General features: G+C 33.2%; 15 protein-coding genes and 7 non-coding genes across 27 annotated transcripts; 9 read left to right on the forward strand and 13 right to left on the reverse strand.

Annotated features, from left to right (window-relative positions):
* Positions 1–1439: 1439 nt before the first annotated feature.
* LOC108905550 (probable endochitinase) lies at positions 1440–4025 on the forward strand. Its single transcript, XM_018708487.2, has 7 exons — positions 1440–1553; positions 2259–2306; positions 2508–2528; positions 2719–2922; positions 3069–3161; positions 3604–3672; positions 3778–4025. Exons 1-7 carry the CDS (start codon positions 1547–1549, stop codon positions 3960–3962), a joined length of 627 nt encoding a protein of 208 aa, XP_018564003.1. The 5' UTR covers positions 1440–1546; the 3' UTR covers positions 3963–4025.
* A 2981-nt stretch (positions 4026–7006) lies between these two features.
* On the reverse strand, positions 7007–43497 carry LOC108905615 (valine--tRNA ligase-like). Its single transcript, XM_018708571.1, has 15 exons — positions 43301–43497; positions 42713–42893; positions 41581–41762; positions 41269–41395; positions 41045–41211; positions 40373–40552; positions 32512–32899; positions 28599–28845; positions 28263–28493; positions 24821–24980; positions 18118–18410; positions 8952–9137; positions 8767–8884; positions 7240–7559; positions 7007–7121 (listed from the first exon to the last, which is right to left on the reverse strand). The coding sequence occupies exons 1-15, from the start codon at positions 43404–43406 to the stop codon at positions 7059–7061; spliced, it is 2949 nt and encodes a 982-aa protein (XP_018564087.1). The 5' UTR covers positions 43407–43497; the 3' UTR covers positions 7007–7058.
* On the reverse strand, positions 10602–10673 carry Trnap-ugg. The gene has a single exon. It is a non-coding gene; the product is annotated as a tRNA-Pro (tRNA).
* Trnap-ugg lies at positions 12944–13015 on the forward strand. Its single transcript has one exon. It is a non-coding gene; the product is annotated as a tRNA-Pro (tRNA).
* On the reverse strand, positions 15156–15227 carry Trnap-ugg. Its single transcript has one exon. It is a non-coding gene; the product is annotated as a tRNA-Pro (tRNA).
* On the reverse strand, positions 16593–16664 carry Trnap-cgg. Its single transcript has one exon. It is a non-coding gene; the product is annotated as a tRNA-Pro (tRNA).
* Positions 16829–16900, reverse strand: Trnap-ugg. The gene has a single exon. It is a non-coding gene; the product is annotated as a tRNA-Pro (tRNA).
* Trnap-ugg lies at positions 17721–17792 on the reverse strand. Its single transcript has one exon. It is a non-coding gene; the product is annotated as a tRNA-Pro (tRNA).
* Positions 36560–38605, reverse strand: LOC108905614. Its single transcript, XM_018708570.1, has 2 exons — positions 38532–38605; positions 36560–38093 (listed from the first exon to the last, which is right to left on the reverse strand). Exon 2 carries the CDS (start codon positions 38082–38084, stop codon positions 37263–37265), a length of 822 nt encoding a protein of 273 aa, XP_018564086.1. The 5' UTR covers positions 38085–38093; positions 38532–38605; the 3' UTR covers positions 36560–37262.
* Positions 43498–43676: 179 nt separating the features above from the next.
* On the forward strand, positions 43677–46096 carry LOC108905545 (prostaglandin E synthase 2). The gene is made up of 4 exons (XM_018708483.1): positions 43677–44208; positions 44263–44472; positions 44532–44731; positions 44792–46096. Exons 1-4 carry the CDS (start codon positions 43909–43911, stop codon positions 45258–45260), a joined length of 1179 nt encoding a protein of 392 aa, XP_018563999.1. The 5' UTR covers positions 43677–43908; the 3' UTR covers positions 45261–46096.
* A 2205-nt stretch (positions 46097–48301) lies between these two features.
* LOC108905573 lies at positions 48302–50021 on the forward strand. Its single transcript, XM_018708516.1, has 3 exons — positions 48302–48436; positions 49253–49467; positions 49643–50021. Exons 1-3 carry the CDS (start codon positions 48364–48366, stop codon positions 49922–49924), a joined length of 570 nt encoding a protein of 189 aa, XP_018564032.1. The 5' UTR covers positions 48302–48363; the 3' UTR covers positions 49925–50021.
* An 861-nt stretch (positions 50022–50882) lies between these two features.
* On the reverse strand, positions 50883–52631 carry LOC108905521. Its single transcript, XM_023454333.1, has 4 exons — positions 52587–52631; positions 52082–52337; positions 51493–51882; positions 50883–51016 (listed from the first exon to the last, which is right to left on the reverse strand). Exons 1-4 carry the CDS (start codon positions 52629–52631, stop codon positions 50883–50885), a joined length of 825 nt encoding a protein of 274 aa, XP_023310101.1.
* Positions 52632–54519: 1888 nt separating this feature from the next.
* LOC108905522 lies at positions 54520–57282 on the reverse strand. Its single transcript, XM_023454334.1, has 4 exons — positions 57259–57282; positions 55411–55666; positions 54830–55219; positions 54520–54653 (listed from the first exon to the last, which is right to left on the reverse strand). Exons 1-4 carry the CDS (start codon positions 57280–57282, stop codon positions 54520–54522), a joined length of 804 nt encoding a protein of 267 aa, XP_023310102.1.
* Positions 57283–58116: 834 nt separating this feature from the next.
* On the forward strand, positions 58117–60765 carry LOC108905523. The gene is made up of 7 exons (XM_018708408.1): positions 58117–58222; positions 58282–58440; positions 58566–58696; positions 59531–59786; positions 59869–60006; positions 60200–60424; positions 60641–60765. Exons 1-7 carry the CDS (start codon positions 58117–58119, stop codon positions 60763–60765), a joined length of 1140 nt encoding a protein of 379 aa, XP_018563924.1.
* A 605-nt stretch (positions 60766–61370) lies between these two features.
* On the forward strand, positions 61371–61443 carry Trnar-ccu. The gene has a single exon. It is a non-coding gene; the product is annotated as a tRNA-Arg (tRNA).
* A 389-nt stretch (positions 61444–61832) lies between these two features.
* LOC108905606 (ribonuclease H1) lies at positions 61833–63696 on the forward strand. Its single transcript, XM_018708560.1, has 6 exons — positions 61833–62006; positions 62065–62250; positions 62395–62622; positions 62774–62865; positions 63240–63415; positions 63493–63696. Exons 1-6 carry the CDS (start codon positions 61873–61875, stop codon positions 63580–63582), a joined length of 906 nt encoding a protein of 301 aa, XP_018564076.1. The 5' UTR covers positions 61833–61872; the 3' UTR covers positions 63583–63696.
* Positions 63625–66612, reverse strand: LOC108905604 (casein kinase II subunit alpha). 3 transcript variants are annotated; one of them, XM_018708558.2, is made up of 4 exons: positions 66414–66612; positions 66100–66190; positions 65264–66021; positions 63747–64073 (listed from the first exon to the last, which is right to left on the reverse strand). In XM_018708558.2, the coding sequence occupies exons 2-4, from the start codon at positions 66120–66122 to the stop codon at positions 63769–63771; spliced, it is 1086 nt and encodes a 361-aa protein (XP_018564074.1). In that variant the 5' UTR covers positions 66123–66190; positions 66414–66612; the 3' UTR covers positions 63747–63768. The 3 variants fall into 3 exon arrangements, with proteins under 3 accessions (XP_018564072.1, XP_018564074.1, XP_018564073.1); XM_018708556.1 differs by lacking the exon at positions 66414–66612 and having other exon boundaries at positions 63625–64073; positions 66100–66339; XM_018708557.2 differs by lacking the exon at positions 66100–66190.
* Positions 66613–69231: 2619 nt separating this feature from the next.
* Positions 69232–74749, forward strand: LOC108905603 (tyramine beta-hydroxylase). Its single transcript, XM_018708555.1, has 10 exons — positions 69232–69319; positions 70109–70320; positions 70479–70625; positions 71067–71333; positions 72053–72250; positions 72714–72798; positions 73306–73472; positions 73769–73954; positions 74113–74300; positions 74505–74749. The coding sequence occupies exons 1-10, from the start codon at positions 69256–69258 to the stop codon at positions 74737–74739; spliced, it is 1749 nt and encodes a 582-aa protein (XP_018564071.1). The 5' UTR covers positions 69232–69255; the 3' UTR covers positions 74740–74749.
* Positions 74750–75192: 443 nt separating this feature from the next.
* On the reverse strand, positions 75193–77237 carry LOC108905553 (U4/U6.U5 tri-snRNP-associated protein 2). The gene is made up of 8 exons (XM_018708491.1): positions 77070–77237; positions 76954–77010; positions 76642–76896; positions 76411–76586; positions 76135–76360; positions 75797–76083; positions 75548–75738; positions 75193–75479 (listed from the first exon to the last, which is right to left on the reverse strand). Exons 1-8 carry the CDS (start codon positions 77107–77109, stop codon positions 75236–75238), a joined length of 1476 nt encoding a protein of 491 aa, XP_018564007.1. The 5' UTR covers positions 77110–77237; the 3' UTR covers positions 75193–75235.
* Positions 77238–77416: 179 nt separating this feature from the next.
* On the forward strand, positions 77417–80840 carry LOC108905543 (probable leucine--tRNA ligase, mitochondrial). Its single transcript, XM_018708480.1, has 10 exons — positions 77417–77528; positions 77588–77803; positions 77864–78087; positions 78137–78639; positions 78697–79224; positions 79472–79645; positions 79713–79904; positions 79963–80195; positions 80253–80483; positions 80540–80840. The coding sequence occupies exons 1-10, from the start codon at positions 77433–77435 to the stop codon at positions 80768–80770; spliced, it is 2628 nt and encodes an 875-aa protein (XP_018563996.1). The 5' UTR covers positions 77417–77432; the 3' UTR covers positions 80771–80840.
* Positions 80841–85318: 4478 nt separating this feature from the next.
* Positions 85319–102680, reverse strand: LOC108905602 (facilitated trehalose transporter Tret1-like). Of its 4 annotated transcripts, none has more exons than XM_018708553.1 (5): positions 102581–102680; positions 92957–93099; positions 87041–87323; positions 86239–86675; positions 85319–86047 (listed from the first exon to the last, which is right to left on the reverse strand). In XM_018708553.1, the coding sequence occupies exons 2-5, from the start codon at positions 93006–93008 to the stop codon at positions 85410–85412; spliced, it is 1410 nt and encodes a 469-aa protein (XP_018564069.1). In that variant the 5' UTR covers positions 93009–93099; positions 102581–102680; the 3' UTR covers positions 85319–85409. The 4 variants fall into 4 exon arrangements, with proteins under 4 accessions (XP_018564069.1, XP_018564068.1, XP_018564070.1 ...); XM_018708552.1 differs by lacking the exon at positions 102581–102680 and adding an exon at positions 99263–99333; XM_018708554.2 differs by lacking the exon at positions 102581–102680 and adding an exon at positions 95193–95277.
* A 4549-nt stretch (positions 102681–107229) lies between these two features.
* On the reverse strand, positions 107230–111830 carry LOC111691461 (facilitated trehalose transporter Tret1-like). The gene is made up of 2 exons (XM_023454321.1): positions 111537–111830; positions 107230–108895 (listed from the first exon to the last, which is right to left on the reverse strand). The coding sequence occupies exons 1-2, from the start codon at positions 111610–111612 to the stop codon at positions 107526–107528; spliced, it is 1446 nt and encodes a 481-aa protein (XP_023310089.1). The 5' UTR covers positions 111613–111830; the 3' UTR covers positions 107230–107525.
* Positions 111831–114604: the final 2774 nt, after the last annotated feature.

The following is a 114604-nucleotide window of genomic DNA, read 5'->3' on the forward strand; positions in this document are numbered from 1 at the left end:
ATAAAAATGTTATGTCACTCTCAATCACTCTTAGATTCACTTTAAAAGAGGAAGAAGGCCTCTTACCTCTGTGAATTTGTCTATTTAGCAAATGGTAAAAATAGAAGGAAGCGATATACAGATTTCTATTACAAAGTGCTAGAAGTAGAAAGAAAAAAATTTCCAGATAACTTAATGGAGAAGTATCAATGCTCAGACCATAAGCTCATAGGAGTTAAATTTTTCGAGTTTTAAGACGATGGTGCTACTCAGAATTATATGTCATGGATTTCCGATGTATGAAATCCATGTTAACTCAGAGATTTGTGATTCTTCGCTGTCACATCCCGCGTTGTGGGGTTGTGGTGCAATGAAATCACGACTTCAGATATTTTCCCAATTATGATGAATGAATTCGAATGATTAGTCATTCGAAAGATTGACTTTAGAGTCAATCTCCTAACGAAGTTTATTGATGTTAGGGTAAAAACACGAACCAATCAAGAAATTCTGACAATATTCAACAGGTCAAAACATAACAGGATACACTAGTCTGGTCCACAGCCTAGCCCACTATGTTCTGTGCTGCTGTGCTATTATCATCGGAGTAATGTTGGTTGCTAGATCTTTAACAATATTACTTAGTAATAATGTTTCAATTTTTAACTATAACAATTTGATATTGATTATAAAGTATTATTGACAAAAAATATATTGCTTGGTTACATGCAGTAGGACACATGCAATGTAATGAAAGTGAATGCAAATTGCAGAGTTGTATTTTGTATTTGCAGAAAACCAGAGTCGACTTTCAATCACATCTCTTGATAGTTTCGTTTATTCTGGACGTGGATCCTCGATCTCGTTCCTTTCTTGAGTCGCTCTGGACTTCAGCCGTCCTTAGCGTTGTTTTGGGTTCGTCATCGAATGTAGTAGAATTTCTGGTTCATTCTACCGTTTGTTGGTGTGGCTTAATTTTTGAAGATTTCGTATTATTTTACTAGACAATTCGAAAGATCGGTGATTTTTTAGATAGACGGTAATTTTGGCACAAGTAAAAGTAATTGAAATCATAACTTATGAGTATTAGAAATAACTCGTTTAAATTTAATCTTGACATTTTTTAAAAGCTGCACCCATTGTCTTATCTAAGTTTTAGACAAACAATGTTCTTTTCTATTCAAACATAATTTATCAGATAAAATCGTATTTTGGAAGTAATTATCTGAACGGAAATGGCGAAAAAAATATAAAACAAAGGAAAAATTATTAGTGAAAACATCAATGATTTAGAGTACCAGATGAGCAAAAAATTTGTTCTTATCTGGAAGTCTCATTGACTCCTAATTAGTCTATCACATGAGTCTGAAGTGATGTCGCAACACTGCAAACAATTCAACCAACCGCTGTGCATTCAAAATCTTAAAAAATATGTCTTATCGGCAAAGAGATCAGGAATTCTGAGTAAAACTGACTGACAGTTCAACTATATAAGTGGCACATTTGCGACAATCCATAATGTTCAATTAGCTGAAGTGCTGAGAAAACTGGTATTTATTCATACAACATGGAAAGTAAGTCGGTTTTTAACACTCTTTCTATTAGATATTGCATTAAATAAGAATAAAATTATTATCACATTACATTACAAACATTTGATGTGCTTTCAAAATAATCAATTGGGCGTCCATTTATAATTTGAAAACATTTTTCCGTGGAGTATTTTTTACTTTTTAAAATATAGAAAAATAATAATTAGCTACTCGTTTTTAGTGAATAATTAAAAATATTTTTTTATTCAATACATCTGGGAGAGACATTTAATTTTAATTTTTTTTATTCTATTCTATTCTATTCACTCCCCCTAGTGTATTCAAATGAGAAAGTGTTATACTATAATAAAATTAATATACATAAATATTTTTCTTTTCCAAAATATTAAAATAAAAACTGTCAATTCGTTATTTATTAAAAAAACAGGTAACGATTGCAAGCAAGATTATATTGAATATAACCTCTAACAATCGGTTAATTGATTCTAGATGACAGAAGAACAAATAAATCAGTATAAGACACTTAAGATACGGTGATAAACCAAATTTATATCAAAATCATTCAAATCGCAATTAAATTCGATAATATTCCATCGCTAGAATTACTATTTCAGGAGTTTCCTGCATCAAAATGTGACAACGCAAAATGGCTTGTCATTTTAAATCAGATGTGTTGTCTAATATATTTAATTCTAATAGACACTACTAACAATATTATCTTTCCAGGTTTTGTTTATGTCATTTTTGCTCTCTGCTTGACTACATGTTTAGCAAGTAAGTATATTTCCAAACACTTTTTTAAAACTCATTTAAAGCAAAACTGACCACAAAAAAACAATTATTCGTTCACGATTTTCAGTTTATTTTAGAATACTTGACAATCCAACTTTTTTTAGACGCAAATGCACAATCTTTAATACAACGCAGATAAAACGCAATTACATTACAATACTTACCAATATATTTATTTTTCAGATCCTACAGCTACTACGTCAGGTAATTATTTTCTTAAATTTACCTTATCAGAAAAAAATAGGAGCCATGGATAAGATCTTTTATCGATATTATTAATATTTCCTCTGACGCAAAAGTACATACAAATAAAACAAACAAGCACTACTTCATAAAAGAAGTAATAATGATGTTACGCATTTCCTTTTTTTTTTCATTAAAAATCTTTTGGCAGACTCTCCATTTACAACCTGGGCTCCAGACCCGTTCTGCCCTTACCCATCGGATGAAATCTTTTTCTACTCCGATCCCGATGACTGCTCGAAATATATAGAATGCTACGAAGGGGTGAAGTACGTAAGAAATTGCGCAAGGGGTCTACTGTGGGACGAGGAAAATCTGGCTTGCGATTACCCACGAAACGTCGACTGCAAATCAAGTAAGCAACCACTGAAGGCTTATGAGATTGTTTACTTAACGTTAGCAGTTTTAGCAGATTAATAACTGTTACATGGTTACTTCAACCAAATTGTGAAAACTGTATATTTTTATGTTGATTAATCCCTACATAAATCCATTTTTCAGGACCAAATCCAACACCAGATGGTCCCGTTAGTACTGAACCAGTGACAACCGAGGCACCAGCTTCGGAAACGTCTGCCACTACTGAAGCTCCAGGTATAACCAGTCAATGCGCTTCAGCTATGCAATTACTTTTTGCGGTTGCTACACTAGTATTTAATTTTCCTTATAGTTTAACTATTCATGATATAGCTTCTTCTGAAGAAGACAGTACGTAGCAGTCCTTCCTTCTAAAAGAACTTACAGCAGAATCATCAAAGATAACAGAACAGATACCAAATTTATGTAATTTTATTTATTTGAAACATTTATATTGAAATTAGAACAGCCTGGAAGAGATATCCATCTATCAAAGTGGTTGAATTATTTAAAAAATCGCTTCCAGCACTTGATGTATTTGCAATTTTTTGCTAACAACTGATTTACGAGTTATGGACTCCCCAATGTAGCCTTCAGCCTTCAATGTAGGCTTGGCTGCGCTTCGTCTGCCACGGTCTAGTTAAACAAATGACTATAAACCTACCTCTATTTTTTTTAGAAGTGTCTACTACTCCAGCACCTCTTCCCACATCAACTGAAGAGCCTGTCGTTACTACTTTTTCTCCAGGTAAACTTAACCTTAAAAATTAATAAATTGCAAGTCTCTTTTGTATCCGTATTTTATCGAATTGTTTAAAATCACCAACTACACTAAATGTACCTCAAATTTCAGCCCATATATGCGACAATCAAGCTGACGGTTCCTACCTTGCCGACCCCACAGATTGTAAGAGGTTCTATGAATGCGTATCCGGTGAAGCTGTTCCTGGAACGTGCCCAACGGGCACTGAATGGAACGAAAAAATACTGAATTGTGATCGTCCTCAAAATGTTGATTGTCCCTCGACAAGGTTTTAATTTATTGTAATTATAATAATCTTCACTCCACGAATTCTAAATAAATATACTTTTAAGACTTTATAACTTTGCATTGCATTTAAAAGAACAAAAAAAAACTTTAAAAAAAATAATATACTTTCTTTCTCATGCGACGTATAGAATGTTGAAGAAATTCCTTTTTCCAAAAAGCTATTATAAAAGGTGGATTCGCAATGTGTCCTGAACGGGGTCCTGAAGCTCGAATGAATGCAGATATCAAAGAAAAAAAGAAATATCGTTTTCGCAGAGTTTATCTATCCAGACAAAACCTCGACGTAGACGTTCATTTCGAAATATTTGGATGTCGATCCGACGGCGAACGCGCTAAACTGAAAATCGATTTGCTGTGGAAATTGAAAGGTTTAAATTTTATTACTAGTCTTTTATCAGGGCAAGTGCCGCTATGAGAACTTGCTTTATAGCTTCGAGGGATTCGAATGGATTTCGAGCAAAGAATTGATTGTTTAAAAGACACAATTTATTAGCTATTTCGGAAAGAGGATATAAGGAAAATATAGCGACGTGTACCTTAGTTAGCTTAACGTCGAAACTTTTTAGAAATAAGGTCACCAGAGTTTTGGAGAAACTAAAAAATTTTGCTCTTGCTATAAATTTACATCCAGAAAAAATGAATTTTTATTCCTGTATATTTTCTATAGTATAATAGACAACGCCTTAGTAAAGAAGAACAATATGTTCCCCTTAATTACAATGCTTTTAAATCTATAGAAACTATTAATTCAGAAATAATTGTAATCAGTATAGGTGTTCCGTAAGGATCTATATTAGGCCCTGCAATATTTTCGCTGTATATGAACGACATAATACTGCCAGTCAAAATTTCATGGTGTGATCTAATTGAGGAGCTAACCTCTTATGCAATTCCTCTGACAGATTATCGGCGATTTGCACACACCAGATCTCTGACTTTCTGAACGTAGGAGTCATCAGATGAAGTCGAAGGCCTTCCTGGTCGAGGATCATCTTCAATTCACTGACGACTACTTTCCGTAAACTTGTTTCAAAAGTTGAAACGTTTCCGTAAAAGTTTTGGTTATGTTTCCAACAAACTCCGTATTTTAAAATAGAAAAAATTTCATTTTAAATAAGGATCTGCGCACCTTGTTACACAAGGGAGGATGAAAATATGTACCTTTTAATACATTGATGATAAAAACCAACTGTATCCGTCTTAAAAAAAAACTTAAGCGAAAAATGTTTTCATTATTTACAATTGTTTGCTTGTATTTACTGCCTGTGTGATATTTACTACATTTGGGCCAATTTTTTAAGACAGGCGAGAGTGAACCGAGTTTGCGTCGCTAAAATGTTGATTGTGAGAGGTTTAATCAAAATTTTATGAGAGGAAAATTTTAGGGAACAAAGTTTTCCGTGTTTAACAAGTTGTTTATAATAGAAAATAAATTAAATTCACTCAATGTAGTCTAAACTAAAGAAGGAAGTTTTCGTAGAGAATTCACGCCTTGTTAATTAATTTTCCTGCCTTCCCCGGTTAGTCTCACATTTTCCCTGAACCCCTTCAAACGACGTGACTCAATAAAAGAACAATGCAGTTACATGTTAGTGAATAGAAAAATTGTATTAGTGGAAAACTTGGTTTTCGAGTTTCTTGCATTCAATTGTATTGCACAAGTGCAGCAACTCGGCATTGAAATATTTGAAAAACTTGATCCAATGTTTATTTAGTCATACAGGTCTGGTCGAGCTAATCGTAGCCGTGGTAGAAATGTATACGCCCAGTTGAAGAATACGTACACAGACAGCCGAACTGGGCGACTGGGCAATAAATCTCAGCTGTTGTCATGTGGCTGATAAATTGCCTAGCAGTGCAGTGCAGCAATGAGGAATTTATAATAATAAGAGGGATAGTTTGTTTACTAATATTATTAGAACATGGCATTCTGAAAACCTTTTGAAACGGAACAAAACGAAATTACCCATCAATATAATAAAATTGTTTGAGGACAATAATTAAAATATGTTGTTGGTCAAATGAACATATAATATAAATTGTCTACACATTATATACAAATTATTATAATTTTTTACCTTTGGCAGGAAACTTTTTTAGGGACTCCTATGAAACTCATTAAATTTTATTGCTAGGAGTTTTTATACATGTTCAACTGACATCGGAAAGACTATACTTTAATCTATATCTACACTGGCATACCACAACCGCTCGAGGAGCTTTAGACGTAATAAATTTTCAATAGAAGCAGACCCTTATCGGAACAGTACAACACAGAAGAGAATTATCTCCATAAAATAAGTCGTCGAAGTGAATTTTCGTAACAAGTATAATCAATGATCTGGCACGTGGAAATCCAATTTTTTTTTAATTTAGAACTGAGACAATCTATATCCTTTTAGTGAATTTACTCGCTTCTACGCATTTAAATTCAATCTTTTTATACGTAGATACGCACACAGGGTTCCCAACAAAAATAATCAGAATAAAAAAATCAGATTGAAGTTTCGTTATGGGTTCAAGTGTTTTTACAGCGAAAATAGAGGTAATCATAGCGGGTAGACCCCCACAGAACCCAGCTCTAGAACAACAGGGACAGATCAAAGATTCCTAGGCTAAGGAGATGCATTGTAAGTCCGTTATTGGCGGCGACCAGAGACGACTTCGAGAGAAAAAAAACTAGATCAATAGAATATTTGATAAATATCTCCCTGCATACGAAACCATAAACAACTGAAGCAAATTCTGTAATAAATTTTACAGAGATTTCACTTACTAGACCCTTTATACCCGGAAATTCCTAAAATATTACAAATTATCCCCATCAGTCACAACAAAATGCACTGCTTTGAAAAATCTGTTCAATTTGTTCCTCTCACCAAGAAATAAAATTTCGGTTGTACGCGATATAGCCTAATAATTCAAATTAATTCCCTTCCTAAGGAAAAAACGCCCTCTTAATTAAAATTACCGCATTAAACTGTCGAGCAAATAATTTTGATGCCGAAATAATCAAAACTCACTTTGTGTATTGGATTAAATACATATATTTAGTCAAATGACAATGGTAAACAGAAGTTTTATCATTGGCTGGATAAGGTCTGGATATACTTAATCCTAGACAACTTTTCTTCAAGGGACGTGATCTGAAATTAAAAATAAATCAAATCGTTTTCCAATTTCACGTCACAAAGCTCATCACATCAATCAATCTACCAATCATAACATACAAGCAAAACTATAGAGACAATAAAAGACTCACACCTTATTCGAGTGAATCTGCTGAGCCTCAGGAGTCGCATTGACCTTGTAAGTGTCTCCGGAAATCATCTTGTTCATCTTCTCCAGCTCCTTCAACAACTTTTCCTTCTTCCTCTCCATTTTGGGTAGGTCAAGCTCGATAGCTCTCCTCAACTCATCTGGTACCACCAGATATATTTCAGTATCCCTCACGCTGTCTCTCACAGTGTTCTTTAGTGGAACCTCTTCTATTTGGTGAGAAACATTCACAGCTTGACATGCTGAAAGATCTTGGATGATTTCCCCAAAATTGGCGAGATGGAGAGAGCTGTTTACCAAATGGACTGAAATTCGACGTATATTATAAGAGATAGTTCCATTAAAAGAAACAGACATTTAATTGAGTGTGGAAGAAAAGCACACATGCTGTGGAAAAAACCCAGATAAGAATTTCGCGTTAAGTCTAAACCCAACGAAATGCTAATAATGGAAGATCGTCTAGAAACAAGATAAAATAGGTGGAGATAAGAATTATTTGAGCAAACAGCATAGTCACTCAACACATTAGTTAAATGCAAGAAAATGTACTGACTGTACTGAACTGCACACAAATGTGTCTATTGACTAAATTGGCCCCCCTAGTCATCACATCACATCTAGCATATTGAATGTGAACCTACAGCTTGCCTATATACGAGATGTATGAACTCGGGAACTAAACTATTTGATGTGGCGGCAAGTGACGTCAAGGAATCCAATACCGAAGACTTTGCAGGTAACTGCAGTTGCCGAAACTTTGATACTTTGATCGAGAAGATTAATACTGCGTTAATAAAGTCGCACCTAATGAGAAGCGCATATATAGGAATTCCGCGAACGCTATATAGAGACAATTAGCTGCTGCTTGTTTCTATTAGAAACCGCTCTGGCAAGTTTGCGAGGAACTCGAGAGGGATTACGCCTCCTAGCATCGACTCGCGCGTGGGTGCGGTGTCGAAGAAAAATCTAATTTATGACTGGGGCCTTGGTCCTTGGAAAGTTGTATGAGTTACACTAAGGACGTCATAGAACTACCGGTGAGCAAATTGGAAATCTTATTTAAAGTCGATTTCAGTCAGAAATGTGTAGGCTTGTTTCTTTGTTGTTGGTCCAAGGCAAAGAAGTATTTTTAGATTTTAATATAGCTTATTGGCAGGTACCTATGTAACTAAATGATTATATTGAAAGAGTACAAAGGACAGAAAATTTAATTACGTCCTTTTAGCTCAAATGATATTTCATTGGAAAGTCGCTTCTATATCCAAAACGATATTTTCTTTTTACAGAGGCATTAGTTATAGCTCTACTTTTGTGAAGGTGAAATAAATAAAAAAAACTATTAAATAAAATATATCTAAAAGATACAAAAAATGTCAAATTGACGTATGGCCAACTTTCATTCAGTAAAAGAGTATATTTTTTAACATTGTTCAAACGTGCATTAGCAATAATTGAACCAGTTTCAAATACTAAACAGATAAAAGGATTTTTTAAAAATTTGTCTGCACTTACCTTGCGGTCTGTGTTTGGCAGTTACATTAAATATCTTTTTCAGTCTTCGAATTGCTACCACAACGTCCATCACTTCATTCACGTCTCTTTCAACTCCTTCGTCTCTCCAATTCAAATCCTGAAGTAGATAGTAAAAAGGTTATGTGCCCTGCAAGTCATTTCTGATATTAAAAATCTCATTTTACCTTCGGAAAATCCACGCTTTTCTCCTTCCCGGGGAACAATGGCAGATGACAATGCAAATGCTGGCACAAGGTAGGCATAAAAGGTGCCAAGGCCCTCAGTCCAATGTCGAGGCAGGCCAGGAGTGTCCAACAATGCCCTGCGGCCGCCGGGCTGTTTGGGATTCTCAATCCTCGTTTCGTTGTTTCCTTAATGAGAAAAGAATCGAGGGTCAATAACTGACGGAAAAGGGCTGGAGAAAGAACACGGAACATCCATTAGGTCAAGGGTGTAATAGGAAGCGCGGGCGAGGAGGCACAATTGAAAAGAGCGATCAAATGCTGTTTATACCCGTGTTTCGTCACGTGATGTCTGCTGTAGATGTATAGTATGTGGTCTGTGAAGGTAACCTTCCTATATATATTTTGAAAATTTAAGAAAAAATAGTATCAATAGTAAACGTAATGAATGTCGTACTTTGTACTGGCCAGGAATGTGGCCCTGGTTAATAAACTGCAGAAAACCAGAGTCAACTCCGCCAATTCTCGAGGTGAATCTTCGCTGTTGTTTCTTGTCTTTAACTTCTCTATGTAATACAATTAGATGATCAGAAAGTTCATGCTTTTATTAGTTTAGTGATTTAATTGAGATAAACATATTTTTTTATTTTTTTACAAAATCAAGAATATTAAATACACAGGATAACCATATTTACTGAAAGATTGCAACACATTTATTTGATTTTTCGTTGTATATCTTCAACCAGGGAGACAAGAAGACCCGGTAAAAAATCTGTGACAATTTACATTTAATTTAAACCTGAGAATAGAGAGGAGAGTATTTATTTGCACATCTTACAGCACCTCCAATGTTACTTTTTCCACGAATTCAATCATTTTCTCTCCAAACACAATTAGGAAACCGGAGCGCGAACTCTTCATTAAAAATTGCAAAAATAATCCCCTTACAAAACATTCCCGGTCCCACTGGATCCGATATTATTCCAATTTCCACTGTCGCGGTTTTAATGCCGACCCGGATATCTGAATCAACCCACCGGTAAATTGTCTCTAATATCGAATTCTATGGAAATGCAATATTCGAGATAAATGAGATGCGCCATCTAGATTTGATTGGAAGTAACGGAGCCTCCGTGTTCTACAAATGGATCCTTGCAACTATTAATTACAGCACGTCTTACATTTTTTACTGTAATTAATAAAAATATATAGAATTTGTCCAATAAATATCCTTGTAAGGTCTTAATATAAACAAATAAGGAATATTAAAGTAAGGAGACAACTTTAAACAAAATTCTACTTTTTTGTACAGTAAGCTTAGGTAACCAACATCACACGGTTGATACTGTCAACTAAAAATCCTTAAAGCTCAAAAATATTGAATGACTAGATGAGGATTGATTTAAAAGAAAAATTTGATGCAAAAAATGGTTAATACAAAATTTTAAAAAGGCAAAAATAAGATTTTTTTATTTTTTTTTACTTTTTTGACTCTAATTATTTGTTTTTTAGTAGAAGCAGGCAAAGAAAATTGCTGTACAAAAAAATCAGATGAGACTCCCTTCAAAATGATGCGTTTTGAAAAGTTTTTGGACTAATATTGAGTACAAGGTACAATTCTAAATAAACGTTAATATAATTTTTGAAAAAAATGGGCTCAACCGGGATTTGAACCCGGGACCTCTCGCACCCAAAGCGAGAATCATACCCCTAGACCATTGAGCCGCCATATAAAAAGATTGGATAAACACGCATTTTATTATTTTATTAATGAAACTACTCTTTAAAGTGCTATTAAACTGATAACGAAATTCTTTCGTGATATATAAATTTATTATGTTGAACACAGGTAGATATACAAATACAAGCAAAATATTTTCAACATTAGACACCTACATATGCTAAGAATTAATAGTCCAGTCATTGAAGGCGAAAATAAAGTAAAAGCTCACTAAAATTTTTTCGGATAGCATGGATTTTCTTGAAAATTTGCATACAAGCTCATCTGACTCCCCAGTTCAAAAGTTATATTGTCTAGATGTGTGCTTTTTTCTATTTGGGGGTGAAAACTACCCTTGTACGAAAAAAATGCGAAAATCGCAGATTTACGTATTTTAAAGATTCATTTCATGTTAAAATATTTTGGATAAAGTTCCTTTCATGTTTTTTAATATAATTTATGAAATTTAATTACTTTTCAACCCTTAAAAATCCTTAAAAACTACCCTTCCATGGCCAAAAAAATAGAAAAAACAAGTTTTTTACAGTTTAAAATATTCTTTTGGTGCATTCACAATGTATTGCATTTCTTTTGTTATTCATTAGAAAGCTTACGACTCATTACAAAGTTGCAACCCTTAAAAACCATCCCTTATAATAAAATAAACAAAAAAATATTATTGAAAGCTTGAGATGTTTTAATGGTATGCATATGTTGAATTATAAACTTTTTATTGGTTTTCAAATGATCTATGATATATTGCAACTTTTCAGCCACCCAAAAAACCCTTATGGAAGACCTACCCCTCATAAAAAACCCTACCCCTTATAGAAAAATTTCCTAAAAATTATATGTGAGTATGATGATATAATAATTTTTTTTTAATTTTATTGAATTTATTCTTAATATTTTTTATTAAGATATGAAAAATTTTTTTATATACATTATAAATGGATACGTGTGTGTATGTATATTATTAATATACTCAAATCAGTTCACAAGTGCTTCAAAATAGACAAATGATGGTAATTTACCTGCACCGAAAATTTTACCGAAAAAATGGGATTAATTATTTTACCATCACTTTTGTAATTTTAAAGTTATAAATTTACTCAAAACACCATTTTGTAGGCAATTTAAAGCACTTTAAGTTCTGTGATATGCAGTTTTTTTGAGCCCTTCGTTTTTTAAATTTGTAAGCAAAAAGGGATCAGGAAAGTTAGTCTTGGAGCTTAGTTTTGAGGTTCTAATGAACGATCATAACTCAGTCAAATTTTGTCAAACAAAAATTTAAAAAAAAGCAAATTGTTCAGTAAGAAAAAACCTACAATTACTTATCTATCATTTTTTATAACTTTGTTAGTTTTTGAAATGAAGTAAAGTAAATGAAATATTTTTTTAAATTTAGTCTTCTAAAATCGTTCAAATTCCCATAATCTACTGTTAATACATAAATAAAATAAATTGCTGAAGGAATACGTTTAATTTTTTTTTTTTTTTTTCGTCAAGTCAATAATTTTAATACCGATTTTTTTTCTCAAAAATCAAGACAGTCATTTTATTTTGATTGTAATTTCATTAGTTTTCGTGCTAACGACTTCTACCATCACTCAATTTAAAGGTCTTTTCAAGAACTTTAATAGGTGTTATGTAAGTTTTCCTCGAAAAACCTTTAATTTTTCCGCTACAGGACGTTGAACGTTTTGATTATAGCTATCTTCGAAATTGACTTCAACTTCTGGGAGTCATAACTCGTGTTCTATACCATCTACAAAAATAAAAAAAGCAATCTCTTTGCTATTTAATTACCTTCATTTTTGCTTATGATCGTTTTTTTGATAAAACTTGTAGTTTTTGAGATATTCACGAAAAATGGCTCAAAAACATGCATTTTTGGGCTAAAAACGAATATGTTTAAGTACAAATAACTCAAAAAGTATTGACTATACAAAAAAATCTTAAGGAACATTTCTTGCTTAGATACGTCCCTCTATCGAATCGTTTTTAATTAAAAAAATTCCCACCCTCCAGAAGGGGTGGCATCCACCCCTAGGGTAAAAGCACACATCGGCACTATATAACTTTTGTTTCTTGGGCTATTCCCTAGCTACAGTTCAAATTTCACGTCAATCCATTCCATCCGAAAAAATTGGTAGCCAAAATGCTTCAATGACTGGACTATAAGTATGTTCCACGTAAGTGGCACACAAGAGAAAGTTGCTGATGCGAGTTTAATTAATCAACACTCTGAATTGACTAAATTTCAAAGCATAGCGGCTCAATGGTCTAGGGGTATGATTCTCGCTTTGGGTGCGAGAGGTCCCGGGTTCAAATCCCGGTTGAGCCCTGTTTTGAATTTAATTTTCCCTCTAGCACTAATAAAACACTGGAAATGAAGGTTTACAATTTTTTTTTAAATTGTTACCAATATATTGAACGCAACAGCTGAAAACGTTTATAGAAATTTTTATAGAAACAGCAAATTATTTTAAACTAAATATGTTGTAACAAAAACCAATAAGAATGACGGGTACTTCTTTCCACAGCTGTCATTTGAGGAAGATAACTAAATCCAAAGAGAAAAAATGGACCGGTTGTTAGTACCAACTATCTTATTAAAATTATTATACCTATTGGTTTCATGAACAAGTATTGAGTATTTTAATTGTACGAAGATACTGATAATTGAATCTCCTCTATTTTTATGTTTAAAAAATGCAGCTACACAGGGTGATCTTTAAATACGTAAAAAAAAGTCAATTTGAATAATATCCTGAATATCCTTATGACGTATTTACATTATTATGTCATCAACCAATGGTATAAATACTGAGGGACAACTTGTCTAAAACACTAGAATGGGTTAAATGTCCAAAAATAATCTATAACATTATATAATCATGTAGGTGAAAGTATTAGAAATATCTTAGAGATTGTTAATTAATAATTAATTACTAAAATTTGGCGTTCAAAATATAGTTTTAAACGGGTGTCTGTGCACTAATTTGTGACGTCATTTAGTGCGATTGAAAAGATGGATAACAGGTACAAGATGTCCTGGTAACATAAGTATAGTGAGTAACCAGAATCTAGACACAGCCAAATTCAGTTTTAAGATACATTTTGGGAAATGCAGATTATACAACTGGCGACCGAGAAGCACATTGCTTTCTAGGTCGCACCAAATGACGTCACAATGCATTCTTGATCACGTGACAAAATTTAATTACTTGCGTCATTCTAAACATTTATGATCAATATGTAGCATTGAAGGAATTAATATTTTTACCACTGCTAGTTTCTACAAACTAATTTTCCAGAATATTTACGGATTACATTATATTAACTTAGCTTGCACATGTTACTAAATGCATGACCTACTTGAACGTATGTTTTATAAATTCGCTAAAATAACAATAAACGGAGTAAGCAAAGCACGATGAACTTTGTATAAACCCACGATATTAAGAACAACGACAATATCGAAGACCTTCGAACACAATCCGGAAGGCGTATCGTTTGAACGATAATCATTCATTTTTATTAGCAAATAAAACATTCGTGGTGATTTAGTACCGAACAGATTATTAATTTCTACAAAATCCCTTTAATGATAGAGTTTTGCGGGAGCTATAATTCATAATGTGACTGGAAAAGTAAAAATAATACGAGTGTAATTTATCAAAGAAGCTTTTAAAAAGTGCATTAAGGACGATATGTCAATCAATCTAAACGCCGGCGTACATGAAATATGCTTAAAAAGCGTCGAGGAATTTAAATAACGAACATGAAAAGGATTTCGTCCTGTTCCTTACAACTTTTCAGAAACTGATAAAGAAAGTGACTGATTATTATGAAATACATAACGAAGAACATCCGTTAAGGGTATATTTTCACGACGCAATCGAATATTTATATCCCTTACAAATTAACAAGGAAGAATTATACAAATGTAAATAATACTTTATTGAAGTTGGCTGTGTACAGTAATCAAAATAAAGTGTATACAGCTTAAAAAAGATCATAAATATTGCCAATAAACTACCCTGTATAACAAGACAAATTTATCTCTGCAACTCAGAGCTTGTAAGGCTTCCAACTTGCCAAAGCTGTCACTGTACCGCCTAAGATTAATGCTCCGTGGTTCGTGGTAAACCTTTTTTTGTATTTGTGACCTAAGAAAAATTTCGCTGAGTACACTTCGACTTTATATGAAACTACATAACAGCCTAAGATCGGCAGTGTTTAGTTGATTAATAAAGGAAATTATAAATTATTCTAATCAAAACCACCTTAACTATTTTAAATTACTCTAATTACTGTACTTAACTCTTTATAATAGCAGCAAAAATTTATTTATTCAATAGCGAACGTCTTTGTCCAATGATTTGCACATATTATGTTTAGTTGTCGTCACATAAGTGCATATAATTATTTATAATTTTGTTGTATTTTCAAGAATTAGCGAAATCAAATTTTGTAAAAATGGGCTCAACCGGGATTTGAACCCGGGACCTCTCGCACCCAAAGCGAGAATCATACCCCTAGACCATTGAGCCGCCATATCTAGTCACATATGCAATATAAAGGTAATTTACCGCAGCAAAAATACTTAAATAAGGTATAAAAGCCTATCTTTATACGTTTATTATCATTAATAATCAAGTGTAACGATATCATAATAATAATTACAGCTATCTTCTCCACATAACAACATTACTATGTATGTAATCAATATAACACTCGAGTACAAGCACCCAAATTCCTTATAATATTTATATTTAGTAATTTCTTTGATATTTCAGACACAGCGTATTGAAATTAAAAAATATTTCACATTCATTTAAAGTGTGTGGCATACATTTATGAAACTTAAGTAATTTTTGAATAATTATTTTTCTAATTTAAAATAAATCTCAACATAGTTGATTAAATCAAAAATAACTTCAAAACCCTAACGAAAAAAATTTTTTTTTGTGAGAAATATCATTTTAAATGCAATGTAGTTATCAGTTGCTAAAAAAATCATTCATCACTAATTTCGAATTGAAGATAATTATAATTCTAATATTTGTGAAATTAATAGTTTTGGAATTATTTATTCAATTATATTGAAATAAAAAAATTGGCTCGCTTTCTCGAATAAAAACAAAAACCTTTAGAAATTAAAATATCAATTTGAAATTTTCAGAATCGAGATTTTTTCAACCTAGAAAATGATAAAATAACGAGAAAAAAAATTTTGGAAATTTTCAAAAATATTTAACGACCTCTAAAAAAATTTTTTTGAGCTGACTTTTTGAGGGGGCTCTTAAAACATGATGAACTAACATATTTTCACAAGAGACACGAAAAAAAATATTCGTTTTTTTTTGGCCACCCTACTAAGCATAATTAAATTCATTACGGATTAACAACATTTTTTTAATTGTCAATATTCTTCCAAAACTACTACGTAAGATTATATTAAAATACGTAATATCTCGAAAACTCTTAAAGGTAAGTATCACGTAAAATACATTGTTGAAGAGCTTTTTTGTATAGTATAAAAATCTATAAGTAATTCCATAAAAAAATACATAAGTTTTCGTTGTATACCAAAAAAATGTAAAAAACCTTAGGATTTTTATTCTTAACTTTTTCGTCGTTACCTCGAAAGGTAACGTTTCCGCGTAACCACCCTGTACATCTAAAACCAAGGACTTAATAGTTATACTTTTCATAAATTGGAAAATACCTTTTGTAGGCTTAAGCTCTGGTGAATGTGCTGCTTATGAAACTCTTTCAATTTCTTCAATTTATAATGCAATTTTTGTGTAAGCCGGTAAAATTAATTAAAAAATCATTTGTTCAAAGTGCGACGCAACAGCTGTAGAAAAAAACAACTGAAATTCGATAAAAATAAGCATTGCTTGGCAAAAACTGGGCTCAGCCGGGAATTGAACCCGGGACCTCTCGCACCCGAAGCGAGAATCATACCCCTAGACCACTGGGCCTCTAGGGTATATACAGGGTTTACATAAAGTATCGGAATTTTGTGAGAGAAAAGACCGGCTTAATAAAATGAATATTTGTTTTCTTTAATCCTAAATTCAAATATAAAAAAGATGTAAGCAAATTCGATATAGGCACATGTAGATTTTTACAGAAATAAAAGATTGGGCTCAACCGGGATTTGAACCCGGGACCTCTCGCACCCAAAGCGAGAATCATACCCCTAGACCATTGAGCCGCCATGTACAACAAATTGGCCATGGCCAATGCGATTAAATCCAACGTATTTAATTAAATTAGGACCTTTATTTGCGACAAAACAGTTTTTTGTGCTGAATTCATTTAAAATTTTTGAGAAAAATCCATAAAACGGCATTCTTTGGAAATAGGTTTCCATATTGAGGTAAACGACTATATCATCGACTATCGACTATCACGCATTCACCACGAGATAAAGCACGAAAAGACCTTTACAACGAGGTATAACGCAATTTTGGCAAATAAATTACGCAGGGTGGGAGCAAAATAAATATTTACTTGAGTTTTTTCCTAGTATACACTTCCTCATCGTTTTGTTTTAACGTGTATACAAGGCGATACATTTTTTATGTTCAAAAGTTTAGTAGTAGTACACGATAACAACAAAAGAAGTGTTTCCTTTTTCTAGTAATAATTTTGTCGCCCTTGGTCACTTTGAAAATATTTTAAATATTTCATTCAAAAATAAAAATATGGAGACAAATTTCTGTACCATCAGTTAAAGATTATAGGTGATACCCAGAACACTTATGAAATTAATAAAGGTGCCTACCTAAAAAAAAGTTAATTTATATTTTTATATGAAAAGTTGAGTAATAATATTTTCAAATGCGAAAAGAGAACCAGAGTAGTCAGTTTAATAACGAAATATGATCTCTTTTTTTGTATATTTTCTATTTTATATATTTTTAAATCGCAAATAATTAAAAATCTTAGGAATAGTACAAACAACAAATGTAACATTTAAAACTTGAAATTGTATAAGGTCGCCGAATCAAAAACCAAATTCAGCAAAAAGTGGGCTCAACCGGGATTTGAACCCGGGACCTCTCGCACCCAAAGCGAGAATCATACCCCTAGACCATTGAGCCGCCATACAAAGCAAAAATATTATCAGTGAATCAAAATTATTGTACGTTCACTTCATATCGGGAGAACTTTCTCCTAAAAAATCAAGGTCACCCATTCAGTTTTAGTCTGTATGTTAAATATACGACTATGAAACACAAATTGTTATTATTGAAAATAGACTTAACTGGTTTCAATTTATAAAAAAAACTGTTTATTAAAAAAGGAGCGTGATTTAAAAAAATTGTGCCATTGCTCATTAAGCTGAAATTTTAATATTAAAAGGTTAAAACAATCAAAGTACTATCAAATGTGACAATAATTAAACATTTAGAATCGAGCACTTACCAAGTAAACATCGCAGAAGTCGTAATACAGGAAATTCTTGAGGGCAGCAGTGGCAACGTGGAAATTGTATCCCCTTAATCCATCATTAACTGTATCTACCATGAAAGACAACCTACTCAAGGCCCATTTGTCCATCAACGTCAAGCACCGTACATCTATTTCGGCTTCCCTCAGATCCTGTCCCTTGGATACGTTCGAAAACCACAATTTTACGAATTTCGTGGCTTGCCAAATTTTGTTGCAGAAGGTCTTGTTTGTGTAACACTCGTTAACGTCGAAGTTTATGAAATGGTCTGGAGCAAAAGTAAAGAAAAAACTTCGGCGTGTTTAACTTTTAAAATATATGTTCTTGAAGTGTACGAAGGGTGTTTCATAAAATCAATAACACATTTCAATAGCGTTTTTAGCGTTTTTAAAATTGTAGATAGTTTCTAAACCAGTGCATATACTGGTGTCAAATGTACAGCAGAAGCTCTTGTTTGAAATAGAAAAAAATCTTGGACATCAACGTTTGAATTTGTAGTAGAAATACTGACTTAATTAAAAAGATAATGCTTATTTTATTTTCCGATTGCAGTGTAGCATTTGCTTTTCCCAAATATAAATTTGTTATGGTAATTAATTGTGAATCAATCACTTCGACAGTAAGTCTAGAAACTTTAACTATTTGGTAATTCTAGCGACATCTGCTGGAGAGTAGACAACTTTAATATCTGTTTGTTTTATGTTCTACCATAATTACGACCGACGGATCCTATCTTCAATACATATTTCCCTTTATTTCAACGAGCTCGTATAAACTTACAGATTTACAAATTTCTACTAGTTAATGAAAATCAATAAAGATGCATTATCCATATTCTTCGATGTCAGAAAAATGGATAACCAGCATGGTTTTTGACAGTAAAGAAAATCTTCGTAGTTTTGGGATATTTGTAGGTTATCTCACTCCCTCATACAACCAGAGGAATTTCATTGCAAGATATTTTTCCCGTGTTACCTACCTTCGTTTGGGTATAATTTCCTCAACCATAGACTTGACATAGTATGGCATGGACTTGGTTTTTATATGGCGCATAGCGTCTCACATTCTAGTTGATTACTAATCCTTAAATCGTTATCAAATAGTCTTATTTCCTCTATTGGTTCCAGTATTGTAGTCTATGAGTTTCATTGACTATACCAGATCTTTTATTAACATCTACTGATCTACACAACTTCGGAACAAACGGGTGACTTAGAGAAAAAAGAACCAAATGCTGTCTAGTAAAAAATCTTCCTCTACGGATGTCAAGAGCTAAGTAATAGATTTAGCAATATTTAAATTTAACTGAGCCACACCCTTTTCTTACAGACTAATAATACGATTTTTAGTAAGTGGCATTTTTTTTACTTTTGACACTAACTATGTAAAGTTTCGGAATTGTTTACTATTATACAGGGTGTTAAAAGTTTGACTGCCTTAATTTTAACAGACGATAGAATACATTAAAATGAACAAAAAAACATTATATGACATGGGTCCTAAACTCAACTATTTCCGAGAAAAAAATTATCAAATTCTTCAACTCGATGTACAAAAGTTCAATTGTGCACAAAAGAAAAGAACAGTGGTTGCAATATCAGGGATGGTGAGGAAATCATGGCCAAGAAAGGGAAATAAAGGAATTTGACTAAAACATTACTGTTTTTTTCTCGATCAGAGATAAACCCATCAGAACATGTACCAACTGTTCTATCAATACATATACGCAAATATACAAAGGTTTTTCTTTAAATAATTCATAGACTATGAGAGAACCGAAACTGAGGTACGGACAGATGGCTTGTCCGACGATATCGTTGGCAGCTGACACTTTATTTACCCTCCTTTCTTTTCCTCTAACCCTTCTCGCAAAGTACAGACGATCCCGGAAGACAAAGGAACCAGGCATTGACTTATCGACGCGTAGGGTGGGATTTTATAACGGTAAATAAAATTCCAGGTTTTCCGCCAAATCGTAAGAACGCGACATTCGCATTTGCGGCGACATAAATGGGCCGGAATAACGTAATGCCGCGCATATTTAAAACGTCCCTGCGATTCGGATATATATCTGAACGTGTGGTTTGTAGAGACGTTGCGGAGCAAGTGGTAATATAGGAACTGGTATAAAAACAATTTTACCGCCTCGGCCACCGCGTTCTGCTTTAAATAACAGCCGCGATATTTATTTGATGTAGGAGTTCTTCCGCAGAACTCGGCTAGAAATCTCCGTTGACTTATAAAATACGTCCTGGAAGGTGACTTATAGTTATTTATTGAATACACTGAAAGAAATCTACCAAGTGAGGGGCTTCGCAGAGATAGATACAAACTCTTACTTCTCGAATGGGATTTCAAAATTATTTAAGTATGCTTATTTGAATATGTGTACAACATTTTTAGTTNGTTTGTCAACAATCACTCCTGGATTTTTTACCATTTTATCGATTACTGAAGCCAAATGACCTGAAGATGATTTTGTTCGAAAAATCAGCAACCACTTATAGTGGTAATATAGGAACTGGTATAAAAACAATTTTACCGCCTCGGCTACCGCGTTCTGCTTTAAATAACAGCCGCGATATTTATTTGATGTAGGAGTTCTTCCGCAGAACTCGGCGAGAAATCTCCGTTGACTTATAAAATACGTCCTGGAAGGTGACTTATAGTTATTTATTGAATACACTGAGCTGTAGTAGGTAAAATTTTTGCTGTCGTAGAAAAAAATTCATGCTGCCACAAGTAAGGACGTTTTGCTGAAACGTGTTTGCTACCACAACAAAAAAAGTCACAGTTTTCAGTTGTCTAACAATTGCCAGAAAGTTTTCTATTTGGGTATTTGCGAAGGTATCCAATATGTGTGCATGCGTGATTACATACACACAATACAGTCTGAATACAAACTCTTACTTCTCGAATGGGATTTCAAAATTATTTATGCTTGCTTGAATATGTGTACAACATTTTTTAGTTGCATTGCATGGTGCACGAAGAGTGAGGAGAGCCAACAACACCGAAAAATAGTAAATACGGAGATGATTCACTTGGAGTTAATGAGTTGACTCTTTTAGGGTTAATGAGTTTACTCGCTTGGGCTTAATGAGTTGACTCGCTTGGGGTTAATGAGTTGACTCGCTTGGGATTAATGAAGACTCGTTTGGGGTTAATGAGTTGACTTGCTTGAGGTAGCAAAGACATTATAGCACAACTGTCTACTTACTGCAAGTGAGTTCCTTCCAGCAAAGCATTTTTCTTGTGGTGAGAAGGCAACTCACTTGGCGGTTATTTAATGCAGATATTTTACAGTTAATGGATTTTTACTAACTAGCAAAGAAATTCTCTCTGTGTAGGTGTTTTCAGTAATTCAGTCATTTAATATTCTTAAGTGGATAAAAGGCAATTAAATCACGAATGCAATACAACGTTTTATCCATAATCACATCACAATCATATTTGTGGAGTCAGGATTATTGGAATCAAAAAAAAATGTTAATACGACTTGACATTTCTTACTAGTACTCAATGAAACTTGGTAGGTTTTCTTATACCTACTGGTATTATCAATTATTTAGTAAACAGTTATATCTGAAGTTGGTAAAAATGCAAGAAAATAATTGTGATCTTGTGGCGGCTTTTGAAGAAGCTCAAGAAACAATTTTCCATTTATTGCCAGCGAAATCCATAGAACATTACGAAAAAGTGTTCGCCGAATTTAACGAATGGAGGAAAAAAACAGGGACTAATGACAATAAATGAAGAAGTCATAGTGTCGTATTTTTTAAATTTGAAGAAAAAATATGCAATTTCATCTATGTGGTCGAAGTATTCGATGTCGAAGGAAACTATAAAGGTCTACAAAAATATAGATATTGGAAAATATAACAAACTTACTCTTTATTTGAAGAGTGAATCGAGATACAAAGCAAAAAAGCTGCAGTATTGGAAACAGCACATATTGAAGAATTTTTTACTGGAGCTTCCGACAAAGAATATTTAATGATTAAATTAATATACCTACTTACCTTTTACATGTTAAGTATATAGTGAACTTTGAATTATTTTATGTTGCACTAATAATGGGGGTTTCTGGTGCCTGTCGATGCTGCGAATTGACAAATTTGAAAATTAGTGACGTACAGGACGTTGGCAGTCACCTAATTGTNCCAAGGAAGAGCCTTCAGTAATAGCAGCCGAACCCCTAATAATATTCTTATTCCGTTTCATAGGGACGTCACTGGCGACCGACCCATCCGTTTTGCCGCTATCAAATGGCTGGCACTTTTTAGTCGAATTCCTAGTATTTCTTTGTTCCCCCGCAGCTACTACTTCTTGTGATAATGCGGAGGACCTAACCTTATTATTAGAATCATTAACAATTAACGAATCAATATGTTTATTCTTCGTTAACAACCCAATCAGTTCTTTATTTGTTGAAACCAAGTCACTTACTTGCTGTTCCAAAGATAATAATTTTTGTTGTAGAGCTCTTGTTGACTCGTTGACTAAATTAGCTATGTAATCTTTTAAGCTCTCATCATATTTTGTCTCCTGACTAATACTTTTAGAAGCAGACCTCGTCATCTTGAAGCTATCTACCACCTCAGATAACAAGCCAGAAAATAATGCCAGACACACAATATAAAAATCAGTAATTTCAGAGAACTATATAAACACGTGTCTACTATCGACTACTCAACTCGACTCTTTCATCTATGTGGTCGAAATATTCGATATTGAAGGCTACAACAAGCTTACTGCTTATTTGAAGAGTGAAACTAGAGGAAACAAAACAAAAAAGCTGCAGTATTGGAAAGAGCACATATCGAAGAATTGAGTTTCTCGTGCGAATTGACAAATTTGAAAATTAGTGACGTACAGAACTTTGGCAGTTACCGATTTGATTCAATACCTAACACCAAGGCGGGCATTTCAAGAAAATTTCCAGTTATAGAAGAATTTTGCGTGAATGCTGCTGAAATATGCAGAAAACATATTTTTCTGCGTCCAATTCGCCTAACACAAGACAGATTCTTTTTAAGATACATCAATCAAAAATGTATTTGTCAACCTGTTGGAATCAACACATTGACGAAGGTACCCTCAATAGTTGCTTCATTCCTGAATATCGCAGATCCAGAAGCATATACTGGCCATTGTATGAGGCGCCTTCAACAACTTTATTGGCCAATAAAGGAGCTTATCTTACAACCATCAAACGGCATGGTGGATGGAAGAGCTCCTCTGTAGCAGAAAGTTCTGTTGAGGCGTCTATATCTAACAAACTTGAAAATCCAAGGAAAATATAGCTCTTCCTTACAAGAAGACACATCCGTAACTTGAGCAAATTCTTCACAAACTTCGGCAGATGTTATGCGTTCCGAAAATGATGGTTGTTTTGGTTGTTGTTGGTTGTTAATAACAACCCTACAAGGGTTGTTATTAACGGAAAGGAAATAAAATGTGATAAAATAAAAAACGAAATGGCTATTACTATAAAAGTAAATGTTACTGTTAATAAGTAAATAAATTAAATTAGATTTATTATTTTTTCATGAAGCTACTAGTGAAATACAGTGGATATTCCACTAGTGGATAAAGTATCACTTTAAACGGTTCAGATGTGTGGATTTTATTCTAAAATATTTTGATATGTTTTATTATTTTGTAATTTTTCATAATTTTCTGTGTTGAAACCTTTAAAGTTTCAAGGTGATTTGACTTTTTAGTGGTGGTTCGCTGATTTCTGATATTCGAAGTTTGGAAGTTTCCAACGTATTTTTTATCCTATTTTGACGCAATTTTCAGATCTCTGTTGTATTTTACGTGTGATCCGGTGAATTTTACCGTACTTCACAAGAGATTGCACAATTTGTATGCAGTTTAAGGCTAGATGCATTTGTTTGTCAACAATCACTCCTGGATTTTTGACCATTTTATCGATTACTGAAGCCAAATGACCTGAAGATGATTTTGTTCGAAAAATCAGCATCCACTTATTCCACAATCCATTTTTTTCGTTGGCATATCTTGTGACTTTTGGGACACCGATATAAAGAGGTGGAACATTTTTGTAATCAATATGCGGATATCACCTTCTGTAATGGTCTGTGCAAGGTTGGCACGAATTAAAAAACTACAGAGGGAGCCTGACTTTAAACTTCGTGCAGCATACCTTTAGAGCTCATCAAAACGGCTAAAAGCCCTTGATATCGCGATATTGAATTATGTTCCAGTAAAGCGCAGATCCGAAACTTCACAGATAAATTTAACGCGATGCATGAAAGGGAGATGCGATAAAGTCGTAAAGTGTGAAAATAAAATTTGTTAAAATAAAATCCAGCGCAGCAAAGCAATTTAGTTGGTGCTAGCGTAATTAAATTATGTCATAAACCAGCGCCAGCCGACAACTTGGGCTAAATTTAATTCAAATAGTAATTTATCCCCTCTGTTTTTATTTATTTTGTATTTAATTCCTCAGTTCGGAGCTAATAAAATTAAATGCGATGCACAAGCACGTTTTTGTTAGTAACGCAGTACCTATGCGGTATGGAAAATGCAAGATTAATGTACCAAGTAGAAATTAGTATTATTGCTATGGTATTAGTATTGTAGTAGTATAGTATTATTATTTTAGTGGAAATTACGAATATTTTTGTAAAAACTGTAAAAGAAACTCACTCTTAACGTTGTGCGACATGAGCGTGAACCTCAGCGCATCAGATCCGCACTCTGGAATGCCCTGTGGGAACATCTTTTTCTGGCCTAGGACGGCGCGGCTCAGCTCGTCTTCCGAGAGAACTCCCGCCGCATAACTTGCCTTTGATCCCTCCTCGAGAGCCTACCGCAACCAAAACAAACAATTAAAAACTCAGTAAACAGACAATAAATATACGAGAGCGTGGAAAATTAGCTGAGAGAAGCAAAATATGCGTATTCATGCTTATAAAGTTCAATTGACTGAAGAACTGAAGCCAGTTGATCAAGTAAAGCGAAAAGAGTTCGTAAATGCTTATGGAACAACAAATAGATGCTGATTTTTCGAATAAAATCGTCTCCAGCCCATTTCCATCTTGATTTACGCATTTGGGGTGATTGTTGCGAAACAAATGTATCCACAACATGTCACTGTTTGGTGCGGATTTTGGGCTGAAAGCATCATCGGACCATTCTTCTTCGAAAATGCGGCTGGTTAGGCAATAACAGTTAATGGCGACATGATAATGCAGTTTTTTGTGCCTATTTTGCAAGATATGGATACAAGATATGTGGTTTCAACAAGACGGCGCTACATGTCATACAGCCCCAGAAACAATTTAATTTTAGCATGAATAATTTCCTGGTCGTGTAATTTCCGTTTTGGTGATCAGAATCGGCCGCCCAGATGTTGCGATCTAACATCGTTTGAGTTTTTTTGAAGTCTAAGGTAAATGCCAACAAACCCATGCCCACCCACGCCTTGGAGGAGGAATTTGAGCGCTGCATCAAGGAAATTCAGCAAAGCAAAAAGGTCATGGAAAATTTCGACAAAAGAGTGTGCAAAGCGTGGAGGCCATTTAGCCGATACATAACGCTATAAGTACTGTATGATTTATGAATCAATAAAAAATTTACAATTTTTAATTAAAAACCTGTTTTCTATTACAATTACATCTTGCATGAAGTTTGGGACACCTTTTACATGAATTGTGGTAAATCTGGCATCAGTATGAGTCAAGAATCTTCAAGATATTCGTAGATGTTCTTTTGAAGCAACATTGTTTGGAACAACAAATATATACAGTGATAATAGCAAGACAAAATTGACAATTCGGACAAGAAAATTATGAGAAACAAACTCGTATTTATATTTTAAGGATTTTGTGAAATAAAAAGATTCACCGGACATATACGCTTTCCTCTAGGAAAAGGAGGCAATTAATCTCTGGTGCGTCTAAAACTAGACCGATGAAGATGAATGTAATTCAAGGACATCATAATAAAAAATGAACAATTTCAGACAACATATTTTATTTTATTTTCCCCAGTCGTAACGCCAATTTTCCTTCCAAATGCCTTCAATGTTTGAATACTGCGAATTGGACTTTCCAATCAATTTTTCCGGATATCGCGATGAAATAAACCTCTCCATTAAATAAATTTATACGCCAACAAACTGCAATTATACGAACAGGTACTATTTAAATTCCGCTCGTATTCATCCATTAATTCAAATTAATGCCACATTTTGATAAATAACGCCAGCTATTTGCGCTAATATGGTTTATATAATTACCGCCCGACAGTGCATATGCTGTTTAAAAGACAATAAATTTCGGTAATGTCATTTCGGTGAGCATAATCGTTTTGAGAATGAGGCGGAAATATCGTTACATAAAACTGAAATACACCCGTGATACATTTATTAATGTATTGCTGCATTTTAGGAACTGATTTTTCAAACGGCTGCTTTTAGAAATAGAATTGGCTGAATGTGAACAGGGTTAGGAGATAATTTATATGAATGAGGCTAAAACTAATTAGTTGGATGTCTGTCGAGAAATGTTGACAAGTTCAAAAAAGGTGATGAAATAGAAACTATACCAATTCTCCCCTGCTATTTCCAAATTTAGATATGGGAAATGGAAATCTTTTTAAAAAGTATGGATTTTTCAAAACTATAACAAACACATTCCAAAATTTTAATTAAAAAAGTAGTGATTAAATCAAACGAGTTGCATTTTTTATGTAAAGGGTCCTAGAAAAGCTTNTTTAAAAGACAATAAATTTCGGTAATGTCAATTCGGTGAGCATAATCGTTTTGAGGATGACGCGGAAATATCGTTACATAAAACTGAAATACACCCGCGATACGTTTATTAATGTATTGCTGCATTTTAGGAACTGATTTTTCAAACGGCTGCTTTTAGAAATAGAATTGGCTGAATGTGAACAGAAACAGGGTTAGGAGATAATTTATATGAATGAGGCTAAAACTAATTAGTTGGATGTCTGTCGAGAAATGTTGACAAGTTCAAAAAAGGTGATGAAATAGAAACTATACCAATTCTCCCCTGCTATTTCCAAATTTAGATATGGGAAATGGAAATCTTTTTAAAAAGTATGGATTTTTCAAAACTATAACAAACACATTCCAAAATTTTAATTAAAAAAGTAGTGATTAAATCAAACGAGTTGCATTTTTTATGTAAAGGGTCCTAGAAAAGCCCCTATCAATGAAACCAATGACGACTTTTTTGGTAACCTCAATGAACTTGCGCCACCAAAGGCTTTACTCCATCAGGAAGCAATGATTCCTGTTGTCATCAATATCCTCATTGATTTAGTAATTTCCAAAATGACTCCTTCAAATTTATGGATAAAAAAGTCAGAATCCAGACTATACTGCGCATGGTAAGCTCAGAGAGATTGAACTTTGATTGCTTTGTGAACCCACACATTATAGTGAAGAAAGAGTACATTTCTGTGACGGAAACCTGGACGTTTTCAGTCAATAGTCGTGCCTTTTAGCAAATATTCAACAAAAATGATTCCTGCTCGGTCCTAGAAGACGATGGCCATGACCTTCCTAGTTGAAGATTGTCTGCGGACCTCCATTGGAGGAGAGAAACCATTATAGACTCATTTCATACACTCTAATTTTGTTTTTAGATCCCAGTTGTCGTTTGGATGTCAACAATTTTGGAACCCACCCTGGTGGAACTTTCCCCAATCTTAACTTATCATATAAAATTGTTAAAGCGCTTGATTCAGACATGATTTAGCAATAATAACCATTTTCGAACTACTATCTTCGAAACCATTATTCCTACTTTCCAGAAAACATCAGAATTGGTTGGATCTGAAAGATTCTTGGATCGTTTTCAATGGATTCACGACCCTACCGAAACTATATCACCTTCAAAATATGATCGAGGTTCGTTCCCATATATTTCAATCATTCGTGGTGATATTTCTACTGCTACTCTGTCCGTAACATGAAATAATGAACGTATTGGAATAAAATTTGAGACACAAATAGAAAATGGCTGCCACTGTCGAATACCACTAAGCAACAAACAATCATTTTTTCAATACATATCCCCCATATTTAAAAATAATCTGAGATAAATTGGCCACCTACCTGTAAACTTGCACCGTTTATGACGTCTTCGGGAGCGATGACATTACCAAGGCTCTTGGACATCTTCCTGCCTTGCGCGTCACATATGATGCCGTGCAGCAAGATTCTGTCGAATGGAAGTTGGCCTGTAAGTTCCTTGCCCAGCATCACCATGCGGGCCACCCAGAAGAAGAGGATGTCGTGACCCGTTTCCATCAGGGATAACGGATAGAATTTGGAGAGATCCTCAGACTGGAAAATAAGAAAAACTTGGGGTTTGATACTTGGCAACATACGCAAATTTTTAATTAACTCTTTAAAAACGTTCATTATAATTAATCAAAAATAATTTCTTACTTGATGAGGCCAACCGAACGCGGCAAAAGGTTGCAACGCGGAAGAAAACCACGTGTCCAACACGTCCTCATCCCTGACAACTTCGATGCTATCCTCGTCAGCAGACATCTGCCGTGCGGCCTTCCGACGGGCAGCCTCCTGGCTTTCCGCTGCTATCCATAGCGTCCCCTCAGTTCCACCACGAATGCGACAGGAGTAGGCCGGCACCTGGTGCCCCCACCATAGCTGTCTGGAGATGCACCAGTCCCTGGAATGGAAAGTTGAGGGCAGAAAAAAGACATTATTAAAAAGGAAAAATCCTACTCCTTTATATTCATGTATCCTTATTAAAAGGCATCACAAATTTTCTTAGACAAAGTGGTTTTGTGATAAAAAAAATATGTACAAGGCATCCCAGAAAGACCCTAATAACTGTTTAGAATTAAGTCGTATCATAAGAAGTTTCCGATAAAAGCTGTAGCATATCAAGAAACCAATACGTTGGTAGCCATGGATTTAATCTTGACCTTAAGCTTCAAGGTCAAACCAAGGTCAATTTGAAAATAATAAATTGAACACCCTATTCCTTTCGACAAATTTGGGAGGAAAATGTTTTAAGCAAAATTTGTAGGATTTTGACATCTTAAATGAAGACCCTGGTCTTGACCTTCACCACAAATTGCAAGGTCATACTAAGGTCAACTCAATATCAAATGGAAGTGCCACATAATCTAATCATCTAATCTAGTCATCTGATTTGTCAAAATCCTACAAATTTTACTTAAAATGTAATCTGCAAGGACATGCCGGTTTTCTGATCCCATGGTTGGATATAGAGCTAGGCACTCTATGGATTGCTGACATAAAAAAATAGTTAATAATAATTAGTATTTGCAAGTTGAAATTGGTTTTATCTTGAAACTTAAGGTCAAAGTAAAATTCAACATATTGTTTTTATAATGTCCTACAACTTTTATCTGAAACTTTATTTGATAATCTGATATCCTGATAAATTATAGGAGAGGGAAATTCTGGTCTTTTTGGATCACCCTGTATATATTTTTATTGATTAAGTACCCCTGTAGCACACATCGTCCAATGGACATTCGTTTAGTGTCGATTTAATGAAGATGTAGGCACATTCATACACACTTACAAATAGAAAAGTGTATGGACAAAGTATATTAATAATTTTCTATGGGTATTTTGCCACATTATATACTATTATCATTATTGCAAGGCCAATACCAAAATCGTTTTGAAATTACTTAAATTTTTTTCAAGTGAGGAAATATTGGAAAAATAAATAGTAAAAATGTTATGTTTTTTAAGTTAGTCCTCAGATCTATGTTATAAAAATGCAAGATTCTAGAAAATCCTACTAAAATTAAACTTTTGAGGGCAGCACATGCGACGCTTTCCAATTATTTGTAAATTTAATTCCAGAATGTTGGGGAGTAATGTATTCTACTCCCAACTAAAGTGTAGGTAATATGCAAGTCAAGATCTCGTAAAGCACGAAACTTCCCAAGCAATATCGCAGACTGGATTAATCCATCTATATTACATTCAATATTCTGCATAGTCACAAAAACTTATCGAATGAGGCTTCGGAATTTCTAAACCTAGATATTTTAATTTAATTCGTAAGTATCTTCTATAACTGTGTGCTGTAAAGACAAAAAGTTGTAATAGTCTTTAACGGTGTAGTAACATCAAACATTTTTAATAAAATTCGCTTGTGTAGTCTTTCCGATTTTAATTGAAGAACCAAGAGGTTGACGGTATATACCAGGTTCGGTCGCTGGCGCAGCAACTCGTCATGGAAATATTTGAGAAACTTGTCCCGATATTTATTTAGCCATAACCATATACATGTCTGGTCGAACTAAATGTGGAGGTGGTAGAAATGTATACGCCCAGTTGAAGAATGCGCGCGCGGGCAAACGGCGTACACAGATAACCGAACTGGGCGACTGGGCAATAAATCTCAGCTCTTGACAAGTGGCTGTCAAATTGCCTAGCAGTGCAGTGCAGCAATGCGGAATTTGGTGTGATTCGGGTTAATGTATTATAAGCACCTTCTATTAATCGTTCATATTACAATTGAGAAAGGGAGAAATAAGAGGTATATTTTGTTTACTAATATTATTACAACATAGCATTTTGGAGGCCTTTTGAAACGGAACAAAACGAAGTCTACCATCATTATAATATATGCGTTTTTATATGTACAACTGACTTCGGAAAGACTATAATGCGTGATACAAATTGTAATAAGTCGTATTTTCTACATAAATTATAGTCTCAGCACTGCCACAGTTATGTGAATCCCAAATAAATATTATTTTTTGTGTACCGCCCAAAAAACTGCGCGTAGCATGCAATAAAGTTAATAAACAGCTCCCAAAGAAACGTTTATCCGTCCCAACGCCCAGGTCCATTGAAACTCGCCCGTTCCGCTCAAAGGTTGGAGCGAGACGGACGCAATTAACGGGCTTCTACCGCATTTGCATCATTTCCCGATCGGCTCGAACACAAACGTCGAACCGATCATTATTCAGCGGTTCGGAAAAGTATCCGCAATTTTTCTCGCAGTTTGGAGTTGCTCGAGCGAACCCCGCACACAAAGCGGCTCGTTATTTGTTCATTGTGTTACCAGGAATGTGTATGCGGAGTCGTACGGCTGTTGTTCACCCGAATATACAACTGTCACGGCGGTAATTACAAGCCTGAGAAGAGCGTTTATATTTATATAACGATTCCATTACGTCGTTTCGGAGCAAACTTGTGGTAAAGAGCGCTTTAACGGACAATGCAATTGATATAGTCAAATTTAAGTCGATTTTAATGTGTAGAAAGGACGATATTGAGCCAAACTTCGTTTCTTGGGCTTGGTTTAATTTTCTTTGTAACGTCTTTCAATTTAAACTTCAACTAAATCTTGATGACAATTTTACGTCATAAGTTGATAACATTCTCTTAAATAACTGCAATAAAACGTTTAAAAATGAAGGAAAAAGTAACTCAGTCACATATATCAGAGGCTCTATGGATAGAACTTAGGGGGATATCAGAAAGAAAGCACTAAGCCAAGAGGCTTCCTGTTAAATCCAATCTAATCTGGTATACAGACAGCTAAAAAACTAGCTCATCGGATCAAATCTGTCAAAATGTTGAGTATCAGGACATGAAGTCCATCGATGCAACACCTAAGCTGAGTTAGTTAAAAAAAAAGCTCATTTATTATCTAAGAGGGACCCAAAAATGGTAATAAGGAAACCCTACACAAAGTCAAACTCAGAAATTTTTCCAACAACGGAATTAACGACAGATTTACTGAACCAAGACTGTATATCCATAACTATAACAATAAGACTGCTCAGAAGGGTAGTGCAGACTCGAAACGACGTAACATTGATCTGGTGGAATATAGCTTTTATATATTCTGAAGGAAAGGAAGAAACTAGCTGAAAATTATACCCCTGTCAAAACTATGGATGGTAACTATTAAAGAACTAAAGATATATTGCCTATGAATAGTTGTAGTGGAACAAGATGGTGTTTTCACACATGATATTTTCTAACCAATTGAAATTCAATAGTCAACCTTACTTCCCTGACATTCTCCGCCGCCATATTAGCCATTTTCTAACACCTAACGAACTATTGGAGTCACTCCAAGAGTTCCACCATGTCCCCAGGCCAACTACAGATACATGGAATTGGCCTGGGCCGTCCCAAGTCTTCCATACTAAGATGTTAGAACGTTTCGGGTATCAAATCTTCGCAAATTCTTACTCTGCAAAGAATTCTATAGTCTTCCAGACAGAAATAATGGACATTGAATACTGTGCGAGGAAATAAATAAGACCGAATTTAACTAAACCAACAAATTGAACCCTTTTTCAAACTCTAGAATATATACACTTACCGGATATTTTCCAACCAATTGAACCAGGTCTTCTCGAAATGACTAGGTTCAATCGTCAGCCTCCCTTCCCTTACATCCTGCACCGCCTTCGTCGCCATCTCCTGACACCTAACGAACCATTGGGGTCGCGCCAAGAATTCCACCACGTCCCCAGATCGACTGCAGATCGGTACCATCATCGCGTGGTGTTGGCGACCCCTTAGCAAGCCCAAGTTGTCCAACTGAGTCATCACCACGTCTCTGGCGTCGAATCTTCGTAGACCGGAGAAGTCGCCACAGGCAGCTGTGAGGTTTCCCGTTTCATCGATCACCTGCAGGTGTTTCAAGCCGTGACGCTTTGCTACTTCGAAGTCGGTCTGGTCGTGGGCTGGAGTGATTTTTACTGCACCTGTTAATCGTATAGAATTTAACTCAAAGTTTCATAGTTTTAGACTTTAGATTGATTCATCCCGCTGTCAGATAGCTATTTGCGCAGTTGAAGTCTTCATAATGCTCAGATTTTGTTCATTGTTTACAAGGATATATCTGGGATAGGAGAAATTAGTTTCCTTAGAGAGTCTTTAATCACAGCCACACAGAAAAAAAAAAGTTGGGTATACTTTTTATGCGACATATATTTTTCGTAGTAATTTGGCTTCCTGAACACGAATCTGGGGTCAGATTACATTTTTATGTAAAAGACTCTGCCGAATTCAAATCCGCTGTCAGAATTGAACTAGAACGTGTGATTTTTTTTTCTAACCTCAAAAAACTGAGCAAGAATCGCTATTTTCAAATTCTGAGCGGATTTTGACCAGATTTTGTGTAAAGGGGTTTTTTGGGTCGCTGATTACGAATATGAATTCACATTGTAAAAATTCAAGATGGCTGATCCAATATGGCGGGTGTACTTTTTTGAAATCCACCGATTTCAGTAAAATTTGGCATCATAAGGATTGCTGGTTGATCTCACCTTCATTAATCACACATCTGGAGCCAGATTTTCATAAATCAAGGTAAAATTTGTAGGCAGAGTCATAATTTTAGGCCGAGTAGGCGGCATTTTTTCGGCAAAGTCACATTTTTAGATTGAAGGCATAAGCAGATGCAGTGATGTGCTGTGTGGCAGTAATGTGTCCTTTTCCTTGAACTTTAAAATTATTAAGAAATAAAAGCATCTAAATGCCATAGGAAAACTGCATAGTAGTTAAAAAAATCTGATTGGAAAACCATAAGCCCATGCACGACTAAATAAATGAAAGAATAAAGTAGAAACTTTTTTGTCTTGTCCCATGGAAACAAGCACATCACACTACACATCATTACATGTGTAGAGTCCTTAAGTCATTTTTTTAAGCGAAGTCACATTTTTAGACGGAGTGGAATCTTTTACCTTGATTTATGAAAATCTGGCTCCAGATGTGTGATTAATGAAGGTGAGATCAACCAGCAATCCTTATGATGCCAAATTTTACTGAAATCGGTGGATTTCAAAAAAGTACACCCGCCATATTGGATCAGCCATCTTGAATTTTTACAATGTGAATTCATATTCGTAATCAGCGACCCAAAAAACCCCTTTATACAAAATCTGGTCAAAATCCGCTCAGAATTTGAAAATAGCGATTCCTGCTCGGTTTTTTGAGGTTAGAAAAAAAACCACACGTTCTAGCTCAATTCTGACAGCGGATTTGAATTCAGCAGAGTCTTTTACATAAAAATGTACTATTTGATGTGGAAATAAATTTTTTTCCAAATTTTCCCAGTAAATTTTCATAAATTTTCACTATTTTTCACAAGTTTTTTGAGGTTAGGAAAAAATTGTGACATGATGGGCCAATTCTGACCCCAGATTCGTGTTCAGGAGGCCAAATTACTACGAAACATTTATGTCGCATAAAAAGTATACCCAACTTTTTTTTTCTGTGTGGCTGTGAGTCATTCCAAGAAAAAATGTCACTTTTCTATTGTATCATACTGTATCATATTTATTTAATAATAGTCATGTTATACATCAACTTATTGATGAGAAACAGAATGGGGTTCTATATGTATATTAACACCCTTTCCTCTAGTCAGTATATTAAAAGAGATAGTTTTGCATCAACAAATAAGATAAAAAATATGTACCTTCTTGTATAAATAAAAAATCACATTTTATTCTTTCCCATATTCTGCACGATATCTTTTGTGAGGCACAGAGAAGGAATCGGTGAAAGACAAAACCAAGGAGACCATTTTTTAGAAATATAGGGACGGTGAAAATTTCAGGAAATAAATGGAACGAAATATCCCACAGGCTTTACAAAACCCTCATTCCGATCTAAACTGCTTGTTATTTAGAGTAAACGATAAAGCAGAACTTGCTATAATAATCGAAGTAATTTACTTCCGCTATCATTTCACGACTGTCCCGAAGAAATATCTAAATGGGAAAATGTGCTTTTAAATTGTAGGAGTAACGCCAAATTTCGTATTTCCTACGAGGAAAATGGAAAGTGACAGCAAAGTAATGTCACAAAAATAAATTTTATTGAAATCTTTTAAAACAACTGAGAATTATATAAGTACATTTTAAATAGTTTTAGGTTCACTTGTATTCGTGTCTTTTTTACTTTAAACACTCAGCATTTAAATATACATCGCGCAATGTAAGAATAAAGTTACAAATTATCTTCTGTAAATATAGACATACACAAAAATTCAAAAGATAATAAAACTGCTTATTGCACTGTGCCGAATCACAAGACTAGCTAGATAAGATGCAGTTCAACTAAACTAGAAATGAATAGAAAATCGATCCGGTTTCATCAAACAAATTACAGTAACAGTTCACTCTAAATCGAAATAAGATTGTTTTATTTCTTTGCAATCTTGCACGGATCCAAGTCGGGGTAAGTCATCAAAATCTCGGTATAGATTTTCGATTAGCAAATACCTACGGGCATGGAAGGGGTGACGGAGCCTACATTTTTAAGGGGCGACTATAAATGTAAGGAAATTGTAGATATAGGTACACAATCTGTGACAATATCGTGGTGTATACAGCAACACAGAAACTGTCTATGTCAAATTGAAAAACTATTATTTAAATGGTTAATTTAAACAATGTTTAGACTTGCCATGGAAAACTACTATTTTCTATAGAAAACTCTATCGAAGACCTTGTTAGCTCGAACTCTTCTTGCAAATAAAGTAACATTACATTTGAAAGTATAACCACCTCCGTCTACACTGGAAAAAAGTGAGCAGATAGTTTTAAAGTATAAATGTAGGAATTATTCAAGACAAATGTAACATATTATAATCAATCTTATGTTTTCTTGAAAGAAAATTGTAGCAGGTCATAGAATGGCGTAGATGGGAAGTAGCACGATAGATGGAACCACTTACACTCTGTGTATACACATCTCTTTGTGAGTAACGACACTAAAGCAGCTGGATCGTTCTAACGACATATTGATCAGGACCATCAGTAAGTCCCAAACCGACCTATGTCTGGTTGGTTAAACTTACGAACGATCCTAGCTCTGTTGTATTAGGTGTTGTGAGTTTGATACAAAATATTTTTTATTACTGAGAAATATTTATATCCAAAATTATATTCTTAAAATAAGTATATACAATCATTTGACCAAAATTATTAAGTTTTGTGTTAAACAAACGATACATTAATATACAATACAAAACATGTTTCTATAAAATCTATGTAGATCATAAAATCAAAAAGAATAGAAATCGTTTAACCGTAAGTATCAGATATTTATTTTAAATACTGCCTATTTTTAAAGTAAGAAATTATATTTCTGGGTAGAAATTGAAAATATTTAACTAAATAAATAATTTTCTTGAAAGAAGAAAATATTTTCAAATGTTGTACATTTGAATCAAGAAATTTTTGCGTGCATATCAAGAATAAACTATGTATATCAAAATAATTTAGTTAAAAATCATTGTAATGTATAATTATGTATTTTTATTTCAATAAAAGTTTATTCGAATTTCATAGTTTTTCATTTTACTGTGAAATTTATCATTATTAGATATGAGCAATAAAAATAACATACAATTACTGTAGTAGACCTTTATTGCAATAACAAAACATTAGTATACAATTATATCGCACCTGATGATTTTGATGATAAAATTAGATACTTGAAATAAGTAATTAATAAAAGATTTCAGATAACAAATATCTAAAAAAAAATAATTCAAGACCGCCATTCAATTGTAATCAGTTTATTTACGTCTCATTGTCAGTTTATTAGAGGAAAAAGAGTTTCCAGAAATAGGTAAAACTGAAACAGATCATCGAAGAAAAGAAAAGAAAATGTAGGTTGGTACTGTTTAAAAATGTTTAATATTCATTTGTTTAATTTAACAACTTAGTAATAGAAGAAAAGTAAAAAGTAAAAAAATTTACTTTTTTTTATTACAATAAAACCTTTACCTAGATGTGGATAAAAACTCTGTACTAAGTTCATAACTAACTAACATTTTTGGTTAGTCGCAGTTAAGATTATTACAGTTTTATGGTAATGTGAGATAATATAATCTAGGAGGCACTTAAAATATACATAGAGGTTTTTATCACGAGTATTTTTGTGAGTGTCCGCCATTTACTGAAAATTATGATTATTTTGTCCCGTCCACTTTTCCTCGTATGAATCTAAGACTCACTTTCCTGTATCAAATGACGATTTTGGTCTTTATATCAAATTGTTCTAAATAAGGCCGATCACTTAAGGAGATTGTCCTTCACAATATATTCTTCAGGCTGTTCCATTGGGCACTTGAACTTCTGGCGGAACAATGCTAATCTCAAAATGCATATCCTCTGACAGGAGTACGTTCTTCGTGCAAAGCACGTCGACTTTAGTGTAGAACTTGAACTTTTCCTTCTGCGTCTCCGAATAGTTCTTGGAATATTTATGGGTTTCGATGGAGCACAAATTTTGCAAGCAGTACAAACACTGCTCGTTTTCGTCGTACAAGGTAACAGGTTCCTTGTAAATGATACACTTCCGCAATTGCTTGCCAGAGTATAGCTTTATCTGGTAATCCTTCCTGGTGGTGTCGAAATTGAAGACTCCAATCCATATCCTTTCTCCAGTACCAACAGCGTGTACTATGATCAAATAGGGCAAACTGTCCACAGTTAGCACCTTCATGAAGGAATTGTGGCGTTTTATCCCGTTCAAGTCAATGGTCAACTTGTCATTGCACATGATGCCAGGATGTTCGGTTTGGAAATGGCTTATATCGTTCAGTGCGTTCATCTGGATGTCTTTATCTCTACACGCCCAAAAGGGACACGGGATCTTTCTGTGGGGGCAGGACTTTTCGTGACGTTCGACTTCAAACCAGGAAAGTCTCTCCTTGCACTGCTCGTTTATGCAAGGAAAATTCAGTTTTGACCCTATGGATTCATAGAGCGAGTTCCTGTTTGTCAGGTATGGGCCTTTTAGGTTGCATCGCCCGCACTTGTTTACCTTCCCATCCTCCGATGTTAGAACTGGGGGTATGTTCAGGTAGTTGTCGCAGACGCTACACTTCAAGTTGTTATGAAGGTTCAGACTGCTGCTTATTTCCATCTTCGGTGACTGGAAAAGAAATCGTTTAATAAAGAAAGGATTCGTCGTAAAGCTTGATTAATTCAGACAATTTCTTCCTTATTACATAATATAAAGATAAAAATTAAATTAGGTACGTTTTTTCCCTAAAACCATTCGAAGATTAGATTCATCAATTTCTCAACAATGATTGAAGGCATTTCAACTGTCAAAAAAATTATATGACGTTCCAATGTTGCCTTGTCTTAGAAAAAAGCACAAGTACAAAAATTTTCTTTGAAAATTGTTCAAAATCTACAACAGATATTTCTCTACCATGTCAATTGACATTTTAAAGGTTGAAACCCTTCAGATCACTTCTTTGGAACCCTTAGAAACCAATTTTTTATTTCGACAAGACAAATTGGCTATACAACTTTGTCGCAAGTACATGGAATTTAATTATGTTTTATTTAAAATTTTACTTACCTTCTATTGAGACTGATGCACCTCAAATCAATTAAAACGAAACATTTTCTTTTCGGTATATGTTTTTATCTATTGTTATCATCGGCTTTAAAACTGATTAACTACTTGCGTAAAAAAAATGTATCGATAAGGTATACTACGTAAAAGCATTGTATTTATTGACGCACCTCTCGCGTATACGAAGTAATCCGCATGAAACCACTCCAGGAGTCTATTGTTGACGTTAGCGTTATATAATTACGGGATTTTGTCCTCAAGTCTATATTTATGGAACATTTTGAAAAGTATTAGGTAGGATTAATAAATTTACCAAAAAATATGTGATTTGGGTGGAGAAAAATGGATGAAAGTAGGGTTGAAATGACGTCATTAAAATTTTTAGAATGTACCCTTATGACAAAGTTGAAACGTGGGTTTAAAGCCAACAAAAATTAATAAGTAATTTTTCAATTCAAACCACCATATTTGTTTAAAGGAAAGTATTATAAAAAGTTCAAATGATAGAGCAAAAGGTTTTCAAAATGAAACAGAATTTGTTCAAAATGTATTATTATTATTATAAACTTAATCAAAACCGGAATGATTTACAGGCAGAACTTTTCAAATTGTTAAAAAAATAATTGTCGAAAACAACAAAAAAATGTTTAGTCAGTCAAAATCTGTATACACATGGTTTGTATGAAAAAATAAAAAGATTGGGTCATAGATGGGGCATTGCAATAGACGTTTATTGCAGCAGACATTTAGCATTACCATTTATTGTATTTGTTACCCTATTACAATAGTTTAAGGTCTCTTTTTATGATATATGTTCTTAGATCTGAAAGCTTACGTATTATGACCTACCAACGATTTGAAGGACTTTCTTGGTTTTAAGTTTTAAAAATGAATAACATTAATATTATATAAAAAAAGAGAATTTGGAAAACTAATGTTTGCCAATATAATTGTTTTATTTTTGAAAAATTAAAAGTAAAAAGCGAAGGATGGTGAATCCGTGTAATTACAATAATTTTTTTTTTTACTTGTAACTTTTTACTGTTAAAGAAAGGTTTAAAGACAAAGTTAATAATTGAATCTTGCTAAGTGTACATAGTTATGGTAAAAAAAAAACACTTATTAGTGTCTAAAAAGCCACTTGAATTTAAAAAAATATATATTTGCGGGTATTGTCTTAAAACTCATCATCCTAGGATGACAACCTAACAATCGCTAAAAAACTTTCGCTAAAGTAAAAAATTGTACTGTAGTAAAGAACTTTAGTGACTAATAGACTTCTTTAGCGAAATATTTTCTATTATGGCAGCAGTGTAACCTTTCCGAAACCTATTTTAATCAGTATATACTTATAGTTAAAAGATATTTTTTTCAATTTTTTTTTTCAAAACGTCAGTATTAACCCAGTAACATAGTCTCAAAGTTTACTTTATTTTATTTCCTTTTTTTGCTGACACACTTGTTTAGGGAAAAACATTGTATTGGGCAAAAATAGAAATTGTCCAGTTCTAATGGGTCAAAAGGGCACTTAAGGTCTACAGGTCTGAAAAGAGCTCTTTAGTTTTTTATTTAGTCAATAAGACTTTCGAGAAAATCGACATTAAAAATTTAATTTTTTTCTTTTTCGATATACATATTTAAATTATTTTTTCTTTTCAGTGTTACAGCCAAAGAAAAAGTAAAAACGTTTCTTCTTTTATGCGCAGATAACCGACGACGAAAATTCACACTTTCCGTCGCCAAAACTCCCATAATTCTAAAGCTGTCAGGAGACGCGCCAATTCACGTCGAACTAATAAAAACACGATCGTAATGGCGCCCAACGAACAAAAAGCAACACTTACCAGTGCCAAATTCCCGGTCCACGAAGGGGTCGCTTATCACCGGTATGGCCTCCTTCCTAAAGGGATGCCATAAATAACGGCCCACGAACCCGGAGTGTCGCTGATCCTCGGGGTGCACCGCAACGGCGACGTCGCCCAGCATCGTCTCGGGACGCGTCATAGCCACCACTATTTCTTCATCTGGATATAAAAAAACGCAGATTTATTGGGGATGAGGGTGATATATCGCAAGCGAATGAGTATGAGCTCCTGTCGATAATATCCCGAAAATTAGAAATAGGAAACTTAAAATCGCCAGGGCCGGATTGTCTATAAATAGATTTCCAGTCGTGTTTCAGAAATTTCAGCATTTCTCAGTATAATTTCATAAAATTTCTACTTGTACTTCACAGAAAGTGAAATACTATGAAAAAAATTTGCGTGATTTTTTTTTACTTTTGATGGTTTGTATTTAAATAATCTTGGTATTAGTTAAAGCTTCATCAATGCCTTCACATTTTTTTTAAACGCCAAGACCCTGTACCTGTGGTTAGATTAAATCGTTTGGCTTAAAATGATTCAAGGAATATTCTCTAAAGTTATGACGAAATTGTTTGACCGTGCTTGGGGTGTTTTACAAAGAGAAAAACAAAGACATACATTTTTTTCCTAAATTTAATCCTCGGTACTTACCGCTATCCTTAAGTTTGTAAGCAAATTTCGTGAGAGTACCAAATTCAACAGGTTTCTCATAACCTGGTACGGATATATTTGTCGGTCCCTCCACATTTACGTGTTCTACCTCAATATCCGAAATGGCAGACCTCAAAACGCAAGACCAGTTCACTAAGTGATCAGCCCTGTAAATGCAAGACATACATAGTATGTCAAAGGCACATTTTTGAGACACTGCCTACCTATATATAAGGTTAGCGTTGAACAGTCTTATAAATGCCTCTTGGACAGCGTTTGAACAGCGCTGATCCATGGTAAATATTTCCCTTTCCCATTCTAAAGAAGCTCCCAATCGACGAAGTTGTTGACCTAACAAAAGGCATTTCAGAAAATGGAAAACTAGTATCAAATCTTTTCACAAACTTTTCCAAATGTTTTCTATAGTTACATTCCTCGCAATTAACATATAAAAGTTAAGGATGCGATTCTCCAAACAAGAACTAAATTGGGATTAGCTTCGAGCAATTTTGTGAGTTAACCTGCCAACTACCAACCTATAACTTTGGCTTTCTCCTCCTTCCACTGCCACGCTTTTTCCTGAAAGCGAAGCCTGCCGATGTCGTGTCTGGTTTGGCGGTTTTCCTTCCACAATCGCTTCTCCACCACCACTTGAGTGGCGATCCCGGCGTGGTCGATGCCAGGCACCCACAAGGTCTCCCTTCCCTGCATTCTGTGCCTGGTGAAAATCCCACTGCATTTAATATCGGGTTCCGGCTCAGAACTTTTCACTAAACGGTATTAACCGAATAGTAAAAAGTTATAAAGAACATATAGTTCTCTAGAACGACAAAATCCCGTTGTAATTTTTTTACCGATGTTTTGATTTGAGTAATTTTTGTGTCAGGATGAAAAGTGCAACATTTTCAGGCAAAACGATAACACGGTCTAATTATTTAATTGTTCAGATCTCTGATACTAAAATTAAAATATTTTCGAAATAATTTTATTTAAACGAGACTTAGAAAGTCAGAAGTGAGATTGTGCGCGTGTTTGTTTTGTCCTCTTCGTGTAGGCCTAACAAGTCTCATTTGCTTCTAAAGGGAAAAGTACTTAACAACAATCCAGAGTTTTGTAAATCTAGGTCAACGGGTTAGGCTTTTGTCCTGATAAAAGGTCGATAAAATGACTGCATAATGAAAGCAGGGGAAGACTTGGGAATTAGAAATTAACGCTCTGCAAATCTGCCCAAGTATTAAACTCCATTATCATTAGAAGAATTTTTTTTAATATTTGAATTATTTTGTATCATAGAAGAGGCCAATTTGCCCACGTATTCCAAACTACGCTATTTTGTTATTGAACAGTGCAATTGTGCAGTTAAATTAGGTATTCTAAAAGTTTAGTCGGTTTTAAAATAATAGTCTTTAAATACACTAGTTCCTAGTGTATTAAAATCAATTTCTATGCAATAATCGATTGTTTTTAGCGTAGTATTAACTTAATCAGCTAAATCACATCAGCTTTGAAAATAGCACGAATGCTACGATTTGACAGAGCATTAAGCAACAGAAAAATGGTTACTTTTATGGTAATTTTCCTCTTTTTTATCTAAAATAACAGCGGTAATAGATTACATTAATTTAATTGGAACATCGAATACAAAGTTTTAAAAAGAGGATTACTTGCCATCTTACTAAAACGTCCTCGACGGTTGTCGTAAGGGCGTGTCCCAAATGTAAAGTTCCAGTAATATTTGGAGGTGGTAAAACCAAAGTAAATGGTTTGTTAGACCTTATAGGTGGTTCAAAATAGCCACGTCCAAGTGATAGAGATTCTACTTCGTGGGGCACGTATCCAGCATTCAACTCTAAACAAATCCTTATATTATTTGAATTAGGTACCTACATACATTTAATTGCTAATTAAGCCAAAAAAAATAAAATCTAGAACATATCGGCTTTATTATAAATGAATATTACATTATCATAGTTTTATAAGTATTTTTAATTAAATTGTAAGACATGAGAAAATTCGCAGAGGCATGTTAAAGATTTTTTCTTATTATACTCGTCTAATTTACAGAAATTCAAATTGGCTTCATTATGTCACTTATATAATTAATTATTGAAAGATTTTGAAAAATTAGTAGCTGTATAAAAATTACCCTGTAATAAAGATATTTGAAATTTTGAGAAATGCGCCAAAAGATTTTACAAGAGAGACCTCTGGTATCATGCTTGATAATTAAAAAATTAAAATAGTAAACAAACTCACCGGCGGCTTCTTTGTCATATTTCGTGCTTCTTGCTCTTAAAAATCCGAGTCGTATTATGCGTACTTTATTACTACATAGTGTGCACCTTTTATATAACTTATACATCTTAAATACACTGTTAACTTTGTTATTGGTAAACTTTTCTATTAAAATTATGATAATTATAGTTATCCTACCATTTTGGCATGGAACATGGAACACACAATTTCCTCTTACTTTCATAGATGGCGCTGCTACTATTAAATTAGCCACAAAATTTAAAGCGAAACTTTTGTTACTTTTTTATTATTTAACAACAATATTATGAAAGTATATGATAAATTAAATGATTTTTTTTTTCAATTGCTCGACATACGACATACCAAAAAAAATATTTTGCGTTTTGAACTTGGAGCTATGTTCACAGTTCTGGTTTTGAAATCGACATTGAACAGTATTTATTAATTTTTATGTTAATTAATTAATCATCATTAATCAATTGAACTCACTTAGTTATTGTTAATTATATTATATTTATAAATTATGATACTACCGCGTAAAAGTGTGTTCCATATTTGAGGACTTTGAGGTTAGGTTATACTTCTGTCAGGCTAAGGAGCTCAAGAATATGTCCTTTTTATCGAAAAATCCAAATATTCCACGCCGGCAAATGTTGTTTTTATTGCAAAATACATTTGTTTCTAATTCTTCCGTGCAAATAGCAGTTCGAAACTTTGCTACAAAATCTAATGTTGGAAGAATTACGAAAGGTATCTTTAAAGTTGGACTTGTTGGGGTTACCATGGGTGCGATTATGGGCACTGGCTATTCAATTCATCAAATGAACAAACCAAGGGCACATATAATCAATGAACAAACTTTCGTACCTGCTGTTAAGGAAATGCCTAACATAAAGCTTAGCCGGGAAGTAAGTGAAATTTTTTGAACAACATATGTAAGCATTAAATTGTTTGTTTTATAGATTAAATACGCCGGGGATGATAGTGGTCTAAAATTAACGTTATTTCAATACCAAACATGTCCATTTTGTTGTAAAGTTAGGGCATTTCTTGATTATTATGGTATATCTTATGACATCGTTGAAGTTGATCCAGTATTAAGACAATCTATAAAATGGTCGACATACAAAAAGGTTCCTATTTTGGTTGCTAAAACTGCTGACGGTTATCAGGTATGTAACAAATTAAGTGCAAGAATATTTTCTAGCTTAGTATTTACATATTTTTATAGCCCCTAAACGACAGTACAATGATTATATCTGCACTGGCGTCATATTTAAAAGACGTAAAAAAAGATATACCAGAGATAGTTAAATGTTTTCCTATAATAGATTACTTGGATGAAGACGGAAAGAAAAAAAATGATATAATGAATAAGTACTTCCTGATGTTGAGTAATCCAATAGATCAGCATAAAGAAAAGGAATATACGTAAGAATTTAAAGTCTTTTCGTTATCCAGGATTTATTTTTATTGTTACATATTTTCTAGTGAGGAAAGAAAATGGAGAAAATGGACTGACAACGTCTTAGTCCACGTGCTTTCTCCAAACGTATATCGGACGAAAGAAGAGGCACTTCAGGCCTTCAACTGGTTTTCCGATGTAGGTGAATGGGAAAAAAACTTTCCGACTTGGGAAAGAACGCTGATAATCTACGTTGGTGCAACAGCCATGTGGCTAATTGGTAAACGGCTCAAGAAGAGACACAATCTCAAAGACGACGTAAGGGAATCCTTATACGACGAATGTAACACATGGGTTAGAGCTATAAACACGAAAGGCACTAAATTCTTGGGAGGAGATGGGCCTAATTTAGCAGACTTGGCTGTTTACGGCGTCCTGAGCAGTATTGAAGGGTGCGACGCTTTCAAAGACTGCCTCGATCGTACTAAGATAGGGAAATGGTATTTTTCTATGAAGGAAGCAGTGACGCAACATCAAGGTGCCCGGTTTGTTTAAATTTTAGTTTTGTACTTACCATGAAAGTGTGATATTGATAGTTTAGTTATTTGATTAATAGCAAATGTTTTAGTAATAGCAGAGGTAGTAATATGCCAAGTTTGACAGTTATTATTAACTGCGAAACATGGGTCCCAAAAATATTCATTGATTTTCCTTTTTTTTTAAGTAATTTCGCTTGAAAACTTGAAAATTTTTAACATGTTTATTCTTTATCGTATCTTCCCTAGGTTCTCTAGGTTAAAATTAATTATTATAATTCCAAATATCCTGTATATAATATATGAATGGGCCTTGTAATTTATTGACCCAGATAACTTTTCTAGAAATTCAAAGGCTTTATTTTAACAAACAAGTTGTATAATTTACGGTTGTTTGACAACATATTAGTTAAATCGAGTAAATATTGTTATAACCACAACATTAATGTTTTGTTATGGAAGGTTTGTGTTTATATCCTAAATGAGATTTACATACTCAAATTTACAAGATTTCGCATCATGATAAACCGTTATTTACACCGTTGTGTGTCTCCACGTCCAAAAGAATATTACGCTTTTTTATAATTGATTTCGTAAAAACTAAATTTTCAGTACATGCAAGTTTATCAGGATTTTTCTAGTTGGTACCATTTTTTCTATTTTTAGACCATCTTTTTATTTTAGTATAACTTCAATGGTCAGAAAAAATTCTAAAACTACATTAAATCATTTCTGTGTTAAAGCCAATCATGTAAAATTAAGTACATATTAGTTTCTGACTGATACTTCATCCATTCTTTCAGTTGTATCGTGTATATATATTTTATAATGTAAATATAAACATTGTTGAATTTCCTCCTGTATTCGTATATTTTTTTACCTTCTACACTTCCTTTTGAAGAAAAGAATCCCCTGCAACAGATTTTATTTTGTCTCAACATTAATGTTTTTTGTATTAGGTAAGTATTTAATCGAAGTTTTACGAAACAAGATTTTGCAATTATTTCATGTAAGTATAGTCTTTCCGAAGTCAGTTGAACATGTATAAAAACGCCTAGCAATAAAATTTAATGAGTTTCATATGAGTCCCTAAAAACGTTTTCTGCTAAAGGAAAAACATACAATAATTTGTATATAATGTGTAAAAAATTTCCATTATATGTTCATTTAGCCAACATATGTTAATTAATTATCTCCTCAAACAATTTTATTATATTGATGGTAAATTTTGTCTGTTCCGTTTCAAAAGGTCTCCAAAATGCCACGTAAGAAAACAAAATATCCTTATTTCTCCTTTTCGCGGTTATAATATAAATAAAATCACCTGAATCACACCAAATTCCGCATTCCTGCACTGCACTGCTAGGCAATTTCTCAACAGCTGAGATTTATTGCTTAGTCGCCCAGTTCGGCTGTCTGTGTACGCCGTTTCCCGCGCCCGCATTCTTCAAGTGGGCGTATACATTTCTACCACCTCCACGTTTAGTACGACCAGACCGATATCACATGCTGTGCCGATATGGGTATGGCTAAATAAATATGGGACCATGTTTTTCAAATATTTCAATGCTAAGTTGCTACGTCAGCGACCAAACCTGGTACAATTCTGCCAACCTCTTGGTTCTTCAATTGAGATCGAAAATACTTTTAACCTTTCCAGTCTAAAATTCTAAATAGAAATCTTTCTAATATTAAATCTGAAACATTGAAATTCTTATTTTGCTATGATAATTATTTCTCAGAATTATGTTTTTATTCAATTGAGTATTTCTACTATCCTGAAGAGAAAAAGGAATATAAAATATAAACCTTTTGCCATCTTGGGCCAAAATGATTTTCTAAGATTTATCTAACCAGAAATATTGCATGGCGAGGAAGAAGATAAACGTTAACCTATTTTATAAATCTGTTTACAAAAATTTCCTGAATTGGGAACATTTCCTAATGCTAAGATAAGTAATTGGTACAATTTCGGTGAAATACGTTATCTTTCATAAAAGGTAATCCTATCCTGTAACTAGAATCAGTTTAAACTTTGAGGAAAAAAAACATTTAACCGGTGATAGTAAAAACTGAACTGTAGAGGAAAAAATGGTAGAAATAGCACAGGCTGTGTCGAGTTCGTATAACAAAGGCAAAATTGGGTACTCACCAATGGCGTATCTTGATTTACATACCAGGGAGTGCGGAAAAATTTAGGTACAAAGTATTGAAAAAAAAAATAAATATAATTTAAGTACTATTGAAATATAGGACAAACGTGCTCAATATTATTTTTTATAATGAACAATATCATTCTTCTGCTTTTGTCCCCAATAACCTTTTCAATTACTTTACTCTTTAAAGTTTGGTATTTCTCGCACCATTGATCTAGATAAAACATTCTAAACTAAATTTTAAATTAACTTTTTACTATGAAAATTATTAGGGGCGCGGTACCCGAGAGCTGGTACTCACTAAAACTAATTTCAAATATGAACTTGAATAGACGCAAACCCGTATTTTTCACTAGCTGAACCCTGTCACGTTTCGCAGCGCCACCTATTGCATTGTATCGAACTTAACCCATAAATTTGAATTCAAATCGATCGAGTGGTATTCGAGTCTATAAGTGACACATAGACTAACATTGATTTGTAAAGATATAAATTCTTGTTATAAAATTTTGCTAATTTTAAGAAAACTAACGCATATAGAGGATATCTTTTATTAAAAATATAGTAGTTGGTTTAAAATTAATCACATTGTCGTAATTTTGAAACTCTAAATGTGTTTTCCACGACATCACTTGTTAATCGCCCTGTATACTACTTAGACCAAAAACACATACCAATATACCTATCTTTTTGCAAATATTTGATCAAGTAAAGCAAGATGCTAATCTGTTTACGCCAATTCACAGTAAGGGATTAAAATTGATTGTTTTGCATACAGTTAGTTACCCAATTCTTTTATAATCCGCAATAAGATTTGAAAAATAAATTTCCGAATCACCTGAACTAGAAACTTCCCCTTTTTGATAAAGTGTATAGGTACATATATAAAAATGGTTATAGAAACAAAACGAGCACAGTCGATATTTTAGTCTGAGAAACAGAGTCAATTCAAATTAGAGATAAAACATGTTCCCAGCAATTGTTACTAAATTATTTTTACTGAGTGTATTTGCAGCTTCAATACATTGCGATGAAGGAGGTAAGTATGTAATATATTATTATATAAAACTTACTGATACACCTACCTTCTTTTTAAGTAATGTTCAGATAAATAAAATATCTAAACTATTCATATTTTACGTGTTAAAATGAAATATTTTATATTTGAAATTACTTTTTGTTATGACTTAATTGCTTAATTTTATATTCCTTTGTAAATGCAGCTTCAGTTTTGATACCACAAGTTATGAAGTAAACAAAAATATTATAAAATTAATTTCGTAATTCTGACCTCGTCTTCTTAATCATAGACCCCGTATACCGAATTTGGCGCGAATGTGTTATTTTTGAAAATTTGGTCGGCCATCTTGGATCCGCCATCTTGAATTTTTCAAAATTGACCTCGGAACCGTGATCAGTGACCCCGAAAACCTCCGTATACCAAATTTGGCGCGAAACTGTTAGGAAAATTCGTGATGTCTGACCTTAATTGAATCGTTTTTTTTGAGATTAGAAAATGAACTATCAATTTTGACCGCGAATTCACGTTCGCCGGGGTCTCATATAAATGAACATTTGAATATAGAAAAAAAAAAGTGTATTTATCTTAACACATTTTCTTGAATTTTTGCTATTTTTGACCTGTTTTTTGAGATTAGGAAATTCCTGTGATGTGATAGCTCAATTCTGACACCGGATTCGTGATCAGGAGGCTAATACTACGGAAAACATAGGATGTCGCATAAAAAGTACACACACTTTTTTTTTGTGTGTGGCTGTGTATTGAATTCGAATAACAAAAAGAATATTGTTACTTTAATGAAACATAGCGGAATAGTAACGGTTTATTTTTTAGAGTATTACTGGAGACCATGGACCTCCGGTTCACCGCCTTCGGACGCTGTCACTGCGCGCGACTACAGGGGCGTATCATACATAGTAGAGGGCTACGTACCAAATCGTGGACTGTACATCGGCCAAGCCTTTGCTAACCAGCACCAAGTGAACGTATCTGTTTCTAACTCAACCAGATCGTCAACTTTTATAGTAGCAGATAGTCGTTCTTTAAAGGTGAATTGAAATTTACCAAATTTCACTTTTAACATTTTCCTAATCCAGTTTCTCTTCATTCTCAAGTCAGTTACAATTAAGCAAATTGTTTAAGGCCAATCTTCCTTTATGACCAGCCTCTTGGCAGGACATTATAGAAATAATCTACTATTACGAAAACACTTTTTTTTTGTAGGTGCTCTGCGCTAAGAACTTGGAAAAGCTAGCGTGGTACCCTATAACCTACTCTACCCTCCAAAATGAATTAGTCACAGCTGTCATAAATCCGGTTCTTGGTGGTTTCAATGCCGACGACCAAGTGGTATATATCGGTAGGTTCGTGGATAACAGCAGAAGGATTGTAATCCTGGGAAGCGTCGTTCAGGATAACTACTTGCACTACCACTACGGCGGTAAAGCTTACTTGCAAGGGTATTACGAAATACTTGTTATAGGCAGTAAATGTATATCTTATTAAATTAAGTTTATGCTATTTTAAATGTTATTATTTAGTACAAACGTGTTAGTTTCCATAGCTATGTAAGTTTTCCTTTAATAAATCATTTTTATATGCACATCTGCGTTTAATTTTAGGTGTACATCAGTACAGTACAGTTTCTAAATTCATAGGGCCACAAAACCGTAATTTTAATTTTGGTCCATAGCCATCTAGAAAAAAGTTCTAACCAAAACATCAGGAAGGGTTGTTTGTTTCAACCACTTCGAAGTGAAGGGTGCAAATAAAATTTTATTGCTAAGACGTAGTTCCATCAGTAGAATATACGTACCAAATTTAAAAATTTTAGGTTAAGCCGTTTTTAAAAGAAAAAAATGAAAACCGAATTTTTGGTTCACCCCACAAACTCAAAACGAAAAAAATATAGAAAAGAACCCCCCTAAAATAGGCCATAGAATATCCTCTTTCAATATTTACGAGGAATTACGGGACACCCTGTATAATATTTTTAATAATAAACTGGCCAAACTTTTAATTTGGGTGGTTAAGATAATTATTTTGAAAAAAATCCATATTCTAAAATAACTCTGAAGATGTGGTGCTAAAATAGGTGTTTTTTGTTATAATATTAAATACAACTTATTAGAAGCTAAAAAAATATTAGGAGTGGCAATTCTATTATTTTAGAATGTTTATTATCCCTGGTAAAATATAAAATTTCTATGATGATTTTTCTTAACTTTGTCTACATTAAAGATATATTTAAAATTAAATTTATTACATACCTAAACATAATATTTTGATTTAAATTCATTTTGTTTTATTATTTATTATGTCGAAGGCTGATTTTACATTTAAAAAAACTGATTGCTCAAAAATTTATCTTTTTTCGAATAAAATCGAATCTTTTTTTATGATATTATTATTACAATAAAACAGTGAACTTAATTATTTCTTTATTTACTATTTTAAGTAGGTATCAGACAAAGACTAGATTCGCTATAGAATTTACACAAGCTTGTTGTTGATAATTCAGCAGGAATCCTCTGTTAGCTACGTCTGTGAGCTCGTCATCATCCGTCACTACTGTCAGGACAAACGGCTTTGAGGAAGCTAAAATGGATAAAATATGATTTATGACATGACATTTCAAAAAGAGTTTAAAAATACACCTACAAATAAGTAGCCAATTTCTAATAACATTTACTGTTGTGGTGCTTATTTCTCATTAAGATCTACATCCACAGAAATCATAGAGTATGACAGTCCATAAGGAGTTAGTTTAGAAAACACATCTACCAATACATACAATATTTCTAATAACATTACCATAACCTCAAGAAATGCAATGAAATATTGTGAAACTCCTCCACATTCAAACTTCCAAACATTTCTTAAGTGGATAATCTTCCTCCTTAAAGATTGTTTTTCCTTTATAAATCTGTTTTAGAATCGCAGTATACGTAAAAGAATAAGTCTTCCAAGTATGAAATACACGAAATATAACCATTTTTTGTTCCATAAATCACTGACACTAGAACTTACTTCCAGTGGCTTACGAATGTTTCGATTTTTCTTTTAATACTTACTAACAACTGTCGGAAACTGATTGCCGCAAAACCTATCCCCCGCCACAGCAGTACCATTGGCGTACGAGGGGTTAGGAATCACAACGAAATCAGTCGTACAATTCTCCCCTACTAGACCATCCCCAGGCAATCCAGGGGTTACAGCCACCAGTGCCGTGTTGCCACTGACCGTGAAGGAGGAGTCATCTGACCCTTGACTCCATTGGATGGAACAGTAACCAGGCGACATGTTGATGCAGATACCATAGTTCAGGTTCGCAATTTGCCTGGTTCCAGGTCTAGTGGTTCCATCCGCCAGCGTAACTAAGGCACCGTTGATGGTGGTACCGTAGTTGAAGCTCATCACGGTGCCTGATAGTTCTGTGTAGTACTGAAGGCAACCGATGGGTGCTGAAGGCAAAAAAGTGAAAGAAATTAGTGAAAGTGTGGTCTCAACGGAATCATTCTACTCAGATTTCTTTCATGTTGTATGATTATATTAAGAGAATAATGCTCCTATACTTATAAAGGGAATTGATCTTTTAAGAAGTTGAAACAAAATATGGTTGAAACTTAAAAGATGATGGCTTTGAGATCAAACGACTTTTACCTAGCGTGGGACAATCACAAGCAATTTGAGTAACTTTTATGTTCCAACTCCTGCCCAGGACAACAGCGGCGGACGTGGTAATTGTCAGTTGAATATTGGTTCCGTTGTTCACCATGAGGTACATGTGCTGTCCAGTATTTTCTCCACAAAGCACTGGAACGTTCGAAGCAGATCCTGTTACAGTCAAAGAATCAAAGACGCAATATCCATTCCCATCGGGTTGAGCCAAGATGAAATTTAGGAAGTCCAATCTAACCTAGGATAATTTAAAAATAATTCAAAATAACTAACGAAATTATAAAACCTTACCTGGCAGGCACTAGGACAGGGTATTATAGTAAAAGTGCACTGTGTTACTCCGGATACTGTGGATGGAAAGCCTGAATTGATGAAGTACGTATTGTTGTAAGTCGATGTTCCCCCACAGGTCCTTTGAACTAATATTTGTGTAAAATTAACGTCGTGGACCGGACTATATATAAAAAATATGTATCCAAGTACTTACATAAACAGCAAGTCCCAATTCCACAAGACCCGGAAGCAATACCATTGAAATCTGAACATTGAGATGATCTGTAACATGTGCCGTCAAATCCTTCCAAGGAAGTGCAGACGTCGTTTGCAAATCGTACCAGTCCAATAGGCCAAACTAACTCAAAAGTTTAACACAATGGAATATATTTTATTAAAACATAACTTACATTTTCCTTGGCGCTCAAATTGTGTTTCGTGAAGAGCTAAGGCCCCAAGCAAATAAAAATAGAGAACAAAAAGTCCAATTAACCCTAGTAGCTCAACCTTCATGTTAGAGTGAAGAGGTCCAACTATTTCGTGTATAGTTCTACTCGCTTGACGTTCAATATGATTATATCGCCGGTAGCAATTTGAAAAAAGTGTCAATTGTTAAAAATAATAGATTTCCAGGTCAGCGTGTTCAGAACGAAGAGGTAAAAATGGTTGTGCAAACTTTAATCAAATATGGAATGGGATCATTTAAGTGTCAACATAAGGAATGAGCAAGATTATGTGTGGTAATCTTTATAACTGTCCGACAGTCTAGTTTACACAGGAGTTGTATAAAAAATAAATTTTCAGTACTTAGATTTTGTAAAAACAATCTCAATTTAGATCAAGATGAACTTTAAAGGAAGGAATTAATGTTCGATTAAAGTTTAAATACGATGATGTTCATATCATAATTCATTCAGGAAAATCCAGCTGCTTCTCTCTGACAATTTTTTTTTCTTAACACCAGTAGCTATATAAAATCAAAATTTCAATAGCGTAACATGATCATAAACTCTTTCAAGCATACTAGTAGTAAATGGTATAATTACTTGTAGAAAAGCAGTAAATAAAAGCAATATTAAAGAATGAACTGAAATGGCGTAGTAATTATTGAAATTGCTTGCAAAAGTGAATCAGTGATGAATCAAAATATTCTTTACACGACTCAAATTTCTGTTTCCTTTGCCGAAAAACTGTATCACCTAATGTCTTAAGTCTGTATTGTTTTTAAAACCGCTAGCTGATCCACTTATATCATTTTATATTTAAATAACAAAAGATGTGTTAATTAATCCCCAAACTTCAAGTCGCAGTTTTCATAGTACCTACAAGAATTATAAGGCAGAGTTCATCATGTGCGTTAGAACACTCGCCTTCGGTGTTGTAAGAGTCTTAACTCTATTACCAATAAAGCAGAAGCAGATGTGGATAGTTAAGGAATGGAAAATGTGAGTAGATACAACAGTTTTTTTGTAACATATCTAATTACAACGCTAAATATTATGTGCTTCATTTTTTACCTTTTAAGACGGACCCTTATAACTGTAGTCAATGACAAAGAGAACTTCCATGAAGAAAAAATTTCGGGAGAAATTTGCGAAATTTAGAATTAAATTAAGGGTTGCAATATACTTTTCTTTCATAATCAACTGGTAGATACAAATAAGAGTTTTTCATAAACTTACCGTTTTGTTTGACAAATATAATGCTGTTGTCAAATTAAAATATAAATAGGTATACCTACAAAGAAAAACAGCGGTTATTTTTATGTTTCTATCAGTTGATTATGAAGAAAAATATTTTGCACAAATATGTGCAACCTTCTACGAGATCTCGGGGTTAGCTGCTCCTGTTTAAAATTTTTATTTCGTAAATTACGTGAAAATTCTCTTTGTAATCTAGAAATCATTCCCTAAAAAACGATGCTTCATCCTATTATGTTAAAACAAATGAATAAGATCCAAGTCTAAAAAAAATAATTTGTTGAAATATTGTCTAATTGTAAAACATGAAAAAATAATCAGGTAACTAAAACAAAAAACTAAATATAGATGAATAATCACCGCTTTCAAATTTGCAACTATTGAACATAAATTAATTATTCTAATTATGATAAAACTTGATTGTTTCTGTTTTTTGTATTATAAGCATCAGACAAAGACTTGATTCGCTATAGAGTTTGTGCAAGGTAACTGTTGATAATTCAGCAGGAATCCTCTGTTAGCGACGTCTGTGAGCTCGTCATCATCCGTCACCACTGTCAGCACGAACGGCTTTGAGGAAGCTAAAAAGGATAAAATTAGATTTATGAACATATATCGGCCTACTTCTAATAATTGTTAAGGTTTCTAATTAGAACTCATCCTTCATTAGGTATTACAGCTTTGATCTTAGAACAATCCAAATAATGCTTACATTTCAATGTTTTACGAATAATTCGATTTTTCTCTTAATACTTACTAACAACTGTCGGAAACTGATTCCCGCAAAACCTGTCCCCCGCCACAGCAGTACCATTGGCGTACGACGGATTAGGAATCACAACGAAATCAGTCGTACAATTCTCCCCTATTATTCCACCCCCAGGTAATCCAGGAGTGACAGCCACCAATGCCGTGTTGCCACTGACTGTGAAGGAGGTGTCATCTGAGCCTTGGCTCCATTGGATGGAACAGTAACCAGGCGACATGTTGATGCAGATACCATAGTTCTGGTTTGCAATTTGCCTGGTTCCAGGTCTAGTGGTTCCATTCGCCCATGTAACTAAGGCACCATTGATGGTGGTACCGTAGTTGAAGCTCATCACGGTGCCTGATAGTTCTGTGTAGTACTGAAGGCAACCGATTGGCGCTGAAGGCAAAAAAATGGAAGAATTTAGTGAAAGTGTGGTCTCAACGGAATCATTCTACTCAGATTTCTTTCATGTTGTATGAATGTATTAAGGGAATAATGCTTATAAATGGAACTGATCTTTCAAAGAGTTGAAACAAGGTATGTTTAAAACGTAAAAGATGATAGCTTCGAGATCAAAGGACTTTTACCTAGTGTGGGACAATCACAAGCAATTTGAGTAACTTTTATGTTCCAACTCCTGCCCAAGACAACAGCGGCAGACGTGGCAATTGTCAGTTGAATGTTAGTACCATTGTTCACCATGAGGTACATGTGCTGTCCAGTATTTTCTCCGCAAAGCACTGGAACATTTGAAGCAGATCCTGTTACAGTGAAAGAATCAAAGACGCAATATCCATTTCCATCAGGTTGGGCCAAGATGAAATTTAAAAAATCCAATCTAATCTAGGATAATTTAAAAATAATTCAAAATAACTAACCGAATTATAAAACATTACCTGACAAGCGTTAGGACATGGTATTATAGTAAAAGTACACTGCGTTCCTCCAGCAACTGTCGCAGGAAAGCCAGAATTGATAAAGTACGTGTTATTGTAAGCTGACGATCCTCCACAGGTCCTTTGAACTAATAATCGTGTAAAATTAATGTGAACTGGAATATACCGGATTTCCAGATATTCCGTGTACAAGAAACTACCATAATTTCCTACGAAAGTTGACACAAGAAAATTGTTTCCTCAACATCTATACAGGGTGATTCACAACTTATCCAAAAAAATTTGGGAATAGATGCAGCATGAGAAATGGAATCAATATCGTAAAAAAAATTTTTGTAAAATCCTTATAGTTTCCGAGAAAAAAAATATTGAAGTTGTGGTACATTCAACCACTACATAGCTGGACAACTGTAATCTCTAGCGTCATTCGCCACGTGGCCTCAGCGACTCCGAATACTGAATTCGGATTTTGCAATCGTCGTTGCGATATTTACCTGTTATCTGTGGTGTTTGCAATAGGTTTCTAGTAGTTAGTGTCAAAAAATGGGTAGTTAGTGTCAAAAATGGTTTGCGTGTACTCGGAGTTGATGGATTTTGTTTTAATTTATGGTGAAGCATGTGTGTTATGGTGAACCAAGACAACATTTGTGTTAGTTCGTAGAAACTGGGTACAACGGACCCAAATGTGTTTACACATTAGTAGATAAAAAATATTGAACAATCGTTGTAACATCGGGTATGTCAAATGATTTTATTATTTAAAAACACAAATTAATTTTATTAATTAATAAAGGCAAAAGCAGTTGAATTTGCCGATATAAAATAGGTGCGATAAAATTCTATTTACATATTTCTTTCCTTGCGAAAGTTTTTGTCCGTTTTTATCACACCGCCATGCCGGTCGCATTGTGCGAGGTCAGGTTTTACAGTGGACCAGTTTCCAGTGCCGTGCAGAAGTGTATTTTTAAATCATTTTCGAACTGCCCTTTTTGATTTTTTCTTTACAAAATTGTATTTGTAAGGGTCCCCTGTACATCCAGATTTTTTTTTTTTTTGATAAGTTCTGAATCACCCTGTATAGAAGTACTGGTGTACTAAATTTCATAAAATCTTAAAAGGTGTTTCAAAGTTTATCAACTTTGGTGTAGTAGAAAACTGCGGTAGCTCCATGTACTGGGTTAGTCACTATAATCCGACAACTTATTGTGAGTTTATTCTTGAAATTATTTCTTTGTTAAAATAGTTTTTTATAGGAAACAAATTAACGATGGTAAATAAACTTCTGTCATAGTCATTTGTTTGTTCCGCGTGCCTCGTCCATAGCCACTGCGATTCGTCATAAATTTCCCTCCTGTTTTTTCAAAAATAGCTTTAAACTGAAATATGTCGAAACGTCCTGAATCAAACAGTAACATATTATATATTTTTGAAAAGAGGAAAATTTAACGAAGCTAAGTATACACTAATATATGGGGATTTCTTAATATTCCTTATATTGAGACACCCTGTGTATAAAAATGTGGGTACCTAAATACTTACATATACAGCAAGTTCCAATTCCATTCAGAGCACAAGACCCGGAAGCAATACCGTTGAAAGATGAACATTGGGATGCTCTGTAGCATGTGCCGTCAAATCCTTCCAAGGAAGTGCAGACGTCGTTTGCAAACCGCACCAGTCCAATAGGCCAAACTAACACGAAAGTTTAACACAACGGAATATATTTTATTAAAAAAAACTTACATTTTCCCTGACGCTCAACCTGTGTCTCTGGTAGAGCTAAAGCGCCATGCAAATAAAAATGTAGGACAAACAGCCCAATTAACCCGAGTAACTCAACCTTCATGATAGGGTGAAGAGGTCTAACTATATCATTTCTTAAAGTTCTACTCACGTTACGGTCAATTTGGGTTATGTTTGCTTATATCGTCGTTGGCAATTAGAAAGAAGTGTCAGTTAATAGAAATAATGGATTTTCAGGTCAGCCTGTTCAGAACGAAGAGGTAAAAATATGTCGGTAATTGTTATGCAAACTTTAATCAAATGCACAATGGGATCATTTAAAATGTCAACACAAAGAATAAAAGGATTAAGTGTAGTAATCTTTGTATCTGCACAGCAGTCTAGCTTGTACAGGATATGTGTAAAAAACATATATTTATGTTCAGTTATATTCAAATAAAACCTAATTTAATCCACATTACCAAAATTTTCTTTAGATGACTAGTGCATATGCCGAAAAAGTGTATCAGCTAATGGCTTACATCCGCATTATTATAAACCGCTAACTGATCCACTTAAACCGTTTTATATTTAAATAACAAAATATGTGTTAATTAATCCTCAAACTTCTAGTCGCAGTCTTCATAGTCCAAGAATTGAAAGGTCGAATTCGTCATGTACGTCAGGACACTCGCCTTCGGTATTGTAGGAGTTTTTATTCTATTACTAATAAACACAGAAGCAGATTTGGAGAATGTCCATCCCTTAAGGAACGGAAAATGTGAGTAGGTATAATTTTATATTTTAAATGCGGTCAAAACAAATGTAATCTTATTCTAGTCTTCCCATTTTTTGGAGTTGGATTGGTGAGGTTCGAGAATGGACTCTGTGGAGGGAACAGCACATTAGAAGGTACCTGCTACACCAGAAGACAATGCGCCCTGGCTGACGGTGTAGGTACCGTCCGATGTGCAAGTGGTATAGGCATATGCTGCATCAGTAAGTCGTTTTGGTGGTTTGAATCGGAAATGTCATTTCACCAATTCTAAATAATTCATTACCGTCAGTTACCGATATTTTCCTCTATGGATTACGTTGAAAAGTCAAATACTAACTTGTTTTAGTTCAAAGGACGTGTGGGGAGACCTCTTCGCTAAATAATACATATTTTGTTAGCCCAGGATTCCCAACTGCTTACACAAACACCTCCATCTGTACCTTCACTATCAGTAGGTGTAACTCTGATATTTGTCAAGTAAGTATTGTTTTTAATTGTTCACTTAGCGTCTGGAAAGTGGCTAGTGGTTGCCCGATACTTAAAAATGTTGACCCATCAGAAACAAACAAGTAGAGGCATATTACCTTCCGCTTCTAATTTCGTTTGTATCACTCAGTATATTTCTAATTGATCATCTCGGAGCTTTTTACAAGTCACATTTTTCGTTGAATTGCGTCACTTACAATGGATTTAAATCTAGCCATTGCCTGGAGCACCCCAGGGTTCTAATCTGGGTCCTTTACTATATTTATTAACGACATTACTACCTTTCTCAGTTGCCATAAATTAATATATCCAGACGACTTAAATATATTTCCTTCTGTGTCAAGTGTTGATGGTTATGTTCATCACACCATTCTACTGAATCGTGTGATTGAAATCGTTTAAATTTAAATATATCTACTACAAAATATTTTTTCTTGTATTTAAAGGTACTAGTCGTAAGAAACTTACGCAAAAAGTAATATTATGTTAAAGTCGTCTATATTTACGAATAATTTTTTATCTGTGTTTAATTAGTCAAATTATATACAGGGTGATATTATCGAAAGTTTTAATAATGTGCTACGTTTTTGATTAATCCAATAGATTAATAATTCCCACAAAATGTTAGCCAAGCACATTGGACTGTTCGAAAGTTACAGAAGATTACAGTATGAAAGTTGACAAAACACCCTGTATATCATAAACGGTTAAGATTAAAGTTATAAATTGGGATGCTTCGAAATGAGTGTGCTCTGCCTCGTTAATTAGTTTGTCACATTATACCTAGGACAGACACCCTTCGCACCAAAATTATTCTTTTTTTAGGTCAGAATAGATTTTCTCTCATTCAATTTGGCCCAGCCGAACGACAACGGTAGCTGCGTTACAGACGCCTTGATTATCACTGGCGGTGCTTCCAATGTGCCCGTTTTGTGTGGGGAAAACAGCGGTCAACATATTTATGTGGACTTCAATGATGCCAATAATATCATCCTTACTATCAGTACAAGTACATCGAGTATTGCCTCGAGAGCTTGGAACATCAAAATCGCACAGATTGCCTGCAATTGTCCCAACAGAGGTAGGAAAGACAACCTTGCTTCTTTGGATGATATTCTGGATTTAACTAATTCAGATTATTCTTATTCCATATCCAATTTTAGCTCCTTCTGGTTGTACCCAATATTACACCGAATTATCAGCAACAGTAAACAGCTTTAACTATGGATCAGCTGGAAGTCAATTGGGCACCAGGCAATTAGTGAATGAAAACTACGGAGTGTGTGTGGCGATGCTGGCGGGTGAGTTGTTTTTTTTTGCGTCATATAGACTGGATAAAACGAGTAATTAAAAATATCGGGAATTTGCTGCCAGCGTGTCACATGTTGTCAATGTTTAAATAAATTGTTCAATATATGTCTACCTTCAAAAGTAAACTAAAAAATTTATTTTAGTGATCCCTCCATCTTTCATTACATTTTGTCCAAATTGTAGGATATTGTGGTATCCAGTGGTCGCAGTCTGGTGGTGCTTATTCCTTCACAGTTACCAATAACACTTATACCAACGTGGGAACTGGTACTATAGGTACCGACGCAGCTGCGATTTTAGGATCGAATTGTACAACAGATTTTGTTGTAATTCCTGCACCCATATATATTAATGACACGCTGGTAAACACGGACAGATTCTGTGGAAATGGTTTTCCAACCCTCATAAGTGAGTTTTCATTTCCAATTCGGATGTCTTTCAGACTTTAAACGATTTTTTTCAACAGATGAACTTACAAAATTGTTTAAAATCAGATTGATGGTAAAATCTCATATTGTTTCAAACTATACAAAAAAAACAGATCCAAATATTTCAAACTGCAATTACCTACTTTGTCACAGTCTATGTTTATAGTTTTACATTGTCAATAATATACTTTTTCAGGTTATTCCAAACCATTTGTGTTAACGGTGGTAACAAATACGAATGAAATAAACGATACAGGAAACAGAGGATTTTCTTTAACTTATACGCAGATACCATGTTCTGGTGCTGCTTTATTAGGATAAATAAATTAAAATAGAAGTATATAAGTATCTGTTTTCTTTATAGTCACCTGCCTATTAAAGTAGTATAATAAAATACAAAATTAGTAAAAATAAAAAATTGTAAAGATCTTTGGCTGTAAGCCAAACAAAAATATATCAGAATAATTTCGACGTAAATTTTTATGTACAGGATGTTGAGAAAATAAGAAAACGTGAAATATTTGAGGAAGGAAGTGATTTTTAATCTCTTTGACTTTCATTTTAATAATTTTATTATTTAATAACAAATATTGGAAACAAAATTAAAATTGTATTCAACAGTTATCAAGATGTAATTTGTTCTTATTTTTTAATCGTAAACGGTTTTAATTCCATTGCATTGCATTATAAATTTTGCCGCCAAAATATTTGCCTCTGTACAAATTGAAATTTAATTTTAGAATAAATGGATATACCTACCCCAATCTCGAAAAGATTTTTCTTTTTTGTATTCACTCTCTAATTTTCGAAAATCTTGAGGTGTTAGTAATTGTATAATTCGTTTATAAAAAAAGTACAGACATATTTTTGAATTGTGGTTTTACATAGTTAGTATTTAAGCACTTTAAATAAATTGAATACATATCGCCCCTGTGGCCTAATGGATAAGGCATCGGCCTCCTAAGCCGGGGACTGTGGGTTCGAGTCCCACCAGGGGTACAACTTTTTTTTAATTTAATTAATTAATGTATAAAACAATACATTATTTCGAAAAAATTAAGCTATATTTTGCTAATACAATATAACGTCTGTTCAACGTACGTTTTCTAAACGTCAATGTATTCCTACCCTTGATTTCAAATATCAAAACAAAAACGTACAAACAGGAACAGGAGACGTGTGAGTAGAGAACAGAGAGGCAAGTTCAGTATTAGTATGTAGATGCTTTAGATACTTCCCTTTTCTTTTTCATCTGTTGCTGTTAGAAAAGGATGAAATACGTCCAGAACATTTAGATGTTAATACCGAACTTGCCTAAGGTCTATGCATACAACAAACATGTGGGCCAAAAAAGAAGAAGAAGATAAACAAACATTTGAAATGTAAGGTTATGTTTGATGTCTTTGTTTACTACAGTATTTGATTTGAATGTTTCCGTTTCCATTCAAATTTATTGGCTTACACTGTTCTTTAAAGCTACTATACAAATTTACGTTTACTAGTATTGAGTCGGTTTTGTCAGCATTTGTAGCGATCCCATTAAGAATGACGGAGACTGCAATGTAAAATCAGTTTAAAAAATTAAATATATACAAAATAAACATGATTGTATGTTCTTAGAGCTGGTCAGCTTGATGTGTTAATAAGGAGATTAAATGAAGCTGAAAGAAGGGCAAAGCTTCTAAAACATGAAGTTAAATCTATTCGTCAGGAAATTTCGATTTTACGACAGAATGTTGGAACACAAAACGGAAATGCGAGTATTTTTTCCAGCACGTTGACTACTACTCAACTATTATCAGACAGGTAGGTATTTTTTTTTAATTTCTGCATTGCAATATAGCTAAAATTGAAGTCAGTGTAAGACATTTACAACATTTACGTTTGATTATAAACGTTCCACAAAAATTGCATTTACGATTAAAAGAATATAAACGGGCATGCTTTCAGTGTTATTTTACTTGATGATGAGCCTGGTACAAGTTCAGTTGATAGTCTTTCATCCTACAAAAGACCAGCGATAGACGAAAGTGGACCTTCAAACAAGAAAAAGTCAAAATTCGAGTTTAATAAGGAAAATGATTATGTAGTAGTGTATACCGATGGTGCTTGTGAGAATAATGGAAAGGCTAATGCAAAGGCAGGAATTGGTGTATATTTTGGCGATGAACATCCTTTGTAAGTTTTATTCTTGATCTTGATCTCAATTTGTCTTTTTAGACAAAAATTAAATTTTAAATGTTTCGTGAAGAATTTGTATTATTTTTCAATTATTTGTGATTGATGCTCGTTAAGGCGAGAAATTTTTAAATGTTTTCATAAATTTTAGGAATGTTTCGAAGCCAGTTGAAGGAAGACCAACTAATAACACCGCTGAGATACAGGCCTGTGTACAGGCACTTAAAGTTATTAAGAGCCATGGTAAGAAAATTTTAAATTTTGTTTAGTAACTAATATTTGAGCAATTAATTTTGGAAATGGTTCTTCGTTGATGAGGTCAGAAAATCGATAAAAATATAGGGAGGCGTATATTTAATAAATTTAATGTTTTTGACGACTATTCATCTCTTTTTATGTAGTATGTAAGTTGGGGATGATTCCAGAAGATCTCAATAAGTTTTAGCAATTTCAATTATTAATTTTAAGCATCATTTTCCAATATCAATGGTTTTAATTATTAAATACAAATTATCTACTATAAGTTTCTAAACTTTTATTTTGAGATAAACTCGGTGTCTATCAATTTACCGCGTAAGGTTGATATTACAAAATTTTGAAAAACGACAACATTGTAGGGGAAGATAAAGCTAAAATACTCACCGATTCGGAATTTACCATAAATTGCATGACGAAGTGGATAAAAAACTGGAAGAAGAACAACTGGAAAACTGCAAGTGGAGGTAGTGTGAAAAATAAAGAGGACTTACAAATATTAGACACTATCATGAAGACTTTTACAGACATCAAGTGGGTACGTTTACTGCTATAAAACCTTATAAATTTATTTACAGCGATATATCAATTTTCCGAAATTTTTTATTCTTCCAGGTTCACGTCGCCGGCCACAACGGCATTAAGGGCAATGAGGAGGCTGATAAATTAGCCCGACAGGGGGCGTTACGGTACAAGAAGAGTTAAAAGAAGTAAACGTTGTTTTTTTTTATTTAAAATCTATCACAAACTGAGTTAAATCGACAAACATTCTGTTACTCTAAAATAATTTAAACATATTTTAATAAATTAAAAAATAGTCTTGCGTGTTATAACCGTTGTTCCTAAAAATTACATTAAATTTAATGTGGTAAATATAAAAGGAATACATAATTAAGGACACTCCTCCGGAGATGAAAGCACGCTGTTTAAAAGGGAAGGTGACTTCGGGTGGAGTTTCCGACGCACTGGCGAAAAATACTTGTGGTTCAGAGCTTCCCTGGCCGAAATTCTCTCCATGTGATCGATCTTGAGCAGAGACTCTAGGAGATTGATCGCGTGGTCGGTAATTAGGTACTCGTGTTCGGTGTTGACAAATCTCTGCCACGATTTTCGAGTGTGCACGCCCAACATGGATGAAAATTTAACATCGATCGTTATGTTGTACTTTTTCAAGTAGGTGTTCAACTCTGCCGTACCTGAAAGAAAAACCACCGTATTGTGAAAATATTTTTTAAAAGTTGTTTTTAATGACTAGCAACCGTTTTTTTTTACCCAGGTACTCAACAATTCAATTACGTTTTGACTATCTTCTTTAACACTTCCGCTTTTTACATTGTTAATTCAAATGGTTATAATTGAAGACATTTTTGGGGACATACAAGGACTGCGAATTAATTTTGAGGGATTCACAATAGACGGCGTAACTTACGCTATATCGCATCGGACCCTTTTGTAACTATATTTATGTCAAATCTCATCATTAGGCTCCGAAGATGTCGTATTATACGTCAACAAACACCGTTTGCGGAAAGTTTTACTTTTCCTGTTCAATTCAAAGAAAAGTGCTGCTGAAAGTCATGGGGTGCTGTTAAAAAACTTACAGTGAACATATTCCATCGATATAAACGTGTGTTTCAACGTTTTAGAAGTGGTGATTTCGATACATTTGACAAAGAACGCACTGTCAACCGAAAAAGCATTACTTGACCAAGATTCATTTCAAACGCATTATGAACTTGTTGAATGTTGATCGCACAAGAGTTTCCAAATGTTTAAAGACACTCACTATGATTCAAAGGCAAAGAAATTGGGTCCCATATGAATTGAAGCCGAGAGATTTCGAACAGCGAGTTTTCACGAGTGAACAATTGCTTCAACGCAAAGAAGAAAGGGTTTTTACATGGTATCGTCACTGGCGATGAAAAATTGATATGCTATGATAATCCTAAGCGTAGAAAATCGTGGACTTGCCTGATCATGCATCAACGTCGACGGTAAGGCTGAATATTCATAGTTCGAAGCTCATACTTTGTATTTGGTGCGACCAGCTGCCTCAACCAAATGAAACCGTCACTGGTGAACGCTACCGAACACAATTGAAACGTTTGAGCCGTGCATTGAAGGAAAACTGGCTGCAGTTCGAGCAAAGGCATGATAAAGTACACCACATGTTGCTCTGAAGTCAAAAAATACTTAGAAACGCTGAGACGGGATGTTTTGCCCCACCCGCCATATTCACCAGATCCGATTCCATCGGATGAGTTGTTTCGATCCATGAAACGCAGCCTGGCTAAGCAATGCTTTCAATTTTACGAAGATACGAAAAATTTGATCGATTTACAGGAAGTACAGCACAAACACACTATTTACTAAAAGCGTAACTCACCTAACACCTTCACAATCCTCACGAGTTGATCGTAGTTGTCGTTTCCATGGAAAAAAGGTTCCTTCCTGAAAAGCATGGAGGCAAAAACGCAACCCAAAGACCACATATCTAGGGAGTAATCATAAAACCCGTAATCCACCAACAACTCGGGGCCTTTGAAGTACCTCGACGCCACCCGAACATTGTACTCTTGCCCCGGATGATAAAAATCGGCAAGGCCCCAGTCAATCAACCTGATCTTTCGATTCTCTTGGTCGACGATGATATTGTGCGGTTTCACGTCTCTATGCATGATTCCTCTACTGTGACAGTACTCCAAGGCTCTCAGCACCTCGTATAAGTAGAATTTAGTGTCGCTCTCACTGAGTTTCAAATAAATGTTCTTGAAATCCTCGTGGTGGACCATCTGTTCAAAGATTAAAGCATGGAGGTCGGTGTGTGGGATACCGACAACGGCCAACAATTTGACGATGTTGGGGCCGCCTTTCAAACACTCCAAGATTTTTATCTCACGTTTCACTTTCCTCTTTCGAACCGGTTTCAGCATTTTTATAACCACTCGTTCGTTTCTTTCGTCGTGTAGAGCCTCGAAGACTATGCTATATTTTCCGTGACCTAGTTTGCGAATAAGGCTGTAGCTGTTTATGTCTTCCAACTGGGGGGAGTAATTATCGTATTCATAGTACGAGTTCGGTTTATTCGATAGGACATCGGCGTATACTCTGGATACTGATTTGACTTGAATATTTTTGGAATCCCTAGAAATAAAATGATTTTCAATGAACGATATTAAGAAATAAATAAAAATGCAAGAGGATCAACCTCATGCATATTACCTAAGAGTAATATCACTTCCCATTTTTTGCTTTTTGAATTGTATTTGCTGAGATACTTCTCTTTTATCGGGTGACTTCAGCTTTATTTTAACTAAAACGGTAACAATAAAGGAAAGGAATCCGTTGCTAAACCACATTATTTAATCATTCATACAAAATATAAGTATTTTCGAATGCACCAAAAAAATTATTTACTGGCTGCTATAATATATACGTTTAAAAATTATTGTTTAATTCACAATCACGTTACGTTTTTGATATTAAGAAAATAAACAAAAAGTAAAAAGATAAGCGAGAGATAAGGTTATTTTTACCTTAAGTATGTTACAGGTATGTTTGAAGGAAGTTTAGATTTTTCTAAATTTAGTAAATACATATTAGGTTATTCACAAGGTACACACAACTGAACGAAACGCATAACTAGCTTTAATCCAGCATCAACACAATGATTACTTGTTAATCATTTTACACAAATTATAGGTCCAGTACTTATTCATAAGTAAATGAAGATTAGAAGAATCTGATAAGGTACGTGGGTATAAAATACACTGATGAGATATTTGTTATCTGTTTGCATTATCTTCTTTTTGTAACGTAAGTATAAGCATCTTAAATTATTTCAAATGTAAGTATATAACTTCTGGAAAGTATTTATAAAACACAAATTTATTTTGTGTTCCATATAATTCCTCGTATTTTTCTGTTGATTAGTCGTCAGATAAATATACCTATATCCAATAATTTATGATACTTAGATACTAATATTTGTCACCTTTTATATCAAGACTATATCCAGTAATGATCTAATTCCTGTTAAATTTCCTCAGTAAAAAAATTCGAATATTAAATACCTACTTAAAAAGTTACTTACGAAAAGTCTTCATAGTTCTCCATTAGCAGTTAATAACTTCAAACTTGTTAATATTCCTACTTATTGTGACAGACAAAATCAAAACCGAAAATAGCTAATTCAGTTTTGAGTTTATTTCCAAAGAAAATACGATATTCCAATTTCGACACTAACAATCCGCCTGTAACTTTCTTGACAAGAACCAACTGGTATTTCAAAATATAATCAATACGTTGTATTATTTAATAAAAGTTGGACATTTCCTTAATATATGTGGAAACTACATAACCATTTTGACATAAAAGTAAAAACAAAATTTAATAAACGTTACTCTTCGTAGGTTTGTGTCACTTTTAAAACAAAACGAAAGATGCTTGAATTGACCAATCACATTCGCGGTGCAAAAAAATTAAGGGAAGTAAAAAAGGTAAAAATATAACAATTATTTTTCAAATACCAATTGTTGGTACTGAATTAACTTAGTGAAAATGTTTAAACATTTTTAAAATGGGACCAGCAACAATTTTTTAATTTTGTAAAATTAACCTACGCGTTGCGGGTTGCATCTAAGTTTCATTTTTATCAGAAATTATGTGTAGGTGTTACAAGTTGTAGGTATATTGTCTGAAGTTTTTTATTTGTGGCATAGCGTTAATTTTTTCTTATTTATTGGAAATAACATTAAAAAATTCATGGAAAAAAATCCTTGCGGATGTCTAGTTATTTTTTATGAAATTAGTTGAAAAAAGCAGATTCATCAGTGTATTATATGTTTTGTGGCAGCGACGTTACGTTTTAAAATTTTTGACAGTTTAAATTTATTTTTCTTTGCTTCCTTAGTTATTATCAACTTCATTTAATATTTGTAGTCTTTGTGCTAACTGATTTTAATGACTTTTTAATAGTTCGATTAAAAATAATATTCTAGGCAGTGAAAAGCCTGAGGCGTAATAAAATTTTATCAGCCCCTATAAAATAAGAATTAATAATAGAGATAATGAAGACACCAGCAGGGTATATCGCAGGAATGGCGGAGGAATGTAATTTAGACGCGATCACGCGCGGGCTCTTTTCGTCCGATAGTCGATGGAATTCAGCAGCGGAATATATTCCACTTCATTAAATTCCTTTAAGCTTTATCTCGGCGTCCGTAAAAAAATGTACCTCGTGTTTTGCAATGAACATTTGCAAAGATACAACCTATAATTGTGTTTGAGCTGTTATGTAAACTGAAATTTAAAACGTAAATGAAAAAAGAGCTACACTAAATTCATTGCGATTAAATATTTCTGATGAATTTACAGATTTGCGTTCGTGGTTAATAGGTACCCAATTGAGTTAAAGTAACCATAACCTCAGGCAATGCAATATAGTTATTGCTAATTAACTAGGTCTTAAATGCAATTAAGGATTACGGTAAGTAATTTCATATGACGCTCAATGCTCAAGGGGAATATCTAATGATCCAATAATTTAGCCCTCCAGGAAAACGACCAAACTAGTAAAGTAAATTTAAAATGAAATTATTTTAAAAATTGCTAAAATGTTATCTAGCCATTCTGAAAACTCCTTTATGAATTAATAGGACTATTTATACCCCTATAAATTGGTTTGCAGTATACTTTATTCTATGATTAAGTAATAATAAGTGAAAAAGTTACAGGGTGGAGCAATTTTTTACACATTTAGGAAAAAATTGAATGGCTAGAATCGCATCTCGGTTTGATTTGTTTAAGAAATATATTAATTTTCGGCCGATTTTCGTTAGGTATGTCAAAAACACTTTTTGTTTCATTTTTGTGTATGATTTAGTGACGTACAACATTTTTCTAAACCTTTCAATTTTTTAGTGATATTTTCTTGAAATTCAACTGTTTCATGATACAGAGTTAAGTGTGCCATGGATGTAAGTATCTGAATAAATGCATGTGACACTAATTTCACAGCTACGTAAAGAAATTGATGTTTCTCATTTTCAAATAATAAAAGCTTTAATGCAGTTTTGTTACACCTACTGAATTTTGATACGATAAAATTTTGATTTTATTTCAATACCTTTAAAACAAATAGAAAAATAAATTGACTAAGTTTATAATTTTATTTCAACTTTTTATTGCTGCTAATAAACACTCACGAAGAATATGCAGTTTACCCTCGCACCCATTCACAAAATTCGAATCACTCGTTCGCCGAAAAACCTGCCGCGAATTATCCTGCAGGCGCATGCTTGTTTCTGCCATACTTAAAGGCAAATTCAAATATCTTCACGCATAGTCCTGACTCTATTAGTGAACACTATGTGAAAGATGGTCGGAATCGGTATCATAGCTTATGTTTTATGTGCTCTTTTCGAAGTTTTATCGGCTAGAGGTATGTAAAAATATTCTTGTATAAGGAGTTGTACGGCGAATATTATTTGGCAGGTCCATTCCAGTTTGTTTTATTGATATTAGATACACTTGGAATAAAATTTAATGAGGGGCATTAATTTCATTGCCTCGGAAATTGCTGCCACTTTATCGTGCGAAATATCATCGTGTTGAGTTCGAGACAGAGTAATTTGTTCACGTTGCCTTTCGGTTTGAATGTCACTGAATTTTTCAGCGTAAAGACTGATTCAAAAATGTAGAAGTTACTTTATTAACACCAAATTTTTTGAAGCTTTCGAGCTTAAGGAAGTAAAATTGTATTTAGATAACTCGATCTGAAACGTATTTGCATTCAAGGAAACAACAGTCCTTGAAGTACGGCCCATTCGTTTCCGGACACTCTGTAGGTAAAATATTTTTTTGAATTTGTTAGCATATGCTGTCTACAAAACTTGGATATATCATGAACCGGTTCAAATACATATACTTGTCTCTTCTAAACATCTTTTGATCCTCAAAATTCTTATTAAACAAGGAATAAGTTACAAATTTGGAGAGTTAGGTACCTAATATTAAAATACTAAGTAAGGTTAAATATAATATTCAGAATACCTATTTAAAATTACACTTATTACTATTACAGAAGTTTTATTTTCAAAGAAATTTAATCTTTGAAATGTTACTAAATAAGTGTCTAATATTCGAACTTTTTATTTTGAATTAATTAACAATGAAAGATTTCATCTTTTTATTTGACAAACTAAGCATATAGCAGACATTTTTTTTCTAGACGCAAATAAAATTTACCACGTTTCTCTAAATGAGGACAACTCCATCTCATTACATTGGACCCTGGACTATTGTTCGGACACTATAATCTTTGAAATTCACCTACCTTCTGATTATGGATGGTTCGCAGTTGGTTTCTCGGACCGAGGGAAATTATTTCCTGCAGACTACTGTCTTCTGTGGGAAAATCAGAAGGGGGAGCTATCGTTAAGGGTAATGTAGAATATATAAATTGACGAAACGTGCAAAATTCTCTAAACAAGCAAATATAAATTTGTTAAAAACATTTTTTGATCTATGAAATGCTATATTTTAGGTTTCCTGTAAATGCCAAATTTGTATTAAAGATCAATTACCAAAGTTTTTTTTAGGACACATACGCAAATGATCAGGGAGTGATTTACCTTGATAAGCAACAGGACTGCTATGGATTTAAAGATAAAAAAGGAAATGGCGTCATTAAGTTCACTTACAGACGAAAGTTTGATACTTGCGACAGAAAAGACTATATCATTGAGGTGAGAGGATATAGAAATTAATTATCAGAGAAAAGATTCATATTGGATTTCTAAGTTTCTTTAACTTTAGGAAATATTTGCCCTTTCGCCTTTTTCGTACTTAAAATATATATATACGCGTGAGTCGTAGAAAATTCTCTTGTGGTTTCAAAACTGTACTTGGAAAATAATTAAATATTTTGCATTTCGAAGATATACATATTTTTTGACAGAACACCTTGTATATACATATACATATTTGTGAATATTTAATAGTAAGAGAGATATGGTCAAAAGAGTCTAAAGAGTTTATTATTAACATACTTTTTGACCATATTTGCCTATTTTCTATTTTAAAAAAGTTCAGATGTAATAAATATATCCCAAATATAAAATTCAATTGTTTTTATAATCACAGTTTTGAAACCTATCTACGGATTGTGGTTTTTTATTTTCTTCCAGGATGGAACCACCCATATAGTTTGGTCAAGAGGAAAACACAAATTATACCAAGTAAACGGCTTAAATATAAGCTCAACCCCCAAAGATAGCGGAATGGTTCGAATTCACCTACTGAAAAATATTAACGCGGTGTCTGATTTGCCGTCGCATGTGAAAACTTTGGATATCCTAGCTGATAAGGTCAAAGTACCTTCCGACGAAACCACTTATTGGTGTCATGTTTTCAAACTGCCTGAAGAATACAGCGCGAAGCATCATATTTATCAGGTAAGTTTCCTTGAAAAATTTAAATGGCCGTTGTTAAAAATAAGGGAATATGTTATTTTATAACCCATCCAAGAATCTAAAATGTGGAATCTAAATCATCTATATTATTTCTTTCTTAACTTAAAAAAAATTTTTTTTTTCAAGTTTACCACTCAATTATTTCTTTCATATATTTTTTTTCAATTTTGGGATTTTATATACATTTTAAAAAATTTTCAAAATAGTATGTGAAATAAGCTAAATGTGAAAAAAAAAATTTTTTCAATCAAAAAAAAAAATAGGAAACCAAAAGACAACCACTGAAAAAATTTGGGGATTTATAAAAAATGTCGAAATTTTTTAAGAAAAAATTTTTTTTTTCAAAAATGCTAATCGAGAAATTTTCGTTTTTGTCGAAAATTAAAAAAAAAGCAGTGAAGATAGGTCCAGATAATTTTGATCTATTTTTTTCATAACGTACATTTAAAAACAAAAATTTTGAAAAAAAAAACGTTCCGATAACTCAATTTTTGAAAAAGTTGATTATTTAAAAAAAAAGTATTTCTTTAAAAAATTCATAACTTTTTTTTGAGTTGGGTGAAAAAATTTGAAAAAACGAGGTTTTCAATGGGGTAGAAAACAATAAAAAAGTTTCAGCCAAAACGAAAGGGGTCAAGATTAAAAGTGGTCGATTTGGCCCCCGTAAGTACTTCATTTCGAATATTGGTCATATATTTTAGTACGAATCTAATATTCAAGAGAGCAATCAAGGGCTAGTCCATCACATGGAAGTTTTCCACTGTGAAACAGCTGCTAATGAGGAAATTCCGCTCTACATAGGCAACTGTTTCGCTAAGGAAAGACCACCAAAGACTCAAGTATGCAAAAGGGTTTTGGCAGCTTGGGCCATGGGAGCTCCACCTTTCACATACCCTGAGGTATGTATGGTAATCGGACCCAAACAAAAAAAAATTGAAATACTGTATAAACTCAATTATCCGCATTTGGTGAAACAAAATTTGGATAATTGAACAGAAAAAGGTTCAACCTATACGACACCAAAATCACTCCGATCTGACTACCCCTGCGCCCAGCGCGCGCTACCGAACATTTGTTGCACTTTAATAGTTATATTCCCTTATACACATATATGCACAAAACGAGCACGAACAATCGCAAAATCGATTGATTTATTATAAACGATAAATCATATTTTTACAATTGAAATGAATTGATTCATGAACACGTACTTCTGTGAATGAGCATCATCATCTGCCGACTCCACAACAATATTCTTAGAAAATTAGAAATCGAAAGATTTGGATCACCAAAGTTCGAATAATCGAATTTATACTGAAATTATACAAATTTCTTATGTACCTGACATTTAAAACTTTTTAGGAGGCTGCTTTACCCATTGGAGGCGAAAACTTTAATCCCTACATTATGCTAGAGATTCATTATAATAATCCGGAACACAGAGCAGGTAAGTAAATTGTACATGGTTATAAAATAAAGCATAGATTCGATATTTCTTAAAGAACTGATTTGTTACGGACAAGTCGATCTTTATTTTTTTGGTCTTTCGGTGCCATTGAATATCTCGTAACGTCATCGATATATTTCTTAAATCAAACATTACATTTTTTAACACATTTTTAGAAAAATATACAAATCTCTGAGATATAGCTAATTAATTAAGAATTATTAAACAAAAAAATTTATTTATAAACAAGACGAGGGCCGATAGACTGACCAGCGAGATCATTGGATCTTAATCCTCTCGATTTTTGTTATTGAGTTACATTTAAAATACTGTTTATAAGAGCAGATCTATCGACGATCTCCAGAATAAAATATGTCACATAATAAAAAGTAAATATTAATAGCTTTATCATAAAGTAAAACTCCAATCGAATTTAGCATCCTTCAAATTCATTCTGGGTGCACAACTGTGCAACAGTAAAATATAGCATCATTTTCTCTTCTTTAGATTTCGTCGACAGTTCAGGTGTAAGATTCCACGTTTCGACGAAACTGAAGAAGGTGGACGCTGGCGTTATTGAATTGGGACTGGAATATACTGATAAAATGATAATCCCACCCGGTCAAGAATCGTTTCCGCTTACCGGTTACTGCACCAGTGCTTGCACCTCAATGGTAATGGTTTTTATTACCCATTCTCTTCTGGACTATTCTACGAATAGCAAAAGTACCACTTAAAATATGCATGATAATTTATTACATAAGTCCATCAGGAAATAAATGAGTTTTATATGACCTGTGGGAATTTTAAATTTTTTTTTTTTGAATTTTGTGTAGAAAATTCAAATTTAAAAGTGAACCCGACAGAAATTCAAAACATGCAAGCAAATCTAAATCCGAGTAAATTATTTTTTTTTTACAAAACTTTCAAGTTGAATTTAGTTTCAAGTTTGAAGAAAACAATTTTTCAGGGTCTACCAACTGAAGGAATAACGATTTTTGGATCACAACTTCATACTCACTTAACCGGAATTCGTGTCTATACGAGACATTTTGACGCTTATGGAAAAGAGTTGCCTGAATTGAATAGAGACAACCATTACAGTACACATTTCCAGGAAATCAGGAGACTCAAGAAACCTGTCAAAGTTTTACCTGTAAGAACATACGTACCTAAATATTTTTGAAAATGTTCGGTGGTATCACTTTTCGTTTTATTTCGAGTAAAAGCAAATATGTTGTTGAAATTTGGTAGTGACGTTGAACTTTACACGAGCTTCAGAAATTTCTCGATTATATCTATTCCTATTTTCAGGGACATGTTTTGATAACGAGATGTGACTACAACACAGAAGAAAGGGAAAACGTCACATTGGGAGGATTTGAAATAACCGACGAAATGTGCGTTAATTACATCCATTATTATCCACATACAGATTTGGAAGTATGTAAGAGCTCTATCAGTGACCAGGCTTTGGAGACTTATTTTCGATACATGAACGAGTAAGATCTATTTATAACTCATATTAGTGTTCGTAGTAGTCATACATCTAACGATTTAACAGAAAATTGTTCGTTAAATGCTCCGTTAAATCGCTACCGTTTACCGTTACATGTGTCACAGTTATAAGAACAGTTTGAGACTGAAAATAATTAAATTAATTAAGCAGGAACGTGTGTCTATTTTAATTCTTAATTTTGAAATAGATGGGAGGGGCAGCCAACTTCTACCAATCAAGGAGTATCCCAGAATTACAAGTCTATAAAATGGAACAAAATGCGGGTCCAACTTTTGAACGAGGTGTACAATGAAGCTCCTTTAAGTATGCAGTGTAACATGTCCAGTGGAGACAGATTCCCTGGTTACTGGGAAAACGCTCACATACCTCCCGTTATAACTCCTTTACCGCCCCCTTTCAGGAAATGCGAAAATATAATATAGAAAATGTAAGACGAGAATATATAACTATGATGTCTGTAACGATATCCTAAAAATAAATTAACTCTGTTGAGGAACGTAGCTTTATTTCTTTATTTTTTAGTTAAATATTTATTTTACTGGCGTTGTTTTTAAATCAACTGTACGAAGCTACGAGGTGGCAGCGATGGAAAATAAATTTCTAACAGACTGCTTTTGTGTAATTTTACGATATTTGAAGCACTGTGTTTAGTTCGTGAAACTCAGTGTCAATGACCCAGTTTGAGTGAACTGTAACAACGTTATAGGCCGTTTGAAAAAATAAATGTCAACAATACTTCTCCAAAACAAAAATGGCTGACTATGCCGCTGCTTCATTATATTGGAACGTTAGCGTTTACTGCAGTCGAAATAGAATTTGTATAGTGCAGCGTGGTTTTAAGTTTCATTTTATAGAAAGAAAAATACACACTTAGGGTTTTTTATTAAAATTATTATATATAGTACAAAATAAATACAACTATGTTCTTAATTCATAAATTTGTATATAGGCCTCCGTCAAAGTAATCATCTGCGGTAAGATATCCGTTACATGTAAATCTTGCATTTCGTACCACTGACCCGTCGACTTTTGTAAGATATGCACCCTGTACGTACCTTTGTTTGGTTCCCCATCATGTACTATATTTGCCACTAGGTCATAAATCGTATTTTTATGTTTTGCTTTTACTTCTGGCGTTAAAAACTCGGCAAAGTCTACATTTCTAAAAAAATCATCAAATCAAATCTAACCTCACATAACCTAATTCATTCTAACATTATATTTACTTACTTGACCGGAAAATTGACAATCGTAGGATTTTTCTCAATAAAAAATGTATTTTTAGTAAACCTCTTAATATACAGTATCAAGTACGGTGGAAGTCGAGTAATCTCAAATCTTTTCATAAAATTCTCTTTATACGTTTTGTATTCCTTCTCAGTCTGGCCATTAAATTTTGTTAATAACTGATACAAATTCACCTTAAAAAAAATTAAAAATTAAACACCAGCAAAGTTCTTTGCTTACTCTATTACTTACTTGAGGAATTATATTTTCCCTAAATTCGTCTATAAATAACGGCGGCGGTGGTAAATCACACGTCAGATAAAGAAACGGGGACTCCGTTATGACTTCTTGATATTCAGCGGTAGCTAACAAAGTTTTTTTTTCCTTATCGTTAAGATCGGTGGAAGGTATTTTCCTCGTGTAAATTTTCATATTTCCCAAAAACGACTTGTAAATAATCGAGCTGTCTTTCTTTTTGTTACCATTCAGTGCTCTGTGTAACGCATTTAAGAACCACGATAAAAAGTCAATAGGATCCCCTAAATAAATGGCATAAAATAGGTGCGATATTTATAACTGCATTGTCTTACCTTGTTGCGTAAATTGAAACTGTTTTTTACTCCACAATACAACAGCCTGTAACATTTCATGAGGTGAGACATGGGCTTTAAAGTTTCGAGGATTCCAAAGCTTTCGCATAAGTTCACCGAACCTTTGAACCAGGAGATAAGCAGAATCACCTGGTGGTCTTTTTACGTTACTATAATTTTCTTCCCTTAAAAAGTAGTTCCTTAATGGCGTAACATGTGACAGAGCCTAAAATTTTATTTCATTACACGTTTTCGGAGGAGCTGCAAATACTATACCTGTAGAACCACATTACAATAATCGTTAGCTTTAATGTTGTTTAACCCCACTATACCAGGTGTATACAGAGAACCATCGATAGCCCTTGATAATTTAGTACTGGAATCTAAATTTCTTATGTGCTCTTCAGTAAAGGTAGGATTTAAAACATATTTTATGTCATCTAAAGAGGAATCTAAAAGTGAAATATTTTAACTGTGCAGCAGAACGTGGAATGACTGAATACTCACCTACAATTTCGTAATTATCTGGCAAGCAGTAAAATTTTAGCGTTTGTAAATTAAGGAAAACATGATGTCCCTCTGCAACTGAGTGTGTATAAGCATGAGTGTTAGTTCCTCTTCCTTGGAAATACTTTCCACACACCAAACAAGCATATACATTTATTCTCGTCAATGAAACTGAACATAATTTTTCAAAATCAAAATCTAAATACTGGCGGTTAATGGTATCAAGATAAGGGCACAGTCTTGGAATTCGATTGACTAAAAAATTTCAAGCAATGTAATAATAGAATAAGACAAATATACTATTATCTCTACCTTGGATCTGTGGGCTTGGATCCTCTTCTTCAGTTTTTATTTCTATCTTGGCTTTACCTATAATGCAAATAAATAAAATGCTATTAAATATTACAGAATATCGATAAATATTCTACCTTTAAATTTTTTATTTGGTGGTTTACCAGATGCATACATTTTAAGAAAATGTTGGCATACAATTGAAGAAGTCAGCAAATAACAAATATTTGCTATATGAGATGAGACGAAGACGTTAAATTACGTTTTAGGTTATGTTTTTCTTTTCGCCTTATTTTATTTCATTTACGCTTACAGCTAATTCTGCTAATTGCAACTGATCGAATGGTGATTGTCGGATTGGCCAAATATGTGAAACAACTAATGTGATCATATCAACAATTCGGGAATTTGATGTTATGGCAATTCTGTAATTTAATGTTTGGCATTTGGTGAGTGGGACACTGATGATTGAGGTTATGAAATAAAAGAAAAATGTCAAAATGTTATTTAAAGTTAAATATACATATTTTTTGAAAAATATTTACCAAAAGCACCTACATATTTCTTATCGTTATTTATCCGGTCTAAATTTATGGGTAATTTTTTTTATTTTTAATTTTTGGATTCCAGTTAATTGAAATATTTTTAAATGTAGGATGAAGAACTCTCACCTGAAATTAAACATAAGATAGAAAATCATTGGAGGAATCGAATTAAAGTAGAAAATTTTAATGAGAATGAGACTTCAAAGGAAAAGTATTACGTATTGTGTATGTTTCCATACCCATCCGGTTTTTTACATATGGGACATGTACGAGTATACACTATCAGTGATACAATAGCCAGATATCAAAGAATGAATGGTAAAAATGTAGGTATTGTGTACGTATTTTATATATAAATGATTTGATATGTTCATGTACTTTTTAAGGTTATACATCCAATAGGATGGGATGCTTTTGGACTTCCTGCAGAAAATGCAGCAATTGATAGACAGATAGCACCCGAAGAATGGACGAAACAAAATATAGCCTACATGAAAAAACAGTTGCAAGAATTGGGGTGCAGCTTTGAATGGCATCGAGAATTAGCTACATGTGACCCAGAATACTACAAATGGACGCAAGACTTGTTTTTAAAACTATATAATGCAGGGTGAGTATCAAGAAACTATAATATTATTTATGATAATTTTTTATACTAGGTTGGTATACCAGAAAGAAGCTTTGGTCAATTGGGATCCTGTTGATCAAACAGTATTGGCAGATGAACAAGTGGATGAAAATGGCTGCTCCTGGCGTTCTGGCGCAGTGGTAGAAAAAAAACTTTTAAAACAGTGGTTTGTGAGAACTACAAAATTCGCTAAAGACTTACTTGAAGGTCTGAATGATTCTGTTTTACACGACTGGCGAGATATTATAAAATTACAAAGGCATTGGATAGGCAAATGTAACGGCGTTCATTTTGACTTTAAAATATGTGATGGTGGTGATAATGTAAGTTTGTGGACTGATATGCCTGAGTATATTGAACATGCTAAATTCGTGGCAGTCAGTAACGGTCACATTTTGGCAAAGAAAGAGGTAAAAAGTGGCGAACGGACAGTGAAACTTAATGTCGAATTGGAAAATCCGTTTAATAGTGAAAAGTTACCGGTGTATGTTACTAATGATGTTGAATTTTTACCAGGAACGGATACCTTTGTGGGTAAGTTATTTTTAAATATTACCGAGGCAAAAGTTACACTTTTTGACCGTTTCTTAGGTATTCCTGGTGCACAAGAACAGGCAGAAACATTTGCCATAAAATATAATATACCTTACGGTGCCATCCCTAAATTTATTGTTGAAGAAGAGATTAAGCGCCAACAAGAAGCGGTTTGTAAAAAAGCGCAACAATTGAACATCGGTGGTTACTGGACTAGCGCTAAGCTACGTGACTGGCTGATTTCTCGACAGAGATATTGGGGTACCCCTATTCCAATTATACATTGCGAAAAATGTGGTACCCAACCTGTACCGAGAGAGAACTTACCTGTGGAGTTACCTAAATTGACTAAACTAAGTCAGAAGGGCGGTTCACAGCTAGCAGAGGTTAAGGAGTTCATTAACACGATTTGTCCCAAATGTGGAGGTTCGGCGAAGAGAGAAACTGATACAATGGATACGTTTGTCGACAGCTCTTGGTACTATTTGAGATATTTGGATCCAAAGAACAACAATGAAATGTTCGACGAGGAGAAAACCAGGAGAATGACTCCTGTAGATTTATACATAGGAGGAAAGGAACACGGTAAATAATATTGGATATTTATAATACCTCTTGGATTTATAAATTGTTGGTATATACAGCTTCGGACAAAGTTAGAGCTACTTCCATTAACTTGTCAGTATATGAACTAAATGCTTTGTACAGATTCCAAAAAAAGAATAAGTCAATAAAGTTCTGTTATCGACAGGGGCGCGCCTTTAATGACGTATACGCTATTTTGTCCGATACTGTATGTAAGTTATTTTATTTTTAACGAGAAATATTGCAGCGGTGTTGCACTTATATTATGCAAGGTTCGTAAGCCATTTCCTGCATTCTCTGGGTCTTCTACCGGAAAGAGAACCTTTCAGAAGGTTGCTGGTGCAAGGAATGGTGATGGGCCGCAGTTTTAGAGTAAAGGGAACCGGTGAATACTTACCCGAGACCAAGGTAAACATTTTAGGTAAGCATATCCCCATTGCGGAATATAAATTCCCTTATAAACTAGCAATAGTTCCCGATGTTTGCAGACTTGAAACGAAACAAGGCCGTGGTTAAGGAAACGGGCGAACCGGTTAATATTTCCTGGGAGAAAATGAGCAAGTCTAAATTCAACGGGGTCGATCCCGACGACATGTTCAAAAATTATGGCATCGATACTACTAGGTTGCTAATATTAGCGGATGTCGCTCCCACTTCCCATAGAAACTGGAACAGCAACAGTAACTATTTTAAACGAATGCAGTTAAACGCACATGTTTTTTTTATGTAATTTTCCAGCATTCCCCGGCATTTTAAACTGGCAGAAAAGGTTGTGGTTAACGATTAGGGACTTCTTGAAACACAGAACCAATTTACCCCCTCGGATTCCCGAGGATCAGTTTCGTTCTCACGAAGATTTCATGTTTGATTCCAGGAATTACTACATCAAAGGGACGTCGTTCAACTATCTGATCTCTCAACAGCTCAGCGTTGCCGTTTCTAAACAGCAAGGCCTTACCAACAGTCTTAGGGTGAATATATCTTGATTTTTTTTACCAGTGCTGATTAATTTTCGATTTGTTTAACAGAAATCCCCACCTGCTATCTTTGCGTACGGCCTCCAGTTCGAAAGAGCTTTGGCAACGCAGATAATTTTATTAGCCCCGATGGCGCCTTACTTTGCGTCCGAATTGTGGAGCGGATTTATAGCTGCCCCTAATCGGTTAAATAATTCTGAGGAAATTCGTTGGGATAAATCGGTGTTTGAACAGACGTGGCCAGAAACCGATATGGACTATAATTTGGATCTTGTGTGTCAGGTTTGTGTTATGGTTTTGGATGAAATGTTTTGCTTGCAATATAATATGTCTTTCAGGTTAACGGTTTTGAGAATTCCGTTGTGAAAATACCAAGAAAGGATTTAGAGCGACTGCAAGAGGAAGAGGCGATCTCTATAGCTCTAAAACAAAAGGAAGTCCAATCTACCTTGACGACAAGGAACGTATTGGATATACGTTACACTGTGCATGCGGGATGCGAAGGAATCGTTAATATATTGACTGATCAACCTCCGCCGAAGGTGAAAGTGCAGGAAGCAAAGAATTAATGCTTTCCTTTATTGTAATATTATTTTGAGCCAATTATTAAGAGATCCTAAGAATGAAAATAAATGAAAATTAAAATTTGTCTTTATTTTCTTATTTTATCGCGAATAGGCAACCAGTAATACATTTTTATAGATTTGTTTGTCTAAATAGGAATTAATGCACAAATAACAGACTTTCCCCACATTCTAACACAGATTTGCTATAAATTGGACTTAGTTTGAACCTTAAATTACTTTTTATTCTAAAGAAATTTGGAAAAAAATTTAGGGCTCGGAAAAATCTAATAGAGTTCCGTTAAAGTATAATGGTACTTGCAAATATAAAACTGAAATGAATTTCTCTATAGCTTTTGTGATTTTCGAAATATTCAATTTTTTTCTTCAGTAAAGCAACTTACAAAACGGATTACATCAGCGTATTCTGCGACCCAAACTAGATAGGGTACCATCTTTCGTCAGCATTTTAACTTTTTGAGAAATTTCATGAAAATTGTCAAAAAATCAATGTGCTCATCCAAAAACCGGTTTGTCTCAACTTTGAAAATATATTGTTATACGGATTAGAATGAAAAATTGCTTTCTTAACGTGATCGCACTGGCTGGATCGAGGAATATCCGACGTTTTTCTGCGTAGGTGAGATGTATTGTTCTCATATAATTTTTTTGTGAACTGTTAAGCTACAATACAAAATGCGCAAATTAAATTACTTTTCTATAAATAGATAAAGATTTGTTTATAATTTTATAGTTTATATTTAATGCATTTACCCATAATCTATAATTATATACTAATTTTGGGAACTCTTATGCAGCCAAATATACACACGTATGTATTGTGTGTTGCCTACTTAACAAAAGCTTTGGAACTGAAAGGAAAATTGAAAAATCTTGAAAACTGGAGAAGCTCGAGAGGAACTAACAACAGTTTTAGATTGATCAGAGCCGTTATCGCCCACTTGATTTTTTTCAGAATTTTCAGGATCCTAAAAATTTTTGTGAAAAATTGGAATTGGGAGATAATAAAAAATCCAGCAGTTTTGGATTGGTCAGGGTCGTTAGTGTCTAACTGAATTTTTCAGAATTTCAGAGTTCTAAACATTTTTGACAAAATCGATTTTTTAGGACAAAAATTTTAGGGGCTCGGAAAAATCTGAAAAAAATCCTCCAGACTATAACGCCACTGGCAAATCGAAAACTAAAAGGAATTTCTCTCTAGCTCGCGTAATTTTCAACATATTCAGTTTTTTCCTTTATTGCAGCAACTAACAGAATAAAGGACTACATCGGCGTATCTGCGGCTCATATTAGATACGGGGAGCCATCTTTAGATGGCATTCTAACGTTTTGGGAATTTTCATGAAAATCGTGAAAAAATTGGTGCATCTAAGCGGTTTTAGGAATTATTATGCAACCAAGTATACAAAGATGTATTGTGTGTTGCCTGCCTAACAGAAGCTTTGGAATTGGAAGGGAGATAATAAAAAATCCAGCAGTTTTGGATTGGTCAGGGTCGTTATTGTCTAACTGAATTTTTCAGAATTTCAGAGTTCTAAACATTTTTGACAAAATCGATTTTTTAGGAAAAAAATTTGTTGGGGATCGGAAAAATCTGAAAATATTCCTCTAAACCATAACGGTACTGGCAAATCCAAAACTGAAACGAATTTCTCTCTAGCTCGCGTGATTTTCGAGATATTCAATTTTTTTCTGCAGGAAAGCAACACAATAAATCGGATTACATCAGTGTATTATGCGACCCAAACTAGATACGAAGCCGTCTTCCGACGGCATTTTAATTTTTTGAGAATATTCATGAAAAAGTACCAAATAAATAAAGTGCCCCTCTAAAAGCCGGTTTGTCTCAACTTTGAGAATATATTGTTATACGGAGAAAAATGAAAAATTGCTTCCTTAACGTGATCGCACTGGCTGGATTGAGGAAGATTCGACGTTTTTCTGCGTAGGTGAGATGTATTGTTCCCATGTCATTTTTTTGTGAACTGCTAAGCTACAATAGAAAGTAATGAAATTAAATTAGTGTGCTTATAAATAGACAAAGATTTCTTTATAATTGTGTTGTTTATATTTAATGTATTTACCCATAATCTATAATTATATAATAATTTTGGGAACTCTTATGCAACCAAGTATACAATAGTTTGTATTGTGTATTGCCTACCTAACAAAAGCTTTGGAACGAGAAGGAAAATTATGAAAAATCTGGAAAACTGGAGGAGCTCGAGAGAAACTGACAGCAGTTTTGGATTGGTCGGGGCCGTTGTTGCCCACCTGAATTTTTTCAGATATATCTGGGTCCTAAAAATTCTTGAGAAAATCGACGGACACAGTCCGTCGATTTTTTAGGACAAAAAATTTTAGGGGCTCGGAAAAATCTGAAAAAATTCCTCCAGACAATAACGGCACTGGTAAATACAAAACTAAATGGAATTTCTCTCTAGCTCGCCGAATTTTCGAGATATTCAATTTTTTCCTTCATTACAGCAACTAACAGAATAAGGGACTACATCGGCGTATTCTGCGGCCCAAACTAGATCCGGGGTACCATCTTTAGATGGCATTCTAATGTTTTGAAAATTTTCATGAAAATTGTGAAAAAATTAAAGTGCGTTTCTAAGGCGGTTTGAGGAATTATTATGCAGCCAAGTATACAGACGTATGTATTGTGTATTGCCTGCCTAATAAAAGCATTGGAACTGGAAGGAAGATAATAAAAAATATATAAAACTGGCGAAGCTATTAAGGGACTGACAACAGTTTTGGATGGGTCAGGGCCGTTATTGTCCACCTAAATTTTTCAGAATAATCAGTTACAAAAATTTTTGACTAAATCGCTTTTTCGGAAAAAAATTTTTGGAGCTCGGATAAATCTAAAAAAATTCCTCTAAACTATAACGGTACTGGCAAATCCAAAACTGAAATGAATTTCTCTTTAGCTCTCGTGATTTTCTAGTGATTCAATTTTTTTCTTCAGGAAAGCAACTCAAAAAAACTGATTATATCAGCGTATTCTGCAACCCAAACTAGATAGGGTGGTGTCTTTCGACGGCATTTTAATTTATCATGAAGAATTAAGGTTAATAATTTTCATGAACATTACCAAATAATCAAAGTGCTCATCTAAAAGCCGGTTTGTCTCAACTTTGAGAATATATTGTTATACATACGGAGCAGAATGAAAAATTACTTCCTTAACGTGATCGCACTGGTTGTATCGAGTAAGAACCAATGTTTTTCTGCATAGGTGAGATGTATTGTTCCCATGTCATTTTCCTGTGAACTATTAAGCTATAATAGAAAATACGGCAATTAAATTACTGCTCTATAAATAGACAAAGATTTGTTTATAGTTCTGTTGCTTGTATTTAATGTATTTACCCATAATCCATAATTATATAATACTTTTGGGAACTCTTATGCAGCCAACTATACACTAGCATGTATTGTATGTTGCCTACCTAATAAAAGCTTTGGAACTGGAAGGAAAATTATGAAAATTCTGGAAAACTGGAGAAGCTCGAGAGAAACTGACAGCAGTTTTGGATTGGTCAGGACCGTTATTGCCTACCTGAATTTTTTCAGAAATTTCTGGGTCCTAAAAATTTTTGAGAAAATCGATGGACTGCATCGATTTTTTAGGACAAAAAATTTTAGGGGATCGGAAAAATCTGAAAAAATTCCTCCAGACAATAACGGCACTGGTAAATCCAAAACTAAAAGGAATTTCTCTCTAGCTCGCGTAATTTTCGAGATATTCAATTTTTTCCTTCATTACACTAACTAACAGAATAAGGAACTACATCTGCGTATTCTGTGGCTCAAACTGGCTACGGGGTACCATCTTTAGATGGCATTCTAATGTTTTGAGAATTTTCATGAAATTCGTGAAAAAATTAAAGAGTGCTTCTAAGGCGATTTTATGAATTATTATGCAGCCAAGTATACAAATGCTTGTATTGTATGTTGCCTACCAAACAAAAACAAAATGAACTGTAAGGAATATAATAAAAAATCTTGAAAACTGGAGAAGCTAGAGAGGAAGTGACAGTAGTTCTGGATTGGTCAGGGCCGTTATCGTTTACCTAAATTTTTGACAAAATCGCTTTTTCAAAAAAAATATTTTTGGAGCTCGGAAAAATCTGAAAAAATTCTCTAAACTATACATACTGGCAAATTACAATTACATTAAATTTTTTTCTTCAGGAAAGCAACTTACAAAAAACGGATTACATCAGCGTAACTGATATAGTATATATTTCAACAAGCATGTATATATATTTGTATATATATGTAATGTATTGCATGTTGCCTACCTAACAAAAATTGGAATGAAATTGGAACGAAATAATAAAAATTTTGTTGAAAACTACTTTAGCTATTGAGGAACTGACAACGGTACACAGATTAAGGGAATCTGTGAAGGTACTGGCAAATACAAAACTCAAAATATTATAAATATTATCTGGTAGAATTTGTAGTCTTTCATTTAAATAAACCCCGTTTATAGTGGGAAGGGAATTAATTAATAAATTAGTAATAAATTATTTATTAACGATTTAATATTTTTAAAAATACATATTTCATATCAAAAATTAAGTTCATTAAACTAAAGCACCATAAGTTACACTTTTACATACTCTTCTTTATTACATTTGCTATGATCGGGAGTGTTACCCCGGAGGTACCGCTGAATCTCTTCCAGGTTTTTACCCTTGGTCTCGGGTACGAAGAAATATATAAACAGCAGACCAATTACAGAAAATATGCAGAAACCGTAGAATGCAAAATACATTCCGTAATTGTCCTTCATCACCTGCAAGAATTTGGACGCAATCGCAGCTACTATACTATAATAGACGTCTGCCAGACACAAAGCGAAAGCTTTAACACCAGTCGGAAACAGTTCGCCTAACATTAAAATAGGAATGCTCTGCATGCCTATGCTGAAAACTATCACAAAACCAATAAGTACTACCACCGGCATGTAGTCGAAAGGAGTGGTGTCGATGTCAGTTTGAGACTGGATGTAGAAGTAAGTGCCCTCCAGAAGAAGGGTGAACGCAGCACCTGCCATTGATATCATGAGGAGGGGCCTCCTTCCCGCCTTGTCTACTATGCCGGAGGAAACTATCGTAACTAGAAACATCACAGTGAAATATATCATGGAGGCGTGTTGAGGTGAGATGTCATCGCCTGCCTCTTTAAATATGGTTTGAGCGTAGAAGGATATGGCTGTCGTTCCGCTGAACTGCTGAAAACCTGAAAAAAAGTATCGATTAATACAAACAACGCGTTTTTCTTTTATTTCTTGCTTTTAACAGATGTAACGTTGATTTCATACTATCAAAATAAAAATATTTTAAATTTTGCGAAAATGTTAAGCAAATTTTTACTATCTGAGGACTGTCTAGGCCTTTAATGTCGATCGGTGAAAAATTAAATTATATTACCTCTCAGTCCAGCAACAATAAACACAGCCTTCCTATTTGATTTAACTAGGAACAAATCCAAGAATCGTCCCGTCTTTCTCGTCTTTGTCTGAATGTAAGTACTCATCCTCTCTATCTCCTCATCAACATTTTCTACTCCCCTGAACTTCCTCAGACTCTGTTTGGCTTCTTTTATCTTGTTCTTCATCAGGAGGTAATAAGGGCTTTCGGGCATCCAAATAAACGTAATAAAAGCCAGAAGCGGCACCAAAGACGAGACTAAGGCAGTGGTACTTATACTTAAGTAAGACCCTATCACATTAATAAGCAGGAACCCCCCTATCCACAAAGCCGAGCAGCTGGAGCCGAGAAGGCCTCTCACTTTGGCATCCGAAATCTCACCTATATACATGGGGACTACCGTAAATGTCACTCCGTCAGCTACTCCTGCGATAAACCTGCAACAATGTAATAAATAAAATAGTTTTGTTCCTACAGTATATAAAGTGTTAGAAGTCATAGAAAATTTCACACTAAAAAGCCTTAATGAACCACGAATCTAAAGCCGTTGGTTTTGAGATGAAATGGTGTTTAAATAAAAAAATAAATAAATACTCGGATATCCCTGAAGATGTATGATGTAGATGTATAGAACACAGATCAAGTCAATTTGAAATCTCGAAAATCGTTTTCTCGAAAACCGATGGCGTTTTGGTTTCAACTAATCCAAAACACCCTGAGACAGGATGTTACGTAATTTTATGTGCATATGCAGGATTATCTATTTTATTAATTCGCATAAGCGTAAATAAATCATACGAACCTAGCAATGTGCAACACCAGGACGCTCTTTGCAAACGCGATCATTATCCACGCAATGAAGAATGGTATGGACGTTCCCAAGATGGTTTTCTTCCTTCCGAAAAGGTCTACTATGTTAGCGGCAGTTAAGGCACCTAATATAGCCCCTATGAGGGGCATCACAGCCATTATGGCTCCTTCTTCATTGCTCATACCCAGCGTATGGTTGGTGTTGTTCACCAACTGGATAAGGGTTGGGGAGGGCCATCCATAGTGCATGCCATCCGTCACTATGGCAAGGTTGCCTAAAAAAAGCGTCCATAGTAAAACTTTTTACAAAAGACAGTAAAGTTAAAACCACTCCTATTATTAAATGTACCTATATTCTTTAAATTGTTTGTAATGTATAGACCGTAATTGTAACCTAAAAAGTCATTGAAATTGTGACTTGATTATGGGTTTAACTATATCTTAATTAATTGTTTATATAATAAAGATTATATGTTCATTTCTTAATACATGACATTCCGATTAACAAAAAACTAGTAATATTATGTCAACTTACATCAGCCTTTTCCTGTTAAAGCCGAGAGAAATTTGCGTAACATGTTCTGCTACATAAATATCGGCGAATTGGCAAACATTAAGGTCATTCACACGTAAATTAACAATAATTAATTAAAAATTTATCACGGTTATATAATCTGTATGTTTACGACGTTTTTAACGATTTTTTATATAGAAAACAAGTTTAAATACATTGCCCCCTCATAAGTGGGTTACTGGGATTCTCGGTGTTGTGAAATCCTGCCAATCTACATAATATAGTTATACTTCAAGTTATGATGTTAAAATTTAAAATGCAAAGGAGCAAAAAGGTAGGTAGATATTTTATTGAACCAGATAAGATAGTGCCAGCAAGAGCTAAAAGAAATTTTTCTGTATGATCAGTTGGAGATAGGCCTGTCTAACTATACAGGGTATCCAGAAAAATGTGGGAAATCTCTCGGGTGCAGATAGAAGATGAAAAAATAAGATGACAAATTCCTATAAAATATTTTCGTACAGGCCCTTCCTACACAGATAATATACAGGGTCGGAAAGTCCCCATGGTTCATCTGCCGTTACGTGAGAGCGATAAAGTAAGTCATAGAAATCCATGCGATAGGGCTGCGCCTCACCTTAGACAAATTGTGCTGCCCTCTGTTAACGGATCGTATTAACATATCGGAATACGAAGTGGGAATTGTATAAGTAGTGACATCTATTATAGAAAAGGCAAACGACAAAAACAAAGATGACCACCGGTCGCTGAATTACAAGTGGAAGTGGATCTTATTTGTGGAAGAGTGAAACGGGCGGTGACTATGAGACGCCTTCATTATAGCCATCCCTCTCTATCGCACGGATTTCTATGACTTACTTTATCGTTCTCACGTAACGGCCGATGAACCATGGGGACTTTCCGAACCTGTATACAATTGTACATTTTAAAAATTCGTTTCGCTTTAAATTTCCAAATACTTTAGCTCAAGTTTGAATATTGCCGCCACATTTTTTTATTTGGCTTTTAAAATAATGAACAAATAATGTAACTTGTCTGAAGGTAAAATATCAAGGAACTTTTCCAATTAATTGCTTATTTTACAGGAAATACGTGTTTAAATTTTAAATAGCTTCGGTTTGGTATTGCGAGTATGATAAAGATACAATTTATCTAATTATTATTGTAGCAAATGTTAAAGTCATTCATTTTATTTTTGTAAACAACAAAAAGTAAATAAATATTAATTACATACCAATAAAAACGCCTGTGTTTTTATTAAGAAACAGGCACTTACCTATTTTGACAAATCAATTAACAGCAGGAATATTTCTCAAGGCTTCCTTTATTCATAAAAAGTGGTATTGTTATAATTTGTGCATTATTTAAAATTAGATTTAGGATTAGCATATTTTCTTCAATGTGTCACATTCAACAAACATTAATAACAGTCCATTTAAGCAATATTCGCATAAAAATACGCTAAAAAGTACTATGTAGCTAGTAATTAGTAATATAAATAGGAAAATTACTCAAGGTCGTCAGTGTTTAATAAATTTTTCGTATCATTCTATTATTAGTGCTATTTAAATTCTTTCAAATATTGCATACAGTGAACATCATTTTCTACAGACGGTCTTTCATATTTCATAAATGTTCTAAATTGAGTTCTTGAGAAAACAACTAGAGATGAAAAAATCCTGTAATTGTTGTAATTGATCAACTTTAACTTAGCGTATAATCTAGTAATGAACTTTGACTGTTTTATTCGTACCTACAATAAATTACTACATTAATTGTAATCGTTAAAATATTATTGAAACATAGCACTTGAATTTTTGATGCCATGCAATGTTATTCAATAATAACTCCACTATGATCGATGGTACGGAGTTTATCCTTCAAGGATTGGAAGTGAGACAATTTTTGGTTGATTAAACTTGGTATAACGCAGTTACTTTCATATAAAATTTGAAAAAAAAAACAATCAGTGGCTTCGGAATTAAGAGAGGTCTAAGAATTCTTGAATAATTACTGTGTTTCGCTAGCAATATTTGAAAAATTGTAGAGCCTTCAGGATAATCAAAGGACATAAATAAATTCATTTGACGATTTAAATATATAGTTAATCTTAAGAGAAGAAAAGTAGGTACAAAAGTTAATGACAGATTAGTATATATTTTCCAAGGTTCTTTATGCCGACAAAAAATATGTTCTTTCAAAGTCATTCATTAATTTTTGGCTAATCTATCACCATATACTTTAGATAAAAATTTATCTCGTTAATCTAGCTGTAATCAGAACTTATCACCCACTTGATATCAGACAGATGAGCTAATGGAAAATAGTTCGTCCTTTATTGAATTTATACCGGCCAAAAACATCATAAAAGGGATTCACGTATTGTAGTGCTCTCATATCTTTAGTACCTGGATTTTTTTTTATTAAGATATTATCTTATTTCTGATAACAAGTGCAGAAATTCTAAAGTAATAAAAATTAAAGATTATTGTGTAAGTTCATTAAGCAGGTTGAATAGATTATGTAAATTATGGATAGATAAAAATAACTGCATACTTAAAATATTAAAATATCAATAAAGCGAATGATGTTGTGGGAAACGACTACTCTGCGGATTACAGCCTTACCCAGTATAGATAGTTATACATAGTTTTTTTAGATGTCTGTCTACGGACATGTGAGTGTTGAGATATAACCTACATACTAACAAGTTAATAATTAAATATAGTTTTATATATTACAGATCAGCAGGTCGCTCTCTGCCAGCATATAGAAAGCGATTCTTTGTATCAGTAGATATGAAGTAGCACTGATAATTAACATATAATATACTTTGTATGTTATATCTTACATACACTCAAAATATCCACTTAAAAATGTTTCAACAGAAAATTTTACATTTTTTATTAAATTGAAGCAGTTCTGCAAAAGTTTTTCATCACACAATGAACGGTAAGTATTTAAAAATTTTTCAAATTAGGTATAATTACGGTTATAATTAAAATAATAAGACAAAACAACAACAAAACAATAAAAACAATTCTGAGTAATTAATATGTCCATAATTGGAAATAACATGAAAACATACGTAAATTTGCGTAAAGATTAACATGTCACCTTTTGAAGATTGATAGTACCTAGTTAATTTAAAAATATTTGGATTTGGATGTTTATTGAAACCAATGTGAAAAGATCAATAAATAATTTTACAGAACAAAGAAAATATGTTTTTTCTACTTTATGCCTTTTATCATTATCATGAAGTGGCCGATATGTCGTAATTATACAAGTATTAAAAAATATACCAACGAAACTGTAATTACAAAGAAATTGCTATGTTTCTGTGGACTAGTAAATTATACATTATTAATATTTAATCAAGAAAATATTACTTATGAACTTATGCAAAAGCAAAAGAAATTACAATTATATTTATTGCTATTATTAGTTATTCCTTATCAATTCTGAAGTCATTCTTCGTAGCATTTGTACCGAGGAAATAAATGTTTGTAAATATGGATGTGTATGTTTATAAATATTGTGATATTAAAGAAAACATTGATATCAACAAGAATTTTCATATCGATGACCTCCCACCAACACTCAAATGTATATTGTGGTAATAACGCAACAAAAATTAAGTTGCATGATTGAAGATATTGGCACTTGTTACTATTATGGCTAAATACAGGCCGTTTCAAGTATTTTTTTTTAACCAATGGTATTGTGGGAAAAAACTTTTGACTGCGAAAAGAAATTATTCAAAAAGCTCTTGTACCTTTCTTAATACTGCTCAAATGAAAAAATTATAGGTACTTGGATGAAAATTAGATTCACTTCGTACAGTTCATAGTAACAAAGCATACATTTTAACAATAACAATTATATTCTTTTGACTAACAACAAGCGGTTCGGAAGTCAACGACTGTAGTCAGTAATTTGACCACTGTTAGAAAGAGCTAAGCCAAAATGTGCTAAGTACTTAAATTCGCATATATTCGATTTAATTTTTGGGGTATGAAATTTTTCAGTTTAATTCGAATCAGCCACCTTCAAAGAAATCTTAACATTATATGTGTTGTATATGTTTTTATGAAATAACTGTTCCGTCTTTGAAACCTGTAACCCGCTTTCAGGAAAAAAGTTATGACAGATCAAGGTTAATGAGAATTTATAATATTCGCAGGTCTGCATAATAAAATACTATTAATTAATTGAAATGTTTACTATACTCGCAGGCAACAGGTTTTGCAACACTTCCACGTTTGACCATGACCGCGACACATAAGCAACCAGAAATCTCTCGAATTGAAAGACAGATCAACGAAATTCGCAAAGGTAGGACACCAACCTAGCAAAATTCGCAAGAACAAAAAGAAATGGAGATAAGTTTAACATCCTGCTATTCTTATCAACTATGAATCTACAAAAATTTCAATAAATGAGTGTTTTTTTTGCTAAACGGTATTTAAAACAATTCCTTAAGGTTTGGATCTTGGTTGAGTATTCTCAATTATGGGATAAGTAATAAATATTGTATTTATTATAGAGAGGTAAACAGCAGGTAAACAAAAAAAATGTCAATTTGGGTGACATAGTTTCTTGAAACGTTAATAACAAAACTAAATTTAGAAAATCAACTCCTAACTGATCCTTTTGGGACAAGTGGTTATTTATTTAAAACATGTTTCTTTTCAATGTGGTGGAAATCGAATTAAATGAAAACAAAAATGTTAATGTTCAGTCATATTCTTCCATGGGTATTATTTAATTCTAACTACATATTATAATCGAATAAATAGAGTCCCTTTTAATTCAGTATAACAATGTTTTATTTTTTTTTTTCTATTAGTTTCGGCTAATCATCATAAATTATTAGAACAGATTTACTTGTCCTTAATCTGTCACGATGATTTAAAAGTTTACAAAAAAATTACTGATATTTTCATATTTAATTAAAAATTATAATGTTATTTGTTAGTAGTTTATGCAGCTATTCCTTTTCCAATGATTGTCATTTTTCTTCTTCCCTGATGATGGCATAATACCCGAAACCAATAGGAAGGAAAATAAACCATTTTTATACTGAATTAAAAAGAACTCTAATATACCCAATGAACTTACAGTCATTTAGTAATTACATTATGGATGGAATATTACGAGTTGATTCAAAAATTCATTCACTATAACCAAACTGAATTTAGAATCAAATACATTATTTTTGCAACAGCAGGAAAGTAGAACAAGGAACATTGAATTTATTTTGCAACTTTCGAAACATTTGCATATTATGTAAGGATTTCGCGGACGAATCCACGTGTCTGCGACCACCCACGGAAATATCTCGAAATCGCTAGAACCAAATCGACTTACCTGAAGCGGCCGCAAGGTACTGCAAGATAGAGCTGCCGGTCTCTTGAGCCATGCTGCTCTCGAAATTCGCCACCGAGTCGCACTCTACCACGGATATTCTGTGGAGTCCCGCACGATCCGGTCTTCAGCATGCGGCCCGGCAACTGAAAGAAAAAAAATCACTTGATCTCAGCACGACCCGAGAGCTATCAAGTTTAGCAATTGGGAGGGATCTACTGCGGACGGGTGTACTTCATCCGACAGGCTACGTCGCGTAGCAAGTACCTACAATCTCACAGGTGATTAAGCGTTCGCGACCAGTGGCGTGCTCGGGGGTCCCGGACGTACCTAGGTAAAAGTTACATATGGATAGGTGTCGAACAGAGGTATAGATCGAATGAGAGTGGGCTTCGGGGAGTGCAATTTTTAGGCGACGCTAAGGGCACAGCCGTTTTGAAGGTAATTGTCAAAAATAATGCTGTTCAAAATGAACCCATGTTTCGAAAAGAATTCGATAATCTTTCAAAAGCTCCATACAATGAGCAGTTCCCTTTCAAATCTACCGGAAATCATCGGCCGTATCAGACGATATCGCCCAGAAGCCGCTAACAGTGCAGGACAGTGAGAAAATCTTCACCCCTCTTTTGAATTTTGTCCGAAAAACTCGAAACTTGACCTTAGGGTCAGAATTAATCAAAATAAGTTTCAGTACAACAGCTCTTTGGAGATACTCACAATCCACATTAGGAAAATTGCAATTAATCTCACAATATTTTATAAAAATAAAACTGAGCTAAATTTCACAAGCACATATCACCCAGGCTTTGTGAAGATCCTAAAGGATACAAGATCCTAAAGCTTACATGCACAACTCCTCCAAAGAGGCAACATGCTCTACAGCTTCCATACAGCTCCTAAATCTGACCTAATCTAAAAAATTCATATCTAGGTACTTAAAGTTCGGTTAAGTCGGGTTAGAAATACTTTACATAAAACAGTAAATATTATTAAAATACAAAATGTCTGTAATTACAATGTAACTGAACATATTAAACGCTCTGTGAGATTCCCATTATAAAAGGTGTAAATCAGCCTTCATATAATTCTTTTAAAAATGTGAAATATCCTTTGTCTTTCAGCTTAGGTAGATATATCTATCTGCAGAATGTTGTTATAAAGTAACTGATGCTGCTTAAAAAGAAGGTACTTTAGGTGGGGTTTAGATATTCCTCTGATGAATTAAGAGATTAGACATTTCGATGACTGGACCATAAAATCCATTCTGGTTTTTCCAAATTTAGAAACAAAACCGTAACACATGTACAAAGCAATTCTCATAAAATACATTTTACTTTACTGTTGATATGTACGCCATTGGCGTAGATATGTAGTAGAGGTATAATGGCATTATTATAACCTATCCATTCTTATCTGTGTTTTAAGTCATCTATTTAAATAAAAGTATTTTAAAAATGTATATTAGTTATCATATTTGCTTGCCTTTCGAATAATTAGGTATCTCTATAAAACGACTTGAGATAATACGTTTGTCTGCCTTTATTTCCTAAATTGGCTTATCTTCAAATCTAAAAATATGTATAGCTTATTTCAGAGTTCTAGGAAATGGAAATATAGGTACTTGCGACATAGAATTGTGTGTGTTTTAGTTTTTTCTCTATTTAAGTTTGATCTGGACATCATCTGAAATTACTGAGACACCTATGTATGTACCAATTATTCTAAAGTCCTTATAAGAATTAAATGTAAATGTGCTGTATTTTTTTTACTACTCTAGATCTATTTACATACGCCTAAGTTTTTTGCCCAAACATCTTATGTATCTAGGTACTTATCTTGTTTTAATTCAAACAGTGAATCAACTTCTAAAAGGTTAGCAGGTTTAACGATGAATTTGCTTTGTTTCTCATTGTTTTTATTTATCTTTGTAGTGGTTGCAATAGGTGCGTACCATAATCCTTGAAAAAATATAAATATTTATATATGTAATCGACCTGTCCTACCCAAGTTGTTAAATTATAAAGATTCATAAACATGGTGCAATTTAACTTTATACTTCTTTAAAAGCCGTAGAAAACGTCTTATATCAAAAATACAGATTATCTTAGTTATTACAGTATTTAAATGAAATAATTACTACGCTACAGATAATATTAACAGAAAAATAACATAAAAACTGTTAGCATTGTATTAGCTAATTCATGTTTAACTAAAGTATTTTTAAAAATAACATACTTACCTAATAGTTAATAATACTGACTTTTGACTGTATAATAAATTGTAAAATCAAGTGAACTAAAAGTATACATTGTGTAAAATATCACTGTCAAATTTATAATACCAACTCGAAGTCTGATACAAAACTTTTAATTCTAAGCTGTATGGAATAACAATGTCCTCTATTTTTACATTGTACTTTGCTACCTTCAATTCAATGAAACGATATCCACATAAGGAATTTTAATCTAAATCGCTATTTGTGTAGATACGGTTTTATTGGAAGGTCATTTTTACGATTTAATTGCAGAGATATCTGAAGCATCTGCTATGTAAAGTGTACTGCAGAAAATTTTCCATTGTTTATCGTACGGTATGTAATTCAATATTCGTCACTTATTCACACAGTACCATCAGTTTTTTTCCATTGAAAAACTTGAAATTCAGTTTCAAATCAAAGTTATGCTATCACAAAGAAACACAGGTGGGCTGGGATTTATATCACAAAAGAATATCTATAATTTCAATAAGTACATACATATTTTTTTACAAAAAGTATTTTGAAAAATTATTTAAATACTTTTATTGTTACGTGTATCTTCTGATTTTGATTATTTCAGCACTAGTTAATTTTTCATTCTAGACAATCATGTTAATGTGGGGTAAATTTCCGTCGTTAAATTTACAAGTTTTCCTAGAATTTCCAATGGAAACAACATGTTGGTATCGACAACCACACCTATAATAATGCGGTTATGCGTGCAAAATAATTATGTCATTCATACTTCCTTTTAAGTTTATTAGCATATTACATCGCTTTTTGTCAGAATAATAAGTGAAAATGGAGCAGGGCCTGTTTATAATAAACATCACTATCAATTTTTGTGGTACCTACTACTATTCGAATTTCTAGTTGTTCAAAATTATATAAAAAAATGTTTTATGGTAGACCAACTAAGAATTATTACTAATATTGTTTACTTTAAATTTATTATATTTGCAAGGGTCACTGTTTAGATATCTGGACTAAGTTATCGATAACTAACTATGATTTATTTGTACCATTAGCAGAAATAAGTTGACATAAAAGCCTTGAAGATAACATTTTACGAGCTAGCGAATAATTAAAAAAAAAATATGTTTTGGCAAATAATCAAAATAAGATAAAGTCTATAATACATACAATTGTTTAAAAAAAAATAGAGGTAGATATCTGAATCTTATAAGTATCTACCATGAGGCATTGTTTTCATGCGGAAATAATTGGTTCCAAACATATCCATGATAAAAAAATTGGAATCATTGGAACCACTGGTTTTATGAAGTTCATGTTTCAAAAAAATGTATTTCGAATTTGGTACCTATAAAAATGTACAAGACAGAGATTGGCATTCCATATTTACTATTTTTATACAAGCGCAAATTCTCATTTATATAAGCAAACTAATTATAAATAAGTATATACTAAATAAACTCTTCAAAATTCCTTTCTGATGGACTTCAGAAATGACATAAGTAACATTTTGTAAGAATTTCAAGCGTTCATTTTAATTTAGGTAAATAGAACTGTTCGCAATTTTTTTCTGGATAGTTACTATGGTAATTCCATTCTACTTTCTTATCAGCAATATATTGAAGTGCTTTATTTTTAGGATGCATCGAATATATATGACCTTCGGTGGCGACATTTAACTTTTAGAAATCTAGACAACAATTTACGCTGCTACTAAAAAATACGTTATTTTTTATGCCAAAATTTATAATTCGGTTTTATTTATAGAAAACATGTCAGAATATTTTAAAGAATAGTATAATGTGTGTGTTACACAAAAATTAATTGTGTTACTAGTCGCTTTTTGTGAAACAATGACCTACTATTTTTCTTATTTTTATTAGCAGTTCATTTAAATACCCTCAGTTTTGAATACAAAAGGTATTTCTCTGGTATAAATCCTTTACAGCCAATTCGATGACTGACATACTGGACATGGTCCACATGAAAAACAAATTTATTTTAAATAACTTTTGCTATGTAAATAATTTTCACTCATTTAAGTCATGTTTTAACCTTTAAATTATTTAAATGAAGTGAAATCCTTTGATGAACTCAACGAGAGCAACGAAATACAATATTCGAGGAACCACGAAACCCAAACTTTTTCACACAGTCAGTCTTCGATGAGTGCTGCTAATTTCAGCGAAAAACCAAAAGGTTTTAATTTTTAATGATTATTCTACGAAACTATGTCTACATAGCAAAAAAATTCACATTGAAAAAGCACACAAATAAAAATACAAATCATTAAATAAATCACTACTGCTTGTAAGTAAATAATAGAAACAAAAACTGTCAGTGTCAACTGCAATACGTCAAAGTGAAACGACATTCTTAATTTTGAGATTGAAAACTGATACTTTTTTTAAACAGCAACTAACTGAAGTCCATGATGTACATTTTTATATTTTTGTCTGTTTTTTCAGTACTGTCAATTCTTCAATATGTTAAAAAAAAGCCATTACCATTCAAATAGATGAAAACAAATGCGGTTTTCAACCACAGCGAACTCTGATTTACCATAGTCACGCTATTTTAAGATAATAACAACTGGCGGTAGACTGATATTTTCTTTGTTCCCATGAATGATTACTCATTATTGTGGTGGAAGTCTGTTAATCGCTTCCTCTATCACATATCAGTAGATGATTCTTTATTTAATTCTATTGCGTTTTATTAACAATAATATACACAGTAGTTTTTACACTAGTAACAATTAAAAGGAGAATTATTTTTATTTTGGTAACAATATGTTACAACTACTATCCATTCAAATTCTTGCTGGTGATTATCAGTTAGCTAATATATATTTAGGAAGTATTAAAATTATCTTTTATTGTTCTGCTGCAGTTCTTGATGTTGATATAACAATAAAACTACATGTATTTGCTTTTTAATAGACTCGTTCTGTTCGCTAATTATAATGCCGATAAATTCGAATCTTTTTCAGATTAATAGGACATTAATTATGAACCCAGACATACTTATCTCTACGCAGTACTATAAAAGGGTAATATCAGAACTAAGAATAAAATTTGTCACAAAACCGAATTCATAATATGTAGATATATTCGTATTAAAATTGATAGCTACGTTTCAACGTTTTAATAATAAAATGACTACTCATTTGGCGCATTTCATCTTTTTGTTTCTCAGTGTATTTTTTCCACGAAAATATAAACTCGTTTGTTTTCGTTTTATTTTTAAAAGTACGTATTTAAAGAAAATATGTGTACAATTGATATTCTTACATTTTAGAACCTACTTTTTATTACCGAAGTAAATTTTATTTAAAAAATAAATATATAGAGAATTTTTTGTTAATACAAATCTATATAATATATATTTTCTTTCTATATTATTTTATAACAACCCATTTAATTTCAAAATAGCAATACGTCACAACTTTGACAGTTTCAGTTCTAATGAGAAAAGCGAATTAATGTTACTTAGAATGTGTAGAAAAAATAGCATTGCCTCCTCTTTTCCTTCTTCTGTTGCAAAATATTCTATTATTTACTTTATTTCGTTATTTTTAGTCACTCTCTAATTTTTTTTAACTCTTATAACCATAAATTTAACAATAATTGTGGGCAATTTGGCAAACATCAGACATTCCATCTAAAAATAATGGTTTAATTTAAAAGTGACTTTGAATTTTTACTAGACTCGACATAATTCATTTTACATTTTTTTCCAAGATTACAGTAAGATCTGGGCCAATTTCTCTGAGTGATATTCTTCGATTTATTTCGTTGAGACAAAAAATAGAAAGTGATACATTCGCCATTGATGAAAATTAACTGTAATAAAACATATTTAATGATTTAAACAAATAAGTTTGTTTTAATTTTTACTATATCTATAAAATAATTAACTAAAAATTACCAAACAATTCGCTTCTTGCATGACATCGAAGAAGCTTTAAAATAAAACGAAACAGTGTTAATATCTTAATAAACTAAAATTTATACCATACACAACTAATAAGAATAAAGAAAATATATAATATCGATGTATGAATATGTAAAACTTACAAATATTTGACACCAAGTTCTGAGAGCAGTGAGTTGATAAAATACACTAATTACCATGTGCAGTGTTCAGAACTAACTGGAGGAAAAACGTAAGTTTTTACAGAAGAGAAAATTAGATAATTTTTTAATCTCGAACCCCTTCCTAGCAAGCAGTATTGACTTGCGGTTACAGCAAGGCTTTGTAGCTGTTATTGCGATAATGTTAATCAATCAAAATTGATAATACTCATCTAATTCTTCACATACACATAGTAAATCAACTAACTAGCATTTCGTTGTCTAGCGACTTTTGTACTCTTCCAAACTAAGGATCGTTGAGGAAAAATTTTTCATTCACGATATAAAAATAATAAGAAAAGAGGTTGCAAATATAGAAAAATATAATTTTTGTGGTAGATGCATAACTTTTAAACGATTTAGTTGCATTTGAAGATGGAAGATGGATTTTCAAATAAGAAGAAAGAAAAACGATTTGACAAGAAGGACCTGTAAAATAAGAACATGCTACATCGATGGAAACATTTTCTATGTATAATACTTACTTTGATTTTATGTACTATTTGTTTTAACTAAGAGCAGAATTTTTGCTATTGCTTGAAAAAAGTCTTTGACTGATTCCATCTTTTACTTGAAAAAAATTATACACGATAAGCTTTGTTTTTAAGTTATACTATTATAGTATAATATATATCTTAACTATATATTACTTTATTTCTTTCAAGAAGATCTGTCTCTATTGATAAGAACTCATGATTATGATTAAGTACCTATATGTGCTCATATTAACATTTTTATTAGAAAAAAAACTAAACTGATTAAAGTAATAAAAATCTTATTCCCCATTTAAATAGAGGAACAAAAATAGCATTAAGAAAGCCTTACTATTTTAGTATAGCTTTTTAAATAATTATTAATTTGGCTTGGAGGAATTGACACAGTGAATTACACAATTTTGCTCCAATTTAACTATTATCATCAATTTCAATGCCAATATTTATCTGCAAATCGGGTTCTTTTCCTCAGTGGGTGGTATAATATAAACTTATAACAAATTCCTGTCAACAAATGATATTACTATCTGTTTCGAGAAGAGTGTTTTACATATGTGTCATTTTGCGGTCATTTATAAAAGGCGATATCAATTATTCAGAAGGGAACATCCTTATCGTAATTAGATAAATACTTGGTCTCGTGTGACTTCATTGTGTTTGTTGCAATTACAATAATATAATGTTTTAAATTTAACTAGGAAAATGTTAACTGGAAATTTGTATATTTTTCAACAAGAAATAAAAATGCTGGCTTTTTCCTCAATGAAAAAACAAGTTCAGTTCAATTTCCTGTTTATATATAATTTTATACTCAATTCAATTTAAAACATACAATAAAGAACGTTGTGAATTATTATGAACAAATTAAAATAATCCTCATAAGTATAATTTACACCATACCCAGGCATTTTTATTTAAATTTTCAGCAAAAACTATTGCAGACATAACAATAATTTGACAACTAACTTGACAAGTGTCAAATTATTTTAATTGTTTTGGAGTGTTTCTGGTCATGGCCAATTTGACAAGAAAAAATGTACAAAAAATAGAGAATTGCAATTGCAAATATCTCGAAAAGTAGTAACGACAACCCTAACAATGCTTATATGGCTTGAAAGGAAATTTCAATCTGCATACGATAGAGTAGAAAAATACATGGTGTTCCATTTAAGTTAACAAAGTTATAGCTGTTTCAAGTTATCAAAATGTAACAGCAAAAATGAATCACCTAGTCACATTTAATATGTTTTAATTTGTTGGTATATCATATTTTGGCGTTACCTATGCTCTTTACAGATTGATATCATGCTTCTGAAAAGAGTTACTAGCAGTACTTTCCTATGGGACACCCTGTATATATTTGTAAAGTCAGCACTTTTTCCAAATCTGAATAGACCCCTCTCTATTTGGTAAAGGTAATACTAACTTGAGTCGATTACATTTCCATTCTTTCATCGCAATTTTTAGAAAATATTTCTTGTTACTATAATGGCGATAATTATTTGTATCTACTGACTTCCAGACACAAACACGTGTTCAAAACTAAAGATGTTATCTGTATTCAGTGTCACCAATATTTGTCCAATCATTTTGATATGAAGGTATCACTTCGATTGTAAATGTAAACAAAAAATTGTAATATTTTCGTCAATTTCGTACTTGATTACTTTAATATAAACAAAGCGTAGGCAATTAAATTTTAATTTATCAGAAGATTTAAAACTTCGCTAATAATATTGATTACCTTGGATAGTTATGTCTACGTTATTAGTTCATTACAGTTTTATCTAACGGTTCTCTTTAAGGTCATTCCCAAATTTATTATTATTGTTAGTTAATAATAAATTGATAGAAGTGGACGATTTACAGAGAAAGTTAACTGAAAACAAACTAAAAATAATGAAGATACCGACAAAAATATGCATTCCCATCTGTATATAAGGACTCAAGTTAAATGTATTTGTATCATGATTTACTAATGTAATTCAACAGATCCCATGAACGTTCTTATCCACTTGTCACATCGGAAAAATCTCTCGTGTATATTTATACAAAAACACTCGATAAACCGATGTAATTTGATGTTTTTCCAAGAAATTTTCTAACTTTAATACAAAAGTTAGAGAAAGTGGAAAGATAAAATAAAATGCAGTTTTGCAATTAGTTCACACTATGGAAAATCCACAGGGGAATCTTTCCTGAGTCTTTTGCAGGAAGATTATCAGTTTGCAATTAATATTTCAAAAATCTGTGGTACAAATACAAGAAGATTAAAAATAAATCACCTATACCCTATACCCGAAATAATTTTTAGTTGAAAGTATCGTCTCTTCCCGTGTATATCCACAAATTTTGTACAGTTCGTTATTAAACATCTTGAATAAAGAACAAAAAAATTTGATATTCTTTTGACAAACTCTGTACGCAAGTAGAAAGCCTTAAGTGCAGTACATTTATGCTCGTCTACCTTTCCAATGGTTGCCAGGTTACGAAAACAAACTAAAAATAGAAGTGCCAACCTCGCTAGTTCTAATAAAAACGCAAAGTGAAGTGTGTACTCGTAAAAATATTGCAAATGAAATGATATTTTGTAAAATTATTATCACTTACTTAATACAATATAGTTAGTGTAGAGTAGATTTATGACCCGTTGGGTTTTCGATTCCTATGAAGATAAGAAGAAAAATTTCGAGAAAAATTAATATTATTTTTCACTGTATGAATAATAAATTATCTAGGTAACAACTAAATGTATGTTGGTACTTACCCGCAAAGAAAACTCAACCGAAAGGACCAACTTCTAGAGCAGCACTTGCACAGCTCGAAAAATGACGGGCGGTCTATCTGTAAGTTCCCGACAACAAAAGATAATACATACGCTTTCGTAAATATAGGCTTATCGATTTAGCAAAGCCACTGTGCTGCGACTAGCGTCTCGGTTCCGTCAATTTAAGGTCAAGATATTTCAGGAAAATTTTCCATGACGCTTGTGTGTGCCAGTGAAATCCAGCATCTGCATCCTGGGGGGTGACTTGCTGAGGTCTTGAAGTCTGAAGAAAGCTGTCCGAATAAGGATTATATATTTTTTTTGTATTAACAACTCCCAAGAAACTTAAATTGTTTCTAGAGGAAGTAAATCGAGGATTTCTAGTTATTTAACAGCCTGTTCATTCTGTGACATATTATTTTTACCTGTTTTAAAATAAACCAGGCTAGCTCAAACGTATTTTCAAATATTCAGTTTCTGTCAAACAAAAAAGTTGTAGTAAAAAATATCTGATGTTTATTTTCGACATATTATTGAGAAGTATTCCTTTTAGATGTAAATTCACCGGTATTATTGTGCTACATCTTTTGAAAACACACTGTAGATGATTCTCAAAAGATTTTGGGATATTCTTCTAAAAAAAATATGACAGATCCTTATTTATCATCATTGAGTTTATAAGCTACGCACAATCTCTTATTTTTTTCTCTGTTTTCTTATGTGAAAGCTTTCGAAATAACATTTGGTATATACTTTCTCAGAAATATTGATGTTTCTGTGAATATGATCTTAATTAAAATATTAGCAATTCATTTATTTTTTAATAATCCAGTTTTTAAACTGACAATGAATCTAAAAATTTCTGTCTGTTTCTATTTACGTATTAGGATTCAAGGTGATGCGTGTATTTGAGGTAAGTAAAAATATATGTATGAGACATCAAAAAATAGAACATAAAACATAAGATATTCGAACGTCGAAGCATTTGTCCACACTAATGAGAAGTAAATCTATCAGACATTAGGTCACGACAGATAGTTTTAGGCAATAAAGTAATAACAATATTTTTTTCAGCCTACACATACGAAAAATTAAAAACCGATATTAGACTTTTATCATACTAGAATTTATTTCCCACATGCCTTGCCAAATGCCAAAATTATTTTAAATATGAAACACAGAAAAAAATTTAAATTTATTACGAATAACAGTTGCATTTTAATTATTATCTCTGATTTTATTAAACATTTTCAATTAGAAGTCTATTACCTTTAAAATTATTGAATCATACGAAATAATGTAATGTAAGTCAGATAGAAGATGTAATAAATTGAATAGGCACTTCAACTCTATGCTTAGGACTGTGTCGCCATTATGTAAAAAAAAATTAACTGGTTAATTTTGTAGAACTAAGGCCCCAATCAGCATTGATTTTTATCCGCAATTATTGATTGCGTAATATGACTGTCTTTTTATTTATATGATGATATGAAGTATAGACATTACTGGACGTAAAATAAAACTTTAATTTGATTATTATCGTTACGTAGGGCATTTTTTTCTCTGGCTGTGACAAAGATTCCCGACTAGGATCATGCATAGGTAAAATGAATGATTGATTGACGATTTTATCGAAATACGTAATATCATATCAAAGACCCTGGCGATTCTATCGAGAAAATCAAGGAAGTTCGACCAGATCCAGGTCATATCCCAGTAAAATTTAACGTGACACAAAATTGCCAATTAAAGAATCTTTCGAAGAACTTCATCGTAGGTTCATCACAGAAGACAAGGATAAGAATCTAGTAGAATTGGCAAATGAGCAAACTAACATGTTTCTATGCAATAAAAAGATTTAATAAAAGTTTTTTTTAAATATCATCACATCTGTAAATATTTTACCCATTTAGGTTTCCACTTAATAAAACAAAAAACGTACTATTTCTAATTTATTCCATTCAAATGTATGTTACTTTATTGGGAACAAAGCTCCTCTACACTACATTCATTAAATAAGGAATTTAAATTAAACAGCTGTATAAATTTATTTCAAGGTATTTAATATATGACTAATATAACAGTTGATTAATATAATCTCAGGCGTGGTTATTTGTCGGGTACACGCAATATTTTAGGTTGACAAATGTTTATTTGCAAATAACAAACGGATCGTGCTTTGACCTAAACAACTGAGTGAATTTCAATTGCAAATTTAAGAACAGCTATTTGCAATTCTAGTAGAAGAGGATATTGCCCGATATGTCAAGTTAGTAACAATGAAATCAGTGAAATCTTATCGACGCGTGAAAAATAGATGCTATGATTGGGTACCTACCTAATTTGCAAGAATTTTCTGAAAATAATAAGTAGCGTGTATAAAATTGTATTTCTTTGGAGAAAAACTAATCCGATGTTTAATTTTTTCGTAAATTAAAAACAGTACAGCTACAGGTGTAGCCAAACTATGTTTATAGGAACTAGTATTTTACATTCCTTTTATATATTACAGCAATATTTTCATCATAAAGTTTGAAGAAATTCTTTTCTGTTGGGCAAATAAATTAATCTTAATTTGATTTGACCATGAACTAGAAACTGGTAATTCATTTTGCTTCTGCTTCATCGATTTTATCATGTCCTATGGTTTAGTCGATATGCAACAAGCAATACAACTTCTCATATTAAGGATTTCCCTATATTTATTTCATATTCTTCAAAATCTGTAACAAGCAATACCTTCTTCGGTATGTCCTATCGGCAATAATTTTTTTTTATCACTTCTGTCTCCTTTCATTCCATCCTTCTTCCTTACTAACGACTTACCTTGAATCCTCGCAAGAAAATGAATCTTGAGGCATTAAAAAGGGTAGGTATGTTAATACTAAAAACATAGGAAATACACGATGATATTTGCGTTTCTAAGCCAAACTGAGTCCAATGAATTTCGTTCGTATATTTACAATTTGGCCAGACATTCTGACGAGAAAATAATTAGATGAATTATTCATTGGCGACCTGCCGTGCAACTGATTCACAGGAAGTTAAATGCAATTCCTCGAATGACGCACACAATATTGGCTCTCAAGCCAAATAATGTCATAAATTGTTAGTACGCCCGCTTGCTTCATTGCCACAAAAGTCGAAATTGCGACTAGTAAGACTTTTTTTATGGTTTATAAATAGACTTAACCTGTAATTTCCAATAATGGAACTTAAATTGATCAGTGTTAAGATGAAAGATGAAAGAAATGGAACACTTATTTTCCTTGAACTTTGAACATAGTATTATTGTTTCTGTTGGTATATTCATTACCTCTGAGACCTATATAAGGGAATCTTCACTTTACAAGAGGACCCTTTATAAAAATTTAAGAATATTTCAACTGTACCAATGTTGTTCAGATATGATTTTAATTTCTGCAAAGCATCTTTGATTTTAAAGTTATTCCAAAATGTGCAATCATTATAATTGTATATGCAACTAGCAATACAATTTTGTAGGCAATCTAAATCAATGGATACAAACAGCAACATATTGTGACATCTACATAGAATTGACTCACACTAAGCAACAAAATATTGTAGACACAATGAAGTTTCTAATAAACAAATATATCAGTAACTAAATAGATGTAAATCAATATATTACTATTGTTAGATGTACCTGCATACTCATATTATGTCATTATTTAATACTGAACATTTTAAACGTCATCTTTATCCACATATTACAGGACGACGTCAACAAAGAATGTCATGGTCCCACTGGTATCAAGAATAAAAGTGCTGTCCAATTTATTTAAAGATCCCAGTGAATCAAATGCAGTTGAGTACGTGTATTTTAAACTTTCACGCATCTAATTTTGCCTTTTGTTCTAAGGCAATTGTGCGACAATATACTTTGCCAATAATTTTTTTTAATCGTACATTGAATAGCGTTATCCACGGATATAACACTACAACAACAATTAAGTAATTAATTAATTGTTGATCCATTATTCTCTATATGTTATTGTATGTATAACAATTAAATAAAATGTGTTATGCTTATATCGTACTATTGGACAGGCAAGCCAAATGAGGTAGGATGCAGTGGCAAACTACTGGATTAAGGAACGGACCTTTACTATGAATTGGACCTTTTTTTATCTGCTAAGTGTAAAACGTGTTACAAATGTGTAAACTATGATACTTGCTAGAAAACCATAAAATCTTAAACTCATTAATCAGTTTTTATATTTGTAACTGAGCCACGAGTTAAGTTAATGTTAATGAAAATTCCTTATCGGTATTGTAATGTTAAGCAACATAAAAAAATTCCAGAACCCGATGTATAAAGCGGTTTATAATTTGGCAATTTAATTGATTTATTGTTTAATAGTTAAGTGATTTACTTACTTTTTTAGATTATCTAGAGTCAGATATACAGAAGCGAACTTAAAAAAGAAAAAAAAATAACCTAAACTTATAAAGACACTATAATTATATTAAAAATAAATGCTTTCTCGAAATGATAAATAAATACATTTGTAACTGTAGTACAACTTTTCAGGGCATATTGAATTTATTAATTTATTTACTACTAAAAATTAATTATAGTGAAGTAGAATGTATAAGGTTTTCAAATAATTGTAATGCTATACGTAGATAAATTATAAACTATTTTATTCTGTGGATACAATTATCATAAAATGTATTCTTATTTTTGTCACATTTTACAACATAATACAATTTTTACAAGGTTTTTCTTCCTCTCAAAACATAAACTTAAAAACTGCATATTTAATAAATATTTAATTATTTATCAGTACAAAATCTAGTACTATGTAAGACATTGACTTTACACATTTGTACTAAATAAATTAAACTATACGTGTATATAATAATAGGTAAAAAATCAGCCTTAAAATTACAAGAACAATAGAATAAATTACACTTATTTCTAAATTCTTTCTACGATTTCCCGAGAGGTTTTCCATTGGACCTCAGCAGCGTCGCGAATCTTCTCCCCCCTCAAATGCATTTGAATTTCTTCTAACGTTTTACCCTTGGTCTCGGGTATAAATAATACTATACACGTACAGCCTATCATACAACTCACTGTGAACATATAAAAAGGAACATACAAACCGAACGAGTCTTTCATTATTTGAAAGCACTTCGAAACAATCGTTGCTAATACGCAAAAGTAAATATCAGCTAAGCACAATGCGAATGCCTTAACGTTGGCTGGGAACAATTCACCTAACATTAATATCGGTATACTTTGCATACCCAGACTAAACAAAACTACAAAGGCTATCAAGGCGGCGACAGGTACGAAAGAATATTGAGCAACGTCCAAATCGGTGTTTGATTTCAAGTAGAAATAAGTACCTTCTATAAAGAGGACGACACCAGACCCCGTTATTGATGCAATAAGCAAGGGTCTTCGTCCGGTTCTGTCCACGATGCTAGAACAAAGCATGGTTAAAAATAACTGAACTGAAAAATATATCAGAGTTGCCAATTCAGGGGATATATCATCACCAGCTTCCTTGAAAATATGTTGCGTGTAGAAAATGATGGCAGTGGTTCCGCTAAGTTGCTGAGACGCTCTTAAGACCATACTGATGAACACAGCCTTTCTGTTGCTCTTCACAGTGAACAGGTCCAGGAATTTCCCGCTGTTGGAGGTTTGCTCTTTCACAGCGACGGTTAATCTGTTGAGTTCAGAATCCACATCCCCAAGTCCTCTGAGAATCTGCAAACTCTTCTTGGCTTCGTTCGTCTTCCCTCTCATCAGAAGGTAGTAAGGAGACTCCGGCATCCATATAAACGTTACGAGGGTTAACACTGGGAGTAAACTAGACACTAACGCTGTCACTGTTACGCTTAAGTAGGACCCGATAACGTTTATTAGTAAGATACCAAAAATCCACGTCACCGAAACTCCCGAACCTAGAAGACCTCTTATTCTTGGATCGGCGATTTCTCCTATATACATGGGGACAGCCGTGAAGGCCCAACCGTCTGCGACTCCCGCTAGAAACCTTGCCATGTAAAGAAGCACAGCTGACTTGCAGAAGGCCACCATGATCCATCCAGCGAAGAAGGGAAATGTCGTGAGAATTATGGTCTTCTTCCTCCCAAGGATATCCACAGTTACGCCAACTATTAGAGCACCCAGAATGCCTCCAAGTAAAGGCATCACGGCCATCCATGACCCTTCCCCATCTGTTATGGTCAATCCGGAGTCACCTTCACGGAGTTTTGGTAGAGACGGCGACGGCCAGCCGTAGTACATGCCACTTGTTATTATCGTCAGGGTACCTGAAATTGAAGAATAATCATAAATACTTGTTCCCATATTTATTTAGCCATACTCATATACGCCCAGTTGAAGATGTGCGCGTGGGGTAAACGGCGCACAAACGCAGCCGCACTGGGCGACCGGCCATAAATTTCAGTTGTTGATAAATTGTCTAGCAGTGCAGTGCAGCAATACCGAGCAGTAATATATTTTAATGAAAGTGTAAATGTTTTTTGATATGTCATAACTAAAATTGCTGATGATTTTTGGAATAATAAACCAATCATTCTACGAAAGAAAATACTTTAATATAACTACTACAAAAGGATCTGCACCATACAAATTTGAAACCTATACCTTCAATAGCTGTTGAGTAATCTACCAAAAACTGTTGCACTTTCGACCTTTGGATCATGGAGCCATTAGGAAAATTTTACAAAAAATCGTTACAAGTGTTTTTGTTTGTTTTGATGAGAAGAGAATAAGTCTTGAAAGTATGCAACAAAATTGCTGTGTCACCCTACTTATAACCCTCATGGGTATCATATAATACTACAGTCGTTTTTGATAAATTTGATTGAATATTAATAACAAAATCAGATGGCGCACTGCTCGGAAAAATACAGCGGTATAAAAAATCTCGTGAAATTAATTTATAGATGGTAGATTTTAACGATAATTTTAAGTACGAAGGCAAAGGTCAAGGACGTTTAAATATAAATAAAACATTAAACTTAGCTACACTGTTACACCGAAGCTTAAATAAATCAATCTGATTGCCAAGTGGCTGCAAACAAAGGAATATTTTGAAGGTTTACTAATAAAAAAAATTAAAATGATTACCATATACGTCACAAGGAAAATTAGAATTTCCATTTTATTGATTATGGGTATGTTAATTGAATGAGGCTGCAGGTGTTTCATTGTTAAGCATTTTGTTGACTATGTTGCTGATAATAACAATCAAATAAAACTCTTTGTCTTTCAAAATAATGACAATTAACTAATATAATGAAAAATTAAAGGACAATAACATTGATATTTTGAACTTATTACTTATCTATTTGTTCTGAATCTGAATATGGAACTACAGCATCTGAATTCACCGATTTTACGCCTTAACTTAAAATTAAAGTTGGCTCCATTCCAACAGAAACAAAAGACATTTATATTTAGGAAATATATAGCCTGCACTTTGTCAACTATGTTTCACTAGGAAATAATTTTCAATAAAATTATTACGAACTTAATGGCCTAATACATACAAACACTTAATTTTATAGTCAGTTTAATAGGCCATAAAATCAGAAAAATTTATAAAGCTTATCCACCTTCCTACAAATCTCCGAGACGAAAATGTTTTGCGATGCTTAAACATTTTTTTACATAAAATATTAAAGTGGTACCAATTTATTAAATTAAGTTAACCAAAATAGTCTTACAAAAGCATTTATTCCACACAAAAATTCGTAGTTTAACTCCCAAAATAAAGCAATTTTGTAGTCATCGGTAGACACGTGTATGTCCTACCTGCTAATATAAATATTTTTTATTTTTCACGTACCGAATATATTCGACTTTAATTGAACTTTATCAAAGCTAACCTATTAGATTTTGTTTACAGTAACTTTATTACAGAATATTATAAAAATAAACATATTTGTCTTTGGTTCGTGTAAGAAAATGATGTTTTTCTTATACGTGACTGCAATATTTAAAAAATATAATTATTATGAAAACAGTTATGCCAAAAATGCAATAGCTTCAGGGCTATAATTTCTACACTAAAAAAATGACATAATACAAATATATCATGTATACAACTGATTGAATGGGAGTAATGTAAAAAGTAACATAGAAAGACTGCAAAGGGACACTCTGTTTGTTGTGGTAACATTTGATTTCTGTAAACTGACGATTCTTGCGACACATTGTGAAGTAATCCACAATTTCAATTTCATTAGTGAAATACAAAAAGACGCTGTACTTTTTAATATTTTAAAAAGAGAGGTTCCAGTTTCTATATTAATTCTTGAGGAAGGTTGTAAATGAACTTCGCATTGGCATAAATGACTAAATCTTACAACAATTTAACTTTGTATACAACATTTCCAGCGCTTAATTGTCTTTTGGTAAATTTATTCTCAGATCAATACTGCTATAGTTGCACACACCTGACATCTTTTAAAAATAAATTTCATGTCACCGAAATAACTATCATATTAAACTAGATACTACTGGAGCGCTAACCAGTTCGAACAACGTAGTCCTATTAAGATTATTAACAGAATACTAATGCCAGAATGATTAAAGAGCAAGTGTCTGTTACTAAAACCAACTGTGTCTTAATCAAAATGTTAAACAATGTAATTGCTGCAGGCACTTCAGAGTAAAAAAGCTTTCACTTTCACTTTTTGAACTGAAACAATTATGGGTGTTTATGCCACGAAAATAAATCCTTGTTATAAAATTTATTTGAAAGTTTCACTATAATGGTGTCTCACAAAGGACGTTTGCCTGAAAACGGCTGAATCACTTCGCATTCACACAGAACGTCTTGTTTATAAATAAGAATCAGCTGGACAAAAGCAAAGCTTCCTCAAACATTCCTGTTCTTTTTTTTAAACAGTAAAACTAAATGGGTTTGAATTTCAAGCTTACCGGTGAAGGCAGCCAGGTACTGGAAGGAAGGGTTGCCCTGGTGGATCTTCAGGCTGGAACCGGTGGTGATCTTCATCGTGGCCAAGCCAGAACTCCGGAGCACGACGGTAATTAATTAGAACTGCGTTAAGCTGCCAGTCCTCAACATTACGGCGGAAAACAGACTGCGCCCGGCCGCTGACTCGAAGGATCACCGTAAATTGTCTTTGATTGGTTTAATTAGAGCGAATACATAGTGTTTATCGGTACGGGTTCGGGAGTGAGTAGCCGTCGCGAATACATCTGGTTTAAATAGGGCCGGGGAGGAAAATAACGCACGGTAATCGTTCACAACGCGACCGAGTTCGTAAACACCGACTTATTCTTGGCACGGGTAGCGGATAGTACGGGAAATTTGGGATTTCCAGTGAAAACTCTCCGTACGGTTGATATCGGCGACACCAGAAAGAGGCGGTTTTGTAATGTCGGTTTACGAATAGATTTTCAACTCTCGCAAGGAATACGGATATTTTCTCAGTAAAGTTTTTTTAAATGGAACACAAAAGATTTTTTAAATGTACCTACTTTTCTGAATCTAACCATACATACCTACAGCGTATCCCGAAATAAATGCAACAAAATTTGGTCACAGATTCTTAAGACAAATTTAGGGGACCCGTATTTTTTATTTTTGCCCTCTCTTTCGGAGTTACAGCCCCCTGAAGTCCGCCCCAAAGAATAATCTTTTTTTATATCTCAGAACCCTGTTGTTCAAAAATCAGTAAATTTGGTACACAGGGGTTTTATGGCATGTGGAATCTGAGTGGAACCTGATGTTGCTACGTTTTTTGGCGGGGGAATCTTTTCTGTTCATAGAAAAGATTTCTTTTAGGAATATTTGCACAACAAGAAGAACCTTACCTTGTCCTTATTACTATTTTAATTTTTAAAATTAAATTTTAAATTAAAATATTGAGTAAATGTTAAAAACCCTATTTTTATATAAGGACAAATATTTGTAAATGTCAAAAGGATTTAAAAATTTATTGTTTCGAAAATACTAAAATTGTGAGTATAAATATCCCGTGTACGAAAAGCAAAACAATAATATATGCCTTGACGTCAGTGCAGTGATATCATCCAAGTTTCGCTGTGATGATGAAACACTGAAAATCGTCACTGAAAATATTGGGTGTGAAAGCTACGTCTTTTAAAATTCTAAAAACTGAAAACATAATTTTTTCTTTGACGTTTCGTTACATAAAATAAATACCAAACATTGTTTAGCCACCAAAAATGTAGTTATTTTGATGAATAGAGTTTCATGACAATAATATTGATCTAAAATATGACATATATGTGTTACATATTAATTTTTGCTTTACTACCTATTTACTATTACTATTTCTCGCAAGAAATAAACCAGGCGTAAAAAAATAATTATAATCGGAACGATGTTATTGAAATATTATGATCTAGACTCTTTAGACATAGTGTCACTTCGAATATGAAAAAGCACTGTATTCGATATCATTATTCAAAGAAAAACTCGTTAGTGTACTTGGACTCTAACTAGTTCAGATGAAAATTTAAAAGAAAATTATAAGTAAACTTGAGCAGAACTCAAAAGTTCATCGATCTTATAGATCTCGTTCTCTGAAACAGTCTTCCTCATTTGGCAAACAATCAAGAATGTTCTTATAAGTACAAAGAGTTCATTCGAAGTTTATTGTTAATTTAGATCATCTTGTAATTTCCAGAAAAATTTGAAGCGTAAAATGTCTATATCTACAATGTGTCCTCTTGAAGGACTACCCACAATATTTTTTTAAATTATTTATGGTTTGTATGTGCTTCCAATAAGCTATCTTAAGATCTACGTATTTAAAAAAGTCACAAAGGTGGTTAGTCCTTGAACATCTTCATACAACTTCATCACCTTTTGTTAATCAAGTCCTGTTGTTTTCAGGAACCGAATTTTTCCGTTGCATTTCTGGAAAATATGGCACCACAGAGGAGACGATGAGTCTAATGTGTTCCACGCGATCTATTTATAACACACAGCCAACATGTGTTTTATTTAGAAAAAGTAGCCTGATTATTTCTAAGAATACGCGAGTATATTGACATGCCAGAAATCTGTTTATGTTTAGTGTAAATATTTTTTGTGCGGCGGACCATTATATCACGTTTATGTAGAAACATCGAAGTGCGAAATATACGTCTGATGCGCAAAATGCGTGCAAAAGGAGTACGATCTTGAGGAAAGTTATTGCTGTTTATTTAAAGATACGGAAGCTGAAGATTTTATTGACATTGGCAACAAAAATGATGAATAAAAATAGATTTTTTATTAATGTAAAACGCGTAAATCTATTGAACATTTTTTCAGCCATTTTTGAGCCAAGCTTACAATCAGTATTGATGAATACACATAAAGCTAGACTAAACAGTTAGATCAGTCCTACGAATTGCATTTTTTGTAACTATATATTTTTAATAATATTCAACACATTCAATAAATAATAGAAAATTGTAATACTCGGCACAATATATCAGTAAGGAAAAAATATTTAATTTTCAACTTACCTCATCTTAAAAGTAACATATGGGGTGTTCATTAATTCGACTATCAAACTTCTACGGGGTATTTCTTAGGAAAAATCAATACAAAAGTTTGAAATGAGCTTGGGGTTAATACACTCTTCTTACGAACATATAGCAATTTATGAAAATAGCCTGTTGTCAATGTCTGTTACCAAAAATAACACAATCATACACGAAAAATAAATATTTCTAAACACAACAGATGTAGTACAATAACACACTAAATATTATATTTCTGTTTTTTCCCTTTATGTTTTCCTTTTGTAATTGTCGTCTCCAATCGAAATACTTTCAGGTCTTTGTAGCAATTTTCCCAGAAAATTTTATTTTCCAAGAAAACAGTATATAGGTCACTGTACTCTATCTGAAAGACAGTGCTCTCTTTCATATGTTCACTGCAATGTGTAACGAAAATTGGGTTTTTAGGTGGTTTTGTTCGAATCTTAGCCGAATATTAAAATTCTTTTTGGACTAGTGCCAAA

The sequence above is a fragment of the Anoplophora glabripennis genome, unplaced genomic scaffold, assembly GCF_000390285.2.
Source record: "Anoplophora glabripennis isolate ALB-LARVAE unplaced genomic scaffold, Agla_2.0 scaffold53, whole genome shotgun sequence".
In the NCBI taxonomy this organism is placed as follows: domain Eukaryota; kingdom Metazoa; phylum Arthropoda; class Insecta; order Coleoptera; family Cerambycidae; genus Anoplophora; species Anoplophora glabripennis.

Coding starts and splice junctions, on each gene's coding strand:
- LOC108905615 (XM_018708571.1), bottom strand. CDS start 43,406: ATGTATAAGTTATATAAAAGGTGCACACTATGTAGTAATAAAGTACGC. Junction 41,212..41,268: donor AACGCTAACCTTATATATAG/GTAGGCAGTGTC, acceptor TTGCATTTACAG/GGCTGATCACTTAGTGAACT. Junction 8,885..8,951: donor AAAGCGTGGATTTTCCGAAG/GTAAAATGAGAT, acceptor TATCTACTTCAG/GATTTGAATTGGAGAGACGA.
- LOC108905573 (XM_018708516.1), top strand. CDS start 48,364: ATGTTCCCAGCAATTGTTACTAAATTATTTTTACTGAGTGTATTTGCA. Junction 48,437..49,252: donor AATACATTGCGATGAAGGAG/GTAAGTATGTAA, acceptor TTTATTTTTTAG/AGTATTACTGGAGACCATGG. Junction 49,468..49,642: donor CAGATAGTCGTTCTTTAAAG/GTGAATTGAAAT, acceptor TTTTTTTTGTAG/GTGCTCTGCGCTAAGAACTT.
- LOC111691461 (XM_023454321.1), bottom strand. CDS start 111,612: ATGAAGATCACCACCGGTTCCAGCCTGAAGATCCACCAGGGCAACCCT. Junction 108,896..111,536: donor GTACCTGGCTGCCTTCACCG/GTAAGCTTGAAA, acceptor CTTCAATTTCAG/GTACCCTGACGATAATAACA.
- LOC108905550 (XM_018708487.2), top strand. Junction 2,529..2,718: donor TCCTACAGCTACTACGTCAG/GTAATTATTTTC, acceptor ATCTTTTGGCAG/ACTCTCCATTTACAACCTGG. Junction 2,923..3,068: donor AAACGTCGACTGCAAATCAA/GTAAGCAACCAC, acceptor TCCATTTTTCAG/GACCAAATCCAACACCAGAT.
- LOC108905614 (XM_018708570.1), bottom strand. CDS start 38,084: ATGGAAATAAGCAGCAGTCTGAACCTTCATAACAACTTGAAGTGTAGC.
- LOC108905603 (XM_018708555.1), top strand. CDS start 69,256: ATGGTCGGAATCGGTATCATAGCTTATGTTTTATGTGCTCTTTTCGAA. Junction 70,626..71,066: donor GAAAAGACTATATCATTGAG/GTGAGAGGATAT, acceptor ATTTTCTTCCAG/GATGGAACCACCCATATAGT. Junction 73,955..74,112: donor AACCTGTCAAAGTTTTACCT/GTAAGAACATAC, acceptor TCCTATTTTCAG/GGACATGTTTTGATAACGAG.
- LOC108905543 (XM_018708480.1), top strand. CDS start 77,433: ATGTTATTTAAAGTTAAATATACATATTTTTTGAAAAATATTTACCAA. Junction 79,646..79,712: donor GACCAAGGTAAACATTTTAG/GTAAGCATATCC, acceptor CGATGTTTGCAG/ACTTGAAACGAAACAAGGCC. Junction 80,196..80,252: donor GCCTTACCAACAGTCTTAGG/GTGAATATATCT, acceptor TTTGTTTAACAG/AAATCCCCACCTGCTATCTT.
- LOC108905522 (XM_023454334.1), bottom strand. CDS start 57,282: ATGGAATTGGAACTTGCTGTATAT. Junction 55,667..57,258: donor AATTGGAACTTGCTGTATAT/GTAAGTATTTAG, acceptor AAATTATCCTAG/ATTAGATTGGATTTTTTAAA. Junction 54,654..54,829: donor TCAGTTTCCGACAGTTGTTA/GTAAGTATTAAG, acceptor TATCCTTTTTAG/CTTCCTCAAAGCCGTTCGTG.
- LOC108905602 (XM_018708553.1), bottom strand. CDS start 93,008: ATGGCTCAAGAGACCGGCAGCTCTATCTTGCAGTACCTTGCGGCCGCT. Junction 86,676..87,040: donor CTGGTGTTGCACATTGCTAG/GTTCGTATGATT, acceptor ACATTGTTGCAG/GTTTATCGCAGGAGTAGCTG. Junction 86,048..86,238: donor TATTGTTGCTGGACTGAGAG/GTAATATAATTT, acceptor ACTTTTTTTCAG/GTTTTCAGCAGTTCAGCGGA.
- LOC108905604 (XM_018708556.1), bottom strand. CDS start 66,236: ATGTGGTTTAGCAACGGATTCCTTTCCTTTATTGTTACCGTTTTAGTT. Junction 66,022..66,099: donor GGAAGTGATATTACTCTTAG/GTAATATGCATG, acceptor TTTTATTTCTAG/GGATTCCAAAAATATTCAAG. Junction 64,074..65,263: donor GAGGATTGTGAAGGTGTTAG/GTGAGTTACGCT, acceptor TTTTTCTTTCAG/GTACGGCAGAGTTGAACACC.
- LOC108905553 (XM_018708491.1), bottom strand. CDS start 77,109: ATGTATGCATCTGGTAAACCACCAAATAAAAAATTTAAAG. Junction 76,897..76,953: donor TCCAAGCCCACAGATCCAAG/GTAGAGATAATA, acceptor GAAATTTTTTAG/TCAATCGAATTCCAAGACTG. Junction 76,361..76,410: donor ATTGTAATGTGGTTCTACAG/GTATAGTATTTG, acceptor ATAAAATTTTAG/GCTCTGTCACATGTTACGCC.
- LOC108905523 (XM_018708408.1), top strand. CDS start 58,117: ATGTACGTCAGGACACTCGCCTTCGGTATTGTAGGAGTTTTTATTCTA. Junction 58,441..58,565: donor TATAGGCATATGCTGCATCA/GTAAGTCGTTTT, acceptor AACTTGTTTTAG/TTCAAAGGACGTGTGGGGAG. Junction 59,787..59,868: donor CTGCAATTGTCCCAACAGAG/GTAGGAAAGACA, acceptor ATCCAATTTTAG/CTCCTTCTGGTTGTACCCAA.
- LOC108905545 (XM_018708483.1), top strand. CDS start 43,909: ATGTCCTTTTTATCGAAAAATCCAAATATTCCACGCCGGCAAATGTTG. Junction 44,209..44,262: donor ACATAAAGCTTAGCCGGGAA/GTAAGTGAAATT, acceptor TTTGTTTTATAG/ATTAAATACGCCGGGGATGA. Junction 44,473..44,531: donor AAACTGCTGACGGTTATCAG/GTATGTAACAAA, acceptor ATATTTTTATAG/CCCCTAAACGACAGTACAAT.
- LOC108905606 (XM_018708560.1), top strand. CDS start 61,873: ATGTTTCCGTTTCCATTCAAATTTATTGGCTTACACTGTTCTTTAAAG. Junction 62,007..62,064: donor AGAATGACGGAGACTGCAAT/GTAAAATCAGTT, acceptor GTATGTTCTTAG/AGCTGGTCAGCTTGATGTGT. Junction 62,251..62,394: donor ACTCAACTATTATCAGACAG/GTAGGTATTTTT, acceptor GCATGCTTTCAG/TGTTATTTTACTTGATGATG.
- LOC108905521 (XM_023454333.1), bottom strand. CDS start 52,631: ATGGTATTGCTTCCGGGTCTTGTGGAATTGGGACTTGCTGTTTAT. Junction 51,883..52,081: donor TTGTGATTGTCCCACGCTAG/GTAAAAGTCGTT, acceptor TTTTGCCTTCAG/CACCCATCGGTTGCCTTCAG. Junction 51,017..51,492: donor TCAGTTTCCGACAGTTGTTA/GTAAGTATTAAA, acceptor TATCCATTTTAG/CTTCCTCAAAGCCGTTTGTC.